This window comes from Caretta caretta, chromosome 22 (genome assembly GCF_965140235.1).
Source record: "Caretta caretta isolate rCarCar2 chromosome 22, rCarCar1.hap1, whole genome shotgun sequence".
Lineage (NCBI taxonomy): Eukaryota > Metazoa > Chordata > Testudines > Cheloniidae > Caretta > Caretta caretta.
In genome coordinates, this window is record NC_134227.1 from 10,959,000 (window position 1) to 11,076,176 (window position 117,177).

General features: G+C 43.2%; 1 protein-coding gene across 4 annotated transcripts; it reads right to left on the bottom strand.

The window, feature by feature from the left end:
- Positions 1 to 11,249: 11,249 nt before the first annotated feature.
- APLP2 (amyloid beta precursor like protein 2) lies at positions 11,250 to 88,571 on the bottom strand. 4 transcript variants are annotated; one of them, XM_048827612.2, is made up of 18 exons: positions 88,417 to 88,571; positions 39,105 to 39,278; positions 37,887 to 38,016; positions 35,093 to 35,205; positions 31,903 to 32,081; positions 31,021 to 31,232; positions 29,044 to 29,211; positions 26,829 to 26,959; positions 26,310 to 26,384; positions 24,853 to 25,011; positions 24,315 to 24,443; positions 21,803 to 21,902; positions 18,967 to 19,140; positions 18,285 to 18,320; positions 15,443 to 15,525; positions 14,437 to 14,511; positions 13,554 to 13,709; positions 11,250 to 12,783 (listed from the first exon to the last, which is right to left on the bottom strand). In XM_048827612.2, the coding sequence occupies exons 1-18, from the start codon at positions 88,501 to 88,503 to the stop codon at positions 12,682 to 12,684; spliced, it is 2,283 nt and encodes a 760-aa protein (XP_048683569.2). In that variant the 5' UTR covers positions 88,504 to 88,571; the 3' UTR covers positions 11,250 to 12,681. The 4 variants fall into 4 exon arrangements, with proteins under 4 accessions (XP_048683569.2, XP_048683571.2, XP_048683570.2 ...); XM_048827614.2 differs by lacking the exon at positions 29,044 to 29,211; XM_048827613.2 differs by lacking the exon at positions 18,285 to 18,320.
- Between the last annotated feature and the right edge of the window lie 28,606 nt (positions 88,572 to 117,177).

The following is a 117,177-nucleotide window of genomic DNA, read 5'->3' on the forward strand; positions in this document are numbered from 1 at the left end:
GCTAAGGAATTTTTGGTGGCTACGCCCTTCCTGATGCTTTAATCCTTATGCTTGGATTGTGGTGGTCTCTGAACTACCCGCTGATGAGACTGAATAAAACCTGCTGCACAAACAGGTGTTACCAGAGTCTGGAGTTCGTTGATGCTGCTGGCAAACTTATTTTCTCCTTTGTGGGTAAGTTTCTTAAATTCTTGCCTGCTGCCAGTAAGCAAATTCATGTTAATCTAACATAATGTTTACTACCAAAAAACATGCCGAGACACAGCAATATACAAAACTGACCCATAACGCTCCATAGTTTACCAGGAGAGGGCACCTGTGTATGTATTAGTATTATAGAGGGACAATTAGTGTCTCCATTCTTCAATGTTGTGGTCAAGGTTCCATTAAATGTCTTATTTACACCTTCCCTTATGACTTGGCATAGCAAAAAATGCGTTGGGCCTCTGTGTTCATAGTGCCTCTCAGGCTATATGCAAAATTGTGTTTCTGAAAGTATGAAGTAAACTGTTTAACCTGTGTGTTAGGTATAATGTTATAAAGGTGCTGTAAAATATTGGATTCAAGGTGTCCAGTATGGCTCTGGATCCCGATATCTTAAAAATGGCTTGTTGCTAACTCTTCAAACTCCCCAAGCATGGCCTGCTTAAAAAAATGCCATACGTCGGGGTACTTTAATTCTATTGATATTTTGTGTGGGTGCATAAAATATAGCGTAATATTTTCAAAAGCATCTAAATGACAGGAGCACTGAGTTTCGGCTCCTCAGTGCCTAAGTCCTTTCTGAAAATGGGACTTTGGCTGCTAAGTTATTTAGGTCCTGTTGAAAATTTTACCCATAATAATAATAATTCATTTTCAAAGTGAGTAGCCATTTTTGGTGCCTCCGCTTTTGGGTGCCCAACCTAACACATGGCCAGAATTTTCAAGAAGAGGCCCATCGTTCCATAATTACAGTGCAATTTTCAAAAGCTCCTAAAGTGATTTATGGAGCACAAATCTCATTGATAGCAAAAAGAAGTTTCAATGGGATTTGTGTGCACTGCAGGGACATGGTCCGTATTTGGCCTGAGTGAACTATGGTTTTAAATTGACTTTGGCTATGACCAGGAGAAATGGGCCCAAAGCATGTGACCAAAAGAAATGGACTCACGAGAAAGCAGGATTGTGTGTGTTTGTAGCGACCCTTTGGAATACCAGTGTTATCTTATTTAAGGTTTGGGAAATAAAAAAACATGGTTAATTGGGCAACCGGTACAGTAAATTATTGATTAGAAATGCTTAGTCCAGTAGCTGGAAAAAATATGGCAAAGTGAGAAAAGGGGAAAACCTTGAAGATAGCAGAGTGCAACCCTAAAACTGCTTCAGCTGACTTTAGCTCAAGTCTAGTAACAACATCATTTGTTCATTATAGTGTATATAAAAACAATTCTCTCTAGGGATTCTTTGTCAGAGCTTTTCCTTACTCCTCTGGAGTCACGCCATGGTGGGAAGGTGTCTCCCAGACCCGATGCAGTTATGAGTATTTGGCCAATGCTTATAACTGTATTGTTACTAGGATATACACTATAAGGGTGTACATGCTTATATTGATATTTTGGATGCAACCAACATTAATAGAGGAATGCTTGTGTGGAAACTGAGTCATGGTAAATCTTAAGAAAATTATTCTCAACATGCATCTAAGTATAATTTTCAGCCACTTCCAAAAATCATCCCATTAAGTGCCTAACTATGGATTCAAAATGCCTCTTAAAGGGGCCTGTTCTTTCAGACGGCTCATTGTTTTCTGAAAACTGCGCCCTATTCATCTCACCTGAAAACAGAGGCACTCAAAATCACTAATCTCTTTTGAAAATTTAGACTATGGATAACATTTTTCAAAAGGGCCCCTACATGATTTGGGAGCCTAAATCCCAATGAAGTTCAATGGAACCTAGGTTCCTACATTCCATATAAATACGAGTATTTAAAACACATGTTTGTTAGCATCCTTTGCCAATGCTGGCGAGTTCTGTCATGGATGCTGGCATGTAAAGTGTCCTAAATATTAGTACTTGCAAGACAGATGGGGAATGACCATATTATAAAGACCTACACCATTCACAGCAAGAAACCTCTTAAGTGGGTGGAGCCTGAGGAAAGTACCGATGCTTTCCTTCCTCCTTTCCAACCCACCCCATGAAGTGCCTTGAAACACTACCTATGGTATATGCATTTGAGCTAATGGATATTAATCCTCTGTCACCCTGTCCTGGCATGGAGTTGCCAAAGCTAGACTATTGCTCTACCCTGAGTTTGCCTCTATCCCTAGGCATGCTGGCTGAGCAGTTTGTCCTCACTGGCCTCCATTTGCATCTGTACCCTGGGAAGGAGCGTATCTGGGTTCCCATGAACACCTGGCAGCATTCGACTATGTATCTCTCCTTCCTATTCCCAGGCAAGGTGGACATGCTCACCTATTTCCATCTCAAGTAGCCCCGGGGGCTGGATCGCTTTCTATTCTCCCAGGCTACGTTTGTTGAAGGTTAGTAACCCAATGTATCACTACGGGGTTTTCACAAAGAGGGGAAACAGTCAAACCACATGGCTGCAGGTACAGTAAATAATGTGGTGGTGGTGCTTTTCTTAGCATGTAGGATGGGTTACCCCTTTCCCTACAACTCGAGTAGACTATCTCTGGGGGGGCACCCATCCCCTCTATGATTTGTTCCATCACACTTGAGCATGTGGCATGCTCATTTACCTTTCCTGAGGAGCAGTTTGCACATGCATGCACCGGGGGGGAAAAAACACAGCAACTCCATTATGGTAGCCCAACCCCCATGCACACTGGGGAACCAGTCCATGGTGATTCACCAGCTCAGTGACATTATTACTTGAACAACAGGGTTTGAATTTTGGCAGACTTCCTCTTCCACTTTCACGTCTGTAACCGCTCCGCCCTGCAGCAGCACGTCCACTTGCTGTTGATCGTTGCCCTGTGCGGTGATGCCCTCAGCCTTTGGCTGGAAGTGTTCATCCCACGCCACCCCTGTCCTGCAGCTCTTCAGCACCCATGCTCTCCTCACACTGGATCCTGGTTCTGGCAGGTCAGTCATTCTGTTCCCGTAACATCATCCTGGTTGTGACCCTGTTGGATAAAAGTATATAAAATAAAAGTATATAAAATAATTAATGTTAGATGAATCCCCCCCCTTGTCAGTCAGTCTTCACAATGGGTAATCCCCATGGCAACAAGAGGCAGGCTCGTCTTAGGAAGAATGCTCCCTGTATTCTCTGCCTCCAGGTCTCCATTTGGAGAAGTGCTTTCCCTGGGTTTTTTAAGATTTGTCTTGGTTTCTTTGTTGAGGTCAAGGATTTTCTCCTCAAAACTGCTACCCTTATGAAATATTGGTTTTTGGCTCTCAGAGGCGGGTTGGAAAGACAGCACCTGCCCTTGCTTCTCCTCTCAGAAATGCCAACAGTAAAGGGCATTGCTCGTCCCCCACACACTCGCCTGGAGGGATCCTAGGGCAAAGGCCAAGCTCCCAGCTGGCCTCTGGGCAAAGTCCAGGCCCAGAGAGATGAGCAGGCCCTGTGGAAGCTCCCTTCACTTAGACCAGGCCAGAATCAGTGATGTGAAACCAGTGGTTGATCAGACCCCTCCCAGACATTAGCTTCCCTATTCCCACAACTTGCAGAGCTAGGGCCAAAAGGGGGGGAGGCAGTCCCGTGTCCCCACCCTCCAGTACATTATTTATTAGCTTCCAAAGGTTGGGGTTAGTGAGATTTGTACACTTCCCAATATAGGATTTCCACATTTAACTCCACTTACCCTTCACATCCTCTTTGTAACTATTTACGACTAGGTTTGACAGTTGTTGTGTGTTGCAAACAAGGGCTTCTCTCCCCATCCAGCTGCTTCCAGCATTTGATCTGCACAGTGAAATCCTAAAGCTGAATTTGTGCCAACAAAATAACGGTCATGGGTGAGATGCTGATGCCAAACACACAGGTGTGATTGCTTTGCAGACCAAAACCCAGATGCTCATTCGTTGAAACCAATGGAAGTTAGGAGCCTAAATACCTGTGAGGCTAGGTTAGGTTCTTTTCTCCAGAAAATAACATACCACTTTATTTTAACAGATTTTATTTGTGCTCTACCCACCATGGGAATGGCCGGACGGGGACCAGACGGATGATGGAAACATCATGCTCAGCACCAGGTGCGTCTGCTGGCACTATGTGGCTACTCTCCTCATTGTTAAAAGCAAAGGAGGACTTGTGGCACCTTAGAGACTAACCAATTTATTTGAGCATAAGCTTTCGTGAAAAAGCTTATGCTCAAATAAATTGGTTAGTCTCTAAGGTGCCACAAGTACTCCTTTTCTTTTTGTGAATACAGACTAACACGGCTGTTACTCTGAAACTCCTCATTGTTGTCTTCAATGACGCCATTGTTTTCTGGCATGAGCTGGGCAGTGGGGGCAAAGTGGGAGAATAATGTGGTGTGTACGGATTATACTAACTAGCCATGGTGCTACTCAGTGACCTACAATACACACCCACACACCCACACCTAGACAGTGGGCTGGATTCATAAAAGGACTTAGGCCCTGCTGGGATTCACCAAACCTTGCTCACCTGCTCCCACGCCCTGCAGGTGCCCCTGTTTCTGAGCAAGCACCTTGCAGCCCCTCAGCACGGATGGGGAAAGAGAGATTGCTCCTCTGACTCTTCCCTGTGGGGACTGTGCTGGTAAGCACATTCAGACCTCGTCTGCTGGATTCGGCCCCTATCGGTGAGATGACCCAAAACAGAGGAGGAGTTGCTACCTCATAACTTGTAGCCCAGGTGTTTGGGTACTCATGAGGGGTGTGTGAGACACCCCCCCCCCCGGCTCAAGTTCCCCTACCACCTGCAGGGCAGCAGGGATTTGAACTGGGATCTGCCACCTCTCAGGTCCAGGCCCTAACCAATGTGCTCCTCAACCAAGGCTCCGGGTGGGGTCTGCCAAGCTTGGCTGGCATTAGACTCGCTAGGCCCCAGGGCAGAAAGCCAAAGCCCTGCCACATGGAACTGTAGCCTGAGGCCCCGAGTCTCACCACCCAAGGATGAAGCTGAAGCCTGAGCACCTTAGCTTTGCAGTTCCCCCTTTAGTTTGGGGCCCCAGGCAATTCCCCTCCTTGCTACCCTCTAACACCGGCCCTGGTGTTTATATGCAGAAAAACGGTTGTGGCACAACTGGGCTGTGGAGTTTTTAAGAGCATGTTGGAGGGAGAGGGGCGGAGCTCAGAAAGGAAAAGAGTGAGAGCCCCTGGGCTATGGGGCAGTCTGAGCTGCTGAAGCTGTTCTGCTGGATCCTGGGTCTCCCACCTCCCGCATACATGCTCTAAGCAGCAGGCTAAAGCATCACTCATGGTTTTGTGCTCAGTCTGTTATTTCATTATTGCTCAACAGGGGAACAGCTTTGACAGGAGACTGAGGGAGACCCCTGCTTGCCCCAGGGAACTCACCAGGGATGTGGCAGATCCCAGGACAAATCCCTTTTCTCCAGCAGGAAAGGGGGAAGCTTGAAGCAGGATGTCCCACATCCCAGGTAAGTACCCTGACCGCTGCACCCAGTTACAAGGAAGGTCTCCTTCCCCCTCAAGCTTCTTGCTAAAACTGCATACGTGCCTGATGCCAAGAGAGGGTTTGCAAAAAGAAAAGGAGTATTTGTGGCACGTTCGAGACTAACCAATTTATTTGAGCATGAGCTTTCCTGAGCTACAGCTCACTTCATCGGATGCATACCGTGGAAACTGCAGCAGACTTTATATACACACAGAGATCATAAAACAATACCTCCTCCCACCCCACTGTCCTGCTGGTAATAGCTTATCTAAAGTGATCATCAAGTTGGGCCATTTCCAGCACAAATCCAGGTTTTCTCACCCTCCACCCCCCCCCCCCCACACACACACACTCTCCTGCTGGTAATAGCCCATCCAAAGTGACAACTCTCTACACAATGTGCATGATAATCAAGGTGGGCCATTTCCTGCACAAATCCAGGTTTTCTCACCCATACACACACAAACTCAATCTCCTGCTGGCAATAGCTCATCCAAACTGACCACTCTCCAAGTTTCAAGCCAAGTTTAACCAGAACGTCTGGGGGCGGGGGGGGGGGGAGGAAAAAACAAGGGGAAATAGGCTACCTTGCATAATGACTTAGCCACTCCCAGTCTCTATTTAAGCCTAAATTAATAGTATCCAATTTGCAAATGAATTCCAATTCAGCAGTTTCTCGCTGGAGTCTGGATTTGAAGTTTTTTTGTTTTAAGATAGCGACCTTCATGTCTGTGATTGCGTGACCAGAGAGATTGAAGTGTTCTCCAACTGGTTTATGAATGTTATAATTCTTGACATCTGATTTGTGTCCATTTATTCTTTTACGTAGAGACTGTCCAGTTTGACCAATGTAAATGGCAGAGGGGCATTGCTGGCACATGATGGCATATATCACACTGGTGGATGTGCAGGTGAACGAGCCTCTGATAGTGTGGCTGATGTTATTAGGCCCTGTGATGGTGTCCCCTGAATAGATATGTGGACACAGTTGGCAACGGGCTTTGTGTGTGTGTTTTTTGGAGGGGGGTGAGAAAACCTGGATTTGTGCAGGAAATGGCCCACCTTGATTATCATGCACATTGTGTAGAGAGTTGTCACTTTGGATGGGCTATTACCAGCAGGAGAGTGAGTTTGTGTGTGGGGGGGTGGAGGGTGAGAAAACCTGGATTTGTGCTGGAAATGGCCCAACTTGATGATCACTTTAGATAAGCTATTACCAGCAGGACAGTGGGGTGGGAGGAGGTATTGTTTTATGATCTCTGTGTGTATATAAAGTCTGCTGCAGTTTCCACGGTATGCATCCGATGAAGTGAGCTGTAGCTCAGGAAAGCTCATGCTCAAATAAATTGGTTAGTCTCTAAGGTGCCACAAGTACTCCTTTTCTTTTTGCGAATACAGACTAACATGGCTGTTACTCTGAAAAGAGAGGGTTTGCAGCCTAGAATAGGGAAGGGCTTGCCTTGCAGCAGCCCAATTTCAGATAGGGGTGGGGCTTAGTGCACACCCTTAGCTGGCACCTGCCATTGGCTAGCTTAGGTGAGGTACAATCTGGTGTGCTGGCTTCTGTGAATCCCCACCTGAGGTGCAGTCTTCCCATTCAGTGGGCAGGGACCTTAAGCACTGAACTCAGGCTTTGCGCATCCCAGTCATTTAACATCATGGTACTGAAGTTGGTTTGTGAATCTAGCCCAGAGGGGTCTAGCCTTGCTTTGCTACATGCCCATTGGTTTCAGGCACTGTTACACACCTGTGTCCAAAGAGGAATAAAACCTTAAAGCAGGTGCTTTAGATGCTTAATGCAAACAGTTAAAGAGGAAGACGTACACAAATGGATCAAATGCTTCCTATTGGCTGATGTTCTAGGAGTGCAGAAAACCTTTAAATAAGAGCGGAGAACAGCCGTGACTCGCTTAACACTACCAGCAATATATAAATGCATCCCAGTTGCAAAACCACCAGTTAAACCAATCAAGTGGCAGGGGAGCACCATGCCAGCCCAAATCCACTGGAAAGGTTAATCTAGTTTGGGAGGTATTGTGCAGTGACATACCTTTCCAGCTCATGCATCAGGACAGAATATTACATTTTCCTGTACAAATGTGGTAAGATTCCAAGACATGTGTGAATGTGTGGGAGGGAATGTCCCTTGTTCACCTAGTACACAAGCTGTGCTAATTGTGCCTTAATATTCATTTTACAGCTGTATTGAGTGGACACATGTTCCTATGCATCCCTCCTCCACAGATCAGAGGAGCGTATGAACAAGAAGCTCAGATGGTTCCTCTTCTGAAAGACTAAACAGGGATTTGCTGCAGTTCTGCTCTGCAATGCAACTCTATAAAAAGCATGCTAGGGCTCTCATCTCTTGAATTTCCACACCAACTATGCTCACTTCACAGGTAAGTTAGATCTAGCTGGCAGCTGTTCATTTTTAGGCTGAGACTATTATAAATAATTCTCTGTAGCTAAGGGCCCTCAGTCATTTGAGGCACCGTTCACACATGCAATAAGACAGTGCCCATCCCAAAGAATTTACAACGTAGCAGAAACCAGAAGTGGAGTTAGGAGTAGAATAAAGCAAAGTGGTCTGGCGGGGCAGTAACTACACCTATGGCTAGTTTCTCCCCCACCCCAAAATCCACAAGTAACATGCAAAAGGGTGAAGAGAAATCAGTCTGGGTAGGTATTTAATATGCTTGTGTTATATTAAAGCATGCTGAGGTCTTCCCTTAAGCATCACCAGGGAGAAAGATACTGCAGCTCCCGTTCTGCCTGCATTGGTCCCTGTGCAACTCTGGTTATCTGAGTGGAACTTTAATGATTCTGTTGAAGGTGCATGAGAAGGGCTAGATTCCAGCCCCCTCTTCCATACCCTTGTTAGGTTAAGGGGAAGTATAAGGCAGCACATTTATTAGTCACTAAAGTGAGCAGATTGGCCTCTGGCATGTACAGGGAGCAGTTCATTCAACTACATAAAAACTAGAGCTAGTCAGAACATTAGTTTTTTCACCCAGAAAAAAACAAACCATGTTGTAGGAAAGGGTTGAGATGAATTTTTCAACTAGAGCTTTAAATCGTGAAAAATTTGGTTCAAAATGACTCTGAAATTTAAAGTTTCAGCTAATTAACTTTGACCATTTTAATTTTTTGCTATAAACAATTTGACCTGAAGTGAATTTGGGGGATTTTCGGTTGGCAAAAATTTGAATTTTCATCCTAATTTGGGTCAAGAAAATGGATATGAAAGTCACAGGATTAGAAAACCCTTTCCTACCCAACTCTAGTGTAAAAAAAAAACTCTTCAACTTCATACATTGCAGAGAACCACATTTTGAGTGCTCAGAGACCATGCTGAATATGGTATAAATGCCAAGGTAAAGTACTTTGATACTCCCAAGGGAAAGCTCCTTCAATTGTCCTATTAGATGTAGTCTTACAAAAAAAAAGTTACTTCTAAATACCAAATTCTTGATTGTGCTGTGATAGGTGGCTCTTGGATATGTTCTGATTCTGCTGTATTTGATTAGCACAGCAAGATCAGGATGCATGCCATCTTCTACTTTGCTGTGTCTCATGGTGTTGGCTAGGAGCGAGCACATAAGACCGGTGTTAGGACAAAAGTTCTCTTCCAGCTGTAGTCCTTGCTCCTACAGTCGAGAGTGCAAAGTTGTTGTGCAGTCTAGTTCAAGATGGAGCTTTCACAACTGCACTTGGGAGATAAGGAAATTTAAGCTATAGCCTAAACAGAAATCAGTTAGGATAATTTATGCTTGGGTCAGTTGTGGATGGCTTACCAATAAAAAAAGTTTAAATACAGTATTAGCTTTGACAGTGCACTGAAACTAAATCATAAGCAATTCATTTTGAGTATGAGACAGACATAAGACCTGGATTCAAGTCTGATGCATAATATTTTATGACCTGTTGGAGGTGAAGCCTAAGCCCTAACTCTAGATCCAGATGTCAACACCCATCATTTGGGGGTGTTTGACCATTATAGTGAAGGTCCAGCTGTCAAACAAGGTTTGGATGAGGAGCTACAATGTTATTTAAGTGAAACTCACCATTTAAATGAGTTGTGACAAGCCAAGAGGAGGAGTTTTAGGACAGCAGCTGCTCTTTCCTATAGACTGAATAATTCATTCACAATATGGCACTTCTGAGTGACTAGCCTCTCTTTAAGGGGGTGTCATATTAGCCCCTGTATTTTAACCTTTGCATCATCTCTTCTCCCTCACCCTGACCCCCACTGAAACCTATTGAAGCTGGTGTGCTCTGAGTCCAAGAAAGATTAACTCTTAAAATCCTATCTTGGAACCAGATGTGGGAATGGCAATGACTCCACAAGCTATTTTAGCATGATGCAGGAGAGGTAGAGTTCATGCATGGAGGTCACAATTCAGAGAGGGAAGGGTGAGAGCAGCAACATACAAAACTCAAGGAAAGCTGAGAGCCCTGTAGGCCATTCATTTAAACACATTTTGGAAGGGAGAGGCATGCAGAAAATGCCTGTCACATTCTTAAAACAGAGGGTGGCTGCTATATAGATTTAAAGGCACTTTTACTTTGCGTTGTTTGTGGCATTCTGAAGACATTTAAAAGGTGCTAAGTCAAAGGTTTGACACCAAGACAGGAGGTTTAATGGCTTGTCAGTCTTTGTATCCCAGAATGAATTCAGAGAGTGGAGGCTCCAGCTCCCTTCACTTCCACGCCATAGCCTTCCTACAATAGCTCTTGTATGCAATATAACCTGCTGGCATGCATTTAAACCAAACATTAGAACTAAGCTCTCCTGGGGCAGAGGTTAAAGCTAGATCATTGTACTATAAAAAGCCCTGATTGTATCTGTCATTGCCAGTTAGAGAGGTGGGTGGAGAGCTGGCAGCCAGAATGGCTTGGCCAGCTTGCTTTAGAAGACTTATCTTTTCCATAACTGCTGTTTGAGATATGGAATAGACATGAGCAACACATTAGTGAGCGTGCTTGCCCCATGCACTGCTGCTGGAAGTTTTTCCCCTTAGTGTCTCTAGGGGACCAGCTCTGGCACCCTCTGGAGTGGTGCCATTGGTTCCCCCCCACCCCTGTTACTTCTTGCTGGAATCTGACAGTGGGGAAGGAGGCTGAACCCCCATGGATTCCAGGTACACACACCCCTAATATGGAATGGACATAAGCAAGCCCTCCAAGAAGAACACTGTAGTCCTGACACTTCTAAGGGAGCATGCCAGCATCAGCCTGTACCCAGGGAATGAATTTGGCATCAGAACTAGCTAACTTGGAATGCATTTTGGAAACAATCTGAACATGAACAGAAGCCATGGCTCAGACATTGGAGTACCTGGTTTGTTAGACAGCTGCAGCCTGAAGAGAGACAGCTATAAAGTAGTCCTCACGGTTGGTTTACATCACTATTGTCCCCTTCTCTTCACAAAGGTTAGCAGAGCTGAGTGCACTATGAATGTTCCTTGTGCTGGTGCAGGGAGAATACTTCCCCCTCAGTAACAGTGAGCAGCAGTCCTTTCATTCAAGGACTAACTATGAACTGGAGTTGTAGGTGTGCAAAAAAGGGAAAAACTCCCCTGGGCTTTGACAAGGGCAAGGAGGGAAAAGACAAGATCCCAAACACCCATGAATAAAGAAAGAAATCAATCTGGAAGTTAAAGTGTTTATTGATGTGTTTAAACTTTGTACATTCCCCACAGACCACATTAAGGAGTTTGCAGGTTAAGTTAAATCTGTGCATAGTGGGAAGAGACACGGAAGGGAGGGGGGGAGAAAACAAAGTCACAGGAAAATAGAAAAAATACACCACAGGTTACCAGAACCTCCAGATTTAAAAAAGCCATGAGCATGAACATCAACTATACAAGCATTACAAAGACATGATGGTGAATGGAACACCGTGCCCCCCCCCCCCCCCCCCGCTCTCCTCAGGGTCTGTGCATCCACTTTTCTGTAAAATAGGCAGTATCCATTTCCTATCTCTCTCCCACATCCCCAACTTGAAGTAAAATCCCATGTTATTCAGCTCCCCAAATGCTTGATTATTGCAAGGCTTGGGCATTCTGAGCATGTACACAACTCCAGAACAGCCCAGCCTCATTAGAAAGAGATGCAGAGCTCCAAAACCTCCATTTGGAGACTACTTACCATGTGGTAGGGGGAGGGTGGACTGGAGAAAGTTACAAAGTAGTAGCAACAGGGCACAGCTAATGCCAGATGGGCACTGAAGGAGGCTGGTTAGAGGATCAGAAGGCGGGATTTAAATTCAATATCAAAGACTTCCAACTGTAGAGCAAGACTGAATTGAGAAGATCAGGGGAATGTGCAGACTCCAGAACAACCATGTTCTAACATTCCACTAGAATGGCTATAAACAAAGATGCTAGAAGCCTTTTAACTCCTTGCCTCCAGGGAGTCTAGATTCCTAGAAACCACACCACTATGCTGCAGAAGTGCACAGATCACTGGCAGGCAGCAGGGGATTTTTATAAAGCTGTTCGTTAATCTTTTTGAATTGCACCCTTAGTTAGGTTCTCACAGCTCCTAACCCTATTTAATCTCTTTGCAACTTCTGGCAAAATTCACTTAAAAAAAAGAATACTGCTTTATATATAAAAGCCAAAATGACCAAAGAGCCACAAGTGTCTTCTTTATACAATGTGGCTGGTACAAATGACCTTCAATATACAAGTGGTCTATCAGAAATAAAAATCAACATTTCCCATTTATATATATAGCGCTTGTATCAGACGACAACACAACAGAACTGGGATTTTCAGATTAATTTTTTAAAAAAGAAAAACTACATCTCAGTCAAATATCTGCAATAGATCCATTTGTCCCATTTAAGAAGATTTATATATCATATATTGTTATATTATCATTTCTTCACCCATTTAAAAGAATGGAAATTGCATCTCTACAGTAGTAATTATAGTCTTAATGATCCAGGAGTTCTGAATGTAAGATGAAGTCCCCTTGAAGCAACTGTTGGTCAGGAGTCGATCCAAAACACTGGACCATTTTGGCCCTCCCTGCCCTGCCCCTTTGCCGGTCAGGGCTGCTGCATTTTCAGATCCTTTAAATCTGCATCTGCTCCAGGTATTTGTAAGTTGGGTTCTCATAGCCATGGTTCTGCATCTTGTTCAGATGCCGCTCCTCTGGGGTAAGCATTGGGTCAACCTTAAAAAGAGACCAGACAGTTACCAAACTCAATGGAGTCCCCACAGCAATTTGCAGGTCTAACTTCTTCGCAACTATGGTTGTTGGGAAGGTGCTAGAACGACAGGTGGCGAGATACAACAAATACCATCAGCCACTGGAGGCAGCTTGTTGTTTATTCCCTGGCAAGTGGTGAAAAATTCAGAAGCTGTCTGGCTCCCAAGGCCTTCTCTTGCCTGCCCTCTGCCCCACATATCAGACTGAGCAGTGGATAGAGAAGAATGTTTCTTTAGGACACTTAAACAGCATGGTACAAATATGAATGTGAAACAGATCATGTCTCTTTACATGCTGGAGGAAGAGGTAAAGCAGCCCAGCTGCACTAAGTCACCATTACAGCTAGGATAAAAATCAAGTTGCTGCTGCCTCCCAGCTCCATGCACTTTAATAGCTGCTACATTATGTGGAGGGTGAATTACTATCCATCAGACCTGCTTATTCCCTTGCTCAAGATTTAGGCTTGAAAGCTCATTTAATGCCAAATCCCATCTTCAGACAGACACGGATGCCTAACTCAATTCTTTGTGATTAGTGAAGACCACTGTTAAGTGGTAGATCCCAGCATGAGACACTAATGAAAAAATACCTGCATGCTAATACATAAGCCAGAACCCTGTAGGAGCTGAGATGCTTAAATCTGAGGATACTGCACAAAGGGGTGTCAGCATCATAAACTAACTCAATGCTAACAATTACCCTGCTCAGTTAGTATAGCAGAAGCTGTGTCTCACCTCCACAATCCCATGGCTGATGGTCCCATACTGCCTCTTCCTTAGCATCACCAAGCTGATTACTATAACTGTGGCTATGGCAACTGCAATCACCAAGAGACCGATGAGGGCACTGCTGCTCAAACTGAAGTCCTCACGAAGGGAGCTATCATTATCCTGCAGAGAAGGGGAGGAGGGGGTGAGAAGGAGAAGGAGATACTTAAATGCAACCCTAGGAGGTAGCCACCAATAAGGTCTTAAACCATCTGTGATATGAAGACATGAGCGATTATGCTTGGCACCCTGAATATTTAAGGAGTACTTGTGGCACCTTAGAGACTAATCAATTTATTTGAGCGTGAGCTTTCGTGAGCTACAGCTCACTTCATCGGATGCATGCTGTTGAAACTCACTTCATCGGATGCGTACTGTGGAAACAATTTCCACAGTATGCATCTGATGAAGTGAGCTGTAGCTCACGAAAGCTCATGCTCAAATAAATTGGTTAGTCTCTAAGGTGCCACAAGTACTCCTTTTCTTTTTGCGAATACAGACTAACATGGCTGTTACTCTGAAACCTGAATATTTAACATCTCCCTGCCTTGCAAAAAGGGAATCTAACAAATGGTTTCCCACAAGATGCTGACCCATGCTGCTTACGGGTCCCACAAGGCATTTTTAAGCAAGTCAGTGTCATTCTCTTTATTGGTAGCTACGTAGAACTGTAGTTCTAGGGAAGAAATCAGAGCAATGCCACTCCCTGCAAGGTATCAGCAGGGTTCCGCCATTCCCAAAACTTTAGAGACATCTCAGAGTAAGTGGACACACAGAAACACCAGACGCTGAAATTGATTTTAGGATTCACTAACTGCTAAGTCCCTTTTTTGGGTGGCCACATACATACCGGCTCATCCACCAGTCCACCGACTCGCTCTGCATTGAAAATCATTTCCTTCACATCAAGGGTTTCATCAATTACCTGAAAACAGTCACGAAGGCATTTTATACAAGGAGCCAGGAACAACAGGCACAGGATCTCATGGCTGGAGAAGAGACCTTTCCTGCACAATGCAGCAGAGTGCTTCGGCTGGGTCAACAGCCACTCAACTCTGCTAGATGCCCACCACCTTCTCACCCTCTCATAAGAAGGGGACAGCCATCAGCCATTTACAGCCGCTGTGCCAGCATCACAACATGCAGGAATAATTAAGCTGAGACTATCTCAAGGACTTTGGTTCAACTGCAGACATTTGCTTTGGGCACTTCAGCTGTGTTACATAAATCGATCCTCTTGGCTTTAAAATGAATTTAGAAGTCAAACCCCAGTGTTGATTTTACCCAAGAAGGAGGGCAAGATGGCAGCAACTAGAATTCAACTCATTCATGCCACTGAAGATCGAACCAATACCAACAGTAAACAGTGTATGCACCGTGTCACTGGCTTTCAGTTTCAGTGGCCAGCAAAGCTTGTTAAACCACTGAAAAACATCGCCAAAACCATCAGCTGCTTAGTAGATGTGGTCTTATTGTAGAGGTGGAGCAGAACAGCACTCAGTACATTTGATGTGGTCTGAAGACAGGCAGCTGCCTAACAAAGGTGGGTTTTCAGCAGGTTTCATTATCTATCAAAGAGCTCTGCTTTCTATCTAGGGAAGCCATTTCTAAACCAGACACTTCAAGTCATTTTACAACTGGGGGCTCTGGATCTCCCCCTTCCCTTGTCCTCCCACACTTGCAGCACTAAACAGTATTAGGAAATTATGTTAGTCAGAAAACCAACTCCCCTGCACCATATGGATAATGAAAACACTGACATTCCATGAGCAGGAAAAAGGCATGGAAATAAGCCACCAATGTTCATTAGTCTCCAAGTCAGGCTGTGCTTTAGAAAATACAGGCAGAGGGCTTACCACATTCTCATCCACTTTGTTCTTGCTGTTAATCACTTTCTCTTCAGCCCCAATCAGTCCATCCAGATCAGCCATGCCAGAACCTACACCAAAAAGGTTAAGTGTTACATTAGATGTAGGCAGACACCATTCATCAGACCTTAGCAGCAACTAGGAAAGATTGCCTACTCTCCGGAGTGCTGTCACTGCGAGTGAGATTCAGAGCGCAGGCTGCCAATTACTAGCCCCTCTTCATGCTATGCTTCAGGAGGGGGAGCTGGTGCTAAGCTACAGTGAAACGATTTGGGGGTTTCCTGGTTGATGAAGACAAATGCAGTGGGTGTGACTGGAGAGAAGAGGATGCACAAAAAGGTGTTGAGTGTAAATCCACAACTATTCTGCTACAACAACCCTGTTATGGCAACAAATAAAGGGAGCGGAGAAGAACATTGCTGGATCACCATGACTCCAGGAAGGTAGAACATACCCTCCTCTCCATTAACAGTGCACAGGGAGCACTTTACACAACAGCACGGTCAGCACCATCTCTGTCAGGATCAAGCACATCAGCAAGTGCCTCAGGAACAGGAGTTGCAAGGTCACCCAGCACAGCTCTGTAATGAGCTGTTGTCCCATCACTGGCACAGGCCCAAAAGCAATCAATCCCAGAGAAAGGTGGGAGAAAATAAGCTAGTCCTTGAATCAGAGTATCACTCATCCATGACTGGGCTGAAATCTAGTGTGGGCTGCAAAGGAGAACATCAACTAACAACAGGCTGCTCTGCATAAACAGTTTGATCTGGAGCTTTTATAAATAGATCAGAACAGAAAAGGCTGATGCAACACAACTTAGGTCTACAGCTAACAACTTGGGAGATGGCAAGCATCAAATATCAGGGTATGCAAAACAAGTGTCCTTCACAACACCTATGACAAAGCAAAGGGGACAATGGGGCTGCAATCCAAACTCAGCTGAGCCTCCAGCTTCAGAGTGGGGCATTTGGGGAAAATATTACATACAGCACTTAATACAGTACTTCTAAATGATTGAACACACCTCTGGGCACTTGCTGAGCTTGCAGCCTGGCTAATGCATTATATTAGCTGCTGATGGAGTTGTTGCAAGTTCTCTGATGAGGGGGAGGAAAGGAGAGTTGGCTCCAGGGCAAGCCCTCACCATGACAGCTTTTATTGCCTGAAAATGCCAAGGAAACGAATGTCTCACTCCAGCTCCGCAAGGAAGGAGCTGCTGGGGTTTTATTGCATCCCCTTCCCCATATGCTTCTTTGGAGACATTCAGTTTCTAGGCACAACCACAGCTGCCTGTCACTTTCCAGGGCTGCACAGGTGGGTCACTTTACTGTGAAAGTGAATAGTTCAGAGTTTCTGGAGATATTAACCGAAAGTGTTTCTAGAGAACCATCTTGTCAACCCTGGCCTGTGGCTGTTTGCCCAGTTCTAAGGAGCCAACATAGCTGTCTCTAAGCTGGGAATTCAGCTGCTGTGACAAGTATTGCCATTTGGTATAGTGCTGTGCACTGTTCACTGTTCAATAGCCCAAGCTTCTTGGAGCTCAGAGATACAGCTGATTAGATTATATACATCCCTGGAAAACAGCAGCTTTTTATGGAATATCCTGAAAGAGGGAGAATGTAGGGCCTGATCCTCTGCCCCTGAAGTCAGTGGGAGATTTGCTATTTACTTAAACGGGAAAAGATCAGCCTGTTCCTCACTTCTTGAATTCAATGTGAAAGTACAGTGTCCACATTCAGTCAGCTGCCAATTGTTCCAGACCACGAATGGAGCTCACTTCAGTTGCAGTTAAACAAATATTCAAAAGTGAAACGAGTTGCAGGCTATCCAACCTCTGGACTACAACAGTGACTTGTCGTTATTAAACGGTTATAAAAAAAAGTTCTCACCTTGGGAAATTTTGGAGCAAATTTAGAATCAAAAGCAGGTTGAAGCAAATGGGATCCCTTCCAGCATGCTACATGAGCACGACTAAATAGCAAGGGTCTTCATACACAAACGTTACTACAAGACTTGCCTTCTCCTAGAGAAGGCACACTCAGACTAGTAGACAAGCTAGGTCTGATTCTACAGTATTTAACAAAGGATTTGACAAATTAAAGCAATTTGTTTACTGTCAGTTCTCCACCTCCCAGTCAATCCCCCTTCAGCCAGAGTCCTTTGCTGCATGACTTAAGCAAGAGCTAGCAATGTTGGTATACCTAAAAGCAGAAATAGATGAACACTGAGAACTAGCACAGTACGAAGACATTCTAGATGTTAAAAAGGGAAGATGCAAAAGGATACTATAAAGCAGAGTGAATGAATGAATGAATCATTTGCCTGCATGATACTAGGTCCCACTAGATACATGCCCTGTTGGGTACTGTCCGAGTGCCAGAGCGAATCCTCACCCTCTCTCCAGAGTTGCTCACTCCTGTGTTAGTGCGGTCACCAGGTAGGAGGAACAGACACTACAGTACATGAAACTGTATTTGGATTTACCTTCCATGCTGTCAAATTTCTTTGAACCAGTGCTAAACATCTCTCAAAATAAGATGGTGAGAACTGCTACACAATTCCCAAGGGGACTGCTGAACCTAAATTGCTTTTGGGGGCAAACTAATTATGCATTCCTAGAATTCCTGTGATAGACTGGAAAAAGGTCACTGATGCAATCAAACTAACCTGTTTCTTTAGCAAAACAGGGCATGGCTAAGTCAGCCCTGGTCATCTACACAGAGCAGGAAGGTGAAAAGAAGGTGAGATTGAGAAACTAAAAATGAAGCTACCAAACACTGTAAAGGTAGGGGAGTGATGGGAGACACTGAGGGAGCAGCTTAGAACCAACCTTTCTTCATTGGATGGTACAAATCCGGCTGAGGATCTAGCAGGAGGGAAAACAAAAACAAAAATAGCAGAAAAAGGAGATTAAGAGAGAAAGGGAAAAAGGCTTCTGCGTGATTTCTGACTGACCCTGGATAAAGCTTTTATTTTACAGCTTTGTTATAGCTTAGTCTGTTCAGGCATTTTAAAAAATATATTAAAAAGCCACACAAATGCCAGCTGTCAACACCCTTTGATTAAAAAGACTCCCCCACAGCAGTTTTTGGTAACAAAGTTCAATGTTACACTGGAGCATTTTGGTTAGAGAAAGAATTCCAGAATCAACCAGCACCAAAAAAAAAAAAATTAGCATACCCTGCAAAGGGAAATTAATAAAATTCCGGAAATGGCCAACAGCATCAAAATCAAGGACAAACTAAGATGGCTATTAGGGACTGCAGATTACTAGCTGCACTGGCTCTGTCCCAAACCAGTAGAGCATCTTCTGATGAGATGGACAGCTTAGGTTTTATATCATACAGGCAGCTTTGACAGTAGTGCTCTCATGGGAAATTCTGCAGCAAATGCTTCAGCCCTGAAAGTCCACAGAGGGATAGAGCACACTGTATTGCATGGGCTTTGATGTCCATTTCAGCTGAATGTGTTCAGGTTCCCTAAAACAAATGCACACTTTTGGCTCTACGTACCTTCGTTTCCAGGCAAGGCTGGGAAGGTCTTCACCTGGAATGGACGGAAGGGTTTGCCCTCCTGGAGGGGTATCTCTTCACTTTCCTCAGAGCTGACTCGGACATCTACCTGGGACTCTGAGATGGAGGATGTGAACTGGTCCATGTCAGTACGCTGCTCCTGAAGCAGTTCATCTGTAAGGGTGAACAAGCAGCCAGGGAGAAGAGTAAGAGGAGGAAGAAATTGTTTCCTATACTAAATGCAGTTGCTAGAACTCCTCATTGCTTCAAGAACAATTTTTGCTCCTCAGAATGCAGTTGTGCCATCTGGTTGTCTTTTATAGGGACAGGGACACACAGAGACACTAGTTTGAAGAGGCTGCAACATGAACGTCTGCAGGGGGAAACTAATGCTTCGTAGCCTCTCTCAAAGAATGTTCAAATCATCATCTTCTGTATGGCCAGGGTTTTAGAAAGGCAATAACTTACTCCTTGCCCAATAGAAAACTCCTGCTATTTTGGTAATGTGCTGTGTAACGGCAGCATGCAGCTGGTCCTTGAAGCTACAATACACCAGAACTAGGATTATAGCTCAGCCAGCTAATGATTTGTTCTTTAGACCATGCCAATTTGTGTCCCTTTGTTTCAACACCTTGCACTGTTTAAGGATTAGAATTTTCCTACAATGTCTATCTAAATTCTCATATTGGTACCCATCAGTATAGTAGCTGAGTGCTTACGGAAGAGTGGTAGACTTTGAATAAAAGGGATCAAATATAGACAGACTGAGTCGGCTGGGGGAGAAAGTGGGGTGCATGATCCTTTAAATGTAGTTGGTGTGGGGCAGCGGGGGAAGCTGGTCTTCCTGTGGGTTGTCAGACTTAAGACCTGTGTTAAGTCTGAAGGAGGATCTCCATCCTGGGCTGTCAATAAAGACACTGGCTAGAGGAGGTGGTACAATCTGAACCAAGAGACATTTGTGACAAGGCGTGTATGGTGGGGGTGAATGAGACAGTCTGACATTCCAATTATAGGGCAGGGATCTGCTTGTACTCACTCATCTCCTTTTTACCCCAGGGCAGGGAAGAAAGGAGGCTTGAGAGTTACTGTGAAATTGTTGTAGCCTTTTATAGCTTCACAGTTTAAAGCCAAAAGGGACCTTTACAACAGCTAGTCTCCTATATAGCACAGGCCAGAGAAGTTTTACCATTCAATGCTGGCATCAGCCAAATCATTTGTAGTTGAACTACAGCCTAGAATCGGAACTGGAAGGGACCTCGAGAGCTCATCTAGTCCAGACCCCTGCACTCTTGGCAGGACTAAGTATTATCTAGACCATCCCTAACAGGTGTTTGTCCAACCTGCTCTTAAAAATCCCCAGTGATGGAGATTCCACAACCACCTCCCTAGACAATTTATTCCAGTGCTTAACCACCCTGACAGGAAGTTTTTCCTAATGCCCAATCTAAACCACCCTTGCTGCCATTTAAGTCCATTGCTTCTTGTCCTAGCCTCAGAGGTGAACAATAATTTTTCTCTGTCCTCCTTGTAACAACCTTTTATGTACTTGAAAACTTATGTCCCCTCTCAGTCTTCTTCAGACTAAAAACAAACCCAGTTTTTTCAATCTTCCCTCATAGGTCATGTCTTCTAGACCTTTCATCATTTTTGTTGCTCTTCTCCGGACTTTCTCCAATTTGTCCACATCTTTCCTGGAATGTGGTGCCCAGCACCGGACACAATACTCCAGTTGAGGCCTAATCAGTGCAGAGTAGGGCAGAAGAATTACTTGTAGTGTCTTGCTTACAATACTCCTGCTAATACATCCCAGAATGATGTTTGCTTTTTTTGCAACAGCGTTACACTGTTGACTCATTTAGCTTGTGATCCACTCTGACACCCAGATCCCCTTTCTGCAGTACTCCTTCCTAGGCGGTCATTTCCCACTTTGTATGTGTGCAACTGATTGTTCCTTCCCAAGTAGAGTACTTCGCATTTGTCCTTATTCAATTGCATCCTATTTACTTCAGACTATTTCTCCAGATCATTTTGAATTTTAATCCTACCCTCCAAAGCACTTGCAACCCCTCCATCTTGGTATCGTCCGCAAACTTTATAAGCGTACTCTCTATGCCATTATCTAAATCATTGAAGATATTGAACAGAACAGGACCCAGAACCGATCCCTGCGGGACCCTACTTGTTATGCCCTTCCAACATGACTGTGAACCACTGATAGCTATTCTCTCTGGGAACGATTTTCCAACCAGTTATGTGCCCACCTTATAGTAGCTCTAGATTCTATTTCCGAGTTTGCTTATGAGGAGGTCATGTGAGACCGTATGAAAAGCCTTACTGAAGTCAAGATATACCACATCTACCGCTTCCCCCCATACGTCCACAAAGCTTTTTACCCTGTCAAAGAAAGCTATCAGGTTGGTTTGACAGGATTTGTTTTTGATAAATCCATGCTGACTGTTACTTATCACCTTATCTCCTAGGTGTTTGCAAATTGATTGCTTAATTATTTGCTCCATTATCTTTCTGGGTACAGAAGGTAAGCTGACTGGTCTGTAATTCCCCGGGTTGTCCTTATTTCCCTTTGTATAGGTGGGCACTATGTTTACCCTTTTCCAGTCTTCTGGAATGTCTCCCATCTTCCATGACTTTTCAAAGATAATTGCTAATGGCTCAGATATGTCCTCAGTCAGCTCCTTGAGTATTCTAGGATGCATTTCATCAGGCCCTGGTGATTTGAATCTCAGACAATCTCACTTTGCCCTGAGAAATGTGGCCTTGGTGGGGTTTTTTTTGGAGCTGTCCTAGTTTATCAGCACCAGCATAGAGAAGTACTAACCGATCTCATCCTGGATTTCTTCAGCCACGTACGGTACCTTGTAGAGCAGAGATAGGCTTTGATTCATCCTCTCCTCAATCACATGGAGATGTGTCATCACCTGACAACACAAAAGGGCCAATTTAAGAACCACAGAAGGTAATGCATCTGTAGTATCATCATCTTACAGAAACAGGACCACAGAGTTTGCCCTAAGATCAGACAGTTCACTGGTACATCAAGTCAGATATCCCAACTGTGGCACTGGCTTATATCATGCTCCACAGGAAGGCAGCCTCCACATAAAGCAACAAGCCATTTGCACATTGCAGCAGGGGCCAGGGAGGAATCCTACTTCCTACAGCAATCAGTTTTTTCTCAGAAGCATACAAATTGATGCTGACAGACATTAACTATGGTCAATATTAAATACTGTTTCATGTAACTGCAGACAAGTAGTAAACTGAAAATCCTGCCTCCCTTTGGCAGTGGAGACCTCTAAGTGTGCCAAGGTGTACAGGGCAGATCTAACAGACTGCACGTGAGTGAAGACCCAAAGGATGGCAAGAATGTTTACAAGCCAAACAAAAAGCATGGTTTTGGCAATACAATGCTGAGTCTACACAGAACTTCTGGGCAGAACAGGGTCTTAGTCACGCTGCTGCTTTACAAGCCACAAAACTACCATGGTGTATACTTTGTTCTAGTGGAATTCTGGGCTCCCCCCATCACCCACATAATAGATCTATCTATTAGTAAGTGTAAGTTCGGAGACAGCACATGTTGCTCAGTAAGCCCAATTTTCAAACAAGGACATCTAAATTAGGACACAGGGCATTTTATGCACTTCTCAACCCAATACACCACATGCCTATATGCAGCAGTTCGCTGCCCTCATTTGAAAATTGGGTCACATTGTACATAGCCTCAATTCACCCATTAGGCTCATGTTAAATTTAACATTAACTCCACACTTCACCCACAGAGGGTGCTACATGATCAGGGATCACGTGGACTAGAGAGACCATTAATATGGATGGCCAAATGTTGAAGAAAATTAATGAGTTGAATGGACCTGCTTTTATAGTCAGAAGTGACTCTGACCTTTAAAAGCTGGGATGAAAGCAATTTAATTTTACATGTGGCCACCTGTCAATCAAGCAAATCGACTGAGAAGCTGAAAGTGCATTGAAAAAGTAAAGCGAATTCAAATTGAATTGTACTACCACATTCCTCGCATGTCAATTTGTTGACACTGAAGCTTCAGAATGAATTAAGGGCTGTTTAGGTCTTAGCTTAAGCTTACAGTTCACATACCCCACTGTGGGGTTTTGGCAGCACAAGAACAAAGGAGTCGGGGGGGAGGGGGGTGTATTTGATATACGGGGCTGTCTCCGACGAGAGTACTGGATATTCTTCATTAGGAGACAGCTCCCAGTCACTGAGCGGTGTATTTACTACAGAACCCCGTCTAATGTGTGTAAACCAACGGACAGGGAACAGTTTGACGCAGAAAGTTCTAAAGACAAAAGTTCAGAGTCCATCACCAGCACCTCAAGTCAACCTGAAGTTTGTGAAACCAGATACCCAAAGAACTCCTGCAAATGGAAACAGGATACTTCGATTAACTTCTGAATACTAACAGTAGTGCTGTGCACTGCAGTGGGGGAGATCTAGGGATAAGCCCCTGTCCTAGTCTCACTCCCAAAGCCCACAATTCTCTCTGAAATTTTGCCTTGCATTATTACAGGTAAAGCCTCAGGTTACTATTAGAGACACTAATGAAAGATACTGGTTTCTTTATTTTGTGCCTTTGAGAGCATACTGCGTCACCAGTATCACCAATGCAGCCTGTTCCCTTTCATTTGTGTGGGCGTTTCACACAGCATCGGGGGAAAGAAGCCTTTTTTAGAAAGAGGAACAGCAGCATGGTCCAGTGGCTAGGGCACAGGACTGGGGCTCACGAAGCCTGGATTCCATTTTCAGTTCTATCGCCGACCTTTGGCAAGTCAGTTTCTCTCTGTGCTCGTTTCCCCCTCCCATACGTGTCTCATCTAAGCTTGTGTAAGCCTTTTGGAGCAGGGACAGTCTTTTACTATATGCACTTACAGGAACTAGCACAGTAGGGTTCTGATCTTGGTTGGGCCTTCAGTGTTACTCTAAGAAATTTTAGAATGTAAAACCACAGAAGTTAACTAAGGGCATATTGCATCTGAAACTACTTAATGATTGAACTGGCCAGATATTATGCATAATGCATGGCTAAACTGTAGACTATTCCAGGGTACTATCTGAACAGTAAGTATTTAACATTCAGGTAGGTGCTAAGGAGAGCGTCTTTAGCAACAACCAGCATGCATTCAAAATGGGAAATGAGAGTTCCTCTTCAGTGCACAAAGATGTCAAGCTCCTAAGGTACTCCGCCATTTAGCACGGAGGTGGGATAGATTCCGTGAAAGGCTTTTCTAGAGACTGTCTCCATGAACCACTCCTGGAGTAACAATGTTCCCTTGACAGAAACATTTTTTTGTACCTGAGATTTCATCTGTGCAGCCTTTTCTGGGTCAACTGCCAGGACATGCTGATAATGGCGGACAGTGTGCAGACGGTCCTTGTTCTCGGCACGGACATAACGCTTCAAGGCTTGGAGGATGCGGTGGGGCTGCAGAATTTAAGAAGAGTTAAAATTCAATTGGTGGCACAAAGAACAGGATCCCATTCAACAATTACACTGAAATATATATATATCTAAAATTGTCTACTCTGTTTTAGTACTGACAGAACATCTAATCTCCTTTTACAGTACATGTATTGGATACAAACAGCTATGCCTGAAGTATGAAGGTAGAGAGAACTAAGTACAGTTTTCTAGACAATAAGCAGAGCACTTAATGAGTTCAGATGCTCTGCTGATAGGTCTTTGGTACCAGTTACCATGATTTGGCACAGCTTTCTAAGAGTGCTTTCACAGCATGCTAACCCATGCCCCCAGAAGGCTCATTCCAGTCTTCCCCACCTCAGCCCATGTGGTCACCGTTCATGCCACTCTCAAATGCTCCAACACAACTCACTCGTGGTGGGTCAGCTTGTAGGGCAGCCAAGTAGTTCTCCAAGGCAATCCGACGGCGGTCATTCAACATAGCTTCCACTCGAGCCAGGTGAGTCTCCACAAGCTGCTGCTTCTCACTGGCTGCCTCTTTCTCTAGAGATTTAACCATTGCCTGGAAGTGCTGGAAAGGAGAGAAACAGAACTTATGTAAGTTTGCTACAGCACTGGAGCAACAGAGAGGAATGAACCTAGCTAGAACACCTACTCTTGCTAATCTAATTCCTTAGAGTGTACCGAGATGGTCGCATCCCACACTCCCTGCCCAAGGCATCTAACAGTAAGGAAAGAAGGACACAGAAGACTGATTTTGACTTCAAATGTGCCGTTTAAAATGATAGTCCAATATGCCTTTCAAATGTACTTCACAACAATTTAAACCGTTTGTGGAGAAGGCAGGGGGTCTTGCAGCTAGAGCAACTGGTTTGGAATCAGATGATCCAGATCATATTTCAGCTCTAGTACGGACTTGATTTAAGAATCCACCTATCGCTCATTTGTATAAAATGGGGATAATACCATCTCCTTCCCTCGCAAGGCTATTAATTTAATTTTATAAAAGGCACTAGATCTAGCATCTGTTCACCTATAGGTACTCAAAGTATTAGAGAGTGAGCTCCCTGGCAGTAGTAAACCATTGTCAACGCTATGTATATTACCACCACGATGGACCAGAGTAGAAACACCATGTTAAGTTTCGGTATGTGCCATTAAAAACCAAGAAAAACTATTTCCCAAACTAGGAATAAAATTGGTAGAGAGAAGATATAGGCTTCAGAGAGGATTTACAAAACCATGTGAACAGACCACACTAGAGAAAGAGGCCTTAGCCTACTGTAAGAGAAAATGTAACAGCTGTCCTTAGCCTAGTGTGAGTTTACAACAGCCAACTGTCAGAAGATTCTATACCCATCACAAACCCTAGGTCTCCACTGAGATTTCATTCCTGCTAAGCAAGAGTTCAGCAGTTTGCAAGGAAGCCATTTATTTTCAGCCTCATGGGTTTTCACTAGATCTGCACAAATAGGAAGCCTGTGTCCACAGAGAACATCAGAGCCAGACTGAATAGGGCTGTGGGTTCATTTGCAAGCACAGCTGAGCAAAACAAATGCAGGAGGTTTAGAGTTCCCTTTTGGCAGGGCTGCTGACATGCCTGATGGTCCTGCTACTTTCCTGCTAGTAGAGGGGGGGAAACTGGTAGTACGTAGCACCATTTCCAGTTTTCAGACCAAAAGATGCAATTGAGTCAAGTCTCCCTCTACTAGGCGTTCATCCAAGTAAGGGACGGACTGCTTTTCACTCACAGTGCTTTGGCTTTGAACACTGACAAGCTATCTAGCTTACTCAGGCGAGGATAGATGTCAAGCACTGAACCTCTGGGAACAGAATCAGCTCCCCCTTTTAAGGTGTCTCAACTCTTACCTGAATGAGAGTTTGCCTCTCTGCCTTAGGAAGATTCTTGGCTTGATATTCTGCTTCCTCCCATTCCTTTTTCACCTAAGTAGGCAGAGAGGAGCACAGTTCAGCAAGGCACAGAAACTTATTTCATGTACGTATTTCTGGACTAGCTCATTTTTACATGCACACATGGTGAGATTAATACCTAGCAATGCTGTTAGGCCTCTGATTCTAGTACAAGACAGCTGTATCAGAACACCCATAATCACCGACAGCTGTTTCTAACCAACCCAGGGTCTAATCTTAGCATTTAACCCCAAAAGGGCAGCCAGTTTGTTACTCCTGCTGACTTCTGTCCCAACACCTAGGAGGTATACTAAAAACAAAACAAAAAACCCGCAAACCACAAAGCTGCATGGTCATGTTACAAAAGCAACACAGAAGGTAATTGTAAAGGGAAGTGTGGCTAGCCACTGATCTGTATAGTAGAAGACAGGCAGCAATCGTGCAGCTCAGATGAATGAGAGGTTGTGAGACACTCACCCGGTCCATGCGGTTGTGGTGTCGCACTTCCAGCTGCTCCTTTGCTTTCTGGAAGCGGGCATGCTCGTTATCATCAGCTGGGGTTTCAAAGTACACATCCACATCATCAGTGGGTACAGGAGGAGGGGGAACTGGAAAGAGAAAGTGAGTGGCTCAGACAATTTCTACAGTCCTAGGTTAGCCTATTGTGATAATGGTTGCAAGGGGTGGGGAAGGAGAGGCACCTTCACATCTGCAGAGTTCACCCTCTGTCAAACTGTGTTGAACCACTACCTACCAGGACTTCATTTTGGTATAATTAAATTGCCAATTTGCTGCACAACAACATCAGTAAGTTACAACATTCCGAACACACACGGTAATGCACTGGGGCCACCAGCATCTGTCCAGCCTTCACATTAATTCTGAGGCAAGTGTTACGCAGCAACGGAGCTACGGTAGGACTGCAGAACACAGAACTCTCTCTTCCTTGCCATGCCAGTTTGTCTCTGCCTGAATAGGACATTTTCTGCATTAGCTGCTCACTGACAAACAGGCTCAACACAGCATCAGCAAACTCCATGATCACAACAGGGAATCCCCCACAGAATATTAAAGGAGCAACCCATTCCCATGGAGCAAGGGCTTTTACACCTCAATCCTACTTGCCCTATCAGATGCACCAAGCAGGACTAACAGGCAATGGAATGAGACAAGACAGCAACAGGAGGAGGTTCAGCAAGACGACCTCAACTTGTCCAATCAACTGGAAAGCAAGGAAGTCTCCCATCTTCTTGAAGCATTCAAATTTGGCAAGAGGAGCAATTACATGGAGAATCCGGATATGAAGTCATACACCACAAAGCCCTTTCCAAAAGGACCATACCAAGCATGGCAGCTACTGCATATTCAGTCACACTCAACCTTGGATATTAGATCTTGCAGGGTGAAATGGGGGTGTGGAGAGGGTGAATGACAGGAATACTGGGTTAGCCCTTATTTTTAAATGGGACCAAATATCTCAAATCAAACTAGCCTGCCTTAAAATACAGGCAGGCAGGACCTCTGCTTAACATCGAATGTGAGACTGCAAACCTCGAACAGCACAGGCCTCATTTCATCCTGCACTTGAGCATCAGCATTGGATAGGTGATTTAGTCCTAGTGTGCACCTGAACGCAGAATCTCCCAGTCCAATAGGGAAAATTATTAGGTGAAACATTGGCAAGACTGTAAAACAGGCATTATTTCTGCATGTAAGTGTCATGGCCAGATACATGTTGTATCCTGGGCCTGCTCATAGCATCTCGAAATGGAGACCTCAATTTCCATTCCCAAATCCCTCTGGGACAGGACAAACTTTTGTACAAAAAAGCTCCTGACAGCCGCAGCTTTTATGTCACCACTTCAGTCAGATCAGCCCAATCTAATGCACTTGCATGAAGCTCATTTTGTAAACAGGATTATGGCTGTATAGATGGACTGCCAAGCCTCAGATAAAACAAAAAGCCTTTCAAAGGGCTTTTACAGCAGCTGAAGTGGAAGTGCTGGAGGAGTTCAACAATAAGATTAATAAGGAGGTTAAAATGTTTTTGGTAGTTTTATCATCTGCCATAAAAGCCAGCAGAAACTGATGCCAACAACCTCAAGCTATCAAATGCAAAGGATTAAATCATGTTTCATATTTCTAGTGGAGCAGAAGGTGGGAACCAGAATTCTGCATTACTTTAGTGAGGATTTTCCAAAGTGCACCAGTAAGAAAAACTTCCTACCAGAAGAATTTTGACTAAGTTCACATTGCCAGAGTGATTGGTTGAACAGATACACGATACTCTGACTAGGGAAGGCAGCTGGGTGAATGAACAAATGAAGTAATTTTATAACAAGAATAGAGATTTAAAACGTTTCCCAGTCCCTGCTACAAATCTAGAAGAGGATATTGAGCCCTGTGTTCATTAAGTTTGCAGGCCAAGTATGGGCTTAGGTTGGAGAGATACTTTGCATGTTGAGAAGCCAGTTTTCCCTAGCTGTAGGAAGGAACTTAAACCTAAAAATCTAGAGAAGCACAGAGACGAGGAGATTGCTGCTAAAGGACAGACAGAACTGCTGCAAACACCAGAACCAACAGGACGGGCTACACATGTATCCTCACTTGACCTAGACAAGGAGGAGGAAACACCAAATGCCAGACAGGACAGTGGCTTGCTGCAAAAGGGCCAGTGGCAGGCAGGACTTACTCATCTTTTTACACACAGCCATACAATATTCCTCTGACTCAAAATTGTTCCTGTTGCCTCCGCAGCCTCCATATATAAAGCGAATGCATTTTCTCTTGTATAGGTCGAAGTACCAACGAGGCATCACAGTCCGGCAGGGACCTGTCATCGCCTCCTGGGAGCAGACAGCTGTGTGGAGACGGGTTAGAACATCAGCTAGTGAGGAGTACAGGCTTTGCTAAGCGATTTACAAGTCACTGCTGGCTTGAGGTGAGAAATCCTGCTGCGGCATTGCTCCTCGCCTCACTCCACAACATGCTCGTTAGGGGCACTTTCGAAAGTGCCCCTCAGAGCAGGCTACCGGACCAGTGCTGCAACTGCTTTAGAGCACGAGCAATGCACAGTCTGGAACACTGGAGCAGTTGGCCCAACATGGAGCCTTCATCTGCAAGAGCTATTCTCTTTCAACCAAATAGGTGGAGCAGAGCACTGAATTGGGATACAGATAAATTTCAGAGGTTGTGGGGCTACACCCCATGTGCCCTAAGGACAGAGCTGCCACTGTTTAAAATGCTTAAGATACAACGGAAAGAAAGCCTTTCAGTGCTGCGTGAGGTATTTGATAAGGAAGACATATTCCATTGCAGTTTATTTGGATAGAAGCTTGAATTCAGAGCTGCACAGGTATAAAAACAAGTGGAAAATGCAGGCTATGCACATGGAACATGTCACTGGAGGCTAGCAGCAGCTGGATTTTAGAGTTTTAAAAAGCCTGGAGACTAAAGCAGGAGAATTCAAGACAACTATTACAGCTACAGCATTTTATACAGACATGGACATCTCTGCAGTAAGCAGTCAGCACAAGTGGCTCTGTTTAGCTGCAGGATTGCAGCTCTGCTGTATAGATGAGGAACAATTTAACCATTCTGAAGAGGACTGGACTACCATTACAGCAGGCAACCTTGTTTCTTAGAAGCACTGTAGACAGAAATAAATTGGGCATCCCTGGAAGAGACACCTTTCAGAAGCTAGCCAGCTACACAGCTCACCCTGTTCCAAGCCTATTTTAACATCAGCAGATCTCCGATAATCCCACATATACAATCAGAGTACTGTTTCAGTGAAATCATCTGCAGCACACTGGCACATTACCAGCAAGAGTTTTACCCACAAGACACGAACTGGTAGCAGGGACTCAGTCATCAGTAGTTAATTGAATTTCACTCTTGCCCCCTACCTCTGCAGATAGACACTCAAAATATAAGAATTTACAGCATGGAATCAACAGTTGGCAGATGCTCTGCTGCAATAGCACCTGCTCCTGACAAGAGCTACAGCAAATATTTAGATAAAGAGGTGTGCTTGATTGGACTGGGTTGTTCCTCAAGGAAGAGAAGGATTTCATGCAGCGGCTGGGTTGCTTAAAATAGAGCAGGAAAGGAAGCATCTACTGGAAACATCTTGTTTAAGGTACAAGGGGCCAGATTCTGAGCTGGTGTAAATCAGTGTAGCTCCATTATACTCAAAGTTTACACCAGGTGAGACCCTGGCCCAACAGTCTGAGTTTTCTGGAATCCATGTTAGAGAAAAGACAAATCAGAGTTGGCTACTCAAACCTAGGGAGATATTCCAGTCAGCCGAGTGCCCCAAGCTGGTCTATAGCCTCTCCTAAAATTAGGCTATGCAAGTACTGTTTCCTGACTCAACACTGCACCTGGGTGGAGGTACTTGTTTATGTGCCAGCCACCAGGCTTTCTGCCAACAAGACTACTAACAACTGGCAACGTATATGCCATGCTCTAGAGAGTTAGTGTCACCTTCAACATATCAAAGAAAAGCTGATGCTTGTGTTTCATCATAGATTTGGCAATTAAGGCCTCCGCAGTGGAATCTGTTGGATGGATCGAAAGCACCATCACCGATGCAGTGGTTACAAGATCACCTGGACAGCCAGCCTGAGGGAGCCAGGCGTCAGGTACACTGTGGAGTATGACTTACCTTTCATATCACTGATTATTTCCTTTTCAGACAGAGACCTGTCATTGCTGGACTCAGTAGGGGTCTCTTCATTGTAATCATCTACTTTATAGTTATCATAATAGTAATCCCCGTCTTCCACCACTTCCTCTTCTTCCTCATCCTCATCCTCCTCATCCTCTTCCACAGCTGTTCCTGTGAAGTCTTCCACATCTGGCTCTGTTGGGAACTCACTAGAGGGATATAATTAAAAGGGAAAGTTTATGCTAATCACTTTGCAGCCAGCCTTTGATGTATAAGAATAAGGATTCTCTTTTCATCTTAGAAGCACAAGAGACAGGAGTATAAACATACTGACTGGTGATCACCCAATCAGCAGCAGGTACAGGAGTTCTCTCATTACAGCTACACTGAGTACAGCCATAGCTTCTTTAAGCCTCTAGCTCAAAGGGGTTTTAAAAAAACGTTATCCCCAATTACCCTTACTTACCTAAACTAAAGGCTACAGCATTTGGAGCCAAGCATCTGGTAGAGCAGCCAGCCATTTTTGAGTGGCTATGGATGGAGGTGCTCCACTCATTTCAGAGAAGTGCTGTGAATTCGTTTTTCTGCCTGTGCACTGCAAGACCTCTCCACTTCCATCATACTTCTTCCTCTGAATCCAGGAGCAGAACAAGTATTCTTTGCCATCCCCACCCATGAGGGAATCGTCACTGGTAACGAGGCAGTGGCCTCATCATTACTTGCATTACTGTAGCACCTAGTGGCCCTAGTCACAGACCGGAACCCATTGTGCTAGGCGCTGTACAAACAGAAAAAAGGTTTGTCCCTGCCCCAAGGGACTTACAATCTACATAAGAAAAGACATTAACCCAGACTCTACAGAGTGATCAGAAGCTCTACCTTTTATAAAGGTCGTAGTCATCTTCATCCTCATCATCGTCCTCTTCCTCTTTGGAAAGAGCTTCATCCACAATTTTTGTCTGAGGGCAGCATACATACTCTGTGCCATGGAACTGGTCCACCCCACAGGGAAGCAGCATGCCATAACTGTGCAGGATCATCCCTTCTGTCAAACAAGCCTGAGAGGGAAGCCAGGGGTGAAGTTAAAAAGTCATATCTTAAAGCAGCACATTAAATTGCTCCCCCCTCATGCTGCAGGTTTAAATAGCCTTTGCCACTCAGGCAGTGCCAGTGGTAATTCCAATGGCGTAAGCTGTATTGGAGACAGGTCACGGGCATTTTTATTTTTTTTGCATCTAATATTCCTTGCTGTTGATAATCCAAAGCACTTATAATAATTGGGCCTACAAATTTACCCTAATTGTAAACTCAGCTGTGGAAACAGTGAGTACAAACATTTATGAAGTGTTCTAATCACTTAAATGCTGATGGGGAAAAGGTGCAAAGGAGGACAAAGACCTACATAAAGGCTTCCTGATACAATTCAAGGACTGTTTATCAGGCATGATCTTAACAAGAGAAGTGTGGGACCAGAAATCAATGAATCAAAATTCAGTATGTTGGAAGTTAGGCAGCATTGTTGGACAATACAATGAAGCGATAGGTTACTAAGCCCTTTTGGGGGTCCTCAGAAAGACTGGGGGGGAAGAACGCTGGCTACCATAACACTGCTGACTGGAGAAAAGGAAGGAGCAAGCTTCACCATCATGGCTGCCACCCCCAGTGTCTCCTGGGACCCCAGGATCCAGCATGACACCTTTGTACCTTCATCATTCTGAGCCACAGAGATGTCCCAACTAGACCAGGCCAGAAAGAGACCTCACCGCCACCACTTCCACAATCCCAAATACCATCTGGGAAGTCAGACACTGTTCCCCCCTTGGCTCAACCTTATGTCCTTTTCCTTCCCCACTTCATTTCTTCGCTTTCCTCTCTCCCCGCTTTTGTTTTCTGTCTAATAAGAGCCTGGTTTAGCTGGCCAATACTGTACATTACTGCTCTAAGTCTGACCAGAGATGTAACTAAAAGCAGTCCCCTAAGCAGCCTGATGCTGGTACAAGTTTGCCAGGTCTCAGAGTGGCTAATAAGACCAGCCAATGCCTGTTTATTTCTGACAATAAGGTGTTCAATTATAGGTAATTAACCAGGCTCTAGGGTAAACGAGACAGACTCGCTGTTGTGGCTTTTTTGTTTTGCAGAGTCCAGGTCAACTAACTCAGGCTTGCGCTATGGGCTAGAAACAGCAGAGCAAATGTTCCCACTTGGACTGGAGCCCAGGCTCAGACCCACCTCTCACTGGGTTTCAGAGCCCAGGCTCCAGCTTAAGCAGGGACATCTACACTATTTTTAGCTCCATGGTGCAAGCTCAAGTCAGTTGACCTGGGCCCTGAGGCTTGCTGCCGTGTTCGTTTTTGTAGTTTAGATGTACCCTTAGTGGCAAAGAACAGAAAGTTTCACGTCAGGAAGGCAATACTTCAGAGCTAGAGCTGCATTTTCCCCTCCTTTTTTGCTGACTATTTCATTACTCATTCTAAAAAGAAGTTAAAGGCATAAAAATTGACTACTGTATATACATGTTCATAAGCCAAATATTTTTGGTAAAAAAGTGATGCATCAAAGAGCAGGGTCGGCTTATAAATGGGTCTACACCAAAATTTGATGATTTTAAAACTATGAAATCACTGAATTGAATACTTAACACACTGTTGGTTTACCTGGAGCATCTGCAGGCATGGAGCCAGTCACTTTCGGCAGCTCCCATTGGCTGGGAATGGCAAACCACAGCCACTGGGAGCTGAGGGGCCATGCCTGCAAACACTCCAGGTAAACAAAACGTCCCGACCTGCCAGCGGCTTACCCGACAGGCCAGGAGCAGAAATTTGCCAACTCCTGAAATATAGGGTCGGCTTACGAAAGGGTCATACAGTTTTTACTATTTTTACCTATCCATCTGGGGGAGTTGGCTTATAAATGAATAGGCTAATGAATGAGTATATACGGTAATTTATTTTAACATGCTCTGGCTGGAAATTGGACAATTCAGTACAAAGCCAAATATGAACAGCACGCAGATGCTTTAATTGCACGTTTATTTGAAACTGCGTATGCATTTGATTTTATGGCCTGACCAATGAGTGAAATAACAAAAAGCTTTATTGGGTACATTGGAGCTCTTTTGTATTTCCCTTTGCTTTCCAGAGTATAGACAAAAAGAACGACCCAAGCTTGTAAACTGGATGATGCTGTCAACTCCATGTTGAAGGCAAATGATTGAACTCGCTGGAAACCACCACTTAGAAGTTGGCACGATGGCCCTTAATTAATAGGTGGTCTACTGGTACAGATTTCTTAAAATAGCTTTGCTTCCTGAAAGCTTTGAAAAAAAGGGAATAATCTTTACTGCTCCAAAGTTGATACATTTCAATCTTCACTAAAACCAAGTGGTTTAGTCTCATACAAGTACATGCTCTATATTGTAAATCTAGATATTTCCATCCAATCACCACCAGCTGAGTGTGCATGGAATTTACGTAATTCTTGCCAAATCAAATCAGCCAAAGAGAAAGATGGGGCTCTATTCATTCTGGCAAAGTGGGACATGCTTGTAAAATGGAGACTCATACAGGAGCTAGTCTGTCTCTCACTACTCCAAAATGGGCACTCAATTCCATGCTGCAACCACCATAATGTAAAATTTGACCTTCCATTTAGGGAAATGGAGTGCTACATCTATGAAATAATGTCTCGCCGTCACTCTGATCCTCATCCCTGGGAGGAAGGATAGTTCAGTAGTTAGGGTGCTAAACTGGGAGACCAGAGTTCAATTCCCAGCTCTGTCACAGACTAGGATTGTGAACTTGGGCAAGTGACTTAGGGTAAAAACCTTCAAGTGACTTGACATGTAGGAGCCTACGTCTCATTGAAAGCCAAGGAGACTTAAGCGTCTCGAGTTCTGAAATATTTAACGGAGTGCCTACGTTCCAGATCCATACAGTGAGGATAATAGCACTTTCCTACTTCCCAGGAGCTGCCGAGAGGAGAACACCGATTGTTCCGATGTAACAATAAAGGAGACCCTATAAGTACATCTCGTATCTGGATCCAATGACAGTCATGTTAATCCCATTACCTCTTTGGCCACAGTGTGCCAGTGCTGATGACTTTCACACACATCCATCCGTTCCTTGTGGAAGAATCTGCACTTCTCTGGAACCAGCAGGACATCACTTACAAACTCACCCACTGGAAAACAAGATGTTTCTATCAAACAACAGTTCTTGTCCCGTCAGATACATGTTTGACCTTCAAACTCAAGAGATGACTAGCACTAAAATCTTCAACAGTGAACTTCATTATTGACCCCATTAAGAATCTATGTTGCTATACAAATCTTAATGACCCAGTTCAGACTAACAGCTAAGAGACCTGCTCTAATACAAAGCTTCTAGTTCTATTCTTGGCGCTCAGAACAAAAAGTAGGAGAAGCTGAACAATGAAATACGCGAGCCAAAACCTGCAGGTTACGCTGAATGCACGTTTATAAAGCATGTCAATGAACAGCTGCTCATGGAATCTGCGGAGTAGACTGAAAAAGTTTCTCACAAAGAAAGGATTGCATATATGATGGTCTTTAAACCATTTTAATCAACCAATTCCTAAACTGGCTAGTGTCACATGGAAGAAGCTATTCCTGGTTGCCAAAAGCTTCAGAAGCCTGGCTATTTGCAGCCAGGAGCATTTTCCATGAGTACAGGGTTCCCTAGCCATTTTCTGCTTATGCCAGAGGAGATGACAGCGAACTCACTGCACTGTGTCAGCTCTGTTGAGGCAGTTTCAGAGTTTAGATTAAAATCTATATGCTCGGTACCAAGCATTTGAAACTAGGTTCAGGGCAACTCAGCCACAGCTATAACGATTTTCCGATTTGGATACTCCAGCCAAAATGCTAAGAGCAGGAAAATAAAAGCCGTGAAGTCCACACAACCCGGTAAAGCTCAGGGCAAACTGATTATGTTGTGTTCTGATGTACACCTAACCACCAACTCTGTATTGGTGTTTTTGGCAAAAAACTTAGCTACAGACTTCCAACTTGGAACAGTTTGCCCTGTGGTATTTTTTGTAACTTCTGCATTAGCAAGGATTATAGAAAGTTAAACCTAAACCACCACTACAGTTTGAGTTAATCATCATATGCCAGACTAGATCCAGCATAACCACTTCCTAGATCATTAGGCAGAAAGTTCACCTTGGCAGACCTTATGACTGGGAAGGTTTAACATTCTAGGCTCCAGGTGAGATTCTAGTCAGTAACAAATTTAGATGCATCTTCCAGTAATTTTACCCAAACATGCCCAAATCTCCTAGTCTGCTTAGAAAAAACCCTTAAAACCCAGGTGTTTGGGAGCAACAAACCCATGAGAAATAAAATGAACACCCACACATGAGACTTACAGTCTAACAAAAATGGCTGCATTAGCTCACGTCGGACATTTACATGATGGTCAAAAACTTAACAGTATGCTCTGATTAGTTTAAAAACTGAACTCAAGTCCACCAGTTCCAAGGGGAAGAGTCTTTCAACTTGATCTAGACAGTTGAAATATTTAGCCAAGTAACCTTGAACGTGTCCTTTGCAAAAGGAATCTCGATGGCTGGGTATGCACAAATTTGCAGCAATCCCATACCACTCATCAGCACCGACTTTCTAATGGGGGTAGTGGGGTATTTCCTCCTGATTTTGCCCCAGGCCTCACCCCCACTCCACCCCTTACAAGGCCCCACCCCTGCCCTGCCCCTTTCCACCTCTGCTCCCCATTCCTCCTGCATACCACAAAAGAGCTCATCACAGAGGGTGGGAGCTAAGCACCCACCATTTTTTCCCTGTAGGTGCTCCAGGGGAGTACCCATGGAGTCAGTACCTATGCTACCTCATGATACCAACAACTTCAGAACCCTAAGAAACATTTCTTCTGCACAGGGATGTGTGCAAGTCAAAACACTCAATCTGAAAACAGGTGCCAAGTAATGAAGGCCACATCCATTCTTCAGTTTCTCAAACAACTAGAGAGTTGCTGGTCTCCATCTCCTGCCACCCCTTATAAGTTTAAAGTTCTCCTCTCTACTGAAGGATGGGCACAGTTTAAGAACAGAACATATCCAGTCTACATTATGGAATATTTGCCCCAGTGCTTGTAAATCTCTCCTCTTTCACGGTACATCTCCACTAGATTAAGTCCTGCAGCATGACCATGGATAGCCTGGGTCAGCTGGCTTAGGCTCACAGGGCTCAGGCTGCAGGGTTAAAAATTGCTGGGCAGACATTAGGGCCTGAGCTGGAGTCCAGGCTCCGAGACCCTCTCCCCTCATGGGGTTCCAGAGACCAGGCTCCAGCCTGAGCTCAAATATCTACACAGCAATTCTAGATAAAGAGGAACCATTTGAAACCGCTAGATATAAATAGCCTAAAAAAAATAAAGATGTCTTGCCAAGACCAAAGCAGGGAATATGAACACACCTGAGTGTTTGAGTCTCCAAGGAAACAAAATATTAAAAGCTTCACAGAAGTAGTATCAGAATATAAGCGCCCAGCATTTGTGATACTCTAATACAATAGCCTTTGGGTTTATGCCCATGGCAGAGACAAGGGAGGGGAGGCGGATTTCTTTTCCATGCCAGGCACTATTATCACAACACAGGAGTCATCCAGTTGTTGATCTGGTGAAAAGCGTGTAGAATTTCATCTTATAAAAAGTAATTTTTAAAGAAACCTCAACACAAAAGTAGGGATCTGACGCGAAAGGTCAGTTTAGAAGGCTGGTTTCCTCTCTGAGCAAATCAGGTCAGTGACCTCTGATCCCTAAGGGAAAAAATGTTTGAACGAGTTACTTCCCTCATTAGAGGCCTGCTCCACATTAAGTACTTACCCAGACACTTGTAGGGCACAACAATGTGGGTGTGGCCCTTGCACTGCTTCTTGCCTTTCTTACACCAGTTGTCAATGCTGACTGGTTGGTTGGCTTCTACCACATTTGTAATCTGAAGCTCTGGATAGATCTGTTCAAAAAACCCATATGCTAAAAACACAGACCAAGATACATACATGCTAAAACACTGGCAAAAACACAAAGGGGCATAATAAAAAGGACTCTTTATAAGGAATCCGGGGGGGGGGGGAGGGGGGGGAGAGAAGAGACATGAAGCAAACTGGTTCTCCAAGCTAAAACAAGCTCATTCAGTTTAACTGGGTTAAGGAAACCAAAGGTGTAGAACATATTAATTTGTCTTGTTGAAGTTCTCCACAAGTCTAGACACTTAGCTTATATATTTAGTTAGTGCTACGTAAATGAGATGCAGTACTAGTTGTATCAGGTTTGTTAAATAGTCATGAAAGTTTGCCAGCCCAGCCACAGTCTGTTCTACTCCCTGCATCATGCTTCCCAAAAGAAATAAAGTAAAATTTAAAAAAATTATGAGTTATATGCTGGTCACTTAATCTCAGATGAAGTGGATAAACAGATTTTGCAAGGCTGAGTTTCTAGAGCATACTGGAGAGGGAATGGGAGTCTGTAAAAAAAGAATAAAAAGCTTTCAAACACTAACAACGTTTTCATAAAGACTTTTCCTGATATTTAGCAGCTTTGTGTCAGCTTGAATGTAATGCCAAGGATAACAAGACTGAACTTCAAATATTTAGAGTCGATATGAAATGCTGTCTTGGAATCGTGAGAGTGGTGACACTATTTTGCACATATTATTCCAATTCAAGTGTACATATTGGTTTTTGGTCATAAAGCTTAAGGCAAGAATGGTCAAAGGAGCCCAGTGGAATTAGGCACCCAAGTCCCATTGAATTTTAATGAGACTTAACTACCTAGCTCACTTCAGCTCCTTTGGAAATCCCAGCCTAAATCAATACCCAGATAGTCTCTGAGGAAAGGATCTCAGAATTTTTTTTTGGTCTTCAACTATACACTGAAGTTCAAATTATGGAAACAGAGTGCCATGCAGTGGTACAATAAGTCTTCTGTTTGAGCTTTCACCCAGCAAACATACTAGGTGGGGAATTCAAGTGATGGTTTACCAGAAGAAATGTGCAATCTGGAAAGCAGTTAAAGCTCCGCTCCAGAGCGGACTCTCCTCACCTCCTCACAGTATTGTAGAATTTCTTCCTTTCTTCCAAAGCAGCTCTTGGTCCCAGAAGTATCAGGCTCCCATTTCCCAGTCTGGATATTCACATGCATATTTAGCTTCCCACAGAACATTGCAATCTGAGGCTCAGCCACAGCAAACCCTGTTCCAGCATTTGCTGCAAGTGCCTGTGAAGAGAGAGATGAAGATACATTTATTCATATGAAGCAGTCAGTTTCATGTGCTTCAGAGAACTAGAATTGTTTTAGTCATCTTTAAAAGGGGTAAAAGTTTTCTTCTCTAAAGCCTAGCCACCCTTCCTCTATCATTTCACAGCATTAGATAGTTTACTAAAGACCAGTACAGTACAAGTCATTTGTAGACTCCAGAACAAACTTTGGGGCACAGGACTTCTGGGGAGATTCAAGAGCTCACCTCCAAAAACCAACACATAGGAAAAGTGCCATTAACAGTTAACATGGGAAAGTCCTCAGCTAGAAGTACCCAACAAGAGTCCTTGAAACCCACCCAACAGCAACACCATTCCTGTGTATCCCAACAGAAAGACCACCCACTGGCTCAGGCCTGCTCTGAGTTTTAAACAGAATGTTTCTCAAGATGGATGTTGCTGAGAAATGGAATGGGCATTGGGGGTGGGGAGGAGGGGGGAGGAGTTGAGACTCTGAATCAGTGTTTTTTTTGAAGCTGAAGAGAGAGTCAGCCCCCATAAGTACATGGTACAAGAGCCAAGTAGCTGCTAAATTGAACTCTGCAAAGCCTGCCATCCCCTCCCTTCTTTAGTGCATTCCTATGGATATTTGTATTGGCACAACCTTGATGACAATTCCATTGTCCACTCCATCCACCACCAATTGAGATTGGAGTCATACGATACGAAACTTGCAGCACATATCAGTACAAACCCATCTTCTGGGCACACAGCAAGTGTATCAATGAAATGAAAGCTCAGGCTGCTTCTTCTGAAATCTTGCTCGCCGCCCAAGAGGAGGCGATTAGGCAGACTCATCATGCAACTGAGTTTTGATCAGGCCAGAGTTATACTGGAAATTCAACATCCTGCGTATTTTTTTTTAATAGTCCTTGTAAAGCGATGAAGCTAAAGCAGGTGGACCACAAAATCCACTCCCAATTCTCAAGCAATTCAAGCATTGAACATGGAGATTTGTAAGCATTTCAGTCAAGGGGACTAGCAGCAATTAGAGAAGAAGCATTATTGCCTCAGGGCTCCTTTTCCCTAGCCGAGACTGTGGCTTTAGGCCACTAACCTTCCCTGCATGTTTAACCTTCCAAGCATACACATACACACTGTGCTGTTCACATTCCACTGCCTGCAGGTCCCTATTAACCTGTGTCAACAAGAGTAAATTTAAAGCAGGCAATTGAACGATCAAGTGAAGAATTCAACTGGATGATGCTGCAGGCACCCACCAATTGCTATATATTAGAGAAACTAGCCTGCATGACTAGTCTCCCTCACACACACCGCCCTTCTGAATCACTACCAGAGAAGATATTGCAACACACCTTGAGGCAAGAATTGTATAGCACCAAGCATACTGTTGGCATTTAGGAGATAAGGTCAACTCAATATTTTCACATTTCTTGAGAGAGTTCGGCTGCTCTCAAGTAGACAGATAAGGGACTGGCTGCTATTTACTCAAACCACTTAGCCCACTGGGGTATATCTTCACTGCACAGTTAACCCAGACTTTTTTTTTCCCAACTAACCACAACCCCACATCCATGCAAATAACCCTGACTTGGTTTGGAGGTGCTTTAAGCCCACACTAGCTTATACAGCTGGGATACAGGTTAAAACTGGGGCTCTGATTTAACTGTCTGGAACCTGACCACTTACCAGCTAGGATGCAAGCCAGAGAAAGAAAACATTCGAGTGCTGATAGTCCTATGTTCTTCCTATAATCCCCCCCAGAAGACAGTCAAATTATTCCACAACTGATAGGGAAAAAACCCTGGAGCGTCTCCAGGCACGTCTACACTGTAAACTATTGCCAACACAAGGTACATTACTATAAAAAACTGCCACAGGTACCATATTGCTTGTGCACGTGCATATGTCGCTCCTTGCGTCAGCGCTGCGTGTATTCAGTAGGAGTGAATCTTTTGATGGACAGTGCAGTGCACCCTGGGTACCATGCAACTCCCCACCATCCAATGCATAGTCTTTTGGGAAGTTCTGGCAATGCATGATAGGGAAGAAATGAATCATGCAGGCGTGACTGAGACTGCGGGGTCAAGTTCCCATCATGCCATTTTCTCCAGCCCATAACACCATCTCTAACCCATAATTTTCCACACATTTTCAAAATCCCACAAACCCACTCAGAACCGGTCACTGTCCCCCATCTCTGACAGAAGCAGGGAGCCTGCAGAGCTCTGCACCATTGTCATGAGTGTGGCATGTCTGACCCTCCGGTACTCGCAGATGCACAAGAAAAGCTGCAAGGAACATGGTTTCCTGGAGGTCAGATTGCTGTGGGACATAGCAAGGAACAGTTCAGGATTGTTGGTGGCGTTCATGGAGCAGCTGCAAACGGTGGAGCACCGCTTCTGGGTGGGAGAAGCCAGCAGTGAGTGGTGGGAGTTGCACTGTAATGGAGGCTTGAGATGATGAGCAGTGGCTGCCAAACTTTCGGGTGTGCCAGGCCACATCCCTTGATCTGTATGCTGAGCTCATCCCAGCGCTCCAGCACATGGACATCAGAATAAGAGCTGCACTGACAGCAGAGAAACGATCGCATTGTGGAAACTTGCAACACTATTGCTACCGGCCAGACAGAAGTCATTTTGGAGTTGAAAAATCCACTGTGGGGTGCTACTGTCATGCAAGTGTGCAGGGCCATTCATTAGTGCCTGCTCTGCAGGACTGTCTTGGCAATGGGCAAGGTGTTAGGAATGGATTTGCAGCAATGGGTTCCCAAACGGCAGCGGGGAGAGACTGTTGGCATGCACATCCCTATTTTGACACCACGCCACTTTACCAGAGTACATCAACAGAAAAGGCTATTTTAGTATGGTTATTCAAGCGATGGGGGGGGATCACTGGGGATGCTTCAGCATCAATGTTGGCTGGTCAGGGAAGGTGGGTGACGCTCACAACTTTAAGAGCATAGGACTGTTCATAAAGCTACAAACAAATATTCTTTCTGACTGGCAGATTACCACTGGCGATGTTGAAATGCCAAGAGTGATCCTGGGGGAGCCAGCCTACCTCTTGCTCATAAGCAGTACTGTACACCATTCACCTCAACAGCAGCAAGGAAAGATTTAGCTACCGGTTCAGCAGGTGCAGAAGGACAGTTGAATGTGCTTTTGGTAGACTGAAGGGGCACTGCTGTTGACTCACAAGACTGGATCTCAGTGAAAAAATATCACAATGGCTATAGCTGCCTGCTGTGCCCTGCACAGTATCTGTGATGCACAGGGGGAGAAAAGTCAATGGGATAGGAGGAGGTGGAGGAGCAGCTGTCTGCTGAGTTGTAACCATCAGATACAAGTGCTATCAGAAGAGCTCAGTGTGGAGCTATACAGCTCAGAGGCTTTGAAAGAGCACTTTATCAGTGAGCCACAGTAATGCCTTGTGGTATGCTGTGCTCCTGCAATTTGGGGGCCTGATACAAATTGTGTGGTGCTTGGTGAACATCTATGAATGTAACACTAACAAGGCACCTATTAATTTTGTTGTGCCTGCCACACATTTATGTTCATTACACTGTGTCACTGATCTTACGAGTTTATCAAAGCGTATAATCAAGCAAGCGGGTGCTTTCAATATCACTAACCATGCTGCAGCACTGGATCAACTGTTGGCCTCCCTGGCCTTCTGGTATGTCTGCCACAGTTCCTTTACTTTCACACGGCACTGCAGCTGATCCCTGTTGTACCCCCTCTCCTGCATCCCCCTTGCCATCTGCTCATAGATGACCATGTTTCTACAGCTGATCTATAGTTGGGCTTGCACAGCCTCTTCTCCTCACAGGCCCAGCAGATCTAATATCTGTGTACTCCAAGCCAGAGCGTGCCTGGATTGTGTAGCTAGGATGATTGGCTGGGCAGTTGTGCACAACAATGGAGAGCTACTAGGCGTGCTCCCCAAGCTGGACAATCAGAAAAAGGCATTAAAAGACTTTGCAAGGCTTTAAGAAGGAGGGAGCCTTCTGGTCCCCATTACCCCCAGGCAGCAGAGTTCCTAATCGCAACCAGAGCAGTCAGTGTCAAGCATTGTGGGACAACTGCTGGAGGACTGTTAGGGTCAACATAGTTAATAGCTTCCACATTCACGCTGTGTCAACTTCAAGAGATCAATCATGGCTCAACACTCTTGGGAAGGTGGTGGTGTTGTGTCAGCATAATGGAGAGCTTACATCAGTGAATACAAGTTTAAGTGTAGACACATGCACAGCTAGGTCAATGCAAGGCAGCTTATTCAACCTAACTTTGTAGTGTAGACCAGTCCTCAGCACAAAAACCTATGGGATATACCCCCCAAACAGACACAGGCGAATGCAGAAACACTGAAGACACAGTAATTGAGGTAGGCCTTTGCAGTGGGGCTGCTCGCACCTGAGCTAGGCTAAAGTGGGTGCCAATCACTCAGATTAATTTAGCAGCATAGCACAGACAAGGGTCTGGGGGACTCACGTCTGTGGACTCCATGTTTCCAAGTCCGTGCTTCAGCAACTACACAACAGGCTAACATGGAAGCCAAGTTTTAGCTAAGATCTTTTCAGAAGACCAGATGACTGGCGATGGGAGGGAAGACCGCACCAGGTTCCACTCCATACAAACCCTGTTAATATCCATATTCCAGGAACAGACCACTGCTAACACAAAAACATTTCAGATCTTGCTATAGCTCAACATTAGCCCTGTTCAACAATCTCTAAAAACTGTTTTAATTTACATACTGGCAACAGATAAGCATCCATTCTATCAACAAATCAAGCTGGCACAAATGAACTGCTATTCAGAGCAGATCTTATTTGCCGTCTCACAAGAGAGACCACACATCCAAAATTTAACTAAATATGTAGAAGGGAAAGAGCTCAAAATTATAGCTTAGCCACTGTCTCAAAAGAAAGGAGAAGGTTTAAATGACTTGGTTGTGTTTCTTTCATGGAAGGCAGAGATGGAGCAAGGCCCCAAGAATGACCCCTCCCGGGACCATCCTGTACACTTAGGGTATGTCTACACTGCAATAAAACACTCACAGCTGGCCTGTGTCAGGCAACTCAGGCTCTCTGGGATCAGGCTGTGGGGCTATAAAACTGTAGGGTAGATGTCTGTGCCTGTTAGTTACCTTATGGGCCTGTGCTGTGGCAGATGGCAAATAAGATCTGCTCTATATAATTCATTGGTTTGTTCCAGCTTCTTTTGTTGACAGAACAGATGCTTGTCAGTTTCCTGAGACTGGATGTCTAAATTGCAATTTTAAAACCACAAAGCCCAAGCCCTGTATGCTTGAGTCAGCTGACATGCATCAGCCATAGGTGTTTTGTTGCAGCGTTGATACCCCTAGAGGTGTAAGGGAAGGCAGTAGTTGAGAAGCTTCAATTGCTATTCTATTCTGGGGTCACAATTCCAGAGCACTGAGTAACCACCCTAGAAAATGCAACCTCTTCCAGAGGGACAGGGGCCTAGCAATACCTGCCAAGTACTCCACAGGGCAGTTACACCGATTGGTTGACAGGGCCAGTAGCCGGGGCGGATTAGCCAATTGGGGCCCCCAGAAAAATGGGTGCTTCACCCCCAGCACACAAGCACTAGGTGGGGTGGGGCACACAGCAGCACCTGGACCCTGGCTGTGACCTTGGACTGGGGGAGCTGTCTGGCTCCCTGCCACAGCCTCAGGGCTGGAGGAGCTCTCACTCCCCACTGCAGCCCTGGGGGACTGAGCTTCTCTGGTCTTAAAAGCTCAGTGGTTGTGTGTGTGTGTGGGGGGGGGGCGGCGCAGAGCCTCACAAAACTTGGCTCCGCCTCTGGCCAGTAGCATATATGCTATTAGGTACTGAACAGCAGATTTTTCCTCACATCCCAATGGGGAGTAGGTAGGTAAGAACCACAAGCCTAGGAGTTATGATTTCGCCAAATGACACATAGGCAGGACAGAAGTTGGCCCAGGAAAGTCAGCCTTCTCAGGGAGCAAAGCTCCAGTCTAGCTCGCTTATCAGGTTACTGCTAAATGATGCATGACCACAAGAGCTCTACTTTTCTACTGCACTCGTCGCTGCAATGCCTGAGCATCTGTCTTTCCAGGAAAACGCACAGCACTTAGCCTTCAATTGGTTGGACCCAAGATCAACTCCTCTTCCATGTTTCAGAGTGGCAGTCTGTATCAGCAAAAACAACGAGGAGCCCTCGTGGCACCTTAGAGACTAAGGAATTTATTTGGGCATAAGCTTTCATGGGCTAAAACCCACTTCATCAGATGCATGGAGTGGAAAATACAGTAGAGAGGTATAAATACACAGCATATGAAAAGATGGGAGTTGCCTTACCAAGTGGGGGGGGGGGTCAGTGCTAACGAGCCAATTAAATTAAGGTGGAAGTGAGCTATTCTCAACAGTTGACAAGAAGGGAGAGGAAAAAATCCAGTTGTAGTGCTAATGAGTTCAGTGTAATCTAGGTTATCCCAGAAGGGACCCCCACTGTGGGTACCAGAGTGGATGTTTCATCTGATCATATGGAGCATTTGAACACAATGGCCAAAACACCATACATCACTCAAAAAACGGAATATCAGAGTGCTGAGTCCAAAGACCAGCATGGGAATTTCTGCTACTACTAAGCAAACTCTGGAAAGTCCTGGCCTTCCTTACTGTGGTAGCATCCTCTTCCATTTAAACCAGGGCACTTCTACACTTCGATTTAGCCTTTCCTCTGGGCTCCTTTATTGTACAAAATACATGATCAGACAAAAAGCCATGAACTGATCCTCCCTCCCATCTACCTCACAGGTATGATCTCTGTTTTAGAGAGGTGACGGCTGGCATTTTCAAGACAAGCATAAAGGGACTTAGGTACCCAAATCCCATTGAACTGACAAAAACCACAGCTGTAATGACTTACTACATCCCAACTACATATCCAGGAAAACACTCAGGAACACCAAGACGAACAAACGATCGCAAAAGGAGGGAATGGCTTATTATCCTATGGGATTACACCAATTAGGTTCCCCTGCTGACAAGACCATTGTTGACCAGTGAAGGAGGAATTCAATAATGAGATATAAAGTGAAGAGAGTGTCCCTTATCCATAAAGAGAGAAGTTTGATACAAGCTCTAAGCTTCTTTTGGGCTGAAAAGGGAGATGTGGCAGAAGTCCAAGGCAGCTGTATGACTGTTCCTATACCTCTCTCTCTTCTCCCACTCTCTAGCACTATTGTTGCTATGCATTTGTATGAACCGAGAGGCTTGGATACAGAATTCTGTAAGTGTGAATCCCCTATCTGCTCAGACAAAGGTCAATCTGCTCATGGGGCTAGCCTGTCAGACCCCATCAGTTCCACAGTGGCGTACTGTAGGATAAACCAATTAGCAGGGGAAAATACTATTTAGTCAACTTACGACATGACTGGTTCCTCTCGCACACAGTTCTGGCAAAGTACAAAAATCTAAAATAAAACCAGCAAATCTACTCCATGCCCCTGACGTATCATGTTTACCACAAGCAACCAATGATTTATTGGACCCCGCTTACAGTTAAGACTCACAGCTTATGTCTGAGACACCATACTATGCAACAAGATGCACTGCCTTCTGGTTTATAAGCGCATGACGCGACCCCACCTGCTCCCATCCTGGCTCGAATGCTTTCTTTAGTGCACAAGACTTACTGTGTTGCAGGAACTGAAATTTATGTTTGGCTTTCCATAGGTGCCTAATTAAAGCTCGTTATTTGGTGACCATGCTAGCCAATGGATCTAACAATTCACAAAAAGATGAACAATAGCATATATAGCCAACAAATTAGAGATGGGGTGTGTGTGGAATTTTAACCATAGTGCTAACACCATAGCACCAGAATAGAATGTAGTATTTAAGTTGTGCATGGACTAGATATGTTTGACGGAACTGGAAGTCACATGGATCAGTATCAGGATACTGTATTTGAAAGAGGTTTCCTCAGAACAAGTATAGCAAATGCGAGTAGGCACCTGTATGTGAGGGGATGCCCTGATACCACCTTGATAGGCAGAAAGATGTAGGAGACTAAATCCATCCACACTAATTTCTGTATGCAAATACACCTTGTTCAAATACAGGTATCTACAAATCAAGACCACCCTGTCTTCGAACCCTGATGCTATGCATTTATATTTGCTATCTTTCCAGATTACCACCTTGGTACTATGGCAAAGATCTTTCCTCCTCAGATTGTTTAAATAGCTTGCTTATCAGTGGAGTGCTGTTACCATAGTTACTTGGAATATTCTAAACCTTAATTCACAGCCAAATACACTAGTCACTTGCTCAAGATGCTGATTGCATCACTTTTAACTACATGGAAGGTTTTCATGGATTGCACAGTTGCTCCAACAAGTTAATGAACTTGTATGGTACACAAGAAGTTGTCTTCAACAGTCTTCAATCCCAGGCAGAATCTCTGTGGATAAGATTTAGAGATGAGAGTCAACCAACCAACCACCCTCCACTCCCAGCAATCGCAGAAGTTTAACTAATTTTCACATTTGTATCTTGTCCTACTTCTGATGAGAGAACACAGTATGTACTGAAGTAGAGGCCACACATTTGAAAGCACTCTGTTGACAAAACTGAGCAAAAATAAAAAAAACACCAAACACACACACAAGAACCATCTCCACACTGTTATTTGGCCTCAGGTAGTTTTATAACAATCCACTAGAGCCTGCCAGCAGTGAGCTCTCCATTTCATGGAAAGTTTTGAAGATAGTCTGAAGGGAGTTCAACTAGGTTATAAGGCCAGGTAGCTTCTGTAGCCCATAGGATTGTTAGCTATTATATCCTACTAATCCAGCCAGCTATATCAAATAATGTTTCTCTTTCTGAATTAATCCATTTCGTACAAGATTCTTATATTTTATCAGTATTAATTCCTATAAAATTAGGATGTGTTGAAGCATAGGATACATATGTGCTTCCTAATAATTATACATAGAGTAAGTTTTGCTGAAATGCAAGAAGCCTACTGGTCTGTACCCAGTAAGATCCACTGAATAGCTAAACGTATAATCAGTTAAGAGTAAACCAGCATAAAAGCTGGCAACCTTTGGCACAGATAGGAATGGTCCCTGAACTTTGGGCAACCAAAGGGAGGAACTACACACAACACTGAATAGGTTTATCTGGCGTCTGCAACCGGTTGCAACCGCAGGGTATACCACAATCCTGGAAGTTGCCAAGAGAGCCTAGGTTGGCAGTTTTTGGAGTGAGATAATATGTAGAGAGTAAGTGTCACAATCCACTAACCTATACAATAAGGGTACCCATACATTTCTTACGGTATGGAAATAAGATTTGGGTGTAGTAGGTTGCGCCTGAATTCCACAGCATCAGGATCCTATAAAATACCTTGTAAGGATATCTGAGGGAGCTTTAGATTTTTCTTTTTTTTGTTCTCCTATTTTCTGTCATGTTATCAGCTCAGCTTGTGTAGTATAGTACAACTACTCACCATTCCTAGCTATTGGGGAAGCAAGAACCATTGTGTTATCGGGCAAGCCAGGACCTTCACCTCTTATTACCAGGTCCTCAAGAAAGGCTGTGAGTATGTCAGGTTAAGGTACTTATAATATGAATGTTACCACCAGGAGTTCTGGAATTTTTACTGTTTTGCAGTCATAAGTTGCATAGCATTTATTTGTCTTTTGTTAATCTCAATGAAGTTTTTATCAATTTGGTATTGTCTTCAGTGTGTTTCTGCCAAGCACCCCAAGAGTCCTCGCCCGATACAGAAAGCTTGAGTTCTCAGACCCTGCAGTCTGAAAATGGACAAGAACCTATAAAACTTCGGTATGCGAGTAGTGGTGAGCCATACAACTAACCCATAAAATTCAGGTCAACACTTCCTGGGATCTATTTTACAAAAGAGGAGCTTGTGGGAGGGAGCGAGCTGAGGGGAGTAACTTCTTCCCTAGCCATACGCTTTGGCACTTGTGTAGGAGAATTACCAGTTCCACGTTGCATAGTGGACAGCAAGTTGAAGGCACTCATTTTTCTCATAGGTTTTGTTCTCCTCTGTTAAACAGCAACATCCGTTTTTATTAGTGGTGGTCCCGACTGGGTAGACCTTTTAGATGCATTTGAGTTGACTCTGGGACAGGGAAGTAGTACAGATATTCAGCTGTGGGACTCCAGCCACAGAGAGGATCATTACAAAGTAGGCGGCCAACCTTCAAAATGAAGAAGCAACCAGGCACACTGGAGATGGGCCAGTCTTGCACATCCATTGTAAAAAAAGCCATTAAATGCTATTCTCCCATTCGCAAGATAGGATAAACATCCATAACAGGATCCTTAACCCCAGGTTATTTGGGGGTGTTTATGTCATAGCTATGAAGGCATCCTCAGCTTGCTCTCTAGGTTACTAGATGACTTTGATTTCCCTCCCTCCTCCTCTTTCTGTGTAATTTTGTAACCTAGTTTTAGAAAGGTTTCTAGTGCACTTTCCAAGGTTGTAAGTGTTAATCCATAAACTTATTTTTTCCCTCTAAAAAAAAACATCTCCAGTCAGAGGACTTGGGTTCAATTAGCTAACTAAATTCCTCGACCTGCCTATGAGTTAAGCTTGGGAAACTGGTAGAGGAATCGTGTATAGGAGTGCCCAACCAACCTCCAGGTGGAATGGTCTTAATTGTTATAGGCATAGAAAAGCTTCTGAGAGTAGAGCCATCTGTTGTTCTTTGGGCCCTTTCCATTTCTGCCAACACTTGTGATGTACTGGCCAGAAATTAACAAGGCATTCAGTGTCTCACTCACAGGGACAAGCAATTTAAATACCTATATTGCTTTTTAGTGAAAAACTCATCTTCATTACCGTTGAGCTGCTTTCTGTAATGTTGCTGTACAATGGTCAAACTTGCTTAGGCTCCAGAAGCCTGAAGGCCTACTTTCCAACAGCTTCTGTTTTAGCCCTAAAATGGAAGGCCCTTGGAATTGTACTTTGGATTCAGAGCGGTATTAGAACTCCCCCTTACCTAGTAAAGCATACATAGATAGGTGGGATGGAGCAGACATCAACTCAGGTGATGCAAGCTCTTCCGAAGGATTGGAGCAAGACCCTTGAACTTGATCTTTTCAAAATAATTGTTGACATTCTCCACGTCATTTCCAAGCCTTATCAATTACTAAATGTTTCAGCAGACGCCACTTCCTCGGCTATACAGTACTGTAGCAAGACTGACCAGGTAGTTGTCACTGCATATGCAGCATGGCTCTAAGTAGAGCTTTTTGGTGTTCAGCTTCAAAAGAGTCTGTCATACCCTTCCCTCTGAGCATCCTGTTCTTTAAAGGGACAATTATAATCGATCTTCAAATAGCATTATTTAATAAAATTAAATTGAGGCTTATAATATACCACTGAGACCTAAATGGTGATTTCAAGCTGGCGTGGCCAGATTTCACCGTTAATATTCACAGGCAGCATGCCGGCAGGAAGGGAAAGATTTTACAGATTGAAGTTAGCCTTGCCAACAGTGCTTAGCTACAGGAAGTAATTTTGACTGACAGAGCCAGAAAATGGTGGGAGAAGCAACGGCTTAGGGAGAGAACTCCAGGTGGGCCCGATGCCCATTTCAGTGAGCTCTAACTTGTGGATTTTTTTTTTTTTTTTTTTACAATACCCTCACTGGATCAATTCCAGCCTCTAACAGCAAATGCAACACCAGAGCTCCAATATGCACCACTCCACCTGGTGCAGACAACTACCAAGTCCTTTCTCCAACTGTACCACGTGCAAAATGGGGCACGAAGTTCCAATTCCAGACACCACTCAAGGACTGAAATATCTAGTAATGTGTTCCACTGCAGAGTCTAGCAGACCTGACAGGACTCCCCCTGAAAGCTTTTCCTTTACTCATTTCAGCCTATTCTGTATGTAGTGTCTCCATTGGTTTGAAGTCACTTGCCGAGGTAGTAGTAATTCAACATCAGACTGGACTGATCCTACTAGCTAAATAATGCCGTAGGGTGCCATTTGCACTAGCATTTGCACAGATATCATGTGCATTTAAGGGAAGTAAACAGGAAGTGCACACATTTATTTTGGTACAGAATCTATTTTCCTGGCGCTTGGTAGATATTGAGTTTCATGGCAATAAAGCAGAGTTGGTTAGCTGTCCAACCTGGGACTAGCGAGATTCTAAACTCATCATGGATAACACTGCCTCTGTTGGTAGCGTGCAACAGGCCCCAAAGCATGTTCTTTAAAGGGCTATTACATAATGCTATTATGGTCAACCCTTTAGTGTACTAGTAAAAGTCAATTTATATACACATACTTAGGCCACTGAAATCCTTCATTCTCCAGACACCTCCAGATTTCTGAGAAAGTGAGGGGTGGACAGAGTCCAAGTGTAATTAGAATAATACACTCTTTTTGATAAAGCTGGTAAAATCCTACACCTGCAAAATTGCAGTTTGGATCCCAAACAAGGGGACTCAGCATGTGGAATGCAAACCTCTGTTCTTGCCAGTTCTGAAGGAGCTCTCAGCCATTTCAGAAACTACGGTCTGGTCTACACTTAATTTAGGTTGACACAGCTCTGTCCATCAGGGGTGTAAAAAAAATCCATACCTGGGATTGACACAGCTATGCCAACCTAGTCTCCAGCGTAACAGCAGCTATTGTCATTTGGGGAGATGGCGTTCAGACGGAAAACCCCTTTTGTCAGTGTGGTTTAGGCAGCATGTAAAACACAGGATTATGCTGACATAGCTACAGCAACATAGCTATGCTGGTATCGTTTCTTGTAGTGTGAACATACCCTCAATTCAGATAATTGTGTCAGTGGGAACTACAAACCGGTTTCTGTCAATTCTTCAGCAGGCTTCAACTTTTTGTTTTGAGAAAGTGGGGAAAGCAGAGGAATTATCTTTTACTTTGCAAACGTAGAAACCTATGGGCGGTCCAGGGGAATTTTTTAATCAAAGTAGAAGTGTGGCTGAGTTTCCCCTTTGTGAAAGGAAAGTCATTATGCCTTGTTTGTTGAAATAGGAACTGCGAGTTCCTCTACCAGCAGCAAGATTTCTGCAGAAAATCAAATTCAACTCCATTCTGACTTTTCAAAGATGAATGTTACAGGTGGTTGTCCAATCATCCTCATCTGATAGATTAGTCAGCAGGTCCCAGACTACAGTCCCACAAAACCAGAGCAAAAAGGAGCTCTTGGATTTTTTTGACTTGAACAAGATCCATTGATGCAGCATACTGCTTTCAAAGAGTTTATCTGGAGCATTTGTTCTTGAAAACTGTTGGCTCTTGATTACACTTTTCAAACAGCACTTGGATTCAAATTCAGCATCAAGGTACTAAAGTGTTACATTCTGTATTTGCAGTGTGCCCCAACTAGAAGTCAGACCCATTGTCAGGTCTATTATATAGTGGACAAGATTTGCATGCACAGGCTCTCATTCGGGTAAATTAAGTTACTACTCGAACCAGTAAGTTGGAAAATGGTTTAATTTCTAATTAATTTCTAATGTAACAGTAAGTTGCCGTACTTTCAGACGGTTTAGCATTTGAATGAATAAGGTGACAAATTTAGTTATGAAGATTTTAGTACCAAGAAAAACTGATTTCACAATAGAAACCTCCAATTTGGATACCAGAGTAGTCCACTGCTCCATCCAGCCCAATATTAGGCCTTTAGGTGGCCAATAACCAACACTTCAAAAGGGAACACACACCTCCACACAGCTGATTTTGCAGTTCTGTACATGGAGGAAAGATTCTTTCCTAGTTGACAGATGATCAGCTGACACCCCGAGACAAAAGATCCCGTTACTTCATATCTTAGAACTGAACTACACTATTGTTCAAATTTATCCACCCCTTTTAAACGTACAGCGAGTAGGAAAACTAAAGTACAGCTTTGTTTGTTTCAAGTTTACCTATTAACTGAGCAACACCCTCTCTCATTAGATGAACACAGATTTTGCCATATTGGATCAGACCACTGGAGATTTTTCTAGTCGAAGGAAGTTGCTCTAAAAACTCCAGCCTCTAACATTTGTATACTACTAAGGAAAGCCCTGGTCATCAATTAGGACTAGGGCCATACCAAATTCAAAGCCATGAAAAACGTGTCACAGACCATGAAACCCAGTCTCTCTCCTCCCCTTGTGAAATCTGGTCTTTTGTGTGCTTTTACCCTATACTATACAGATTTCACAGGGAAGACCAGCATTTCTCAAACTGTGTATTCTAACCCAAAAGGGAGTTGGGCGGGGGGGGAAAGGGTTGCAAAGTTATTTTAGGGAGTCACAGTATTGCCACCCTTACTTCTGTACTGCCTTCAGAGCTGGGCGGACGGAGAGCGGTGGCTGCTGGCCAGGTGCCCAGCTCTGAAGACAGTGACTCGCTAGCAGCAGCATAGAAGCGTGGCAATACCATACCATGCCATGCCATCCTTACTTCTGCGTTGCTGCCTTCAGAACTGGATGGCCAGAGAGTAGTGGTTGCTGACTGGGGGCCCAGTTCTGCAGGCAGCAGAACAGAAGTAAGGGTGCATCGCTGGCCACAGCCGTGCAGAAGTAAGGGTAGCAATACTGCACCCCCACCCCACACCCCCTCCCTTTTTGGGTCAGGATCCCTACAACTACACCATGAAATTTCAGATTTAAATAGCTAAAATCATAAAGTTTACAATTTTAAAAAATCCTATGATCGTGAAACTGATCAAAATGGACCAAAAATTGGTAGGGCCCTAATAATGAGGGCTTGAGTGGCCACAGATCATATACAGACTAACGGCTACTGAGGGTACTCGGCACCTCAGAGGGAAGAGTATAGCCCTGGCTTGTATGGTCAACAGACTGGGTTTCCTACAGGGAATGGCAGCATTGAGGCACCAGAACCAATTACTGTTACGGTGATACAAAACAGCATCAGATATTAAGAGTCTGGAAATTTCAGCTTGCGTGTGATACATCTTCATTTAGCTTCAGGGTATTGGAATCCATCACTGTAGTTTCTCTTTAATTAAGCTAGAGCATAACCCAAAGGCAGTAACACTGCTGCTAAGTCAGAGTGTACACGCAATGCAGCTTGACTCATACTTCAGAGTATGCAGCACAATGTGGTAACTTCTCCACCACGTTGCTGCATAGACCTGGTGTAATAATTGGGCCTACAAATTGTTTTACAGGTAAGCACACAAGGTAAAAGTAAGTGAAAGTTTATAAAGTGTCACAATAAACTACAAGGTAAGTGTTAACAGAAAAACTGCAAAAGGGAGACAGTGAATTAGTACAAACAAAAACGACTACAGATATAAGTCAAGGACTATATCAATAATTAATTTCATGCCTGGTAAACAGGACAGTGAGAGAAGAAAGACTGTCAGAAACTAGGCCTAATTGGTGGACAAAATAGTGAGAGAACGAGCTATTCCACCCATCACTCCCTTAGAGAAAGGCTGGGGAGAAAAAATTAGCTACTGGAGCAAGCTTCAGTATCATGACTGCGACCTCCATTCCCCTGGGACCTTCTTCATCCTTATCATGAAAAGTGTCCTGATCAGACCAGGCCAGAGAGAGGAAGCCGGAGGACATCACCCACCTCTGCTGACTCCAGCTAAATTCCAACCACCACCTGGGACGTGAGATTGTCTAGCCTCTATGTATTCTTTTCCTTCCCCATCTTATTTCTTCTTTCCTCTCTCCCATTTTTTCCTTCTAAGAGTTCGGCTGGGCCAGACAAGACTACTTATTATGCAACACTGCTGTCAGCCTGTTACTTGAGAAGCAGTTAAAAGCAATGCCTTAAAACAGCTAGAGGCTGGTACAAGTTTGCCAGGTCTCAGAGTGACTGATTAGTCTGTGTTGGGCCTGTGTTTTCCCCAGCAATGATGTTGCAAGTGAAAGTCAGCATCAGAGAAGTGGCATTTTCTATCTTTACTGTTTTTTTCTTCCTTGTGTTTGTCTGATGTTTTAGAAGGGAAAATTTTCTTGTTTGACATTCTTTTGGATGGTATCAGACATGGTGATAACTGTCCTTTCTGGGGAAAAGAGAAGTTAATTGAGAGGGGCTGGAGCTGTTTCATCTTTTAGAAAACTTTTCTCCAGCCAAAGGAAAGTGAACAAGGACTGCTGTTAAAGTGAAAGCCTTATAGAATACTTAACATTTAAAACGCTTTGTTTTTACTTCTTTTCTGCATCTTTAATAAGAGATCAGGATTTGTAGTGGTGTTTGCACCATGGTACTCAACAGGCTGAGCTCTGTTTACCACTGTGATGCTCTCTACCCTGGTGCCAGCTCAGGACAGGGCTGCAGGTTAATTCACTCATATGCCAATAGAGATCAAAAGGAATGTCAAAAGGTATTGTAGCATAATCAGACCAGTTCATTAGTGCGTTAGTTTCGTTCAAAGGAAATGTTAGTGGCATTGTCTTCACTTATCTATAACCTGTTGATTGCTTTTGCATTACCTTATGTATATCCCTGTAATTAGTTAACCCTAGATCAAAAGGGTGTGTTAGTGTTAAGGTGAGAACATACTTGATGTGTGAGCTTCATGAAAACTAAGGAAGGGTGGTTGTTTGCTACTATATTATCTTTTATATTGTGTATATCCCTGTAAAATTGCCCAAACGCAATTGGAGGCTTGGAAAAGTAAAAAAAGAAGAGCGCTAACTTCAAAGCAAGGGCCATTGTGTTTGACAATGGAAATTCACTGGCCCATGTGGGTGAAGTCTGTTCAGACTGTTGTCTGGAGAAGTAATGATTCAAAGGAAGATCCTTTATCTGATTGTTTGGACTCTTACAAGGAAGGTACCAAATGTAAAGTGGAGATCACCAGAAACATCTGGGCTCCTGAAAAGACTTTTGGGAAAACAGACTACTACATCTCTGCTATAATTTTGGACCTACAAACTGACTCACCTGTTAATCTTTACCTGCTTTAACCCCTCAATAACTCGTTTATTTTTCTTAGCTAATAGTTCTCTAGTAAACTAACTGAAGGTTTGTCAGCATTGTCTTTGGTGTGAGATCCAAAGTACCAACTGATCTGGATAAGTGACTGATCCTTTGGGATTGAAGAAACCTGATGTGGTGTGAATTTTGGTTTTAATATCCTTTTATTTATCACAAAGCTCAGTCTGTCTGGGTGGCAAGATAGGCTGGAGGGTCTAAAGGGCAGTCTGTGACTCCATGGTAAGACTGGTATAGTGATCCAGTAGTTAACGTTTGTTACTCGCTTGGTGAAATCTAATAAAAGAATATGCCACCAGTTTGGGGTGCCTGCCCTTGTTCTCTGACAGTCTGCCTTGAGATTGGCTCACAATCTTTCCCCAGCAGCATGACAACACCCCAAACCTTGTTTAAAATGAACACTGGATAGTGACTGGGTTATGTTAACATCTTTGACTGTTGGGGCCTATTTATTCAATCAAAATACAACAGACCTTATATTAAGTAAGCCACAAATCCCACATTTATAGTGGTTTTTTTAAATTGTATTTCCTATTCTAGTCTAGAGTCTAACAAGGGAGTTGTCACAACTGCAGCCCTTCCTATGGTGATGTAATATCCATTAATTGGGAGGATACAAGATGAACTCACTTAAATGCACTGGAGAATTCCAGCAATTCCTTTGAAGCAAAGATGAAATTCACTGCTCAGCAGAATTGAAAACATTGCTTTCTTAACAAAAAAATTTAAGGCTCACGTATTCATCTCTTCTTATACCAAATATTTTACCCCCTTCCTTTGTAGCACCAATATATCAACTGTTTGTACATGGATTCATCTGGTTTTTGGCACAGTTACAACTGGCATGTTTCTGCCACCCATATGGCTGGAGTGCATGTGAGTGATTCCCTGCTCTCCAGGAGGATGGTCCTTGATAAGATTATGAACAAAACTGGACAGATGCCTCTATTGGGTACAGCTTCAACTGTTTCAGTCCGATTTGAGGCTTTAATCTGAAGCTTTTAGAAAAAAACAGGACACCAGGGTTGATGATTAGGATTGAACCCTTCCAGAGCATAATGTATACAGCAGGGTCCAAAAGAGCCCTGGAGCATTCAACATGGCTGCAAAATGCAATTGCATTTAATGTCACCTGTGAAATGATTGTTTAGGGCAGGCTAGCATTCAGTAAGCCAACTTTGTAATGGGAAATCTGGAGAAAGCAGAGGGCTTTTATACTTGACTGTGTGAATATAATACTTGAATTTCACCAATTTTAGTGGGATTTATAACTTGTTGTTAACAGAGAACTTGTTTTGTGCTTCCAATTGTGTTTCGTGCTTTGTTTTTCCTAGTTGCTCTTCCTGCCTTTATTTAGCAGGCTTCGTGGCTGGAACCAAGGAAGACCAATGCCTGAAGCAGCAGGCAGTAAATCTACCGGCTGGCAGCTCATCCTAGCTTTATTGCTTTATTTTTTTTGAATTGCTGATAATTATAATAATGCACATGGGCAGGGGTCCAAGACAGGAAGAATTACTGTCTGCAGGCAGATCTGGTGTGAGCTGATAATACTGGCCTGTGTTTGCTTGTGAATTTAGATGGTAGCAAAGTAATCTTTGGCTTACTTTAACTTGCTGGAAGAGGTGGAGATTTTCATCTGCTTGTCCCTTCATTGACTTTGTACTGTATTCCCCATCACAAAACAGCTAATTGGAACTGAATGCAGGAGCTGCAGTTGAAACTAAAATTCCCTCTCAGCTTTATCATCATATACAGGCTTGATACCGTGTTTGAAGACACTAACTCGCTTTATATTTTCATATGCTGCAGTTATAGTGTGTAATATATGAGGTTTCAGAGTAACAGCCGTGTTAGTCTGTATTCGCAAAAAGAAAAGGAGGACTTGTGGCACCTTAGAGACTAACCAATTTATTTGAGCATGAGCTTTCGTGAGCTACAGCTCACTTCATCAGATGCATACCGTGGAAACTGCAGCAGACTTTATATATACACAGAGAATATGAAACAATACCTCCTCCCACCCCACTGTCCTGCTGGTAATAGCTTATCTAAAGTGATCAACAGGTGGGCCATTTCCAGCACAAATCCAGGTTCTCTCACCCTCCACCCCCCGCACACAAATTCACTCTCCTGCTGGTGCTAGCCCATCCAAAGTGACAACTCTTTACATAATCAAGTCGGGCTATTTCCTGCATAAATCCAGGTTTTCTCACATCCCTCCCCACCCCCATACACACACAAACTCACTCTCCTGCTGGTAATAGCTCATCCAAACTGACCACTCTCCAAGTTTAAATCCAAGTTAAACCAGAACATCTGGGGGGGGGGGGTAGGAAAAAACAAGAGGAAACAGGCTACCTTGCATAATGACTTAGCCACTCCCAGTCTCTATTTAAGCCTAAATTAATAGTATCCAATTTGCAAATGAATTCCAATTCAGCAGAAGGTAGCTGGGAGTAGCTTCGAGACACCACTGACTTCCTGAGGAAACTTCAATCCATCGGTGATCTTCCTGATAACACCATCCTGGCCACTATGGATGTAGAAGCCCTCTACACCAACATTCCACACAAAGATGGACTACAAGCCGTCAAGAACACTATCCCCGATAATGTCACGGCTAACCTGGTGGCTGAACTTTGTGACTTTGTCCTTACCCATAACTATTTCACATTTGGGGACAATGTATACCTTCAGATCAGCGGCACTGCTATGGGTACCCGCATGGCCCCACAGTATGCCAACATTTTTATGGCTGATTTAGAACAACGCTTCCTCAGCTCTCGTCCCCTAAAGCCCCTACTCTACTTGCGCTATATTGATGACATCTTCATCATCTGGACCCATGGAAAAGAAGCCCTTGAGGAATTCCACCATGATTTCAACAATTTCCATCCCACCACCAACCTCAGCCTGGTCCAGTCCACACAAGAGATCCACTTCCTGGACACTACAGTGCTAATAAACGATGGTCACATAAACACCACCCTATACCGGAAACCTACTGACCGCTATTCCTACCTGCATGCCTCCAGCTTTCACCCTGACCACACCACACGATCCATCGTTTACAGCCAAGCTCTGCGATACAACCGCATTTGCTCCAACCCCTCAGACAGAGACAAACACCTACAAGATCTCTGTCAAGCTTTCTTACAACTACAATACCCACCTGCAGAAGTAAAGAAACAGATTGATAGAGCCAGAAGAGTTCCCAGAAGTTACCTACTACAGGACAGGCCTAACAAAGAAAATAACAGAACGCCACTAGCCGTCACCTTCAGCCCCCAACTAAAACTCCTCCAACGCATTATTAAGGATCTACAACCTATCCTAAAGGATGACCCAACACTCTCACAAGTCTTGGGAGACAGGCCAGTCCTTGCCTACAGACAACCCCGCAACCTGAAGCAAATACTCACCAACAACCACATACCACACAACAGAACCGCTAACCCAGGAACTTATCCTTGCAACAAAGCCCGTTGCCAATTGTGCCCACATATCTATTCAGGGGACACCATCACAGGGCCTAATAACATCAGCCACACTATCAGAGGCTCGTTCACCTGCACATCCACCAATGTGATATATGCCATCATGTGCCAGCAATGCCCCTCTGCCATGTACATTGGTCAAACTGGACAGTCTCTTCGTAAAAGAATAAATGGACACAAATCAGATGTCAAGAATTATAACATTCATAAACCAGTCGGAGAACACTTCAATCTCTCTGGTCACGCAATCACAGACATGAAGGTCGCTATCTTAAAAACAAAAAAACTTCAAATCCAGACTCCAGCGAGAAACTGCTGAATTGGAATGCATTTGCAAATTGGATACTATTAATTTAGGCTTAAATAGAGACTGGGAGTGGCTAAGTCATTATGCAAGGTAGCCTGTTTCCTCTTGTTTTTTCCTACCCCCCCCCCCCCCCCAGATGTTCTGGTTTAACTTGGATTTAAACTTGGAGAGTGGTCAGTTTGGATGAGCTATTACCAGCAGGAGAGTGAGTTTGTGTGTGTATGGGGGTGGGGAGGGATGTGAGAAAACCTGGATTTATGCAGGAAATAGCCCGACTTGATTATGTAAAGAGTTGTCACTTTGGATGGGCTAGCACCAGCAGGAGAGTGAATTTGTGTGTGGGGGGGTGGAGGGTGAGAAAACCTGGATTTGTGCTGGAAATGGCCCACCTGATGATCACTTTAGATAAGCTATTACCAGCAGGACAGTGGGGTGGGAGGAGGTATTGTTTCATATTCTCTGTGTATATATAAAGTCTGCTGCAGTTTCCACGGTATGCATCTGATGAAGCGAGCTGTAGCTCACAAAAGCTCATGCTCAAATAAATTGGTTAGTCTCTAACGTGCCACAAGTACTGCTTTTCTTTTTGCTAATATATGAGGAGTACTCAGGACTTGCTACATTATTTGCTGCTTCTGCATCCTGCTTTGCCTTTCTAGAGAGGCAGAGATTTGTCAGCCTGTGACCTTTCACTCTAGTTTAGAGGGGTAATTGGGGGCTTTGGAAAACTATTTCCCCACCTACTCGATTTATTGAGCATAATAAACTAAAGCATTTATGAGTCATTGGGCAGATGAACTGCAAAGTGCAGATAAGCAAACTGGTACTGTAAGTGGCCGAGTAAGTTGGTCTCAGCCAGTGGCGACTGAGCCACACCCATGGTGGAGCATAGCCTTCGCTGCATGCTCAAGGCTGCACAACAAAGTTCCTTCAGCATCCTCGACAATTCCCCTAGAGAGGCAGAGTCTAGATTCCCGGAACAAATATTGCCCAACTCAGAACTGCTGTCTGTAACTCGATTCAGGGGCAAAAATTGCAGGCTTTCAGAGCTGAAGAATAACCAGGAGGACAGTGAAGATTACATCAGATCTACCCTAAAGGACACAGTGTGAAGTGTGCTGTGTGGAGAGGTAGCAAATGCTACTCCAACCCTGGGAGATCCTATACAACTTACTGATAAGGCCACCCTCTTCCTCACACCTGCTGAAGTTTTCTTCATATCGTACTGCCACAATACAAGCAAGCAGTGAACCATCTCCCTTTTTAAATAACCTTACTGGCTTGTGCTGCTGAAGTGCTTTTTACCTACAAGAAAAAAAAGTCATATGCAGCACGTACATAAAGAGGACCTATTTTACTGCTGAACTACAGTAAATATTCAAGTGACCTGCCCAAGGTCACAACCAATGGCTCAGCCTGGATTAGTCCCCAGCCCCTCATCTCACCAATCTGTGTAATTAGTCTATTATTGCTTTCCCACAGGAATTATCTGTTAGAGAGAAGCCAACCATGTGGTCTTATTCTGACCGGTGCACTTGGAGAGAATAGGTTACATTTGTTTTATAAACCAAAGCCCTATTAAAGCAGAAATCAGAGACTACTCCAAGGAAAGGGTGTGTGTGTGTGTTCAAACCTTTTAGCAGTATCCCTTTTCTTCTGCAACACTGCAGAAGGAGATGGAGATTGCAGAATTATCATCATCACTTTATGTATAATTTTATCTTGAAAAGGAAAGTGATCTAGAGCAGTTTTAGATCTTTGGACATCCATCTTACTCAGTGACTACAGATGCCCCACAAAATCTAGAAGGTCCCTGGCGCACAACTGACTTAATGCCATCTTATTACATTTAGCAAGTGTGTTCTGGGGCAAAGCAGCTTCTGAAAGGTGAAGCCATTTGCTTTTCCATTACTAACCAAGCTGAAAGTTAAGATGACTTACGATTTCCTTAGGGTACAGGCTTCACTGATAGCAGCACAAATCTGGGAATAGCATTAATGGCTGCTAAACCACCTGCTGAAGCTCTCTTATGGATTAACTGATGATTCACTAGCTTAAAATGTCTCTGCTAGATAAGGCTGCATTGAATGTGTTCACTGGTGCATAACTTACCCTCCCTGTTCTAAAATGAGAGCTCTCTACCACCTCAGGAACAGATATAAAATAAACCATAATGTATAAATCTTATTCCAAAACAAAAAAACTACTCCCCAAAACCACACACCAATACAAACCTCAAAAGATAATTTGTGGGAAAGTCTTCACACCTTTTACTAGTAAATGTAACTTGGATATCAATGTAAACCAACAAGAGACTTTGGTAACACACAGATTTGTTCAAGTCATCTGGTAAAACTGAAAGGGGATACCTGTTTTACCAATGCTAACGTAATTAGTGCCCCTCTGAACAGTCAGCCCAAAATAATGTTTATTTTAGAGAGCTACTGAGCATGTTAGGTGCTTTACAGGAAATACAAAGGCAACAACAGGTCCATGCTTCAACATGCTAAAAGCATAACTGATGGTCTTGACAGACAAGTGAGAGGATAATATGTGACAGAAAGCGTAGTGGCTGGTAGGACAGGGTTTACCAATGTATGAACTTCTGGTTACTCAGTTTAGCCACATGCCTTATCAGTTCAAGTATTGTGGGTTGGGTGGTGCTGCAGATGAGTTTTTAATCTCTAAAAAGATCTGAAGGCGGCAAGCATGAAACTGAGGAGCTTTTTAGGGTGTGTTCTGTCTTGCTGCCCTTGATGCTTGGAAGAAAGTACAGAGGTTTACAGGAGAAGGAAGGAAGGCAGGACCAAGTTCAGCACACTGATTCCAACCAATTGGAAGTTCAAGCTAACCTCCTAGGAAGAACTTATTCGGTACTAAGGCTGGATAGCTGTGTGTGCATACTGCAATTGTTTCAGAACTTGTCAGTATGGGTTTGACACCCTGAAGTTCTGCAACTAGTTTAAGATGGAAGGCCAGGTGAAGCATCAGTTTTCCTCCAGTGTGCACAGATGCTTCGGTATGTTAGAACGTATTAAAGCGGTTTGCTTCCAGGTCATGTTGACCCCTTCCCTCCTCCAAACCCTCTCCCGACCTTGACAATGTTCTCAGGCAGGTTTTTAAACAAGCTAATAAACATTCAAATCCTTTGGAAGTGTAAACCCCTTGAAATACCCAAATCTAAAGCATCAGAACGTGGAGGTATCAAACAGGCAGCAATAGGTTTTTAAAGCATCAGCTTTTCATACTATGCTAATGACATTCTCCTGATGTAGAAAGGCCCACTGCTTAAGAACAGGGATACTTTATTCTTTGCTCTCAGCCCTTAGGCTCTGCCAAGTGTATGCTTGATCCAGACTAAAATTAAACATGTTACCCCCCCCCCCAAAAAGACTGAAAAAGCAAGGCTGTCTTCTAGTCTCCAAACTGCTGCTGTCTTTATACTGCAATCTTGAAAATGCTATTAAAAGCATAGGTTAATTGTATAAATTACAGGCCTATGAAAATAGCCAGCAGCTGGTAGATGTCACTGAGAGGGATAGTCTTTTATAGTGCTTATTCTCTACCGAGTTTGGAGATGGTGCTAATTAGAATTAAATCTAAATGCAGAACCCCACCCCTGCTATTTATTCCAGCCAGTGTCTAATCTTGATGTAAACTAGACAGCACCTCATGTTGTTTACACAGAAAACCCTTTGACTTCAGGCACCTTGAGTAGATGCTATCATGATAAGAGCTTTAGAAATGCATGCATCTGCTATTTCTAGGTTGCCATAATAAAGGATTCAGTGTGATTCATGCCTGAATTTATTAAGCCACAGCAAGTAACGATTTTTATTTCTCATTGTGAAACAGGGCTTGGGGGAAAACCCACTTGACCTATTCCAGTGACAAATCAAGAGAGAGAGAGAGAGAGACACTGACTGACTGACTTTCCTCTTGTAAGTTGAGGATCGGGGGGCCAGCAGCTTCATTCAAAGCTAATGTTTCAATAAAAAAGGTTCCTAGCACTTCGGTTGCTATGGTGACATTACAAATATGACCCCACTCAGTGCAGCCTTCCTAAATCCTCAGACAACTCCAGTGCCTTCGTTGCTGCTCAAAGTTTTAGCAATCTGCAACAGAGTAAAAACAGCTATTTTCAACACACACTAGGCTGCAGTGAAGCAGGCACGTAATTTCCCTCCACCGTCATTCAGAAGACCTATGAGCAAGAGGAAGGATTCAAGGGTGAAGATGGTCTTATAGGGCTAGGGAGTAACAATTTTATTCTCCTACCAAGCAGAAACCAGAGGCTGAGGAGCAGAAAGACTAACACTCCTTATTTAAGGTTTCAGAGGAACAGCCGTGTTAGTCTGTATTCGCAAAAAGAAAAGGAGTACTTGTGGCACCTTAGAGACTAACCAATTTATTTGAGCATGAGCTTTCGTGAGCTACAGCTCACTTCATCAGATGTATACCGTGGAAACTGCCTTATTTAAGTATTCAGAAAGTATGGTGTGGGAGAATTGGGACAATGTTTGTCATCCTTTCCAGTAAACACAGTGGTGCAATGTTTGACATTTCAGATGTCTAGAAGACAGAATTTAGCGTGAAAGAAAGAACCGTCAGCAGAGTCGAAGTACAGCACCGGAAATGGAATCCAAGCACTTCCTCCCTTCCCTCAGACAGGTTCTAACCAGCGCCTTTCTGCTGGCCAGGGTGCCCTTTCCCATCCATCTTTTGGATCAGCCTCTAGGTGTCTGGTAAGATTTTCAAGCCCAGATTTAAACCAGTTTCTGAAATGCTTCTGCATGCTCGGAGACCCCTAAAGGTGCCCTAGGAATGTCAATTCTACCATCGTCACAGACAACTGGACACACGTTCCTCTTAATCAGATAAGCATTAGCATTGCAATAGGAGGCACTTTGGTATCTCAGGCACTGGAGACAAACATGATGCTTCCACCACATGTAATGAATGGCTAGAGGAGTGAGACCAACAGGTTCACACAGATGTGAAGCACTACCACTAGAGCTGTTTCAGGTGTGCTTAGAAACGTATAAATCACAAGACTATTTGCTTTTCCCCCTGAATGGAGACAGCTACTAAATCTCATCTTGGTGCAAAAATTCCCCGCTTCAGTTTGACTTGCACAGCTCAGGAGAGGCAGACAAACGCTGAACTAAGGCTTGCTTTCTAATTGAACCCTGAGTGGTGATCTGCGATTATGTTGTCAACACTCAGTAAGAATGACATCTTGTACTTGGCCAGTGCTATGTCAATATGAAAGGGGCACATACCTTTCGTGCAAGTGTGCAAGACCCACTGTCTGTTGAGCCACCTGGGAGACAGTCCGGTGCTTGTTGCCAATATTGCCTCCGCATCACTGGAGAACTGAATTCCTAAACAACTGTAATTGCCTTGGGCTTTAAAAGTTATTTAGCACAGCAACACTATTTAGTGGTGTGCCAGTTATTAAACTGAGATCAGCAGGCGGTGATCCATTAATTTTTTTAGTGAGTAAATAGCTTCAAGTCAGATTATTCCCTATCAGAGTGAGTGTGTGTGTGTATACACACACGAAAGTTACTTATATTTCCATCTAATTTGGATGTGTTCATTAACATTTTTCCAGAGTTGTGAAATCTAATTGGCTGCCTTTCATTTGCCAGTCCTACTGCACAATAATGTGCTTCTTATGGCAAGTAAGTGTGCGCACGGAGCATGGGAGGAGAGAAAAGCGACAGTAAGGCTTCTTTTGACACAGGTTAGCATTATTCTGTAAAGATTAAATATAGAATCAGTAATGTAGGGCTGGAAGGAACCTCAGGAGGTCAACTGGTCCAGCCCCTCACACTGAGGCAGGACCACCTATACCTGTACCATTGCAAACAGTTGTTTGTCTAACTTGTTCTTAGAAGTCTCCAATTACAGGGAAATTCCACAACCTCCCCTAGTAATCTATCCTAGTATTTAACTATCCAGTTTAGTATGTTGACTGGAACTTGCTAGTGAAAAATAGATATGTTCAGACCTAGTTAAACTAGTCTTAAAACCATTACCTTCTCAGACTAAGCTCTCTGAGGCAAGGATTTCATCTTTGCATGTGTACGTACAATGTCTAGTTTGGAGCTTCTGGCCTTGCTGTAATATAAAACACTAAGTGATCTACGAATTGAAGGGAGAACTAAATCGTAAAGACCTACTAGTTAGTCGCTAAATGTAAACAGATAGGACAAGATTATGTAGCCAAACACCACAATAACTGAAGTCTCTCCCACCCTCTCCATTTTCGTTGAGGGAAAAAAACAAACAAACAAACCCACAAAAACTTACAATTTAGGTAGCTCAAACTTTCACTAAGCAATGGGGACTAATTTAGCAACAGCTTACTTCTGAAACACTAATTTGTCTGTATTTTTGTTCAGTTATTAAATTGCCATGTTGTGGTTAGACCAGCATTCTGAAATTTTTGTTGATTGCTGTGAATAGTTTCTCTAAAAGGAGCTGCAGATCTCTATTTAGAACAGTTTAATGCTATTAGAAAATTAAGTAATTTATAGCATTTAAGTAAAGGGGATTGGATCCTAGCCAGTTTAACTGGTTTTACTAGGTCCAAAAAGTCAAATTACCTGAACTGACTTTAGCAAGTGCTCTCGTAATTATTGCAGCACTACTGAAGTGTAAATCTGATCTAAGTAACAGGTTTCAGAGGAACAGCCGTGTTAGTCTGTATTCGCAAAAAGAAAAGGAGTACTTGTGGCACCTTAGAGACTAACCAATTTATTTGAGCATGAGCTTTCGTGAGCTACAGCTCACTTCATCAGATGTTTACCGTGGAAACTGCAGCAGACTTTATATACACACAGAGAATATGTAAATTATTCAACTTTTGCACTTTGTACATGCACATCTGCTTTTTAAATGCACCGGGGTTTAATAGGTCAAGTGTATTGAACTAGGTTGGACTGTGGTGTTGCCAAGTGAAATCAAAAACTAAATGACAGGTTTCAGAGTAACACCCGTGTTAGTCTGTATTTGCAAAAAGAAAAGGAGTACTTGTGGCACCTTAGAGACTAACCAATTTGAGCGTAAGCTTTCGTGAGCTACAGCTCACTTCATGCATCCGATGAAGTGAGCTGTAGCTCACGAAAGCTTATGCTCAAATAAATTGGTTAGTCTCTAAGGTGCCACAAGTACTCCTTTTCTTTTTGCAAAAACTAAATGGGAGAATTGCCTTTAATCTTTGTCAATGAGCTTTCTAGCAGTTTTCAACTCTTGCATTCAACTTCTTGTTTCAAGAGGAAGGAAACCAATATATGTACAGATACACAATAGCCTTCAGGTTCCTTTGAAGGATTTCCCCCCAGGTTCTAACTCAGTCTTTACTACTAGGTTAGTGGTTAGTTACTTCAGCTCCTTATGGCTGGTAGTCCAAGTCTTTGGTAAAGGGATTCTAATAAACACGAAGCTTTGTAAAGCCCTTAAAGCTTTAGAGTTGGACTATTATTGGTCTGAAGTTTTACTATAAAGCAGGAAGTCAGCTAGTTTTTGCAAAAAGTGGTTGAAGTAATGCAAGCATGAACACTTTCCAAGACTGTATGCAACTAGCTTGTTTCAGGCTAATCCAGACTGACCTCTAGAACCCGGTCCAAAGTATCTAAACCCCAAAGAACTTTTATCCCTAGACAGAACTTCCTTTTGAAGTTGCTTAGCTGATTTTAAACCCCAGGCTCAGGTACCAGCAAGCCACAGAAACACAAGTCTCAACATGAAGATACTGGTGGAGTTTATTCACTCTTTAGAATGAGAGGATTGTGGGTAACTGCCTCCAATAGTTTTGTGGAATCAATCCTAAAAAAGGCCAACATAGGGTTTCGTTTTCCTTTGTAGATTTTTCTGGGTGCTCAGATGCTTCTTCCTAGAGGTAATGTGGGTATGAGGTTGCTGAGAAAACAATTGGGGCACTTCTTGTAAGAAGTGTGCACTTGAATGAGCTTGCCTTGATCAAGAAGCGGTAAAACAAGCTGGGTCCTGGACAACTGAACAAGCTTGAACTTCCTTGCATTTAAAAAAAACTCAGACCCCAGAAGTGCTGACTTAACACACAAATCCCATCAATACTGTGCCGATTTGAGGATTGATTGATTCTAGTATTGATTCAATAGGTCATTTCAACCTGTGGGTAGGAAACCTGTGAGCAATATTAGAGATTTTTTTCCTAAGTCAAAGTATGGAAACATTGCATAAGTCAATTTCTAATTATGGCTCCAGGGGAGGCTTTTTTGATTGGCTGCCTCTAGACATGGTCCACTGAGGCCTTTTATGTTTCAGACACATTTATGAATGTGTCTGTCTCAGCCATAGAGATTAATCTCACTGAAATCAAGTGCAATACTGCAGTGGATTAGCCCCATGAAACAAAATATGCTTTTCACAGGCAACCGATCTGCCACTCAAGATGATTCCACACAAATTACAGCAGCCCACAAGATAGAAATCACCACACTGGTGCCCTGCATGCTTCAATAACCTTCTATTTAAGCAGGCAAAAGCAAGGTCCTATGCCCAACATTTAAGGCCCTTAGCAGACCATAGTTCAGCTACTTTTGAGTAGCTCCATTCATGGCCCCAACCTGATATGCTCAATAGGGACACAGATTTACCTTTGACTGAACTATATGGGATTGGAGGCAGGGAATGTTCAGAGGGCCCAAGATTATAGAAATCCATAACATGTTAGACTGAGTCCATACCAAACTATTTTAAGATCACCATGTAAACATGCTGACCTCCCCACACAAAGGAGACTCAAATTACAAAGTAGCATGGAGATGGAGAGGAAAGTAACAAACTAATCAAGTAACAGCTGCTGAATAGGCAGAAGAGAACAGGGTCCTTCAGAGGTTAACCTACACTGCAATTCTAGACAGGATCTCAAGTCTAGATACCAGTGTTGCACTCAACAGAAGTATCTGTACACATAAGTTTTCTATAAATCAGCTACCTTCATGTAGGAGTTGCTTAAAAAACACCCAAAAAAACAAATAAAACCCATGAGACAATTCTGACCCAGATCTCCTACATACTGAATTGCTGACAGTTTTGAGGTTACACAGCCCCCTATCCATCTCCACCCCCACAACTTGTGTTGAGGCGGGAAGCTCCTTCAAGTAGTCAGAATAAGATCTCTAGTCAATGGGAATAGTCAAGCAGCCTGAAGATCAGTACCTATAGTCTGGAACCACAAGTCCAAATCACGGCAAGATCAATTCAGCCCTTCATCTTTCCCTCCTTTTTACTTTGTATAGGTGTTTTGGAGGTGACCTTAGTGTACATACATAGCACATAATCCTCCACTTCAAAGTATCTGCTTAGAATAGGAGTTAGTCCCAATGGACCCTGAACAAGAGCTTTTCCTCCCACAATTGTTGTGTGGTGTGCTCTGCATCAGTTGATCATATTTCAGTGGTGTTTGAAGTCATTTAGGATTCTTTAGGATGAAAGATGCTGTGTCCATGCACTTGTTTTCCTATAACTGAAGTTTTCCAGTAGACTGAATATACTGTAGTCGTCCAGTCTCTATGTTCTGTGATTTGCCTCTTAAAAAGAGTCTTAATAAATGCTATTTTTATCCTCTGCCTCACATATGAGGATGTACTCCGCAATGAGAGAAGTACATTATTGGAGGGATGCCAGTCTAACCTTATTAATGACAAATATTTTCCCAAAGCACAGAAATCCTCATCTCATTCCAAAGCAACTATCACAAGGCAAACCTCTGAAAAAGCCTGAAATACTCCAATACAGTAAAAGCACGAAGTGCTTAGAACACTGAGCTACCAGCCCACTAGAGAAGTTTTCAACACTCACCAAAAGTGAAGGGCCCAAATTCAGGAGTTTGGAGGGCGGGGGAGAGGAAGGCAGTGTTCAGGAGGAGTATCAGCCCATAGGCAAATCAATACCTACAAGTTCAAGTTGTAGCTATGAATGTTATTAAACAAGGCCTGCCTAAGTGCATACAGTCGATGGGTGTTCAAACTTTAGCTATATACAGCTGCATGCATTAAACTTGTCTCACAGTTAAATATACAGTTAGCTCCAGCTGGCAGCTATGTCCTCACTGTTATGCGATCAAACAAGATTTAATAATCACAAGTCTACCATTACACCCAATAGCAGAAAAGCATGAATAAAATAAGCCACTTTTTTAAAAAATGCGAGTTACACTCCAAGAGATTCCTCAAAATTAGTTACAGGCAAGGTGAAAAATCCAGCTGCAGTCAGGACACCAGGCCTACTAAACAGTAAAAGCCACTAAGTAGCTTTGTATCAACTGGTCTTCCGCTACCTCTGTTTACTGAGATAGATGCAATCCAAGGACCAAAGATTTAGGGGTTGTTTTCACAACGTCTCTCTAAAGGAAGTGATTTATTTGCTGTTTGCATTCTCTCTGCTAACCAAAATCATGTTCTCCAAATCTGTATTCCAGTGCCCTTGAGGTCAATTATACTAACACTGCAAGCAATATACATGAACAATTTGTGCTGTGTGGACATGCATTAGTGTCCTGTACTCCTTATTTGAAATGAACAAGTGAATTAACAGGATGCAACTGCCATATGGAAGGTATGAGGTGGGGGTTTGAGCTGCTCGGGGCCTATTCTGTTTCTCTTAACCTGAGAATATGTTCTGAGGCAAGACAGATGTTTAAGGGAACTTTGTCAAGATATAAAGAATCTAAAGTTAATGCACACAAGGAAATAGCACTAATGAAACCAAGCATTGCAGATAGCGGCTGCTCAGAAGAATCCAAGTGTGAAGTTATTACTTACTGCCTGGAGTATATTCTGAACTATGGAGTACAATCGGCTATGTATAATGGAAGAGCTAGATAAATGCTAGGCGAGAGCATGTAGCCAAAGGCTGGAGATCTTAAGCAAACTAGGCTGAGATTTAGAAAGCTAGAACTCTGTAAGGTCAGATATGGGTCTCTGAGCTAGAGCTATGCAGGATGCAAAACTGCATCAGGGCTATGCTCCAGCACCACATCCACCTTCTGCCTTGGCTATTTGTAGATTGCATGCGTGAAGGTGGCTGTCACCCTAAGCAGAAGAGTCGCTTACTGACCAGCTTTGGTACCGAGCAAGGACTGATGCCATTTGAACAAAGCAACAGGGATCAAGGGGGAGGGAAGAGAGGACATCAAGTCACACTAGCAGCAGCTAAAAGGTTAGAGTAACTTACCTCTAGGTACAGATCAGCAGTAGGAGAGGGTCATTCATCCACATAGCCACTAAGGTACAAACACAAAGCCCGTAACTTTCAGGGCTTGAAAAGCTGAACACCTAAGACAGAGGTTAACACAAAAGGTGGGGCTCTGGTAAGAAGCTCTACTGCTAATTCCAAGCAGGGTGCTGTTGCTGGATCACACTCAGGACACCCATCTGTCATATGCTATGGCAAGGAGATGATATACATGCAAAGGACTCCTCCAAACCTCCTTCATTGCTGGAAAAGAGAAGCAGTCATATACACATCCCATTCATTGCTTCTTGTTACTACCACTTGCCTCTTACTCTATGCCCTTCCCCTCAAATCCATCCTGAAGCGTCTGCACCCGCCACCCCCAAGTGAAATGGATGAGGTTTTGGCCAGCTTTGCCGGTGCCTGTGGGGTTCAGATTTGAAATAATGAAATGGACCAGAGTCTTAGTCCCTCTTGCTACCCTATCCATCTAGAGGGTTGCACATTTTGTTCTGAAGGCAGCAAGGATCTTGGTCACATTGATCTCTTCCAGGAGCAGGTTCCACAGTGCTGGGTCATCTTTGAGAAAACAGCCTCCATGACTGCTAGTGGTTGACAGTTCCATTACTGGAGGATAGAACTCCATTTGCAGACTTGGAAAGACAGCATTGGGAATACATGTGCGAGATCATCTTCACAATGAGGGCTAGGAACTCATTACTTTTAAAATAAAAGCTTAAGCCATCAGTTTCCCAGAACTGAAGTCCCTCTAATCTCAAGGGAATGTTTTCTACTCACCACTATTGACACAAAATGCAGCTTGTTAGCAGCCTGTTCAGACTAAGATGGCCCTTAATTATTCCAGTTATTTACATGGGGGGGGGGGGGGGGAGAAGAAGAGGGTGTCCATTCCAGAGCCAATTCTTTATGAATCATACCCTTAATGCAGCACTAGTAACCAGCTAGCCATCAACCTCCAGTTATAGTCAGTTAAATTAATCTGCACAAATTAATGTGCCAAAAAAGTACTCCTAAAGTGATCTTTTCCCATTCACATTGGTGCTACTAAGTCCAGATAAAAAGCTTATTCTTTAATTCAGATCTGGCAACAAAGCATGCTGTCATAAATATAAAGGGAAGGGTAAACCCCTTTGAAATCCCTCCTGGCCAGGGGAAAGCTCCTCTCACCTGTAAAGGGTTAAGAAGCTAAAGGTAACCTCGCTGGCACCTGACCAAAATGACCAATGAGGAGACAAGATACTTTCAAAAGCTGGGAGGAGGGAGAGGGACAAAGGGTCTGTGTCTGTCTGTGTGTGCTTCTTGCCAGGGACAGAACAGGAATGGAGTCTTAGAACTTTTAGTAAGTAATCTAGCTAGGTATGTGTTAGATTATGATTTCTTTAAATGGCTGAGAAAAGCATTGTGCTGAATAGAATAACTATTTCTGTCTGTGTATCTTTTTTGTAACTTAAGGTTTTGCCTAGAGGGGTTCTCTATGTTTTGAATCTAATTACCCTGTAAGATATCTACCATCCTGATTTTACAGGGGGGATTTCTTTATTTCTATTTACTTCTTTTTTTATTAAAAGTCTTCTTGTAAACTGAATGCTTTTTCATTGTTCTCAGATCCAAGGGTTTGGGTCTGTGGTCACCTATGCAAATTGGTGAGGCTTTTTACCAAACCTTGTCCAGGAAGTGGGGTGCAAGGTTTTGGGAAGTATTTTGGGGGGAAAGACGCGTCCAAACAGCTCTTCCCCAGTAACCAGTATTAGTTTGGTGGTGGTAGCGGCCATTCCAAGGATAACGGGTGTAATATTTTGTACCTTGGGGAAGTTTTGACCTAAGCTGGTAAAGATAAGCTTGGGGGGTTTTTTTCATGCAGGTCCCCACATCTGTACCCTAGAGTTCAGAGTGGGGGAGGAACCTTGACACATGCCTAGTCCAAAACCAAAACAGAATTTGGTGATTAAGGGCTTTCCTAGTTGCTGCCATACATCAAAGCAGAGACTAGCTTCTGTTGTGAAATATACAGTTCAAATCCGCTTGAAATCTCCGATGAATGCATAATGTTTATTGTAAAAGATAGTATCGTTAAGGTTTCTCTTTTTGCTGCTGTCACTGTATAGCGTGACGTGACAATTAGTGGGATTCATCCACTAGAGCACTGAAACAGAAATGGGACAAAGCTTTGACAGGGAGCTGGATCTAAACAATAATGCAAGAGAATATAAGGAAGAGCCTAAAGACTATTTTAAAAGGCACAAATTTGTCTTCTTTGATTTAGGCATCAAGGTTCTGAATTTAATGTAGGACAGATCTTAAAATGTTTTACATCTAACTCACTTCAATGTAAGAGTAGGTATTTTCTGAATGGTGTAGCAAAAATTGTTACAGGACATAGTTTTATAGGTTTCATGCTCTAGCTATACTCATGAGCAAGTAACAAGTTAAATACCAGCAATGGAGTAGCTATCTAGGTATTCGTGTGCTCAGTAAGCAACTTCTTGAATATCAGATCTTGCTCTATTGTACAATACGGTAACTGAAGGAAAAAGTAGGCCCAATCATAAGTCAGAAACAGAAGTCGTCACTTTTTTTGGTGGGAGGGAAAGAGATAGTCTGACTTAATCAGAGGTTTTGTATAAAAACTTCCTTGTACGGTTGCCCCTTTTCACCTATCCTGCCTAAGCTACAGGCCAGTGACCTTACTGTACTGGACAAGATGGCCAGTTGCTTCCAAATAAAGACTCCTACAATTGCCATGGTGGAAATCAGCCGCAGTGGAAATCAACTGCTTCAAGAATAAAGAAGATGAACTATGACTCCAGCCTTGTCAGAAAGTGTAACCAAGCCAGCAGAGTCACAAAATGTTGCCCCCTCAAAGTTGGTAGCATGGGAGGGACTTACATGTGTCGCTGTAACTGAGCCAATGCCTAGGGCAAACCAACACTGAAGACTGGTTGGGTCCCATCCACACTATACATTTTAACTGTACCGTAAGTGTGTTAGGCCTTGTCAACACCATCAGGTTTCTGCGCAGTAAAGCAGCTTTCTGCGTTGTAACTCCCGAGGTGTACACACTAAGCCAAGCCACTTAGTGTGCAGAAACTGCACAGTCGCGGTGCTGTTTTAAAAAAAAAAAAAAACACACACCACCACCCACCCTGACAAGAGGGGTACAGCTTTCCGTGCTGGGGCTACAGCGCCGCGTTGCCAGTAGAGACACCCTGGTCGATTACAGCGCTGCGACTGGCCTCCAGGAGGTGTCCCACAATGCAAGTTCTCACCTCTCTGGTCATTGGTTTGAACTCTACTGCCCTGCCCTCAGGTGACCGACCATGAGCCCCACCCCTTAAATTCCTTGGGAATTTTGAAGTCCCCTTCCTGTTCGCTCTGCAGTGGTCTCAGTGCATCTTTCCAGGTGACCATGACTGCTCAACGCACCAGGGGATCCCCCGCTTGGAGCAATGCCGAGCTGCTGGACCATATCAGCATTTAGGGAGAGGAGGCTGTCCAGTCCCAGCTGCGCTTCAGCCATAGGAATCGTGATACCTACGGACAGATTTCACGATGCATGACGAAGAGGTCATGACTGGGACACACTGTAGTGGAGGGTCAAAGTGAAGGAGCTGCGGAATTCCTACCACAAGGCGTGGGAGGCAAACCCCCGCTCCGGTGCTGTGCCCAGAAGCTGCCGATTCTACAAAGAGCTGGATGGGATACTTGGCGGTGACCCCACCTCCGATGCGGATACTTCGGTTGCTTGCATGCCAGCCGAGAGTGGACGGAGCCAGGGGGAGAAAATCTTGGACGAGGATATGGAGGGAGAAGGGGACCCAGAGGCAGAGGACGACCTGGAGGTCAGAGATGCATGCAGCCAGGAGCTCTTCTCTACCCCGGAGGCGGCTAGCTAGTCACAGCTGTCAGAGCTTGGCGAAGCGCAAACAGGAGAGGCCGCCTCTGGTAAGTGGCTTTGATTTTGGGAATCACTGAAGCAAGTTGTTGGGGGCAGGAAGGTTGCAGAAAGCAGGCGTGTGTCTCTATGATGCTCGTACCACCACATGCTTAGTTTGAGCAGCAGAACAGAGCATGGATTGACTCCCTCACTTCACAGGAATCTGCCTCAGATTTCCAAGAAACTCAGATATATTGAGCAAATCAGCTGCCACCGGTTCTTTGGCAGAGCTGCTTTGTTGCTTGCCCCATTAAGGGTAATTTTCCCACACCACTCTGTTGTCACGGAGGGGAGATGGGACGGACCATGCAGCACACAGGGGAGCTGCATAAGGACCAGGTGGAAGCTGAAGTCTTAGAGAAGACCTTCTCTTGATTCCCTGCTCACCCTCAGCAGTGAGATATCTTCCATAATGAACAAAGCCTATGGAAAATGTGGGGACAGGAATGATTATAAGGCCCCCCTCATACAGTGCTGGCTCTCCTAAAGAGCCATGTGTCCAGTACGGTCCTGGAACACCGATTTCCCGTGCCCCTGTGATTACTGACCATTTTGGGAGTCTTGTGGCTCTTGTGCTCGCCTGGGGTCAACCAGTTAGTGATAGGTATGTGAATAGTGGCTGTGTTTTAAATTACTGAATCAGTGGTCTCTGTGTTGCAAACAATACTGCTTCTGTAAAATGTTGCATTTTGGCTTCACAGGTATGACCTTGGGAGCCCAGCCTCCCCCTTTGTTATCGCTGGCTGAACAGCGGTGCAGAATTAGAAAGTGATCATACAGAATTAAGGATGACTTTCTACGTCACGTCATGATGCACTCCGTGGCCAAAAAACAAGAATTGAAGGAGTAGTGGGACAGCAAGAAGACAGACCCAAAAGGAGAACATGGCACACCAGAACGGAGCCATGGAGTGGCTGTTAAACATTATGGAGTGCCAAGCGGACAGGCTCCAGGTGTTACTAGCACTGCCAACTGAGCAACTCCGCGCCCACACTCCTCTGCAGCTGCTGTCACAAAACTGAAAAGGGGTACTTGTGGCACCTTAGAGACTAACCAATTTATTTGAGCATAAGCTTTCGTGAGCTACAGCTCACTTCGACTCTTTCCCATGCACCCCCCAGACACTGCCAGCACACTCTTAACAACCACCTGGCTCCAGTCTGTACCTGCTGCATTCCACTCCTTCCCCGTCACAGTCCAGCACTGCAGACTCCTAGTACCCACTGCACTCAACACCCGTCCCTTTGCAGTTTAGCCCTGCTGAAGTACAGTACCCACTGCACTGTACTCCAAAGGAGAAAGTTGGATAGGATACCTGGACATACACAATCTTTAACTGTCCCAGGACCCCACCTCCTCCTAGGACGCTCCCTTCCCCCATCCACCTCAGTGCTGAGGTGTTTTGTTTGTCTCTCTCCTCCCATTATTGGTTTAACAAGAATGGTTTGAAAACAATCTTTATTCCATTAACTGAAAGCAAAAAACCCTGCAAAGCACCAGGCAATTTTCTTCAACCTTCACAGTGCGTCATCTGCACCAATCGCAATCACCTCCTAGCATTACAAGCACTGCACTCCCAAGCATAGAAACAAATATTAGAGGCTTTCAGCTTCAAATTGCTCTATCAAAGGATCCCTGTTCCTTATGGCCCTGCACTGTGCCCCCCTAATAGCCCTGGTCTCTGGCTGTTCAAATTCAGCCTCCAGGCACTGAGCCTCAGCGGTCCAGCCCCGAGTGAAGCTTTCACCCTTCCCCTCACAAATATTCTTGAGCGTACAGCATGCAGCTATAAGCATAGGAAGATTGCCACCCACCAGGTCCAGCCTCCCATGTAGGCAGCACCAGCGGGCTTTCTAAACAGCCAAAAGCACACAGTCTTTCTGCACTTGCTCAGCCTGTTGTTGAACCACTCCTTGATGTGGTCAAGGTGCCCTGTGTATGGCTTCATAAGCCACAGAATTAAGGAGTAGGCAGGATCCCCCAGGATCACAATGGGCATTTTGACTTCCCCTATGGTGATCTTCTGGGCTGGGAAGAAAATCCCTACTTGCAGCTTCCTGAACAGGCCAGTGTTCCAAAAGTTGTGTGTCTCATGCACCTTTCCAGGCCAGCCCGAGAAGCATACAGAAATACCCCTTCCGATTAACGTACTGGGTGGTTCGGTGGTCTGGTGCCAGAATTGGAATATGCATGCCATCTATTGCCCCCTGCAGTTAGGGAAGCCCATTAGTGCAAAGCCATCCACAACGTCATGCATGTTGTACAGAGTCAGTGTCTTTCGGAGCAGAATGCGATTAATGGCCCTGCACGCTTCCATCAACTCGAGTCCAACAATTGACTTTTCCACTCTGAACCGGTTAGCAACAGTCTGGAGCGGTCAGCTTCTACAGTGTAATCGCCAAGCCCTTCTCCAACAGCAGAGCAGCTCTCATGCTCGTGTCCTTGCGCCACAGGGCTGGCGTGAGCTCATCACACAGTCCCCTGTATGTGGGTTTCCTCATCCAGAAGTTCTGCAGCCACCACTCATGATCCCAGACGTGCATCATGATGTGATCCCACCACTCAGTGGGTGTTTCCTGAGCCCAGAAGCAGTGTTCCACTGTGGTCAGCATCTCTGTGAATGTCACAAGCAATCTCATGTCGTAGTTACTACACGTGGCGAGATCAATGTTGAACTACTCTTGCCTCTGTAGTTTGAGGAATAACTCCACTGCCACTCGTGATGTGTTAGTAAGAATGAGCAGCATATTGGTCAACAGTGTGGGATCCATTCCTGGAGACCAAAGAGGCAGAGCAGAGCGTGCAGTACATAAACTGTTGAAAGATGGTGCCTAATGCTGATGGAAGCATAGGGACTGCTAGGATTGCATCATGGGGCATTGCGACAGGACCCAGGATGCCCCACGGCCCCCTCTGCCTTCCTGTAACTCTTAGCAGCAGAAGAGGAAGAGATTATCTGTGGGATAGCTGCTTAGAGTACACCGCTCCGAATACTGCTGCAAGTGTCGCAAGTGTGAACACACTATTGTGCAGGCAGTTGACAGTGTGAACACACAACATTGGTTTCCCTTCAGCACTCTGAGCGGCGCTATCACTGCCAGTGTAGACATACCCGTAGCATTGTAACTGGGCACAGATGAATCCTAAAGCTCCCGTCAGCAAGGATCTATCAGAATCCCAACTTCTTTACTCCAGAGGTCAGTAGGAATAAGTAAGTTTGTATCAGACTATAAAATGAAAACTCAAAGTGAAGGTGTCTCATAAGTGTCCACTTATTCACAAGGCAGGCTAAGATTGTGTCATGGTTATTTTTAGTAAAAGACATGGATAGGTCACGGGCAATGAACAAAAATTCACGGAAGGCATGACCTGTCTGTGACATTTGCTGCTGCAGCTCCATGGTTCCCCCTCTGCCCACAGCAGCTGGGAGCTGCAGGGGCAGCTATTTCCCCCAAAGAGAAAATGGGACATCCCCAGCCACTCACCCGAGGCACTCCCCTCCCCACCCCTCCACGAGAGGCTGTTGCCAGAACCCTGCCACAGCCCTGCTGGCTGCCAGCTCCAAAGTCCCACAGCCCCTGGGGCTGAAGCAGAAAATGTCTGAGATCTCTGCAAGTCACACATTCTGTGACTTCCATGACATAAATGTAGCTTTATTCATAAGAAATGAGCACTTTTATGACTGAGGAAGCTGATCACGTGAAACCCCACCCCCCTCTAATTTTTTTTATTGCTATTCTGGTATTGCATTTTATTTACTCAGATTGTTTTCTTCAGTTCCTTATTTCCAGCCATTAACACACAGGGCAGGGAGTTGTATTGAACTGCCTTTCTACAGTCACTTTTCAAACTAGAACCAAACAAGGAAGAGACCATCTGACTACAAGTTATGAAATGTAGAGTTACCAAATATTTTGTACACTTATCTCCTGTTTTATGCTCAGTTCATACACTGCTCAATTATCTACTCCAGAACTGCCCTCCACGAGCTAAAGCATTTACCAAACAAAATCTTATCACATCACTTGTTTAACACTGAATCACTAACATGCTGCAACAGCAGTTTGGAGATAATTTCCTATCCAGTCTTTGAACCTTTGCAAGTTACACTAGTTGTTCAAACAAGTTTAGTTTGCTTTCATTTTTCATCTATATATTACATTTTGCAGCAGTCTCTAAAACTAAGACTACAAATGTGAATATTTCTTTTTTCCTGTTCCCACCCAAAAGATGCTCTCTCAAAACTTTCTGGCTTCTAATAGAAATGCATTTTATAAGGAAAAATTTTATTCAAATTGTAAGGCAGTTATACTCTGTCAACACACCCAGTTCCTGGTAGCTGAACAAAAAAAATTCTAAGTAGTCTATTTTTGCTACTTTGCCAGCAGAGATCAGTATCTGATCTCACTCCTGGGATGGGCAAAAGAAATTCATCTTCAGGTACTAGGCTTGGCTTCGGTCTTACACATGTAAGCAGAGTCAGGATGAGCTCCACCCTGACATCTGGTAGTGAGGTGTGGCAAGTTGTGGAAAAGAACTTCAGGGGCTGATCTCATTTGCACAGGCACACCCACCCCGCCTCCAATGAGGCCATAACTGCCCAAATGGTCACTTCAGCTGTTGTGGGATCCCCAGTGTCTCCGTTATTGGGGTGGGAAGAATAAATTGTTATTACCCTGATTATGGGAACTGTGCTTTGAACTGTACTTGGCCTTTTGTTATGATTGAGGGACTCACCATCAACTAAGTAGCACTCGCTAGGCAAGGGACATGGGTTCCAAAACTCTGAATTGAGAGAGGCTTGAGACAGGTATTAGTACCTGGTGGTGTGGGCCCCTTTGTGAGGGCCTGAAACACCAACTGCACCTCTGTCTCTCTCCACTGTGGAATGTCAGAGCTAATTTTGGGTCTATTAACAGTCTTGTTACAGGTACTGTGCTGAATTCACTTTGGCCTTATGGTGCACCAGCACTAAGGCTCCCACTACTATGAGCGGAAATCACTGAGAGCTGAAATCACTGAGCACTGTGTCAAGTAGTGGGGAGCCAGAAGATCTAGAGTGCAGTGGTGCTGTTTGTGGATAGGCTGGTGAAGTGTTTGTGAGACGGTGAGGTGAGCTGTGCAGAGCAGAGCTGTTCGTGAGACGGCGGAGTTTTCGTGAGACTGCGAGCTGTGCAGAGCGGAGCCGGTCGTGAGACAGCGGAGCAGAACAGAGCCCTGTGGGGCAGTCAGCTTCAGGACATGTAAGGTGCCCCTTACCTCTTTCCCCCACACACAGGCACATTTTAGCCAGACTGGGGAGTAACACTCTGCAGATGAACTTTTGAATTCTGGGGCTGGACTTTTTGGACTTCGGGTGATTTGTGGATTGCTGGACTCAAGAGACGTTTGGGTTCTGGGACTCAAGAACCAGAGGGAAAGGATGTGGCCCAATTTGCTGGGGTGGGTCTTTGCTCATGGTTTGGTTAATGAACACTAGTTGCGGTGTTTCCCCAATTTAATGCTGATGTCGTTTACCTCATGTTATTAAAGATTCTCTGCTACACCGAGAGACTGCTTGCTTGCGAGAGGGGAAGTATTGCCTCTGAGGCGCCCAGGGGTGTGTAAGATTTTCCCAGGTCACTGGGTGGGGGCTCGAGCCAGTTTTGCATTTGCTTTGATGAGAGGGAACCCCTGTATACTGAACCCCACCCTTGCTGCTATCAACTTGGCCTGGCAGAAGGGTTACACATGCAATACCTAGGAGTAGGTTCAACTACAAGAGAAGTTTCAAGGTCACTTGCCTTCCTCAAGGCACTCAAGTTAGAGTCACACAATGCTGTTGGATTTCCTTTATCACCATCAGAGGTGAAAAGGGAAATATGTTGCCCCAGTGTTCAGGTGCTGTATTACAGAACATTTTAACATTTGCACCTAAATATAAACAAGCAGCATACAAATGAGTAAACCAAAAGGAGAGAACTCCTGTTTGAGTTACTTCAGTTTAAACAAAAATATTTTACCACTGACAGCATGAAAATTGATTGCAAGTAAATGTGCTCGACAGGCAAAGGGTGCAACTATGCCTTTTTACACAGAAAGCATACACCGGTCCACGTCTCCAAATGGGTGTTTATTTTTCCTCCAACTAAACAGATCTAAAAGGTCCAATGTAATGCTTCAAACTGAGGTGCTGGTAAGCAGCTTAGTTGTATGAAGAAAAGGAGTACTTGTGGCACCTTAGAGACTAACCAATTTATTTGAGCATAAGCTTTCGTAGAGCTGTAGCTCATGAAAGCTTATGCTCAAATAAATTGGTTAGTCTCTAAGGTGCCACAAGTCCTCCTTTTCATTTTGCAAATACAGACTAATACGGCTGCTACTCTGAAACCTGTTAGTTGCATGAGTTTCTGATCTTGTGGATACCTGATTACATAAAACTCTCTAGAGTATTTTTTGCTGCTACCAAAGTTAGTTTAGCTTCATTTACAGAACCATTAGTATTTTGGTCACCCATCTAAAGTCAAAACTTAACACTTTCTTTTGGAATGCAATTCTGAAGGTTTGAATTCTTTGAACTCAAACATTAGCTCAACTAGCGAAGCTGCCATTTTATATCAACTACAGGAGTCAGACAATGTGAAGTTAAAATGACTCCAGCCTAGTTTCTTTTGAAAAAAGATTGATTTTCACCATGTACCTGTGTGAGGTTGGACTACAGCTGAAGCACTTGAATAGTTAGGTATATAAATCATATTCCATCAGTAGCAAAACAGCCTATTATGCAGTCCCATGGCAGACACTATTAAGTCTCACAACAGGAATTAGTCATTTAGTGCCAGATCCTACAAACAAACACTCACTGCATAAGTGATACTTACACATGTAACTGCTTGGAGGATATCAAGCACTTAGGTTTCATGTTACATGTTATACTTGCATGGAGTAGTAAATTAAAAAGGTTAAATTTTTAAAGCTTGTAGGGGTGGCAATGTGGGATCAACTGAAATTTTTAAAAAGGGCAAAATACCAGAAAACTGTCTAACAGATCCAGGTTTCAGAGGAACAGCCATGTTAGTCTGTATTCGCAAAAAGAAAAGGAGTACTTGTGGCACCTTAGAGACTAACCATTCTCTTGGAAGTCATGAAAACCCTTTCACTTAAGACAGAGGCACAGTAGATATCCCCCTACAAAACAATCCAAGGAGAGAATGACTGAGCTTAACATCTTTTCCACCTCTAACAGCTTGATTAGACTCAAGAAGTATTTTTAAAATTTGTTAGTTTTAAAGTCCATTAAGACACTTTGAGTTCACCTCTACCTTTGGGAGAAAGTACAAATCTCTTTTTAAAAACACCCCTTATATCCTAGTTTAGACAAGCCCTAATTCAATGAACATCATTCAGGTCCCTTGCACTGTAGGAAGAACTGCAAGTGACCAGTCCCACTACAAGCCTGCTTTAGTCCATTATTAACGGGACATTCCGAACTGACACCCTCTTGTTTCTTCCCCCCCTTACTATTTGATAACCAAAGCAATCAGAGTCAGTGAAAATAATTTCTCATTTTCAGTTTTACTTCATCAATTTTTACTTTTGGTTATTTTCCCAGATTATTTGGGACTATGCCACAACTAGATATCAAGTTCGCAGTATCCCTTGAAGATAATCCAATTATAACATTCATGCTTTGCCTATGATCAATTTGTCACTACTGGCTGATAAATGAGTCATCACATACATACATGGAAATTCAACAATATGTATTTCAGAAGGAAACAACTCAGGATCCTTCAGGTACAGAACTAGATGTGAAATTTTACCAGAATCATTTATAGAACACTACAGGCATATGAAGCATCCCAACGACAAGCTATATATCACTATAGATTAAATGCCATGCTTTCTTCTAGAGAGTATTAATTGAAATCTTTAGTAAAAGTTAGTTTTCCCTCACAAAAGAAGAATAAAGGTGAACAGGCCAAAGACTACTTTAATGTTCAGAGAGTTTAGCAGTTCGTGATGAGGATAGTTTAAAATGTTTCAGTCTAGCATTAGAGTTAATGGCTCAGTTTTTATAGAATTGATGTGAAACTGGAAAGTGTTATGCTCCTTTTGCATTTTCAAGTTACATGTATCTAGGATCAAAGTCTGAACCTTTAATAAAACATTTGTTGAAGATGCTGCAGGCAAAATAAGTTCTGCCTGTAAGATATTTCGCCCATAAACCTTACAGAACTCTGCATATAGATTACATTAGACAGGTTTACAAAAGTAAAAGATTAAGACACCAAACTTTCCTTGGACTACTGGGTGTTGAGCGTGACAGAGGCAACATACAGCAATAGACGCTTTGGCCCTATTACGTATGTTTAGAAGCAAGGAATTAAGCATTACTATTACAATCTGTATTTTTAAAAAGTGAATAAATCCATATCCTACGAAATTACACAACAATCAATGATCAAATGTGTGAAGACACTGATTCAGAATTCTTTACACAACGCACACTGAAAGTAAGGTTTCAAAACTACACCTTAAATTCCAGGAAAGCTGAAAACATTCTCCAAAGAATGGGGTTTGCCTCTCTCCAGCATTTTAACTTGCAATAAGAGTAACAGCACCTCCCTGCAGTATCTTATGCATGTTTTCTATTGGTCTTTCTTCCTTATATGTAAAATACATATCAGAGGGACCTTACGTTTAAGACCTGGCAAAGTCTTTAGATATGCTCATATTGTTTGCATATGGAGATTGATAAAATGCAGCATGAAACTTAACTACAAAACTAGCTTGCTTTCAGTTCCCAAAATTTAACAGACCCATGGTTACAACTGTTATTTCACAGAACTGACATTTCTTGTAACTAATGTGGGGGTGGTAATTTTGAGTCAAAAGAACAAGTCACTGAGGCTGGCAGCAATGGTACAAGACAGCTATATTTGAAAATGCAGAAGCGTACCAAAAAATAATGACATTGACTAAACAATTTTGCCTCAAGGTGATCTGGTTTATACCTCACCCAAAATCCTAGTAGTTGTTCAAGACTGCTTATCTAGGGGCCATACCATCCACAACAGCTATCTAAAAAGGCCATTAAAAATAAACCTATATTTTTCAAATCTTATTACATTTGTATTACTTCAGACTCAATTACATAAAAGGTCAAGTGAATAAAGCAGAAACTTCATGTCTTTAAAGAGCTTGAGAAGAGAAATGAAGGAGTTGATAGTTGGAATAAAGATTAAGTTAGAATGGTTTTTAAGCTTGACGTCCAGTGTCTTTTTGAAGCTCTCCAAGCAAACTTTGCAAACAAGAGGCAGGAAGCATGTGAGTTCAAGTAATTTAAGGTTCCAGAGTAGCAGCCGTGTTACTCTGTATCCGCAAAAAGAAAAGGAGGACTTGTGGCACCTGAGACACTAACAAATTTGTTAGTCTCTCAGGTGCCACAAGTCCTCCTTTTCTTTTTTCAAGTAATTTAAGTCATCTGGAAACACATCACTATGCAAGAGAAACCATTAGATAGTTGCCACCACCAATGGATCAGCATTTCTGTTGTGTGTTCATATTCCAATTTATTTGGAAGGGACCTTGCACAAGCTGGACCTTTCATCAACACATGATAGGGCGCAGGGGAGAACGTTTGACTGTCACCAGTTGACAGGTCTTTGCAGAATGCACCGTCCAGTATGAAGTTGCACATACAGATACTTCCCAACAAAACACACACTGAAGTAAGGAAAGAAAATAATTTGTTTGCAGATTATTGGACATACAACAGACAGGGAATGGCATCTGAGATATTGAAGTGACAGAAAATTCAACTAATGGGAACATGCCAAAGCACCTAAACTAAGAAGCACACACACTATCATGCATTTTCCTACTGCAAGTAACCAATTTTAAACTTAAATTATACACTATCAAAACCATGATGTTCCACAAATTCTAGAAATGACCTGGCACCCATACTACAGCATTGAGAACAATATAAAAATGCAGACTGGTGTTGAGTTCACCACCAGGGTCTCAAAAACAGTTTTAATTCTCGTCTACACTAACATTTCACAGCTCCAATTCTCCATGGGTAATCACAACAGTAGAAGCGGGAGTATCAACTGGATTCAAACTGAGTTGTTTAACCCTACTCAGAGTACATTTAAATAACAGTGGTAAAAATGCACAAGCTATAGCCTCCACCATTCATACCCCCTAATTCCATATCTTAATTTTTCTAGTGTAAATAAGGCCTTGAAATAAAATTGAAGCTATTTTTGCTTTCCAACAAAGCAGTTGGCATTTACCACATGGAGTGCAAGCTCATAAACAAATCTTTCACCAGGGATGCATATAAGCAGCTGAGCTAGCCTAGGATATGACAGAGGAAGTGGCCTACAAAGTTGGCAGAGGTTTTAACAGGTGCAGGATACAGGATATTAATCCAACTATCAGAGAAATACTAAAGGTTCTTCACTGGCAAGTCAGTGCCAAGTAATCTCATCTGGGCTTTAGTTGAAATTCCTCGGGCCAGTCTTAGTTATCTCCCTGGCAAAACACCACCAAGGCAGATTTTTCGATCACGTCCTGTCATCAGACTACCACCTTGTCACATCAGACCTGTAGTAATTTTTAACAGAGAACTATAACTTGCGCAAAATAAATAGGTGAAATGCCATTCTTTAAGTGATAGCTGTGCAGGAAGGGGAAAAAAAATCACTGACAACATTAGTTCTGCAGAACATCTGTGAGGAACATTTAAAGAAATCTTATTGTCAGTTGGTAATTACAGAAAGCTCAGGGCTTCAGATTTTTGTACAGTGCTCCTGTGGCCCTTTTGCTTAATCAAGGTTGCTACAGTCTTACAGTAAACTAAGTGTGTCAAATCAGGCCATTCAGAAATATCCATAACATGTCTGTCCCTCTCTAAAACACGATCAATGCAAGATGGATGTAGCAATTTAATGTATGTATTACTAAATTAGAACTTTTGTGATGATCAGCATGTGCTTAACTACCTATTTTGAAAGTTCACCCTGGTAGACAGATTATGTCGAAAACAGAGTCCTAAACTACCATGAGATCTTAGTTAGATTAGAGAAGTTTGGTGTTTAAGGAGAAGGAAGGAAGCCTTAAAAAAACCCAACACTACTTCGTATTCTACTCAATTTGGGGGAAAAAAAAAGACATTTAAATATTTCCTAGTCATCAGATGCAAACCCACTGCACTTGCATAAAGCTTTAATCTGAAAGACAATGCAATGGATAGTTGAAAATTTTAGATTTATTCAGAATCTATTAAGAGGATAATGAAGCCTTGACCAAATGGATGCATTTAACTGAGGCTTTTCCCTATGAAGTTGCCCTCTAATAGTCTAAGCTTCTAGACCAATCTGAGAACCTCACATTACTTGTTACAGTGCCAAGAATGCAGAGGTCAGTTCTCCTGGGGGGGGAGAAGGAGGTGGAGTAGAGGAAAAAGGTACCACAGAGGGATTCAGCTAGTTAACCCTGAAATCTGCAACTAGACAGGAAAAGACATTCCCAACCTAATGCTGCAGCATGATTGTTGAAACAAACTGAAAATAAGAATTTGTTTCCTTAGCACAGGTTTACATCAATACCCGTCCAACTCAAGATCACAGCATCAATTCTTTTGATGCAGCAACAAGCAGCTTTATATACTCCAGAAATCCTAAATTGTCTTCACAGGCAAAGGGAAATTCCGGCCACACTTATGCTTTCAAATCAGAAATTTCTGTTGCTGCTTTAGTAACAGCATGGTAAGATGGCGAAATGTCCTCTTATTCTACAGAGCCGAGACCACCTTTGCTGAACAATCTCCGACCTAAAGCTACCGGACAATGAATATTTCATTGCTTTCTTTTACAAAAGTGCTGCCCTTGGATAGCATTAATCCTTTTTGTACATGTAAGAAATAAAAGGACACGGGTAACACCTTTTCCTTAAGCTCAATTTGCAGACCACCGAATTAGGAAGGCAATTACACCCAGTTGATACTGGACAGCTGTAACAAATGGGCAAACACAAGCCAAACATGCCTGCTGGTATGCCAGCATTTCTATGCTATGGCCTGAGACACTGAGGCACTAAAAATGTAACACAATCCAGGCGAACAAAATTATCAGAAGCAAATCAGGTTGCGAAACTGGAAATGGCAAGTTCAGCTCCTATGTATGAGGAACATGACACCAGCTACCCCCCCATCCCACCCCCAGAGGACTTTTATCACCAAGAGGGCGATGGGTTAACTTCCCTTCCCAGTCTGGTTTTACCCTGAGCTGTTATCCCGGAGCTGGGCATTGGTGGGTGGGGGCAAAGTCACCCAAAGCTCTAGATATGAAGTCAAGAGGGAAAACATGCTAAGAAACCAGTGACAGCGTTTGGATCCCAGAGAACAACCCCCCCCCTCCCCCGGGGTCGGAAAGTGGGGGGCTCTCCCCTCCCCCGCCACCCTGGGAAAGGCCCCCCTCCCCCGGGGTCGGAAAGTGGGGGGCTCTTCTCCCCCGCCGCCGCCGCCCTGGGAAAGGCCCCCCTCCCCCGGGGTCGGAAAGTGGGGGCTCTCCCCCCCCCCCGCCGCCATGGGACAGGCCCCCCCTCCCCCGGGGTCGGAAAGTGGGGGGCTCTCCCCCCCCCCCGCCGCCATGGGACAGGCCCCCCCTCCCCCGGGGTCGGAAAGTGGGGGGGCTCTCTCCCCCCCCCGCCGCCCTGGGACAGGCCTCCCCTCCCCCGGGGTCGGAAAGTGGGGGGCTCTCCCCCCCGCCGCCAAGGGACAGGCCCCCCCTCCCCCGGGGTCGGAAAGTGGGGGGCTCTCCCCCCCCGCCGCCAAGGGACAGGCCCCCCCTCCCCCGGGGTCGGAAAGTGGGGGGCTCTCCCCCCCCGCCGCCCTGGGACAGGCCCCCCCTCCCCCGGGGTCGGAAAGTGGGGGGCTCTCCCCCCCCGCCGCCCTGGGACAGGCCTCCCCTCCGCCGGGGTCAGAACAGGCAACCTGAGGGGAGCAGGCGGTGGGCTGGTAAATCCCCCTTCCCACCCCGCCCTCGGTGCCTTTCACGCGGCCTCTGCGGCGGCCGGGCTCCGCCACTGCGCCAAGGCGGGAGGGGGCTCTGCGGCGGGAGCACCCCCGGCCCACCCACGCGGAAATCCCCCACCGCGCCGGGCCGCACCTCGATGTAGCCGGCCAGCGTGGCCGCGGGGCCCGTGAGCGCCAGCAGCAGGAGCAGCCGCAGCCCCAGCCCTGCGCCCGCCGCCATCCCGCCCGTCTCCGCCGCCGCCCAGCAGCTTCTGCGGCCTCAGCGCCCGGAGTCCGGCGACAGCGGGGAGCCGCCTCACAAAGCCACGCCCACGCTCACGCCCACGCCAATCACGGAGAGAGGAGCCGGGAAACCACGCCTCTGTCCCCGCTCCGGCCAATCACAGCGACGTAGCGACGACACGGCCACGCCCCAGCTGCAGCCGCGACCAGAGAAAGACCCTGCGAGGGAGGGAGCCACGCCCATCACTCCGAGTCGCCGCCAATCAGACCGGGGAGCGCCCCGCCCTCCGTGCAGCACCACGCCCCCAAGCGCCAGCCAATCACGGGGAGTGGCCCCAGGCTGCCGGCCCCACCAGCTGCCACCATGCACTGCTACCCAGGCGTGGGCTGGGCTTGGGGCGGGGACTCGGGAGATGGGAGAAGGGCTCCGCTAGTCTCTGACTTCCAGGCCCAAGCACGATGTCCGGTGAGCAGCCGCTTTCCTAAGCCCTGCAAGAAATTGCCACCTGTGGTACTGCATTACTCAAGAGCATCAGAGGGGCAGAGTTAAGGCTGGATGGGCAGCCTGCCTGGCCTCAGAATGCTTTTGCAACCTTAGTTTTCTGTTTTCAACGTTTTTGGTTTGGACTTCCTAGGGTTTTTTTAAAAATGAAGAACAAAAAGATATAACAAAAAGCATAAAAAGGAACCTCTCTCTAGAAGAGACAGAAGGAAGCTACAGTGGTTTGCAAATAAAACAACCAAAGAGCAATCCCACAATCCATTTGTTAATTAGTAAATTTCATAAAATGGAACAATTGGTGTGCCTTATTGCAATGCCCCTGTAAGGAAGGAGAGGGCCACAAAATCCACTCAGACCCTTTTGGACCATGTTATTTATTTTTAGAGACTAAATGTTGCATAACTCTGAAATGTTTGCTACAACACTGCTCTATACAGTTTTACATTAACAGCAGGTTTGGAATGCTACACTCTGCAATTACAGATTCAAATCCCAGCATGGTGAAATCAGCTCTCCGTGTTTTTGAGAGACAAAAATTGAATAGTAATAGTAACAGGATTGCAGTAAAGCCCTACTCCAAATCCGAGCTCCGTGGTGTTAGGTGCTGTGTAAACAAAATGAAAGCACTAAGCTCCAAATCCTCAAAAGTATTTAGGCAGCAAACGCCCATTGAAATCAATGAGAGTTAGGTGCCTAAATATCACTGAGGATCTGGGTCTAACTGTGAGTGGAAAAGATGACAATATAATAAACTGCTTTGGGGGTCTGTTTGTTTTTTTGTTTTGAAGGGAATAATATCTACATTAAAGATCTCAGAGCAATTTTTGTAAAATAATATGTTTGCCCCTCAGATGTCACCTATCCCCACTTTTGTGTAGTATGCTGCAGATCCGTTTTTTTTTGCACTTCACCCAGGAAATGGTTTGATTGCAAATGACAAAAGAGCAAACTGTCAACTCAAAAATAATCAGTGTAAACAGACATATTTCTCTACCTATGCCACTTAATACAGATGATTAAAACTGAACAAATTTTAAAAATCCTATTTACTTGTCACATTTGTAGCACTTTTTTAATTTTTGCTTTTCTCAGTTTAAAAAAAAAGTCAGTCAAATCAGTTGTATTGCTGTTGATCGTTTCACTTTTAGAGCTTCTGTGGTGTTATGTTTGAGTTGCAACATTTCAGGAAATGTTTAAAATCAGTTGTAGCAAATTGGAGTTGATGTGATTCCACTATGTATATAATTTGTAAAACACTTGAGTCCCTCAGAAAGAAAAACACTGTATAGAATAGATGTAAGCCATTTATTATTTATTTATTATTTGTTGTTTGGCTTTCACAATGATGGAGAAGATAGTTAAACAAAATGTAGTGGGTGAAATCCTAGTCTCACTGAAGTCAATGGTTAGTCATTAATTTCAATGGGGCTAAGATTTCACCCCCAAAATCTAAAAGATGCCACTACCTAAAGCAGAAATATTTTCTGTAATGTAATTAAAAAATAGATATAATTTAATATACATCAGAATAACTTCAGAAGCAATTTCTACATTTGAAAGAACAAACATTATTTAAAACGTATAAAAACCCATCAGAATTATTTCATGGAATAAATTAGGAAACATCTGCTATAATTTACACATTTTATTCTCCATAATTTTCATAGCCAGATGTGCAAGAGTGCTTACATCAAAAAACAAAGCAAACAGAAAAATCCTGAGACTTTCGGACAATTAGATAAAATTACAAACTGTTTATATTCTTTAACTTTTACATTCTTTACATACAATCACAAGTGATTTTTTTTTCTGAAATGGATGCAAGGAAGATTGCTGAAGTGTTGTAAATGGGGACAATCTGTAATACAGATCAATAAGCAGCCCAGTTTTAATTAAAATGGCCAGCTGGTCCACTAGTCACTTATTACAGTCTCATTTTTTTTACAGTACTTGAAAACCTTTAAATCTCTTTTACTGCAGTCCTCTGGCATCTGTAATCTTCTTTTAAACTTACCCAAACCCAGCTGGAATATTAATTGACTCCTTTAAAATAATACATTTTAATGTATATACATTTTAATGTACAATATGGGTGTATATGATTCAATTGAATATATTTTGAGTTCCATTTTTCCCTTTTACAAAGTTATCATTCAGATATTTTTCATTCTCCCCAGCTCCACAAGAACACATTGTTTATATATCATTGGGTACAGCCTCTCATAGCAAAGCTATCTTGAAGTGCTATATAAATTAACAAACTAGTAATACTTAGCGTTCATATTTATATAACACTTTATGAGCATTAATTAATCCTCACCACTCCCCTTTGAGGTAAGTAATTTTGCAGATGATGAAAAGAAGGCAAGGAGAAATTCAGGTGTCAGTTTTCAAGTGTCCACTAATTTTGGGTCCCCAACTTGGGATCTGATAGAGCTTGATTTTCAGAGCTGCTGCAGAGATTTAAGTCAACTGGAGTGTGGGTACTCAGCACCTTTGAAAATCACCCTGCAGGTGTTTCCAGTTGGGCATCCAAAGGCTGAGGGGCCTAAAATTTGTGGACCCTTCTGAAAATTTAGGCTTAAGGGACTTGTGCAGGTCACATGGAGTCGGTATCAGAGATGAGAACAGAACTCAGGTATTCCTACTTCCCAGGCCCATACTCTGTCCATTGGATCATCCACACTGCTGCTACAAAATTATAGCAGTGTAGCAGCTGTACACGTAAAGACGGCAGCATCTGTTCATCCAGTTGTAACTCACCCACAGTCTTATACATCTTGAATATGGTTATTGAGAGAGGGACTCTTAGCTAGGACAGTGAGGTTATCCTACCCTTCCGGAAAGCACCTTAGTTCTATAATTTCCACCAGGAAGGTCACCAGAGGGGAGCAAAGGGACTGTATTTTAGCGTCTTACCTCTTCTAGTACAGCATCCTCCTACCACTGAGCTGCAGAGTTAGCAGTAGGTATCAGGTGAAGTCCTGGTGTGGGACTTGAACTCTCAATCCCCTAGCTCAGAAACCAAAGTAGCCAGATGGCCATATTGTCACATTTACACAGGGAAACAAAAGATAAGTCACATTTTGGGGCTTCTGACCCATGACATATTTCCCATTGAAACAGAGATACAACAAAAACAAAATGTGCTGTAACAGGCAAATTTTGCTTTTCCCAGGCAGGCACAGAGGACTCCAGAAGCAACAGAACTAGTGCAGTTCTGCTGCACAGGGACTAGATTTAAGGGCCAACATGTGTAGGACCTTTTTACATGTCCAGAACACGAGTAGTTCAGGGAAGGAGCAGCCGAGGGCCAACACATCTGCTACTACAACGATCCATCAGCCACTGCCTCTTGTGGAATGGGCGGGTATAAATGGGGAGGTCTAGAAAGGGCCATAATAGTGTTTTCCATTTGACTACCTGTCCAGCGCCCGGTGCAGAGGATTACTTTCCCTTCAGCAGCTGCAGAATCTCTTTGCACCAAGCCTAGCTAGAAGGGGGAGAATATATTAGCCCAAAATGCATTAAAAAGTATAGCATGGTGGTTTGACAGTAGGTATGATAAACTGATATTTCAGTATCACAAGACCAGATATCCATCTGGCAGCCTAATTAAAAAGGAATGGAGTGTAACAGTTTGCAAATGACATGTGGTGCAAAAAGCTGTGTTTGGAACTCCTAGGAGAGAAGGAATTTTTTAAAATAAAGCTTTTGCTTAAAAACCCACCCAGTTGAAGTAGTTTGGGGACAGAGTTTCCAAATCGCTTGTGATAAAATTAATAGATGCTCTCTATAAAAATAGTCTGATGACATTATCATCTTCTGGGGTTACTTTGCTAAAGCTCAGTTAGGTGCAGATTTCGATGATTGCCTTTGCTGAGTTTATCAAGAAATGTAAGTGTGAAGAGGATGATTATTTATAGCTCAGTATTACAGTGCTCTTGGCAAGCCCAGAATTCAAGGAGGGACAGTTGCTATTACCATGACCCACCCATGCAAAATGTCTCCTTTATAAAGTCAAAGTTGTGAAATGGGCGGGGAAGTGGGTAAAAACAGGAAGTGAAAGGGAGTTCTGTGGAAAGTAGATGAGTGAGGCGGCATGAGATTCCGGCCAACTGTTTGTTGTATTGACAACCATATGACTGTATGGTAAGAACAAGGGTCTGAGAGGCAAGACACTTAAGTTCTAATTCTTGGCCCTGTCACTGGGTGACCTTGAGATAATCACTCAAATTCTACTTCATTTTGCCCATGAGTAATATGGAGGTAATATCTGTCTACCTCAAAGGAGTGAGTGAAGCTTTAATTAATGTTTCCAAACCTCCGATGAAAGGTTCTCTGTAAGTGAAAATATTAATTATTATATATGTTATTGCCTACAGTTTCTAAAGAGTTCTTAACTCTACTTTGTTTTAGTCTAGTCATGATAGTCGCAGAAACTCTCTGTAGATCAGAGGTGAGATTCTGTGCTGTACATAGGGGTACACCACAGAACTCATAGCCCATGGACCGGTGGGGGAAAGCCACCTTTGTGCCCTGCTATTCCGGATTGTTCCAGGGGTCAGAGTGATCTCGATTGTAACGCAGACAGCCCTGGGGGCTGGGCTGCCTATAGTACCTATGGACAGTACTGCCACCCAGAACCAAAGCACTGCTATATGTAGGGTGACCAGATAGCATCTATGAAAAAACTGGGCAGGGGGTGGGGGGTTATAGGCGCTGTGTGGTGGGGCGGTGCCCCACCCCCAGGCCAGATTGGGCAACAGCAGGCCAGAGTGGCTTCATGGACAGCCAGCTAATCAGGTAGGGCCTGTGGGGAGCCAATCAGGGCTGAGCAAGAGGCAGCCAATTAGGGCCAGGCTAGGCCCTATATAAAGGCTGCCCAGGCAAACAGCAGGTAGTCTCTACTAGGTCTTTAGAGGGTGAAGATCTGTCTTCTGTGTGAGGAGACCAGCGCCTGGGGAGAGTAGATAGGAACTCCAACCTGTTACTTGCCAGGCTGCAGGCCCTGAGCAAAGGGCTTAGCTGGTGCAAGGGGGCTGAAGGGGGAATGGCCCAGGGAGAGAGATGGACAAAGGGAGAGAAGGAGGGTAGGCAGGAATGCTGCTGCCAAAGGGTCCCTGGTTTGGGACCCAGAGAAGTGGGTGGACCTAGGTCCCCCCCTTGCACTTACACCTGGATGTTAGGAGGTGTCATTACAGACTGCACCAGACCCCTGCCAAAAGGGGTTAGATTTTGGGGTGTGGTTGGCCATTGTGGCTGGGGTGAAGGGGAAGAACTGCTGATAATGCCCCCCCTTCCTCCTTGGAAAGGGGTGAGTGTGGACTAGGGGGCACTGCTGCAGAGCAGTGTCCTGAAGAGGACCCTGCAAGAAGGGAGCAATGCAGGTCCAGATGCTAACAAAGGGCAAGAGATGGATGGGACACCACCAGTAGAGGCTGCTCTACATGGACTGAGCTAATTCCAAGAATCCACAACAGGAGGTGCTGTGGTGGTGAGTCCCAACCCCATCACATGCCTATATAAGAAAAAGTTCCAAAAAACAGGACTGTACCTTTAAAAAAGGACATCTGGTCACCCCAGCTATGTGCTGTGGCCCAACCCTGATATACCTCTCCTATCCCCAGCACAGTCACCTACACCAGGCCTTTGTGGAGGGGGAGAGGAGGGGAAGAGAGAGCCAGGGTTGGAAAACAACCTGCTATTGTATTGATTAGTTTCTGTGCCAGGGGAATTTTCTCCAATTGGATCCAGGGCTTTCAGAATCCACTTTTTTGCTGCTCTGGGCATTTTACTCAGTGTACTTGTGTCAGAGCAGCCGCTCTCACCCTGTGTCTTTAGTTAGCTTCTATTTTAAAGGAAAAATCTTTGTTTGTGTTTCTCCTGTAAATAAGGTTCTAGTGGAACCGTCTCTGTTGTTTACAACTTGTGAGTCTGCACAGCTGTTTAAAAGGAAAGAGGCTACTCCTGGCTGAAAAGATCTTCCTTAACAATTGACTTAACATGCCTTGGGGGCAGAACAGAAGAGGTTGAGGGGCCTGTGGTTTGTTCCAGTAGAGGCACTGGCAGCAGCAAGCTGTGCCAAGAGCATTTGTCAGAATCAGACTCATCCTTGCAGAATGAGTCTGAGAATCGGAAAGCCCTTGAATATTCCCTCTGCTCTCCTCAACTCTGCAATTGAAAGGTTGTAATTGAACTAGCCTTCAAATAGTAGTATTATGGGGATTTTAATTAAAATCTTGATGGAAGATTTAAATGGGATTATGTCATTTGTAATGGTGGTGAATGATAGCTCCATGCAAGCTAGAAATTGCAGAGGTAGAACTGAGCCAAATCTGATTTTTAGGAGCTAAAATACCACCCAAACAAGGAAAATTAGCAGGTGTAAAGATGCTTGCAGCTGTCAGTCCTCTAAGCAGCTTTGCAAAGACACCATGTAAAAATACTTTGTATATAACTTTCTTCCAACAAAGGCAACTACAGTAGATGTTAGAATGAGTGAAAAGCCTTTTTGCCTTTCACCTTTGGTCCCATCCAGGCTTCAAACTCTGTTAACAGAGTTCATGACGCTCAGCTGATCCAATTACAAGAAACATGGCCAAGCTGTGTTCAAACACAGCAGCTTTTTTTCAAAAGGCAACTACCAATCAAATGCATGCATCTGGGCACACCTATTCTGCTGCTTGTGTTTGTGTGTGTTTCTGGAAAATCTGGGCAGCTATCCCATAATGCCTCAGCAGGGGATAAAGTGTTTTGAGGACATGAAAGCAGAGCAGCACCAGAAGCATGTGGGGTAATGCACTCTGGGAGGAAGGACTGGCCAAACTGGTTATACAGGCACACAGTGGGGGTCCTACCATGTGGCAATTATAACCTTGCACCTTGCTTTCAGAGGAAACCATGTGCCACCCAAACCATCTGACAAGGCTCAAATACACTTAGGTCCAGATTTTTAAAGGTATGTAGTTGCTGTGCTCAGCATTGCAATGCCATGCCTAAATCTCATTTTCAGAAGGGATTTAGGCACTTAGAAGCCAAAATTCCATTGACAGTAGATGGGATTTAGATTAAGTGTCTAAATTACTGTTGAAAATGAGATTTAGGCTACTAATCAATTAGGCATTGCAATGCTGAGTGAAGCAACATCTAAATAATTTTAAAATCTGGGCCTTAGCTACCACAATTTATTAACTGTGTTGTACATGGGCAGCAGCCGTACCTAGGGTCAACCAGATTACAAGGTTGGTGAAGAGATGTGGTGTAGACATAGCCTTTACAAGTCAGCTAAGCCCAAGTGCTCAAAGGTATTTAGGCACCTATCTCCCATTTTTAAATCACTGGGAGTCAGGTGCCTAAATGTCTTTGAGGATCTGGGCCCTACAGCTTGATCCAAAGTCTAGCTACACAATAGCCTTTGGGTGGGTAGTTAACTGAAAAACAGTAGACTCCAGTAGAAAGCCACCACTCATACTTGACACTGATCACTTGAATTTGGCAATGGAACTTGCTCAGAAAAGGTCTAAGGCTCATACTGAGTCAGAACGCAAACTTGCCTTTGAGGTGATTACATTCTAAGTCACAAAGACAATACATGGGATAAAAGGTGCAAAGACTTCATTGGTAAGGACAGCAATGAAGTAAGCTTTGCTGAGGAAGCAGGTTTTAAATCACAGTTGAAGGAGAGGGCTCCTGGTGTATGGGGAACAAGGGGCTGCTCCAAGGACTGAGGGGCAGTATGGAGGATGAGGCCTTAAACTATGAAAAATGGCATAATTCTACTAGAGTAAAAAGGACAAGAACTCTTAAGAAGCCTAGGGAATGAGGGAGGAAACTCTAATAAATACATATTGTAAGTGGGGTGGAGCTGTGCTTGGAAGACAAGGATGAAGACATGAAAGATGATGATGCTGCTGAGAAGAGGGAAGCCAATGCAGCGGTCTGAGGGGGGAAGTAATGTGGTAGAATGGAGAGAGTGCTGTATTTGTCGGTAGTGACAACTCCTTCTGTCCCTCCACACATGCCTATTGTAACAGCCCTTTTCCATGCCAGGAATCTGGGACCAGCCAGCCCTGTTTTAGTATCAAAACCCAGCTGGGAAAGGGTCAGGTACAAAGGGGTGACAGCACAGTTGAAAGGTACTGTGCAGGAGGGAGATGGGCTCCTGCAGCAGACTCCAAAGGAGGGGGATTGATGGGAAGGGTATATCTTCCTATTAGTCCTAAGAGAGGCAAGAGGGAAAAGCCTCCGGGAGATGTAGCTCAGGATGGGCAGAGGAACTGCTTCGTTTTAATGTCTTGCCTGTTTTGTACTGGTGTGAATAAACGGTGCCCTGTGGGGAGGGCCTGAAAGACTTGGATGTGGCACTGAGTTTTTCCCCTGAGCTGGTGATGCAGGCTAGTGGGCTGCAAATCTTTAAGGGGCATGGAGTCTATCTTGAGTTATCTCCAGGATCCCTAGCATTTGAGTTCTACTGCTCTGTATTCTGCACATAAACATGTACCATTAATCTGGCTTTCACATAATGATGTTAAGCAGGTATTTTAATTAAACAATTTTTTAACATAAGCCACAATGTAAATCTTGTCTGTTATAGTGATGGATTCTAGTCAGATCCTGTCTCATATAGTAGAACACTCTTATAAAGAGACCATCATGATGTTCTGATCCTTTCATAAGTAGACTCCAGAATAAACTAAAGCAAGTTGGGAAGTTTGCATCTTGGATTAGCTGAAGCATCGCCACATTGGCCCTGGCAAACGGAAGCTGGATTGAGTCTCATGCTTAAGCATCCTTTAATTAGCAGGAGCCTGGCAAACATTTCAATATGAAGAAAGGTGTTGCCCTTTTCAATAGTATGGATATACTTATTTAACATCCTGGAAATGTGGAAGGACTAGGGTTCTTCAATCATCTCCTAATTGCAGAATAAGAACAGGGATCCTGGAGACCTTGATGAGACACTGTACTTGTTTAGGGAAGGAGGCATCCCAAGACAAAGAGGTGACTGAAAAGATACAAGGATTCCCCACTTGGACTAAATCACACTGCTCTATGGTACCGTACCCAGGGATGGAGATGGCCCCTGCACATGACTTGAGTGAAGACGATTCCATGCTTGGAGGCCCAGAACTCCCTGCTGCAAAAGTAGTAAAGAAAGCCTGAAAGGAATTGTGCTTTCTGGGCACTGGGAGGATTCAAGTGCAGGATGAATCTTGACATGCTTTCTAAAAGCTATACAAAGTACTCTTCCTGGCATGCAGGGGACATAGCCTGACCTAGAAATGGTGCCTCTGGGATCAGTCTGCACTGCAGGTTGTATTAGCCTCCCATCCTCCCTTGTTGATCAGAGCATGGAGGAGCAGATTATGCCTGCCTGCTGTGCGGATGCACTGTGAACATATGAATGGCCACACTGGGTCAGATCAATGGTCCATCTAGCCCAATATCCTGTCTTCCGATAGTGGCTGTACTGGATACTTCAGAGGGAATGAGCAGAACAGGGCAATTATTGGGTGAGCCATCCGCTGTTATCCAGTCCCAGCTTCTGGCATTTGGAGGTTTAGAGACATCTAGAGTATGGGGCTGCATCCCTGCCCATTCTGACTTAGAGCCACTGATGGACCTATCCTCCATGAACTTATCTAATTTTTTGAACCCAGTTATTCTTCTTGCCTTCACAACATCCCTTGGCAATGAATTCCACAGGATGACTGTGTTGTGTGACGCATTACTTCCTTTTGTTTGAGGTTTTTTTTAAACCTGCCTATTAACTTCATTGGGTGACTCCGGTTCGTCTTGCGTGAAAGGGCAACACTTCCCTATTTTTTCTCCACACCATTCATAACTTCATAGGTCTCTCTCATATATCCCTGCTTAACTGTCTTTTTTAGAAGCTGAAGAGTCCCAGGCTTCTTTATCTCTCTTCCGATGGAAGCTGTTCCATACCCCAAATCACTTTCGTTACCCTCCTCCAATTCCAACATATCTTTTCTGAGATGTGGGTGACCAGAACTGCACACAGTATTCCAGGTGTTGGTGTACCATGGATTTATATAGCAGCATTGTGATATTTTCGGTCTTATTATCTATCCCTTTCCTAATGGTTCCTAACATTCCATTAACTTTTTAAACTGCAGCCGCACGATAAGCGGCTGTGGCTGTTATCCGAGAATATAACAACAATGACTGTTGGACCCTTTCTCTCTTCTAGTTCACCTGTGAAGAGCAGGCATCATTAGCCCCTAGACTACTTGGAACAAACTGTCTAGATATCAGAAGGGTCAATTGAATGTTTGTCTTTCCAAGCTAGATAAATTGAATAGCAAGAAGTTTATTGTATAGGGGTCTTTCCTATGAGACTTTAAAAACCAAGTCCAGTCTATTTTCTATGGATATTAAAGATCTCATGGACACTTCCACAGAAAGCATTTTCTATGGTGTCCTTGGACATAATTGCTCATCCTCTTTGCACTTATGCCTGTCAGTTTCCACCCAAAAGAAGATGGTATTTCAGTAGTGATGAATGCCATTACTGTATTCGGCATGAAAGGGCTAAATTCAGACTTGGTATAAGCGGGGGTAACTCCACAGAAGTCTGTGAAATTGCACCTATTTATCCCAGATCAGAATTTGGCACAAATATTCTATATAAATGTAAAATATTACAGTTGGATTGTTAATGACTTGACACATGATGGGAAGGTGAGCACTGATGTAGAAGTTATTTTATGGGAGAGATTTGAACTTTATTAATGTACATTTATTTGCCTTCTGCAGTAAAATAAACCTGAAAATGAAAATAAAAAATGGCTTGGACTACTTACAAGCAAAGGCAGTGATCTGATTCATAATAGAGTTCAGTTTTCACTCGTAGATTAAAACTGAAATCACCTAAACAAATGACATGGCAAATAAGCAACATGGAATGTGAAAAACCTCAACTTGTCCTGTTGGTAAAGATGTCAGATCATCTGCAGCACAATAAAAACTAAGTGGTTTTTCTCCCCCCACCCTACCTTTTTTTTTGGCGGGGGGGGGGGGAAATCAGGTGTGATTCAGTGCATATTCAGTCAGCCATTATGGAACTAACTTAAGCTAAAAAGCTCTTTTACAGCACCCTGAGGTTGCCCTTTCATTCTTCATCATTTGTTGGTGTGGTTACTCTGTTCATAAGCAGCAAGTTGTGTTAAGTGGTAATATGACACATAAGAACAAGTAAAGTCCAGCAGACATAACATCATGATACTGTAAAGCTTTTCTGTTAACAGATCTTGTTCTCTGCATCAGTTGCACCTATACCTGATACTTAGGGCTAATTTTTCTCTCATTCTGTTTTTATACCAATGTACCTCCATCAATGGAATTATTCCTGATTTACAGTGGTTTGAGATCTGAATCAGTGACTACATCTCTGACTGTCCCATTCTGATGGTGGTCATCAAGCTGTTTATCCTGTTAAAATCATTAAATTGGCAGCCTTGATGGGAGTATGGAGCTTCCTAATTCAAATTCATTCATACTGTAGCCATATTAATACTTCTCACAATTCCTCTCATGGGGAATCTGCACTGTTACATGATTTGCACAAGGTATACTATGAGTTAGTGGCAGTGCAAAGAACAGAACCCACACGTCCTGGCTTTGTCCTTTGTGCTAGCAATGGTATCACATTTCTGGCAGGAGCCAAGCAGTTTTGTACTACGTTAGGCCCCAGTCTTGCAATTGGATCACTAGCATAGAGCCCCTGTTAATATAGTCACGTCCTAGAAAATATGAATCTCCTGTGTGGGTTTCTTCCACCTGTTGTACAGTGGCTTTCCAAATGACAACCTAAAAGTAGCTACGCTTTAGCATTCTTTAAGCCCTAAAGGCTGAAAAGAAGAACAAATGCTCTTAGTAATCACATGAAATGCAGGTGTTCTGAGTTTCAGTTGAATATGACACCCAATGAGAAGGTGCTTCATGCTGAAGAAGTAAGGCCGGCCAGGAGAGACTGAGACAGCTGACCAGGAAATGGACCCTGGCATCTCCATCAGAAGAAGTGGTTCTCCTGCAGCTTACATCCACAAACTTAGAGCCTTAAAGGGAAATCAGATGACTTCATTTCTTTCCTGAAGTATTCTGATGTCGCAGAAGAGGGGTCACCCCCATGGAGGTCTCTGCTTCTCCAAAGCCCAAGCCGCTTCTCCGATAGCTTGCTTATTATTGCACCTGCCTTGACATGAACTGAATTTAAAATGTATCTAGTTTAGGTGGCTAGGTTCTTTGCTGAAGTGTTTTACAATTTCCTATTACCGTGTTCCTCTGTGTATGAGATACAGCAGCCCTATGCCTCCAACATCCTCAATTCACTTGAGACTGGGGGCCCTGTTTTCTGAGCAGTAAAGGAATACCATTGCACAAAGACAAGCTATAGTGGAAGCTGGCATTTTTAACACAGATATCAATAACACCTGCAGTTTTAAAACAGACTTACAAGGATTATTCTGATTCTAAATTTTCCTCACTTGTCTCAGTCATTAGTTTGAATCCTTACAGACTACGCTGAGATGTAGTATCTGGTAAGTTACACAAAGGAAGTCTTAAATAGAGCCCTACGGGGGTTTGGTTTTCCCTTTAAAATGCAAATAGCTGGTAGTTAATTCCCCATTTGGGATCTAACAGCTGAATTTAAAATATATTTCAGAAAGCCCTGTAGTGTGGATGAAGAAACATGGTTACATGAGTAGATACTTCTAGTTAGTTATCTTTATTCAGCTGGATTCACCAACAGGTGGCAGTATATTGAAACACAAAAAGAAAAGGAGTACTTGTGGCACCTTAGAGACTAACCAATTTATTTGAGCATGAGCTTTCGTGAGTTCGTTGGTTAGTCTCTAAGGTGCCACAAGTACTCCTTTTCTTTTTGCGAATACAGACTAACACGGCTGTTACTCTGAAACCTATTGAAACACAGTTACTCATAACTCATTGCTTTAGTCCAAATTCTGCCCCAACATCCACCTTGGTGAAACCTCACTGACGTGTAGACATACACATGATGTCTGTATGAAGGTGAAATTTGACCCTGTTGTCTGCTCTGTAAAAATTATACATCAGCACATTTAAATATATTAGTGCAATAATCTCCCTCTCATTAAAGACAGGTTTCAGAGTAACAGCCGTGTTAGTCTGTATTCGGAAAAAGAAAAGGAGTACTTGGGGCACCTTCGAGACTAACCGATTTATTTGAGCATAAGCTTTCGTGAGCTACAGCTCAAATAAACTGGTTAGTTTCTAAGGTGCCACAAGTATTCCTCTCATTAAAAGTCATACTTAAATATTCTGCTTTTTTTGAGAACTTAAAAATTCAGCATGTATATCCTGAAAATAAGACCAGCTACCAGAGTTGTTTGCCTCCTTTGCCTACTATACACACACTCAATCTCAGCTTCAAAGATGACAGGCTCTCCAAAACAGGTATCTGTCCAACAATGAAGTGACAGTGAGATTTCCTTAATTTTTTCTGAAGGGAAATTTGCCATCTTATTCTTCCATTTCACTTTCAGTAATTGCTAGCTTTTCAAGTATAAAACATAAGAGAACTCAATACTAATAAGCCAGAAAACACTTATGCCCTTGAACCAGATTAGCTTTAAAAAAAAAATCTGCACCCTTGTAAAGACACTTTGGGTCCAGCTCTCTGCGTGCTAAATGACACTGTCTTCTACTGAAGTCATTGGGCCTTCAGAATGTTCACATGATCAGTCTCTAAGTAGTTAAGTTAGAGTCTTTGTATCTGCTATTTGTTCCATCTCCTGGAAAATATATTTGATTCTCACATTTTAATACAACCCCTTTCAAAAAGATACGTTTGTACACATACACACAACAGTTTTAATCCCATTCATGCCTCCAAAAATGGATTTATTTGGCATAAGGTGAATGAAATTTTTTTCTAAAAAGGAATGACCAAGCTAAATGTCCATTGCAGTCTAATATTAACAAATAATATCGAGTGACGAAAGTATACAGTATTTGGATAGCCCCAAGATGGTGCTTTATAGACAGGGCACACATCCTGAGCTGTGGCTGGAGAACATTTGCACAGCTCAGAAAGGACATCAGGCTGCTCTGCAGCATAAACCAGGGGCGTCTATAGGCTATTTTAATCATGGTGGCTGCTGCCAATGGGCAAGGGGCCACTGTGGGAGCTGGGGGTTGCCAGGATGCCATTGCCATGTCCCCACACTGGCATCTGAGAGTGGTGGGTGGTAGTATGAGCTACTGCAGTAACATGCCACCCAAGGATTCCACTGTACTGGAGGGTAGCAAGGGAAGCCAGTTTTAAGACTAATTTGTATAAGACCCTGACTCAAAAACACCCTAAAGCAGGGCAGGATCTGGGCCAAAGTTGCCGCTCGTATCTAAAGCCCTCATCTGGCAATGGGTTCTGCTAGCATGGACCCTTGTGCACATGCAGAGCGCCGTTCACTTCAATGGGAAAAACCTTAAATCCCAAAACGGATCCCTTGGCAGAGTCACAGACTAAATAATACCTGCAGATCCCAAAACCTGAACAATTAGTTAATAGTGAAAAGAAAAGGAGTACTTGTGGCACCTTAGAGACTAACCAATTTATTTGAGCATAAGCTTTCGTGAGCTCACGAAAGCTTATGCTCAAATAAATTGGTTAGTCTCTAAGGTGCCACAAGTACTCCTTTTCTTTTTGCGAATACAGACTAACACGGCTGTTACTCTGAAACCCGTCACTTAATAGCGAAAGTATTCCCCAAAGAGGTACTTACATTCTATTTGTTTAGTATCTAAGCTATTGAGGTTCTCTTCTCTCTTTAGTGCTAGAAACTGGCTTGAATCAAAGCATTAAATCTTAAAAAAGCCCCAACTCTGAGGTATTTGAAATCCACACTTGGATCTAAAATTTATAGTTTGAGTGCATTTCTAGTTTCTATGTGTTTAACTCCCACTGACAATGAGCTGCAAGATCTTGCTCTCTTCCAGCCAATTCTCTCGTATCTGATTTTTGCAGTGAAGCCTGAAGTAGGTTTGTCTAATGCATCAAGCATCCCCTATTCCCAGTCAGACTGTTCCTGCCAGGAGTGGGAATAATTGATATGGAACGCAGGCTGAATGGGTCTGAGTCAGGGCATATACATGCTAAGATCTGTGGATCCTGCCCCCCTAATTCTTGCTGAGGGCCCCCCAGAGCATCCTCTCTGCAGGTTTCTGGGGTTCCAGAACCAGGACATGACACTTGCACCTCTTCTGGCTGTGGCTTTTCAGGCATATGCTTACAGAGAAGGTTTCAGCTCATAATGGTGAATTTGAGAAGTCATAATAAGTAAGTAAATCCATTTATCCATTAGCTGAATATCAGTGACCTCAAAGCAGAATTTTTGGAAGCCTTCTTGATCCATCGCTAACTTTGAGCACTCAGCAGCTGACTTCCCAGTGATCTGCCACAAACCATCCATCCATCTCCTCACAGGTTGTCCCTTGGCTATGTCTACACTAGCACTTTTGTCGGCATAATTTATATCGTTCAGGGGTGTGGAGAAAAAACCCACCCCTGAGGGAATAAGTTACGCCGACAGAAGCGCTGGTGTGGACAACACTATGTCAGTAGGAGACAATCTCTTGCCAACACAGCTACCGCCACTTGTTGGGGGTGGTTTGATAATGTCGACGTCTGCAAAGAATGGCTACATGGGAGATCTTACAGCGGCGCAGCTGCATCACTACAGCTGAGCTACTCTAAGGTCACTAGTGTAGACATGGCATAATGACCAAGTTAGTTTATTTTTTGTATAAACGGTTTCTCTTTCATTCAAGCTTGTTCCAGTCTGAAATTTCTTCTTTAAATACAGATGAAGAAATCAGACGTGCACACTAAATTGTCCTATTTACTGTGTCTCAAATATTTGCCTATGGGTTTTCAATAATTATATGATTCACTGGTTGGTAATGCATAGTCACAGCACCTCACCTTCTGTGTGGTAGAGGGCTCTTTTACTGCAGATCAATCAAGCAGCCAGATGTTGAAAAATCTGATAAAAGAGCATGAAGCTATTATAATTTCAAGGTGAATAAAGCCATTTAGTGTATGTTAAAGGACTGCTGTAAAGTTGTTTAGGCCTAAATTATGCTGTTGATATGCTTTTACCATGGTGGAGTTTTTTTATTTCAATGAAAAGAGCATTTTGTTGAGGTATTAAATTTCCCTGCAGTGTATGCAAGCTAGACATGGTAGCACAAAGTACCACAGAATCGGAAAATTAACTAGAAACAAAACCAAAACTCATGCTTATTTTTATTTTTCAAAGCTAAGTAAAATGTAAACATCAAAACAAAACCCCAAAGGGTGAAAAGTAAATCAAATTCTTAAAAAAAAAAAAAATCAGTTTTAATAATCATGAATTATTAGTAACAATGGTAAAAGCATTTTAAATATATATATATATAGCCGAGTGAAAGTGGAACCTGGGCTCTAACCCACCCACCGCTGCCACACCAGCTAGCCTGGATTGAAGGCACCACCAAACTCAAGTGAGAGGTTTGCGTATATAGATGGGAGGGATGCTTATGGGCAACATCCTGGCTAAGTTTGCATTGAAGACACATTCTCTGTGATATTTTTCCAATATGATCCAATACAATGTGACCATCAGGCCCAATTTTAATTCTTGTGTAGGACGGAAGCTCAACATTTCTTGTTTGTTTAAATGGAATTAGAACCTAAAGAGTGCACTGCTTGCCATGTTACACAGTATATATAGGACTACAGGAAAATAGAAATTGTTTTTCAAAATCTGGCTAGGTAATACAGCTATTAAGACTATATTTTGTCTCCGCCTTTCAGATATATAACACTGTAGGTTAACAAACCAATAAGCCAAACAAACAAAAACACAGGGCCAGTTTGCCATGTTCCCTTCTCAGGAACAATTGTATACATCAAGCAAAGAATAAGAATTACCAAAACATTCTCTAGTTCAGGATTTCTACCCTAGACCTGCAGTCTTGGGTTCAAAGTCCATTTGCTCCTGGAGCAGCTTCTTTTATGGCACTATCCACAGAGCACCTATATTAGAATAATCTGTTACTAAATCCTCATTTGCCCCTAAACCCTGCCATAAGCTTTTTATTTTACAAGCTTTCCAAAGCAATGAATTGTATAGCTGCAGTGCAGAGACAATGCAGGCAAATGAATCAGTCAGGGCCTTTTAAAAAGTAGATATCAGAATATTTTGACTACTTACAATGCATTTCTTTTATTATTAGTTATGAAATATTTACCTTCCACCTGACAAGTCAGTGGCACAGAGAAATAAAAAAAAATCAATCAGCAAAATTGCAGCCAGGCAGAGAAATGGCTTTTGTTTAGAATCTCCAGATTGCCTCATCCTTATTCCCAACCCAGGGACTGAACTGACATTACTAAATATAACATAATTCACTTCCCAAAAATTTCTTTAAGAGTTAATGGTGTGTGCCTCCTGTCCTTCCAAAACATTGAATACACCAATACTTAAACCACTGGAAACCAGGAAATACAGAGTCACAGTACACAGCCTTAACTCTGTCCCTGGAGCTGGCGAGATCCACTGAGGGTATGTTTCAGTCAGGGCTGCCCTACAATAGGCAGAAATAGGTAAGTGTGCCATTTTATATGGAGTGTTGTGTCCCACAGAACTGTACTTTCTCATTCATCTGCATGCACCCCAAACTCTTGACCACAGGACTCCGAATGTCCAAAAAAAACCCAGTCCTGCACCTGTTGTGGCATACCAATATTCAAGATAAATTCATTATACACATCAGATAGATTTTAAACACTTAAAAGAGCACATAGTATCAGGGGATGACTATTGGGAAGCAAAAGATCAAGTGACCCCAAATTTGCACCCCAAACTCAACACCAGCACCTGTTGTAACACACCAGTTTTCAAGATAATGTCCCAATGCATGTGGATTATAGAGCACTTTGAAATGCCAGATATTAAACTAGCAGCTTTGGGTTCAGGGCAAAACTTCCAGGAGCCATGCTGAATACAGGCAGAGAGCACCAAATCTGCGTGACACATATTCTCAGAAGTTACCTAGGAAAGGACTCAAGTTCATAGTATATAGGTGCTGCTTAGGTTCAATGGACACAGTATATCCCATACAGACACTCACTTACTCTGACATCAGGCTGCCTGCAAACCCTCTGACTTGCAAGAAAACCAGTAGGAGAACACTTAATAACAGACCTACAAGTGGCAATTCTTCAACAAAAAAACTTCAAAACCAGACTCCAACGTGAAGCTGCAGAACTGGAATTAATTTGCAAACTGGATACCATCAGATTAGGCCTGAATAGAGACTGGGAGTGGCTGGGTCATTACAAAACCTAAACTTAATTTCCCCAATACTGATTTCTCCCTACTGTTACTCACACCTTCTTGTCAACTGTCTGTAAGGGGCCATTCTCTTACCATTTCAAAAGTTATTTTTCCTCCCTTGCTATCCTGCTGTTAACTGATTTATCTTGTTCGACTGACCTCACACTTGGTAAAGCAACCCCCATCCTTTCATGTATTTATACCTGCTCCTGTATTTTCACTCCATACATCTGATGAAGTGGGTTCTAGCCCATGAAAGCTTGTGCCCAAATAAATTTGTTAGTCTCAAAGGTGCCACAAGGATTCCTCGTTGTTTTTGCTGATACAGACTAACACGGTTACCACTCTGAAACTTCTCTGGCCTGTTAACTTGACTCAAGACCCATAGTAGATCCAACTTTTAACCTGAATATTTTTTTTAATATTGGGTTCCAGATATTAGCTGAAATCCATCCCAAACAGGTGGCATAAGTTTGGGGAGGGTTAGAGCCATAGTTTAAGCTTCAGCTGTGCACAAAAGAAGTTGTAAGAACCAAAAAATGTTGATGTCATATGATTTTAGGGGGAGTGCTATCTCTCAAGAACCCCTTGCTCAAATTACCTCAAATTAAGACCACTAACCCTACCCCAGATCTGCGTGAGGAACAGCAATTTTTAAAACAATCTGACTAGGCATGTGGATTTTTGAGCACTTAGAAAAACTGGTTGTTCAACAGTAAGTGAGTCTTAACCTTGAATTCAGTGTTGCTATTGCCCAACTATACGTAAGAAAAGTCTAAGCAATACAGTATTAGGAATGTAATTAGGAACTTATTGGAGGATTAATTGTTATGCATGATCCAAAGTGTAAAGCATCTGGATTCATTTGACAGAAACTATAAAATGGGTTAGGGTGATGGTTCCTTCCAGTATGCCCAAAAATGTGAATCACCCTGTTACTCCCCCTGCTTCAGCGAGAGAGGACACTTCTTCTGGTGTGGGTGTCAAGCTCCCCGCCACCCCCAGTCTATCTGTCAGCCACCCAGACAATCTTCTCGAATCTCTGCCAGCCCTTACTTTACTTTACAGGCTAATAATAGGTGCAACCCAATCCCTGAGCCCCTCTGAAAGCTCCTGTAATTACCAGGTTTACTGTTCCTAAGAGAACAGTGTACACACAGCTTGATTGGTACAATTCAGAATCCGGTCCTTTATAACATAACAGCATAGAGATATATTTACAGAGAAATAATCATAAATTTACGATCAAAGATTCAGCTATAAGAGATACTAAAGATAATGGAAACAGAAATGGCTACATAGAAAACAAGAAGTATAACATGCTCCTTAGAGTTTAAACTTAACTGTAACAGGCTACAATCCTTGTCTAAAGTAGTTTCTCACCTAAAACAGTCTCCCAGTGTTCTCAATCTACATGCCCAGGAACTACCGTTCATGGATGCATAAAGTGCTGTCCTTTTTCCTCCCTCAGTGTTGGACAACAGGGTGCTTTCCCAATTCCCTGTCCTCCAGTTATAGTCTAATAAACTTCTGAAGTGCACCTCTAGACAAAGCTCTTTTCTTCACCTTTGCTGCGGTTCTCTTCCTGTTGATTTCCCATCTCCCTGCATGTAAATGGGGTTCCAATGCTTAATCTACATATGAACCTAGGCAGACGTGAATCTACTTCCCTTTGTCTGGCAAAACCTGTTTGTCCACCCAGCTTTCAGTACATATACACAGCTCCTTAAATTTCATCCATACATATATCTTGCAATGATTATGAGGATCAATCTGACATAAGCTTTGATTAGATACCTTATGTGATTTTCTTTATGGATAGATACTATGAAAATGGTGTGGTAGATGTAGTGACTTTGTCAGGACTGTTAGGAGTTGCTGACATAGAGCAGTGAACCCTTTGCCAACTGGCACCAATAGGCCTTTGTGTCATAGTTAGAGATAGGGGCAATCAGCTCCATTGAGATGTCAAAAATATTCATAAAATCCATGATCCAATATTCATAAAATCCATGTTCTGTGCTGCAGGATACATAAGCACTTTCAGCTGGAACTGCAGCACATTGTTGGTTGTAAGTTTGAACATCCGTGAACTATAAACTCAGGCTTGTATAAGCAAATCCTAATAAGAACAGCCATACTGGGTCAGACCAGTGGTCCAGCTAGCACAGTATCCTGTCTTCCGACAGTGGCCGGTGCGAGATGCTTTAGAGGGAATAAACAGAACAGGGCAATTATTGAGTGATCCATCCCCTGTCATCCAGTCCCAGCTTCTGGCAGTGAGAGGCTTACGGACACCCAGAGCATAGGATTGCGTTCCTGACCGTCTTGGCTAACAGCCATTGATGGACCTATCCTCCCTGCACTTATCTAATAAATCCTGAATTGTTCCAGTGATTGCAAACTGGGATTACAAAAGTTCAAAGCAACAATTTACAATTCCATAATTGTGGAGAAATGCTGAGCTCTAGCACACTTGAGGTTGCAAGAAGGGATAATTACTTGCATTCTAAATCTGCGTCCTTGAAGACAACATCTGACCTTAGGGTCTCCAGCCTCCAGTGCAAGACTGGCCTGAACTCTGGGCATGCCTACATCATATAGCACTTGGATGCATCTGAGTGACATGAAATGAACTCTGATGACAACAGAATGTCCACATTTTCTAAAAATATAATTATTGATAAACTAATCCAAAAAGCAAAGAAAAAAAGGGAAGGATGAGATCAGGAACCAGATTAACACATTTTAATCTTTAGTATAATTAGCTGCTAGGGTCTGAATTTGAAACGTTCCTCTGCCATCAAACATTGCTTTGAACAAGGGTCCACCAGCCCTGTCTATCCTGGGCTGCTCTTTGCATCTCCTCTGTGTTAAATCCCATACATTCTTCCTCTCCAAGTAGTGTTCGAAGGAGGGAGTCTTTCAGTCAGACACTTCTGCATGTTCTTCTGGTTGCACACCTGTCATGGCAGACACTTTTGCTTCATTCTTAACACATGCCCCAAATATTCCCATCTTCTTTCCTGGACATCTTCAGAGACACGGGGTTGCTGAACTCAGACGGATCTTGGCATTTGTTATAAATTCATTCCATTTAATAACGACTATTTTTTTTAAGGCATTTGCTTTGGAACACATTTCTGTGTCTGTCTGTACGTAGGGTGGAATATATTCATTTCCCAAACTCAGTTTTGTTGCAAAATATCTCATTCCCTTAAACTACTCACCAAGATCAGATTCTCTTCTACTAAGACAAGTATCTTTTAGAGGATATAGCCAAACACGTTTAAGTGCAAAGAATAAATCAGTAAAAGTGTTTTGACAATAATCCATAAGGCGGCCTAAATCAGTAGGGCTCTGTGCGAATGCAGGTGTTTGCCGCTGTTGAGTTCATTGCAGGATCAGTTAATTCACACAGGAAGCTGCAGTCTGGATACTGTGAGATGTAGATGACATATGCGGTGCTGCCAACTTTTGCAATAATTAGTTTGTTTTTTTAAAACCCCAGCACCTAGGTTGAGAATCTCAGCTTTCATTTAAAAATAATACATTTCGAGCCCTCATCAATGTGGAGAAAATCATGAAAACTTGATCCCTAAAGCCTCAGAAGCCAAAAGGTAAATAAAGGGAACCCCATTTTTATTTTTTGTCTCATGACCTTTAAATCAACCTCATGATTTTTAGGGGCCTGACTCATGATGTTTGAATGCTTGGTGATGGCAGTCACACCCGTGGTCAAATTCTGAGATCTTTTACACGGACAACCATTGCCTCAAAATGGGACTTTTGTGTGAATAAAGCCTTGTCTACAGTGTTTTTTTAGCCATCAATGTAGCTACACTGGTGCATGGTTTACACTGGTCTGAAGCTGGGATGTGTTGCAGCAGTACAAATTATATCTATACTAGGGGTTTGCACCAGTGCAAACGCACTGATACAACTATATTAAGGTCTGACCTGGTGAGGTGCCAAGCATCTGCAGCTCCCACTCAAGTTAATGGGCATTAAAGGTGCTATGCTTCTCAGAGGATCAGCTCCTTGGTGGCTAAAAACTAGAGCTGGCCAAAAAATTTCCACGGGAAATCATCAATTCTTGAAAAGAAGAGGAAAAGGAAAAGAAATTCTGAAGCACCACTCCAAAATGAAACATTTCACTTTGAATCAACATTTCAGTTTCCAGTATAAAAATATTATATTTCAATTGAGAAATGTCATATTTTTCATTTCTGAATTGAAATGTTTCAGAACTTATCATTCTGCAAATTTTTTCAATATTTCTACTTGTTTGATTCAGGATGAAAACAAATGTCAAAATGTGGGAGTTTTCCCTACTGTTATTCTGGGAAGAACTTAAAAATTGACATTTCTCATTGACAAGACTGTTCACAATCATGGAAATATCAAAATAGTCAGAGGGACTTCTAAAAAGTTGGCAGAAAATTAATTTAACAGATATTCTTATAGAATAAATCTAAATACTACAATGATGGACACACTAAAAGTACTTCAATATAGTAAATATTTAACTAAGGTAGTATAATACTAAGGTTTTCCTTGTTAATTCAACTTGTTTATTTGTAACATATTCAGAAACTTCAAAATGTTTCATTGCTGAGGTTTTGATTCACCCAGCCCTGTCTTTCTAATGGAGCTGAAAGTAACATGACTTTTATTTCTTTCGTCGTTTGTACACAACTGCTCTCATTGGGAACAATATTAATCTACTGCTTCTGCAGAACAAACATCACAACAGATTTTTGTGGCTCCTACAAAGATAGCCGCTATCAACACTGAAGGAATGTAATCAGATCTGCTGATATAAAAATCGGCCAACAGGGTTCCAAACATTTTAAATAGAAGAAAAGGAGTACTTGTGGCACCTTAGAGACTAACCAATTTATTTGAGCATGAGCTTTCGTGAGCCACAGCTCACTTCATCAGATGTGTACCGTGGAAACTGCAGCAGACTTTATATACACACAGAGAATATGAAACAATACCTCCTCCCACCCCACTGTCCTGCTGGTAATAGCTTATCTAAAGTGATCATCAGGTTGGGCCATTTCCAGCACAAATCCAGGTTTTCTCACCCTCCACCCCCCCACACAAATTCACTCTCCTGCTGGTGCTAGCCCATCCAAAGTGACAACTCTTTACATAATCAAGTCGGGCTATTTCCACGGTACACATCTGATGAAGTGAGCTGTGGCTCACGAAAGCTCATGCTCAAATAAATTGGTTAGTCTCTAAGGTGCCACAAGTACTCCTTTTCTTTTTGCGAATACAGACTAACACGGCTGTTCCTCTGAAACCTGTCATTAAATAGAAGAGTTTCCTAGGCAAGGGACAACTATGCTCTAAACTGATAAATAATCCCAGACAAAAGAATTTAGTTAAATTGGAATTAAAAGCTAAATCGTTCACTGTAGTTTTCTGGAAAAAGCTCCAGTTATTAAAAAATCTTGAAATACAAACACCAATACTTCACTACTCTTTTATTCACCCTACCCTGTGTGCCCTCCATGTAATGTATTATTATTTAAATTGGGGTAGCACCCAGGAACCCCAATCATGGACTAGGACCCACTGTACTGGGCGCTGTACAGACTCTAAACAAAAAAATGGTCCCTGCTATGCAAGAGCTTACAATTTAAGATGGCGTCTATCAGAAGTATCAAAACAAGATAACACACAAAACCCACTTGGCAATTTTGTCTGGTCCTGAGCCCCAGGCGGACTTCGTAAATGCCACCTTAGGCAGCAGGCTTTATAATTTTATATTGGAGCCACAGAAATATTGGCAGGCTAGTGGCAAGGCATTTTCCATGAGGGGATGCTTGACTGAACACATTCCTCCAGTTGGTACACCAGAGCTTGGCTTTGTTAATGCAGACCTTCAGGGGAAACTGTAAAACTCACCTTTTTCCCTACACCTTTGATATATTGTTTATTAAGCATGCAATGGAGATTTTTGAAAGGATTATGTAGCCAGATCCGCAGTTGGCGTAAATCAGCATAGCTCCACTGAAGTGATTTACATGAGCTGAAGATCTGGCCCATTGCCTTAGAGTGTATTAATTTATGTCAGAGTTCTATACATTCTCATAGGGTGATGTGCTTGACTGGAATATTTTTTGTGAATGATCTGTCTGATGTTCTGAAGTGTGCTGATTATATGATGGTGTCTATAAGCGTGGAGTCTCCAAGCTTGTATTGGTTTGATACTGTCTAGAAATTAACATGCATTTTTGGCGTAAGTAATGTTGCAACTTTTGTACTGAAAATGGATCCCTTGAATGGGAACTGGACTTTCTTGCTCATTTCTTATTTTGACCTTTGCACACGTTTTTGCAAATATTAGAGGGCAAAATTATGGCTGTGTGTGGAGTACACCAGGTGAAGTGGCCATCAGCAGTAATAAAGATGGGAGTGGGGAACTGGTTTGCTCATCTGAAAACTGTTTGATGTGCAGGTTTTTTAAAAAAAATGTACAAGTCTTCTGTAAAACAAAGTGTAGAAGTTTTGTGGGCATTAAGTGGACACTATTATATCACACATCTGCATAACTCTAAGTTTTCTAATAGAGAATGACAAATATGACTAACTTGGTTTGTGACGATGAGAGATTGAACTGGTTTGGAAAAAACAAAGAACCAATAAAGGAGAAAAGCTTTGTTTATTTGTATGGTCTTTTGATGCAATGATCCCCTTAATCTAAATTTATGATGGCTTCTTTCTAAATTATTAATCTTATACCAGCACCTCCACTATATCTAGTATTCTACCCTTACGGTATAAAACAGTGCAGTGTATTCAAACAGTTCAGAGGTGGTCAGTCATATGTAAATAATTCAGATAGAGTTGAAATTTTCCAATCTTCCAATTATTTAGGTTATAGACAGACACAGAGGGGCAGCAGGGGAGTGACAAACTAGTGATGGAATATACAATCCGATTTATGGTTCAATTTGCAAACCCTGACTCATGTAAGTAATCATCATGCATATGAGTAGTCCCAGTGACGTCAATGAGGCTACTAATGTAAAGACTACTTACGTAACAAATAACAAGGATTTACAAGATTAGATCAATGTTCTCCATACAGATTATATAATCTGTAACCCACAATACTTTACAGAATTAGACAGTATCACAAAAAAGAATCAAATACATAATAGCAAAGAAGGGAATTCAGAGATATAGGCAGGGGAGAATAGAGGTATCTTTAACTTAGATTTGAAATGAGGTGGAGAGATGATGAACTGGAGGCATTAGGAAAAGGCTGCTCTGGAGTTGCAGAGGAGAAGGTTCTTGTACTGACAGCGGCTTTGTGTGAGCGGTATGCCAATAAGCAAGCGGGGTTCAGCCACACAAGTTTTGTGAAGTAGGCTGATACATGGCAATGGGCCAAAAAGAAGCCACAAGATCACTTTCTAACTGGATTTTGAAATGAAAAAGAAGAAAGCAGAATTGCTAGAAGGATGTGGGTGTATTGTACATCTGAGAAGGCAGAGAGCACCACTCTCCAGGCGTCTGAGAGACTTGCAGAGGCCACAGGGAAGGGAATTGCAATAGATCAGACAGGAGAAGATGAAGGAATGGATAAGAAATTCAGCTGAAGTACTATTGAGGCAGCAGTATACCAAGGTGATAATGCAGAGATGTGGGGAAAAGTTCAGGATCAAGGATTACACCAATATTCCACACAGTTAAGGAAAATGGGGAATTAATTAATGTAGTTTATTCTGGGTGCCTAGAAAAATACATTGGTTTGACAATGAAGGCCTTTCTTTCTGGGATCTGTGTGTGAACATGAGGACACTAGATAAATGGGCTCTTCATCAAAACACCAGAAACAAAAAGGATTAAAAGAAAGGAAATGTAGGCTTTACCTCTGATTTCAAACACAAGAGTTGATGACTCATGGTTTTCTGCATTTGACAGCCCATTATATCATATGATGTACTGTATGCTTAGGCCCAATAGTTCTCTTCCACTAAAAAGGGAAGCAAATACCCATAAATAACCCTTGGATTGTGGCCAGTGCAGGAGGAAGGGAAAGAATGGAGCCAATGCTGCATATTCTTATGTGCCAAGTTATAACCCAAGACATGTCTGCATGAAAATATAACACAGTAGCATATGTGTATTTAAGTAACAACTTTCCTATTCTCCAGTCCAGAACACTAAAAAGGCACTATCAGGAACCATAGGCCTAAAATGCAGATTTGCTCAAAATATTTGTTTTCTTTACAAAACTAGTATGATTAAAATGTTTTCATGAAATTAAAATAAAATGAAAAATGAACCTGTTTTTCTTTGTTCTTAAACATTCCCTTCCTGTGTTTGCCACTCAAACATTTCAGCATCATGTCAGTGTGAAAGTATGAAACTGACTATAATAATAATAATAAAGGAAAAAAAGATGACCTTTTTAATTGTCTAAGCAAGCACACAGTATAAGTGGAGAAAAGCAAAACAGACCAAATCTTGCTCCCTTTACTCATGCAAGTAATCCTACTGTCTTCAATTTTTAAAACTACTTTAGTTTTAATAATCTCAGGTGAAATTATTGACACAGGGTAGGCAATGTGCATATATGATTTTTAAATTGACAGTGTCCCTGTAGGTTTTAACTTTAAATAATCTAGTGAACATTCAACATTTGAGGAGACTACTTCAGTATATACCCATTAGCCCTTCCCGCATAGAAAAACTGAGTATCATACATCTTAAAAATAGAGGTTCTGGACTAGATCCACACCTGAAGATCAGTTCTATTGAGTCAATAATGCTACATCAATTTATGTCTGATGAGGATCCAGTCCTCTGTGTGCTCTCCTAAGATATTGCGTTTCTGTGGCACTTTTTGTAAGAGTAATGCTTTGCCTTTGCATCCTTGATCAAAATTTCCCCTTCCCCCACTGCCCTGCTCTGTCAGTTGGCTGCCATACTCCACTGAGGATATAACTGCTCACAAGGCGGCAGCATTTCAGTGGCGCTGTAAATATATCATTTGTAAAGCAATTTGGAAGATTATGAGAATGAAAGCTGCTAGGAAGTATTCTTTTTAAAAAAAGAACTTGCCAAATAGAAAACTTCCTGGGTATGTGGTAAATAAACACCAAGATAATTAGCAAAAAGAGTATTTTTCTGTCCCATAACCAATACAAAGTCTTTTTCCCCCCTTAGAAAGAACAGTGGTAACCCCAAAAGAAACTGGAATATCAAATGGGTAGGTCAAGTTTCTGAACGATGTCAATTATTATCCTTGATTTCTTTTAGATTACATTTAAAACTCAAATTTCTTATTTAACACATGAACAGAAAGTAGCAGTAAATGAGACAAACAATGCAGGAGTTTCCAGAGTATATCAGGGCATTATCTAATAGTCAGGTAGGATCACCCCCAATTGAATATGCATTTCCTTGTGTACTGAAGTTACCCCAATCACATTTTATAGTTTTCACTTTAGAATACCAATTCTAAGTGAGTCTATGAAGAAACAAACCAAATTGCTGTTTCTTTTATAATTTGCAAATATCCTTTCCCAAAGAATCTTGAGAGAGTGCAGATAGTGGTAATGTTTTAAAAAACCCACCTTTTTCAGCCAGGCTAGACAAAACTCAGAGCAAAATGTGCATTAGATTAATAATTTTGTATTTACATTTTTTTATAAACACCTGTGAAGCATTTTGTGTTCACATCAGTGCTAAAGATGCTATACAAAAATATAAAGTGTCAATGGACTAGGATCAATGTCCTTATACAACAGAAGCC

What these genes read in the sequence shown, in the direction of transcription:
- APLP2 (XM_048827612.2), bottom strand. Translation starts at nt 88,503, where the DNA reads ATGGCGGCGGGCGCAGGGCTGGGGCTGCGGCTGCTCCTGCTGCTGGCG. An exon ending in ACCACAACCGCATGGACCGG is followed by an intron (nt 26,385 to 26,828) that starts GTGAGTGTCTCA and finishes CTGCCTACTTAG; the next exon opens with GTGAAAAAGGAATGGGAGGA. An exon ending in TACAAGCTGACCCACCACGA is followed by an intron (nt 24,444 to 24,852) that starts GTGAGTTGTGTT and finishes TAAATTCTGCAG; the next exon opens with CCCCACCGCATCCTCCAAGC.